Source organism: Pyrus communis, chromosome 5 (genome assembly GCF_963583255.1).
Source record: "Pyrus communis chromosome 5, drPyrComm1.1, whole genome shotgun sequence".
In the NCBI taxonomy this organism is placed as follows: Eukaryota; Viridiplantae; Streptophyta; class Magnoliopsida; order Rosales; family Rosaceae; genus Pyrus; species Pyrus communis.
Window position 1 is genome coordinate 24,583,558 of NC_084807.1, and position 142,663 is coordinate 24,726,220.

General features: G+C 37.0%; 14 protein-coding genes and 1 long non-coding RNA gene across 16 annotated transcripts; 9 read left to right on the top strand and 6 right to left on the bottom strand.

Annotated features, from left to right (window-relative positions):
* The first annotated feature begins 7,313 nt into the window (after nt 1–7,313).
* On the top strand, nt 7,314–11,489 carry LOC137735635 (xylan O-acetyltransferase 1-like). Its single transcript, XM_068475081.1, has 5 exons — nt 7,314–8,252; nt 8,341–8,512; nt 9,263–9,462; nt 9,562–9,720; nt 10,832–11,489. The coding sequence occupies exons 1-5, from the start codon at nt 7,543–7,545 to the stop codon at nt 11,178–11,180; spliced, it is 1,590 nt and encodes a 529-aa protein (XP_068331182.1). The 5' UTR covers nt 7,314–7,542; the 3' UTR covers nt 11,181–11,489.
* A 1,226-nt stretch (nt 11,490–12,715) lies between these two features.
* On the bottom strand, nt 12,716–26,404 carry LOC137734015 (anaphase-promoting complex subunit 1). The gene is made up of 37 exons (XM_068473257.1): nt 26,119–26,404; nt 25,920–25,983; nt 25,751–25,835; nt 25,362–25,648; nt 25,161–25,266; nt 24,908–25,068; nt 24,608–24,795; nt 24,444–24,513; nt 24,022–24,189; nt 23,351–23,838; nt 22,385–22,844; nt 21,847–22,185; nt 20,895–20,978; nt 20,470–20,562; nt 20,318–20,377; nt 19,964–20,062; nt 19,553–19,693; nt 19,159–19,239; nt 18,604–18,672; nt 18,288–18,359; nt 18,008–18,101; nt 17,855–17,937; nt 17,612–17,668; nt 17,409–17,486; nt 17,190–17,311; nt 16,957–17,117; nt 16,532–16,608; nt 16,345–16,455; nt 16,140–16,241; nt 15,866–16,006; nt 15,444–15,617; nt 15,006–15,069; nt 14,730–14,869; nt 14,491–14,648; nt 14,279–14,357; nt 13,854–13,952; nt 12,716–13,459 (listed from the first exon to the last, which is right to left on the bottom strand). The coding sequence occupies exons 1-37, from the start codon at nt 26,346–26,348 to the stop codon at nt 13,061–13,063; spliced, it is 5,484 nt and encodes a 1,827-aa protein (XP_068329358.1). The 5' UTR covers nt 26,349–26,404; the 3' UTR covers nt 12,716–13,060.
* Nucleotides 26,405–34,804: 8,400 nt separating this feature from the next.
* On the top strand, nt 34,805–36,795 carry LOC137735251 (probable protein phosphatase 2C 25). The gene is made up of 4 exons (XM_068474662.1): nt 34,805–35,312; nt 35,589–35,927; nt 36,043–36,222; nt 36,325–36,795. The coding sequence occupies exons 1-4, from the start codon at nt 34,887–34,889 to the stop codon at nt 36,487–36,489; spliced, it is 1,110 nt and encodes a 369-aa protein (XP_068330763.1). The 5' UTR covers nt 34,805–34,886; the 3' UTR covers nt 36,490–36,795.
* Nucleotides 36,796–41,426: 4,631 nt separating this feature from the next.
* Nucleotides 41,427–52,117, top strand: LOC137734850 (clathrin heavy chain 2-like). Its single transcript, XM_068474154.1, has 29 exons — nt 41,427–41,760; nt 42,095–42,299; nt 42,639–42,727; nt 42,861–42,939; nt 43,094–43,221; nt 43,662–43,760; nt 43,890–43,998; nt 44,502–44,581; nt 44,660–44,887; nt 44,984–45,049; nt 45,322–45,438; nt 45,950–46,147; nt 46,234–46,350; nt 46,454–46,513; nt 46,779–46,865; nt 46,987–47,070; nt 47,147–47,281; nt 47,371–47,538; nt 47,623–47,735; nt 47,830–48,082; nt 48,171–48,307; nt 48,401–48,679; nt 48,771–49,773; nt 49,904–50,389; nt 50,527–50,697; nt 50,777–50,962; nt 51,114–51,236; nt 51,348–51,458; nt 51,599–52,117. The coding sequence occupies exons 1-29, from the start codon at nt 41,716–41,718 to the stop codon at nt 51,758–51,760; spliced, it is 5,118 nt and encodes a 1,705-aa protein (XP_068330255.1). The 5' UTR covers nt 41,427–41,715; the 3' UTR covers nt 51,761–52,117.
* A 1,075-nt stretch (nt 52,118–53,192) lies between these two features.
* Nucleotides 53,193–55,781, top strand: LOC137734928 (GDP-Man:Man(3)GlcNAc(2)-PP-Dol alpha-1,2-mannosyltransferase-like). The gene is made up of 7 exons (XM_068474258.1): nt 53,193–53,633; nt 53,702–53,988; nt 54,134–54,320; nt 54,445–54,513; nt 54,629–54,822; nt 55,133–55,242; nt 55,348–55,781. The coding sequence occupies exons 1-7, from the start codon at nt 53,334–53,336 to the stop codon at nt 55,578–55,580; spliced, it is 1,380 nt and encodes a 459-aa protein (XP_068330359.1). The 5' UTR covers nt 53,193–53,333; the 3' UTR covers nt 55,581–55,781.
* A 711-nt stretch (nt 55,782–56,492) lies between these two features.
* Nucleotides 56,493–58,418, top strand: LOC137735167 (uncharacterized). 2 transcript variants are annotated; one of them, XM_068474562.1, is made up of 2 exons: nt 56,493–56,633; nt 57,525–58,418. In XM_068474562.1, the coding sequence occupies exons 1-2, from the start codon at nt 56,592–56,594 to the stop codon at nt 58,176–58,178; spliced, it is 696 nt and encodes a 231-aa protein (XP_068330663.1). In that variant the 5' UTR covers nt 56,493–56,591; the 3' UTR covers nt 58,179–58,418. The 2 variants fall into 2 exon arrangements, with proteins under 2 accessions (XP_068330663.1, XP_068330664.1); XM_068474563.1 differs by having other exon boundaries at nt 57,531–58,418.
* A 3,497-nt stretch (nt 58,419–61,915) lies between these two features.
* LOC137735669 (transcription factor bHLH51-like) lies at nt 61,916–64,157 on the top strand. The gene is made up of 2 exons (XM_068475117.1): nt 61,916–62,347; nt 63,253–64,157. Exons 1-2 carry the CDS (start codon nt 62,012–62,014, stop codon nt 63,733–63,735), a joined length of 819 nt encoding a protein of 272 aa, XP_068331218.1. The 5' UTR covers nt 61,916–62,011; the 3' UTR covers nt 63,736–64,157.
* Nucleotides 64,158–67,729: 3,572 nt separating this feature from the next.
* LOC137733405 (transcription factor MYB73-like) lies at nt 67,730–68,629 on the top strand. Its single transcript, XM_068472557.1, has one exon. It carries the CDS (start codon nt 67,745–67,747, stop codon nt 68,501–68,503), a length of 759 nt encoding a protein of 252 aa, XP_068328658.1. The 5' UTR covers nt 67,730–67,744; the 3' UTR covers nt 68,504–68,629.
* Nucleotides 68,630–71,549: 2,920 nt separating this feature from the next.
* Nucleotides 71,550–72,022, bottom strand: LOC137735729 (uncharacterized). The gene is made up of 2 exons (XR_011068681.1): nt 71,887–72,022; nt 71,550–71,782 (listed from the first exon to the last, which is right to left on the bottom strand). It is a non-coding gene; the product is annotated as an uncharacterized lncRNA (long non-coding RNA).
* A 2,845-nt stretch (nt 72,023–74,867) lies between these two features.
* Nucleotides 74,868–75,950, bottom strand: LOC137733595 (ethylene-responsive transcription factor ABI4-like). Its single transcript, XM_068472727.1, has one exon. The coding sequence runs from the start codon at nt 75,948–75,950 to the stop codon at nt 74,868–74,870; it is 1,083 nt and encodes a 360-aa protein (XP_068328828.1).
* Nucleotides 75,951–89,294: 13,344 nt separating this feature from the next.
* On the bottom strand, nt 89,295–91,128 carry LOC137734862 (alcohol acyltransferase 9-like). Its single transcript, XM_068474171.1, has one exon. It carries the CDS (start codon nt 91,100–91,102, stop codon nt 89,555–89,557), a length of 1,548 nt encoding a protein of 515 aa, XP_068330272.1. The 5' UTR covers nt 91,103–91,128; the 3' UTR covers nt 89,295–89,554.
* Nucleotides 91,129–118,159: 27,031 nt separating this feature from the next.
* On the top strand, nt 118,160–119,075 carry LOC137735436 (trihelix transcription factor ENAP2). The gene has a single exon (XM_068474860.1). The coding sequence runs from the start codon at nt 118,288–118,290 to the stop codon at nt 119,011–119,013; it is 726 nt and encodes a 241-aa protein (XP_068330961.1). The 5' UTR covers nt 118,160–118,287; the 3' UTR covers nt 119,014–119,075.
* A 117-nt stretch (nt 119,076–119,192) lies between these two features.
* Nucleotides 119,193–120,013, bottom strand: LOC137735437 (LOB domain-containing protein 21-like). Its single transcript, XM_068474861.1, has one exon. The coding sequence runs from the start codon at nt 119,980–119,982 to the stop codon at nt 119,449–119,451; it is 534 nt and encodes a 177-aa protein (XP_068330962.1). The 5' UTR covers nt 119,983–120,013; the 3' UTR covers nt 119,193–119,448.
* Nucleotides 120,014–131,997: 11,984 nt separating this feature from the next.
* LOC137733539 (U-box domain-containing protein 1-like) lies at nt 131,998–134,061 on the top strand. Its single transcript, XM_068472681.1, has one exon. The coding sequence runs from the start codon at nt 131,998–132,000 to the stop codon at nt 134,059–134,061; it is 2,064 nt and encodes a 687-aa protein (XP_068328782.1).
* Nucleotides 134,062–134,325: 264 nt separating this feature from the next.
* LOC137734725 (UTP--glucose-1-phosphate uridylyltransferase 3, chloroplastic-like) lies at nt 134,326–140,736 on the bottom strand. Its single transcript, XM_068473994.1, has 17 exons — nt 139,867–140,736; nt 139,396–139,576; nt 139,162–139,311; nt 138,885–139,046; nt 138,597–138,769; nt 138,421–138,487; nt 138,018–138,184; nt 137,569–137,727; nt 137,244–137,335; nt 137,054–137,148; nt 136,846–136,923; nt 136,422–136,517; nt 135,899–135,973; nt 135,734–135,825; nt 135,477–135,639; nt 135,131–135,191; nt 134,326–134,774 (listed from the first exon to the last, which is right to left on the bottom strand). The coding sequence occupies exons 1-17, from the start codon at nt 140,574–140,576 to the stop codon at nt 134,662–134,664; spliced, it is 2,634 nt and encodes an 877-aa protein (XP_068330095.1). The 5' UTR covers nt 140,577–140,736; the 3' UTR covers nt 134,326–134,661.
* Nucleotides 140,737–142,663: the final 1,927 nt, after the last annotated feature.

The window sequence follows — 142,663 nt, forward strand, 5'->3', positions numbered from 1 at the left end:
AAGAATCAACCACACGCAGTCCGGTCCATGCACATTTTTTTTTCCATTGTTTTGAGTCCTTACTCGGAAGACTACTGTTGATGCATGAAATTGGACCCACGTATTGAGCGGTATCGGTTTAAGTGGTTCGTCTTTAATTATTTTAACACGTTAATCAAATTTCAAACATCAACAAATAGCATTTTGTTCACGAAAACAAAACCATACCAAACCCAAAAACACAATATTGGAAAATGTTTGCAATTTATGTACAAGAAATATAGATTGTGGCAATGCTGGATCAAATGCACTAGTTGGATGTGAGCAAATAAGTAATTAGAATGTGCATAGTAGAACGCTCAACTGGGGTACCTTTCGTCATATTTGCCACCATTTACGAGTTTCCATTCTCTTGGCGAGCTCCTTCGCCGTTGACGCGAAGTCCTCAGCTCCGCTTCGCAGTTCTTCTGAGTTTTGGCTGAGCTTCTGGTATGTGCAAAACAAGCCATGCTCATCAGCTGATGAATCACCAATTGTGTAGTATCGGAAACAAAATTACACAACGCACGGATTCTCGGTGCCATGGAATGTGAATGCATCTTTCTGTAAGAAGCACTAATGAATCCCATGTCATAATTTGGGGAAATATGCTAGTGTCATACACCCGCACGTAGCCATTGATGTTTGTGGACTTCACAGTAAGTCTCACACTCATCAACGGCTGTGATAGATAGCCTCAAACACCCTAATTCGGGATCTGAGGCCTCCATTAGTAGAAACCTGTACCTCAAGTTTTTCCTGGCGTTTTGCAAGCTTATATCTCGTACATGCAGCTGCTGCGCCTGCAGACACATCCTGAAATAATCGACCACGTTAGAACGCAGTCCCCATTTGTTGTATATGCTTTAAATAGCCATGAGGTCTCTTTAAAATAAGCCGTTACAGTGAATATTCAAGTACTTGAATCTTTTCATGGAAAAAGTAGCGAATTACTAGTCTTTCCTTCAAATAATCTTTCCTTCTCTGTTCCCTTGTCTGTGAAGAAAACACCGGGACATCAAGTCAAGCCCACCAAAAAAATTTCGACCTAGAGGAAACAATACCTTTCTTTTCGGTCTTGTTCTTTTGAATTGAAGATGAAGGAGCAGGTCCATCGATTATAACAAGTCCGTCTATTACAACATCGTCTGCACGAAAACAGTTAAATTACAATCACAAAGAGAAGGAGGTAAAGTGAAGGAATAAAACAAAAGATAGTTAACCTATTTGAAGCTCTATAACATCTTGATCATCCTTCCCAGCTTTGGAAGGTTTTAAGGACGGCGGACTTTAAAATAAGCTCTCCAAATTCTCACAATACTTCTCATGATTTGGAGCTGGGTCCATGTCTTGCTCCGCCTTACCCGATTTTAAGCCTTTAATGATACCGCCTAAAATACCAGGGACACCAACCTGTGGCTAAACAAGATGTTCAGCTCGGCAATAAATAAAAGAATTACACTTCACCACAGAAAATAATAAGGGAGCTTGAAGCAACACACTGCAACCTGTTTCGGGTTAAGAGATAAACTGGCGATGACATCTGTAGCAACTGCAATCACTTTATCGTGAAGACAAGGCAAGGTCTCCAGAATCCTGACAACAACAAAGCCTTTTCCCACTAAGTGGGGTTGGCTAAAATGACTTCAGGTCTCTTCCTGAGCCAACCGAAAATCCATTTAGATGGGATGATTCGTATAAAGTGTTTTGACTTTGCATTTTGGTCGTTCTTTCAAGCTTAGTACACGCATACACACACACAGACACACACACGACTACAGGAGAGAGGGAGGAAGAGACCTGAAGTCATTTTCGCGGGATAAATTAAAGAGATACACAAGCTAATTCACACCCATTTGCCCGAAAAGATAGAAAAGAAGTCTGAAGGTTAGAGAGTGCAACATGAAGCTATAAACTGGAGGTGCAGAATCTGCCACTGGAAGATTGATCGCTTTCTGGATTAAAGAAAGTTTGGATTGTGAAGCAGGTTCCTTCCAGTGGCATATAATATACGACAGACAAACAACGCGTGGTTATCTAAAATGAAGAAAGAAAATTGACCAGAATCATTTGTCCATGATCAGAGGAGCAGATTGTCTTGTCCATATTGGTCTTGAAGCTCCATCTCAGAACTGACATTAATGAAAATTCTCCCACTACTTCAAGATTTGGAAAAGACCTTTTGAACGATGGCCAATCTTTCATGATACAAGTGTTCTCCAAATAAAATGATCAAACACATTGGTGCCAAATGCCAAAGACTTCCCCGCATATATGCATTCAACGATCAAAGCGATATCAGATTACACAGCAGAAAAAAACTCAGAGAAGCAATATGTGCTTCACCTGATTTCGAAGGCTCCTGTCTGATAGAACAACCAGTCCACCATCTTTCCCACCTTTCTTGAAGACTGTAGTCCAGCAACATGGTTTCGCAAGATCCACCTTCTGAGTGGAGTTACTGTCACCCTGGAATTAAGGTGGTTTCACTTATTCGTAAAAAGAGATATGGAGATGTTCAAGAATAACAACAAAGTAAAACAGTGGTGTTCGTTGATCTCTACGCAAAATATGCAGTTTTGCTGGTGGTGTCCTGCTCAACTTCGACTGTGTACTTCCAGAGTCGGCATTAGTTTGTGCATGATTCTTTTTAGCTTCAGTTATCTGAGATACGTTCAACGATTGCTTTGCACTTGGAACATCACATAACACATCACCATCCTGTGAATATAACAGTTCTCCCTGTCAAATTTGATCAACAGTTTCCATGATTAAATCTTAAATTTCATAATTCTGACTCAATCAGCTTCCACTGTATCACGTCGATAATTTCTACCCCAAAAACGATCAAATTAACTAAAAAATTACCTTCTAACGAGATGTGAATTAAGGAAAAAAAAAAATATATCTCAAAAATAAATGACAATTTGAACGGAATGGATGGAGTACCTGAATGAGATCATTTCGTCAGAAAAGTTGAATTAGACTGTCACGTAATAATGGCAATTCATTATTTATATTTGACCTAGCCACATATAAAACCTAACTTGTCTATCATCCATAAAAATAGTTCAACAACATGCATACATCGAACTTTAACGATTCGAACCGTCTATTTTTCAAGTTGCACTTTATAGATTATTTTTGCAAAATATTAACCAAATAAAAAATGTTTAAGACATATAATCGAGTTCAAAGAAATTAATAGATACTTTGTTATATAAGAAACAATGAAATTTTATCTTGATAATTAAATAAGCAAATGGTTTCGGATTGAATTGAATTTTTGCAAGGATAATCTATGAATCGAGACTAACAAAATAAACGATTCAAATCGTTAAAATTCGATGTGGAGTGAGCCCCACTCCTAATCTCCAATTTTTTTTTTCTTTTTCAAATGAGGATCCTTTGCATAAAGGGCCTATATATATGGTTTTGCTTAAGATGAGCGCTACCTACAATAATTAATTAATTAATTACAAATAAACGTAGTCAAAACATAGTTATGCTATTTTGACCAAAAAAAAACACATAATTATGCTATGCAAGCAAAGCATTAGTATGATAAATAGTTGGCAATAGTATGACAAAGAAGCGAATAATTAATCAAAGTTGTTAATATTAGATTATTCACTAGTCTAACTTCTAATTGATGATGTCCCATGTCGGGCATTCACAATGTTCTAGCATTAAATTCCAATTCATTTTTTCACACCAAAAAGAACCTAATAATTTTCCCAAATTTCATGTTTTGTGATTCTAACACGTGGATCTATCATCTATGATATCATGAGAAGAAAAATAATTAGGTTTATAACATTTTCTTAATAGAAGTGATTCTGATTCTCTTGTTCTACTGCTTGTCATCATGTATTAAATTAATCTTCATATGAAAACAACTTGCGTTCATAAATTAAAAAATAAAAAGCTTGTGCTTTAAATATTAAAATTAAAATAAAAAACGTGGGTTTGATGCTTGTTTAGTATAATAGTGAAGGGCCGTAGGAGATATAACTTGTGTTGAAAGGTGTATTAACACGTATTAAGCCAAGCTGAAAGCCACTAAGATGAAATTTGCGCAGAAACTATGTATTATCTACCGAATAATGCAAGATAGATCAATTTTATGTTCAAAATTACAAATTATATGATGTGTCACAAATAAAAATAAAATATAATGTAAATAGAAGATCTTTCTAGCATAATTTGGGTTCAACTCCGGAAAATAGAATATTATATTTTTAATATCCCACACATGCATGGAAATTGCAATCCTCGTATGCCTTTATAGGTTGTTTTGGAACTAACTCATCTGCAAATAACTCCTTCAATGGTTCTTGTTTTAAACTTTTCATGCATATATTTTCAAATAAGCAAAATACTAACAACCCTACCACAACAAACTTTGTTAACATACCTAAAATAAAAACATAATTTAAATAGGGTAATGTTAGGGAGATAAATTTGCAAACCAAATGATACGTCACAAATGAAAAATTAGCACGTTAATCGATATTTAAATAATAATCTAATTATCAATGTCCATATGTTTATAAAATTTGGTTTCGAAATTTGATCTTCCTAGCATTATCCATTTAAATATCCATAAATACATTGTACTACTTTTCTTCCGTATATTTTTTGTCAAACTATAGAATGATTTTTCTTCTGTATATTTTTGGTCAAACAATGGAAATTTTTTTTTTTTTTTTTTGTAATTTAAATCTCAATATTTATTGTTCCAATTATATTTTTTTTCTTCTGTATATGGTCATTGTAAATTTAGAATTCCTCCAAAAGCCAATAGTTTCTCTTAAATCATGTTGGTTATGAACAATTACACCTGATAGGTAGAGTGAAGAATTGTAACTCCATAACTACTTAAGTAGGTTTACTAACACTAAAGAAATATAATAAGTAGAGAACGAAGCGAACGAACTACATTCTCATCAAAAGATTAAATCCTTATAATAGCTTCTTTTTTTTTCAAATATATTTATGTAAACTTTGTCTCCCTCAAATTTCAGGTGATGTCAAATTGTTACATTGCATTTGATGACGGACATAGTCCGTGGTAGAACTTGAGACTAATTACTATGTCCAGACACAACACAGGCATAAGAACTCTGGTGGGTTGCAAGTTACCTGGATCATCGACCGTAGTTGATGATCTTTAGTTGTCTTGTAGCTGTGTCATCACATTTTACATATAAAAATACCAAATTATTTCCATGTAAATTTTTTTAAATTTGTGACGTATTTTTTGTTTTTTTATTATTATTTATGTTTATTCCTATTTGTATGAATTGACGTAGCTGTAAATATCTGTGTTGAAGTGGTTTTAAATTTGCTGCAGCAGTTGGCTTTGGCTTGACTTGGAAAATAAGCAAACAAACCAACCATCGATCAAACTACCACGCACGTAGAAAGGAAGTACACACACACACACAAACACCAGAGAGAGACCACGAAAAAGCTTTCCTTAGACTTTACTTTTCTCAAACATAAAGTCATTAATAATTTGGATTTGTTCATCTAAACCACATCATTATGCCTTAATGATGCATCAACTCTACGCTTGGGCAGTTGAAGCTTTCTTGTTGGAGACAAAGATAGGCCACATGCATGTTAATTGCTATATTTTGAGGACTGAATTTTAATTGGAATTCTATCTAATGTTAAATAACTCAAAATTTTCACAACTTAATGCAATGTTAGGGCTAGTCGAGTACACGCATGTACTAATTGTGGTCCTTGATGTTTTGTTGAAACACACACGTGTTTTAACTGATCATGACTGTTAGATGTTATGTGAAGACTCACACACGGATTGATTGATCTTAATTGATGGCCCCACAAACATCGACGTCTAGAATCACTCTACCACACATCCACGACTAATCGTAGTTAACATAAGAAAAGTGATTTTCACATACTATTTTGTTTTTCTTACATACTCTTGCTTACTTTTGACATTCATATTAAAAAAAAATTAAAATCAAATCAAATAATAAAAATAAATAATGTGTACGAAAATTATTCATGTAACTCAATCTTATATGTGACATAAAACATGATTAGGTAAAACTTTTTTCCTTATTTTTAATAAAATGATTAGATGACTTTGAGAATCACGATGGTTCATATAGTCATCATTATTTTTTGACTGGGGCCTACTAGTTTTAGACTCCAAACTAGAAAACAAACGTTTGGTATTAGAGTGGGAAGTATGATGTTAGTTTCATTAGTTTGTTCATAAGCAAATGTTTTATCTCATTAAGACTTGGGATCGTTTTGAAGTGTTTTTAAATTAACTAAAAGCATTTTGGGAGAAAATATTTTGGGATCCAAACTGGTGCTTATTGTAAAAAGTACTTCAGATGTTTTTTCGTGATTCACTAGCATTTTTACTAAGGATTAGTTCAAAAAACATTTTCATTAAAAGCGCTCTCTACCACTTTAAAAACACTTCCAAACCGGTCCTTGCTATGGTTTCCTATACACTCTACTTCCTCATCCATGACATAATAAGTTAAGAGCAAGTTTATAGAATTTGCTTATATTTGTTGCCTACAATAATCTTTCTTCCTTCCATATAATCACCAAACTAATATTACCTACTTTTTCCTAAACAAATATTGCTATATATATAACGTGTGCGCTATACATGTATACATATATACATGAAGTGGCATGATTGTATGAACTTAATAATTTGCTACCAAAATCTCAATCTAATGTGGAAAGCCAAAGCACACTATTACAATTTCAAACATAAAAATAAGATATGGACATTATTTGGTGAAAAGTGAAGGAGAAAAATGGACAATGATCATAAATTCAGGGGTGGTGATGTGTACGCTTGTGTTTTCTTCTTCTGCACTATTTCTTTGTATTTGTCTATTGTTTTTTCTTCGATTTATTAGTCTAAAAATTAAGAAAAGAAAAATATATTTTTAAAAAGAGTGCGAAAACCATTTTTTATAATTCGTAATAAGATTAGATCATTATATTAGCTTTGACTCTTGAAAATTATAGACCTTAGTAGGACCTCCAAACAACTCTGTGAAAGTTGAAGCTTCCCCATCAAAATATATAAACAAAAGCAGATTATCTGCCTTGGAGTTGAGTTTCATATCACCACCACGGCCTGCAGATTGAGACCAACTTGGCAGAAGCTTTGAGATTACTTCTCTCTCTCCCTCTCTCTCTCGCTGTCTCTGTGGAGCCAAGTTGAAGGGAATTAGTTAGAATTGGTCTCTATTCAAATAGAAAAGAAATAAGCAAGAGAGCAACTGAGAAGGACAATTCCCCTCCACCAAAAAGCCAAAAACCATTTTCTTGAAGACAACCACGTTTCACCAAATACCCAATTAAACAAATCCCATTAATCTAATATTCCCTTGCTAAAAATCCCTTAATTCTCTCTTAATCCACACCTTCTTGTCTCACACTTCTTTCTTATATTTTCCTTCTTCTTCCTCCCGCTCTCCAACTCCCTCTCTCTTTTCGACTCTCTCTCCCATGCAGCTACCTCGCAGAAAAACTCTCTCTCTCTCCGAATCTGCGGCAATGAAGGTACGCAAGAACAATAACCTCTCCGTCTTCGTCGTCGTCTTTTCGGTCTTCCTCTTCGGGGTGTTCATGTACAATGAGGACGTAAAATCCATTGCTGAATTTCCATTCTCGAGCCACAAAGCTCAAGAACTCCAGGAAGAACTACAGTCGTCGAAACAGAGAGACCCGGTTCAAGAAACGAAACAGACCGACTCTGTTCAGGAAACCCACAACAGAGTGTCTCTGAGCTCGAGAACCCAACTGGAAGAAACCCATTTGGAGAATCACAATTCAGAGGAAACCCAGTTGGAAAATCACAATTCAGAGGAAACCCAGTTGGAGAATCACAGTTCAGAAGAAACCCAGTTGGAGAACAACAATTCGGATGAAACCCAAGAGCCGGTTGATCTGAAATCCATCGTCGAACAACACGAAGATCAGAAGATTGAATTGTTGGGTTCTTCACAGGAAGAAGAGGAAGAGGAGGAGATTGAACTGCCGCCGGAAGATTGCGATTTGTTCAACGGAGATTGGGTTTTCGATCCGGTGACTCACCCTTTATACAAAGAAGAAGAATGCGAGTTCCTTACGGAGCAAGTGACATGCATGAGGAATGGAAGGAAGGACTCTCTGTACCAGCATTGGAGATGGCAGCCCAGAGACTGTAATCTCCCAAAGTATGAATCTTTAACTGTTAATTACTGGTTTTGAATTTTGATTTCTGGGTTTTTGTTTAATTATGGTTTTGATTATTGTGTGGATTAGGTTTAATGCGAGATTGTTGCTGGAGAAATTGAGGAACAAGAGGCTGATGTTTGTTGGAGATTCACTGAACAGAAACCAGTGGGAATCCATGATTTGTTTTGCTCAGTCTGTCGTTCCTCCTGGCAGGAAGAGCTTGGTGAAGAATGGCTCCCTCTCTGTTTTCAGAGTTGAGGTAAAACATATTCATTTTTCTTCTTTACCTTTTCATAGGTTCCATTCGTTTAGTAGATAAAATGATTCCTGCATGGCCCACCTAATGAATTGATAGCCTTGTCAGCAGTTCACTTGCAATTTATGATGAATTTAAAAAAAAAAATTGGTCCAAAAGATTAAAAAAAAAAATTATGAGAAAATTTTGGGTAGGTTGTTGATGACGTCATCATCAACCCACACATCGAGATTTTTCAATGTGTCAAGAGCATAGTTAGGTACGCTAAGTGTAATAATATAATTAGTTAGAAACTTGAAGAATTTTTTTTTAATAAATTATACTATAACACTTGGTATACCGAATCGTATTTCTAACATACTAAAAACTTTCTCCCAAAACTCTTACAAAAGAATAAGTTCTCGTACATTTTGATTCCCTCTAATTCTACATGGTGGGAGAGTAGCCCTAGTAAGACAAGATTTTCGAAGTTTCCCTCGTTATTATTTCAGTAAGGAGCCGTTATTTTTTGTGAAAAAATTAGAGTTCGAAAGGTGTCTAAGAATTTTATATTTTATGATTTTAGTAAGTTATTTTTGCATATTCATCAGACTTTATTTTACAGTTAAATAAATTGTAAGAAATCGAGCAGTGTTCATATCTATGGTGTAGAGGTAATTTCATGTCTGGCATTGTAGATTGCTTGGCAGACACATATTTTGGGAACTATCTAAATATTCTTAGTTTTTGTTTTGTTTAATTATGTGGTTTTAGGACTATAATGCCACGGTGGAATTTTATTGGGCTCCATTTCTGGTGGAGTCAAATTCAGATGATCCAAAAATGCACAGCATATTAAATCGAATAATAATGCCCAAATCAATTAAAAAGCATGGTGAAAATTGGAAGGGCGTCGACTATCTAATTTTCAACACATACATTTGGTGGATGAACACTTTCAACATGAAAGTTCTGTAAGTAGCCAAATTAAACTTGCTCAAAATTTTGAAAAGTTAATTTCTTAGCAATTTCAAGAAGTTGATGTGTTTTTATTTGTTGTTTCGACTAAAAAGACGAGGTTCGTTCGATCAAGGGGCGACGGAATACGATGAGATCGACCGGCCGTGGGCGTACCGGAGAGTCATGAAGACTTGGGCTAAGTGGGTGGACAAGAACATTGATCCTAATCGGACTACCGTTTTCTTCAGCAGCATGTCTCCTCTTCACATCAAGTAATTTTCTCGCACGTCTTTTTTAATTATTTTCTTATGCTTCAAAATGTGGAAACAGTTCTGTCAAAATTTGCATTTTTTTTGGGGGAAAAAAAAAAAAGACAACGTAAAACAAAAGCATAGAAAATAACGTTTGACGAAAAACAAAATATAAATAATAATGACGAATTCTCTGCAATTACACAGTTAAAAGTATGCACAAGCACATCCGTACTAAAGAATCTTAATTTAGTGCGTACATAGGTTAGGCTGGGTGCATAGTTTCCTTCACCTGTTTTTTGCATCCGAAATTGAATCTCCCTCTCCTCCATAAGAGTAGTTTAAAATATCGGTGGTTGAATAAAAGAATCTAAGTTTGGTAATTTTTCACGTGGTTCTTGTACCTAATTAACTTATTTGCAATGGTTTAAACTTAAACAAACTTAATGGCAACCATTTTTTTTGTCATTTACCCAAATTTTTCTTTCAATCATTAGCTTGTGAGGCAAGCCTACGCCTAGTAGATTGGTTGAGAAAGTGCATTTAGCTTAAGGCAAAAATACCTGTCTCCTGTTTTTTTTTTGGGTTGTATGTTCAGTAAGTAAATATAATATAATATAAGAATATCTGCATGTGATCTAATATCATATTAAATATTGTGTCGAATTTCTGCTCATACGTTCCGGGTTTAATACTCTTCCTTTCCTTGTAATAATTTTAAACCTCTTCCTCCCCTAATTAAAAAATAATAATAATATAATAACATCCCTTAGGTGAGCGTGAGCTGTTGGGTGGTTGATTGTGGGTATATGAAAATGAACCCCAAAGCTTTGATTCGACCCTAATCTTTGGTTGGTTAACGACTACATATCTATTTCTAAATGGGTAATCATAATACATGTCCTTTAATCCCTTCCACTTCCAACATAGAGAGCACATGTTACGTTATTCATAGAACAATTCTCACAAAAAATATAAACCAAATCCTACATTTCTGTTCTATTTGACGTGAGAGTTGTCGTAATCTAATAATCCTACCAAAGCTTTTTCGTACTGGTGCATTATTTGATAACATAATTCACGGAGTCTACGACTTTTCTTCCAACCCTAATTGACGTTTGTCGTGTAATAGGAGCTTGGATTGGGACAACCCAGATGGCATAAAATGTGCAAAAGAAACCACACCGGTTCTGAACATGACAACCCCGTTGGAAGTGGGCACGGACCGCAGGCTATTTGTGATTTCAAGCAACATAATAAAATCAATGAAAGTGCCCGTCTACTTTCTCAACATCACAACCCTCTCCGAGTTCCGCAAAGATGCACATACCTCAGTCCACACCATCAGGCAAGGCAAGCTGTTGACGCCGGAGCAGCAAGCCGACCCGGCCACTTACGCAGACTGCATCCATTGGTGCCTCCCCGGGTTGCCCGACACGTGGAACGAGTTTCTTTACTCACGTATCATCTCCCGCTCTTGACACATAGGAAAATCCGTACACTCTGCCCCTTGTTTTTTATAATTTTTGTTTTAATTTTGGGGTCCACTATTTCATGTAATTTCTCTCCTCAGTTTTTACTTTCTTAGGAACCTTTTTTCTTTTTTTTTTTCTTTTTTTTTTGTTCTTTTATTCAGCCAATTTGACTAAAGGTGAGAGCTGAATGAGGATGCTAATTTTTAGCCAAAGTCTCACAAAATTTGCTTAGGCTGAAAAGGGACTCTTTGGTACCACCGCCTCCCCCAAAAACCTGAATTGTAAAATTCATATTCCAAAAAATAATAAAGAACACGCAAAACTGTATGTCCTGTCCTCTTATCTTATCCTATTTTCACTTCCAGTCTTGGAAATAACGACTAAGTTCCCGATAATTTTAATGGAGACTTTTGACGGTTAAATCTTGGTCACTGGCTCCTTGATCAAGAATCTAACAGTGAACAATTGTGTTGGATACAGTACCTCAAGTGTAGTATCCCACATCGCCCGTGAGGGCGTGGTCTTTGGGCCTTATATATCCATTGCCAACCTTAAGTTTCAATGAGGCCTTTTGTGGACTCCCTGAGGGGAGAGCAGGCGCTGGCTACGGCTGAGTACCGGTCCACAGAAACAAAACCGTGCGGTAGCTCTGCCTTCGGGCAGGGAATGCCAAAGCGGACAATATCATTGGAGCTTGAGGGTTGGGATGTGACAATTTGGTATCAGAGCCAGACTCACGGTCGTGGTGTGCCGACGAGGACGTCGGGCTCCCTAAGGGGGGTGGATTGTAGTATCTCACATCGCCCGTGAGGGCGTGGTCTTTGGGCCTTATATATCCATTGCCAACCTTAAGTTTCAATGAGGCCTTTTGTGGACTCCCTGAGGGGAGAGCAGGCGCTGGCTACGGCTGAGTACCGGTCCACAGAAACAAAACCGTGCGGTAGCTCTGTCTTCGGGCAGGGAATGCCAAAGCGGACAATATCATTGGAGCTTGAGGGTTGGGATGTGACATCAAGCATACTAGAAAGGGAAATTTATGTGAACCTATAGAACTTCTTTCTACACACAGCTTACTCTTTACACCTATATCATTATTAATTAAATTGTCAATATCTCTTTGAACCCATATTTACTGCCTAAACTAACCTTACAAACGCAATTCAACATGTAATTTATCTTTACACCCATTTGAAAGTTAAAAAACCAAAATCAAATGAAAATAGCTCATGCAAAAACAATGAAACAAAGTATGTAGCTATTGTTGGTTTGGCTAATTAGAATTTAGATTGCAAATTATCAGTATGGTATTATAACGAACGCACACATGAGAAACTTAATTAATCCATGTTGCCTATTATCTGACCGTTAAAATCTTTGAATCTTGAATTAAGAAGTAGCTTTTGATATGTAATCCAATAAAAATTAAATTTAAAAAAAAAAAAAAAAAGAAGCACGATGTTATGGTTATGTTATGTAAATTAAGAAGTAGAAGACTTGGTAAATGGTGTCCAAAAAGAACAAGAAAAGACACAATTCAATTCTTGCATAAATCGATTCATACTTTAATTGGAGGATTCAAAACTTCAAAATTACCGCCCATCCGTAAAAAAGAGCTTGTTTTTCTCTATGAGAGCGAAAAACCTCTAACGGCACCCTACTATCAAGACAAATAAAAGGTTTCGTGTTTAATTGCGACATTTTACATACACCTACTTCAAACAATATACATGTAAGGTTCTGTAATGCGGAGGCTATCTAGCAGATGAATGCGACATGCTCCACAGAAAATGATTATCTAAGGGCGGAAAGCAAAGAACAGATCATACCTTCGCGTCTTGAGACATATTCTGCAACGAATCTTCACCGTACTCTGTACAATCCGTGCCTCATCTGCTCTCGTTAGATGAAAAAAGATTATCTATCGCGGCAATAGCATTGATGTGAGTCCTCGGAAATAGTAGATGTAACAAAGGGACCAAAGTTGACGAGGACTTGAGCTTGGGCTTGACTTTCTCCACAGCCATCTTAATTACAGATGGAGCTGGTACACCGAACCACTGAAGGTACCAAGAGAGAAGTATCGAGCGTTTATCTCCATGGAATTCCCCATTTGGCCACCTCCCAGAATACATATAATTACAAAAGTCGTCCTTCAAGTCCTGAGAACAGTTTAGGAGCTCTTCCACCTGCTTCCTAAGACATGCTATAAAGTTGGATTGAACAATGCCGCCTCTTGAAGCAGTGGATCTTCCGCTTAACAAAGTCTCGTTGTAGGCTAGTGCAAGCTGCAGTCAGAAGGGGGTGGATGAAAATACAGTGCAACAAATTATGTCATTAAGAAAACAAAAGGTGATTATTAGAGACCGAGGAATGAATTAACAAAAGAAAAAAAGTTGATGCGATATCAATCATTTGCAAATTTAACTTGTTTTTCTTTCTTTCTCCAGTTATAGCAAAGTTACATATTCAACTCATCCTAATTCAATTATGATCACCTACGTTTTTTCGACCACTTTTTTTTTTTTTTTTTTTTTTACAATGTGTTTTCTTGATCATTAAACAGGAAAACCATACCGATGTTCAACTCTAAGGAATTGATATAGTTTTTGGCATCATTTAATATGAAAAAGTTAATGAAAGTTATAACTAGGGCAAACTGAAAGGTCAATAGAATACTACCTTAAGATTACAAATAGCAAGAGAGTCGGATAAAACAACAGCATCACTGGTAACTTGACCTGCCATTGATCCAATTGTCGTGTATAATGACAAATAGACCTGCATATTTTTCAGGAGATAGCATTAAGTTTATTATTAGAAGGGTAACTTTCAGAAACTGGAACATCTCGTAAGCATTGATTAAAATGAAAAGCATAATCAGTTCGACTTCTACAGTTATAGTTGAAAAACATAATCCCGTATCACATTAAGAAAATGAAAGGCGAATGCCAGTTGCATTGAATGTGTCGCATCTAAATCATATCAAGATACACCACCCGGCAGGTACAAGCAGATTATAGTGCTGGAAGAACTAATTTCGGAATGCAAGGTTCGTTTAAATTGAAGGCAGAGAAAATAATCTCATACGCATATTTTATGGCTACCTGTAAAAGAGCAGGTCTGTCCTTGCTCACACACTCGAATAATACTTGCAAGCAAAATTCTTGGAAATTAATGTCAGATCTGCATATACATATTGAGACTGGTTATTTCAAAGAAATTACATGGATAATGTCCAATCCCTACTGAATTCCAGACCACAAACTGGAACCAAAAGGCCAAAGAGAAAAATGCGAAAATAAAAACAGGTACTTACTTGCTCTTCCAGGAAGGGTCGCAGCAGAGTTGTGCAAAAGCAAGCAAGCTAGGATCAGATGAGAACGTACCAACCAACTGGTCAACAGTAACAGAACCAGGTCCATAGTCCCTGCTTGACCAGGGATCACGTCCTTTTAAACTTGTCAAACCAAACACCTGGATCAAGAACAATTTGGTATCCACTCTGTCATCCAAATACATCACTAACATAATAAGCAGTGGTAGAGAATTTTTTACCTTATGCATTGCCCGTGACAGCAGTGACTGACACCCTATGGGATCATCAATGTACGAACATGCTCCAACCTTTCTTTTGATATACACAACACCAGAATTAAATGGGCTATTCTTGTCCCCAGGGGTCCACCAAGGTTCATCTGTTAAACAAAATATGGAATAAAGCAAAACATCGCATTACTATGAAACTAAAATAGAGTTGACAGTTTGACTATCAAGAGTTATATTCTCGGAAACAGTATAGATTGGCAAAAACAAGCAGAAACAAGTGCATACCTTCAGGGACAAGATCTATTATTTGTGGCCAATACCGAGGGCCACAAATGCGTATTGACTTCAACTGCAAACAGCAGAAAATCAAATAATCCGTTAACCAGTTTTCTGTGTAATATATATACAATAGCAGTCAGATTCATTCCAAGGTAATTAACTCACTACTTGAAGTCACACAGGAACACTAAACCTACATAAATATACTATATTTGGCAGTCCATAAATGCTCAGGTAAAAAAAAAAACTCCATAATATTTAAAACTGGTATAGTTTATATACAGTTTCTTCAAATATTTTTAAATCCAAAAGGAGGAAAATTTCTATGCAGAGCTTAGATGTTCCCCAAGCAAAGTCTCCTTTCATTTCAATTATATGGGGGAAGAGAGGGAAGTTGAAGAATTATGATTTCCGACAGAGTTGTTCTTAACAGTTGAAACTTACAATGTCACGTTCTGGTAGAAGGCAAGGCGTAACCTCACAAAAACTTGTTTCCGAATAATGTTCAGTTTCCTTAATAGTAACTTCAAGAGGGGCATACACAGGTAGACCAGTGTCAACATCAACCGTCTGGATCCAACGGGCTTCAGTTGCAAGTACATACAAATGCCGAAATGCCTGAAATTACACTTCCTTCAGAAACTCATACTCATAATCAGCTATCAGATATCATAGGGTGAAGAAGCAAGCACTTTCCATTCGCTCTTGACAAAAGTTGTCTGACCTAAACAAATATATTTTAAACATGTTTCCCTCTAACTTTTTTATTCAAGGTCAATACTACAGTATAATCAATTATGAATTAAACCAATACATTTTTCAAAACCAATTATAGATGTATGTGATGCCTGAGAAAACCATTTGACCTGGAGGTGGCATCGATTATCACTTGGTCCAGTAGGCAATCGTGGATAGAGAGTAATCAGCAAAGCAGCAACTGAACTGTTGCTTGTTGAAAATGTCCGTGTTCCTCCCCCAAGGAACAAGAAACCAATTGCTAGGCTTACCTAGAGTGAACAGAAACACAAATGCAACAAAATTTAAATTGTAATAATGGGGATGCCATCAAAGAAATTTTGAGGAAAGTATGAACATTTCTAGAAGAATACGAGATCTGACGATACGTAGTGGAAGACTTACAGCCATCTGAACACCATAATTAACATGTCCATCTGCAGAATTTCTGTTGCGGAGAAATCTCAACAGCTTAAAGGTTTGTAAATGTCCAGAACCAGCCATAACCTGCCATTTCAGAGCATTAGCACCAGATACTTAACTGCGCTCATACTAGGAAATAGTAGATACAAATACCCAATAAAAAAGTAGGAATGAAAAATCCAATTACCACAGACAGGGAAAGAACAATGAGATGAAGACATATCTCCAATGTGCTTCGATCGACATAGTGAGACAATCCCTTTGGGAAGGTTCCACTTGTAGCAGAAACTGGCTTGATCTGCAAACAAAAGAAAAGTACTTATTACTAACGTCGGGGTGGTTATAAGTTAAGCAACATCGTGCTAACGTCCAACCTCGTTCAGAAAGTAAACAGCATAGCTGTAAAGTAACTCCTGAGCATTTGCATCCTTTGTACCAGCAAATCTCAACCCTGCCCATGATAAAGTTATAATGGAAGATAAAATAAGATACAAATATATGTTTAAAATTTAATGAGTACTAAACTATAAAAGAACATTAGAAGCATATCAATTTGTTTGTAACCAAATGAAACAGTTATAACTTAACAAATAACTGAATATGCTCAGAATCTTATTATTGAACAATTGGAATAAAAAGTTGTGGAAGGCACATCCTTTTAGCTTGCCAAAAAAGACATAGCACCTTATAACACATTCAATAAAAATGAAAATTACATCAATATCCTTCGAGTTGGATGCAACTATATAAGCAAATGATATCCTCAAAAAATCAATACCATATGAAAACCACATCTTACCAAGGGAAATGCAGGCTCCAGCCACTATATTGACATATGCCTGCACAAATGCTTCAGCATCCATTTCATCAATATCATCAGTATCATCCCCAAGGCATTTGACACCATTTTTGACAATATCAGGAATCTGAGACTCTACCCAATCTTGGGAAGGATGAATCCTACAAACAATAAATTGTCAAATTATGTCTAAAAAGTAGTTATATAGACCCAGATTGAATGACCAGCAGTACCTGCTCCACATTATCAAATTTCGGGCAATGACACGAAGCATGATGAAATCAGGCCTCACATATTGTAACTCAAACTGTGTTTGAGGAATAGAGAGCTTAGACACAATCACCTGTGATTCAGTCTGTAACAGAATAGCAGTATGTGAGAAATTATCGTGCAGACAGATAAGCGAATTGGAGTATACTTTTCAAATCAGTATCGTCTTTATTGGAAATTACCTTCAAAAACATTAAAGCAAGAGCGAGTGTGGCTCCAGGTGCAGTGGCATCAACATTGACTGCAGTTCCATCCATCATCTACAAGACAATATAACATGGGGAAATGTCCATATCAACTGTTAAAAAAATGCAGACGAGTAGGTTAAAATGAAGACTGCTATGTAATGGAACAATTACAATTAAGCTAGTGTGAGAACCTCAACCTGTGCAGCAGCACGGCTGTGTTCATCGGCTGATAATATTGATGAAAGGGATCTATCCTGATGCAGGTGAACAATTAACTTTGAAGTTAGAATAACCACAAATTCAATACTATGGTAGGATGAAATTCTTTCCCAAGACATTGGGGGCATAGATAAACAAAATGCACTAATGTTCAAACATTTGAAATTAAACACGACGAAAGACAACAGAGTAATGAAAGAAATATGGATTTAACACCATACATTGTTAACTTCTTTTCCACCAATATAATGGAACAATTTATCAACCATTGTGTCCATGAAACCAAGAGCATCTTCTCCCCGACCTTCACATTAAACATCTATCGTTAAGACCACATTTTGAAATAATTGATATAAACATTTAACTGTCCATACCCAATGCAACAAGACCCAATGAAAATCCTGCAGAAACAGCATAACCCTCCCTTTCAAGAACATTATCCCCTGCACTTCTACGTCCTATTTCCAACTGTAAAATACAGCATATAACATATGAAGTCAGATCCAAAGGCATCTTACAGCCAAGATAAGATTGTACAGATTAGTATCAATCACCCAAAAAGCTAAAAAACAGAATAGCATAGTATCTCATGCAATGCATAATAAAATAATGCAAACTAATGGAGCAACAAAAAAAATGAAAAAGAGAGCAAACCAAGAGAATCTGCATTGTTTGTGGATGTGCTGATCCTTCATAAAGAAGCCCAACTGACATTAGACCTGCTGACTGTAACGACAAAAGAATCATTATGTAAAACAAGATAGGAAGTTGAGGAAAGTAAAATTAGTAACTATAGTAACATAGTACACTAGAACAAGAAAAACAAGTAAAAGATATATGTTCATAACTGCAAGTTTTCCAGTAGAAGGTGTGGTTTGAGTCGTTTGGCATATATTTGGAAAACGATATCCTACAGATACAAAAGAGACCTATTCTGAAAGTAATATAATAACAATAGCTCAGCAGATACCTGCAGAAGGGTTGGTAACTCTACTTCACTTGCAACTGGAAGTCGAGCAGGTATATGAAAATAAAGAACCTGTAATGAAATTGTAAAAACATAAAGTTACACCACAAACACCATAGGCATATGGATACAACATTAAGAGAAAGGAATCCGAAAACAACTACAAATTTGGAAGAAATAAATTAACCATGCAACTTCAGCTTAAATCATGCTCAACTAGCATGTTCAAATGTGTCCTTCCTTCCATTTAAATAAAATAAATTTATGTTCTGACTCTCTAAATATGCTCTTAATCTACTGAAACAGCCCACTGCATGAAAAGTACATACCAAGGAAATGATACTGGTTAAAGACAATGTAACTTAGTAACTATTGAAAAGATTACAAGTTAGTCCACTCTCCAACTTGTGCAACTATAATGACAATCAACAACGAGTATGCAAGATGAATGATATTGAAATTTCTCAGTGGGAGAGAGAGAGGGGACTGTAAATATTATTTTCAACACAAAGAGCAACAAAAGTTGCACACAGGTTCTTAAAAGGCACAAGTCATTACCTTAGATATTGCTGGTTGCATAGTACCTCTGTAAGAAGCTGCCAGGCCGAGCATCATACCAACCGTTGTGGTCTCATGTTCCTAAGAAATTGAAGTGTCAAGTAAATCAGGCACTAACTGGAGAACTACATACAGAAGAGAAAAGAAATGGTAACTAGGGTGGTGGCAATCAAGAAGGAACAAAAGGCTTGGCAGTCAACATCTCTCTCTCTCTCTCTCTCTCTCTCTCTCTCTCTCTCTCTCTCTCTCTCTCTCTCAGAATTTAAAAAGAAATTCTGACATTAAGATGCTCCTAGTTAAGAGGTTTTAATCTAGAGGTATCAAAACAGGTAACAGCAACTCAGAGGCATTACAAAGAAGATAATAGATAACTAAAAGTCACGGAATACATTACCTGATAAAGATACTGATATATGTCCGTAATAGTTAAAACACGAAGATAACCATGTAATCCCAGCGCAAGGATAAGTCCAGCATGAATAGCATTTGGCTCCTCTGGTTTGTTGTATATTATCCACATTCTTGACATTTTTCCCTGGAATGATAAGCCAAGAGAAGACAGAAAACTCAATACCATATAAATATTTAAAACTTACATAGAATATGTTGGAGGAATGAAGAGTAGCATGATGTTATATTCGATATCTAATGGTAAAACTAAATAGAAAGACATCTATGTAGAGATTCATGGTAATGCAATACATACAAATGCACAGATGAAAAAGATATTAAAAATGGAAGTCATAATAAGGAAATTATTAGTGCTATATGTCCTAAAAAAAAAACAGAGAGAGAGAGAGAAAACCTGAAGAGGAGCCAGCCTTAGTCCAGCGGCAACAGCATTGTTGAATTCAGGCCAAGATTTGATTTCTTGTATATTCTTTACATTTGGGTCCAGATTAACCTTTCATAGAAAAACATAATATGCATGGGTAACAGACTGTACCAAGATGGTAATTCTTTTTGTTTTTGTTTACAAGACCCAACCTATCATTTTCAAATCAGAATCATTTATAGTTATCATATACTGTTCAATGAAAGAGTAATTTACCAAAAGTTGTCGTAGCAGAGGAGACAAAAATCTTTGAAAGAGAACTAGAAATACAAAGAATATGGCACAAAAGAAACAAAATTGCTAAAAGAGCAAATCTGAACATACAGTTGCATTTTGCTGGGCAGGCAACCGACCTGCTAAAACAAGCTTGGGGACTGCAAAGGCCTAGAAAATTGGTGGAGGGGGAAGGATAATCTTGTTAGCATACTTCAAGCAATCAACGTATAGAAACAAAAGGACCAAAGAAAAAGAGGTACCTCTGTCAAAAGTGTATATATGGTAGCAAGAGTGAATGCCCCACGACCAAAAGGAAGGGCGGTGGTCCTTTGTGCAAGGTGCCATAGCTGGGCCTTTACAACAATGAAAAAGACAGTAACAATATGCAGAGATGGCATTAATAAAAATTGTCTGTCCACTGAGCAACAAAAGGGATATCAAAGTGCCCAAAAATGTATCTTTTGGTTTGGCAGAGGGGGATCAAGTATGAACCTATGACAGATCAGACGTTTTTATCTTCTCAGGGGAGCATAAACGAAAATTTACTTCTACAAATTTAGATGTGCTGAGAATGCACAGCTGCATTTCTTCAATAGCTGTTTTAACTTTTAAGTATATTATCATTAGCATTTCAGTTAACAGAACAGCAGCATATGCAAAACAAGTAATTAATAGTAAGGTGTACCTGTTGGAGGTCCTGATCAGAGGCACTAGGATTAACAGATGTTTGAATTGCCACAGGTCTTGCTGAGCAGAGGAGACGTCTAACCTGATAGAAGTAAAACTCGCTTTCAGACAGGCATAGTACAGTTCAATTCAGAAGATACTCTAGAACACCAATAACAAAAAAGACAAAATCCAACACAAAACAGATAAGATAAAACCCAACGAACCAATCAATAATTGGTGCTGAATAATAACAGAACTCTATAATCATCGATTGTGATTATAGTCTGAAAGACGAAAACCTTAGAGTCACCTGCATTAACACTCCAACCACATAGAAGTAGAAACCAATGGTAATAATCACAGTAATCCCTGATGTCAGTAGGAACCAGAGCAAGCTTTACAAATTTTAGGCATTCAAATAAATAATCTGTACAAACTGTGCTCCATGTAGATTATACATATTTAATAACTGGATACCTTAGCAATGGCAAGGCTCAAACTTACTCAGATCACACAGACCAACCCAGTAGAGAGGATTCAAATTAAGAGAGAAGATTAGATTTAGAGCATAGTTTCATGCATTCTTACAGGTACTCAAAATGGCAACAGAAACTAATCACCAGAAAAGTTTCCTGCCGCATAACCAAACACATTGAAGATAGCAGTGGTACATGAAAACAACAATATGAGAAAATGAAAATCTTCAACAAGTTCCACTCAAAACTCTACACATCAACAATTTCCATTATGACCTTTTTACATCTAAGGTGTAGCCACATGCACTTCCTTCACACCCAAAAATATACATTAGCCATATTATCTTTGTCAGTAGGTTAAAGGGGAAAATGACAAATACACTTACATCAATAATTACTATAGACACAAGAGCAACCACTCCAGCAAAATACTGTGAGCCTAGTGATAGCATGTCAAAACGGACAATTAAAGTAAAAAGAACTAAAATTCACCTCATTGAGTCGTAAATCACGACCATAGCGCAACTGTGTGCTAGTGTTGAAGATATGCTCCATGCCATCAATCGTAGACCCATCAACAGAATCTGCATCTTCAAACTTAGTATTCTCCAATCCAGTTGTATCAGAAACTGCAGAAGGAATTGTGACTGGATGCAAATGTAGCATGTAAGGTGCAGACATAGAGATTAAGTTCACATTAGTCTGGGTTTCAATTTCCTTAGATTTGCACGATCGTTCAAGACATGACAAAGCCAAATCTTCCCGACCAAGAAGAACATATGCAGCTGCAGGCCAACCAGTGGGAGGAGATTCCCGGCACTTACCCAGTGCCTATAGAACACACAGAAACGAAGGATTCAGTTGATAATGAAAATTGATAACTAGGAAATCAATAAGGAGACCTAAGTAATATTACAATACTGATACCAAAAAAAAAAAAAAACAAAATAGTAAAACTCTTTCAGATAACAGTAAATTGCCCAGGGGATAAGTAAGTGATGCTTAACTACGTGAATGTAGCAATTCTTACATGTCGCAAAGGAAGAGACACACCAGAAGGCAATGAGTCAAGCTGTTGCAGTCCAAACTTTTCCCCAACCATTGCCAGAACTGTGAGTTCCTCATTTGTGCTGTATGATCCAGTGGCAATATTACAGTAAACACCAGATGACAGTTGCTTCCCTATGTGTTTAGCACCAGATAACAAACTATAAAATGAGACTATCTTCCGGGCCCAGCTTACAACAGAATTCCCATCTTTACGAATCAATGGTGGAAGATCATTAATACTAGCTGAATTATATCCATGTAGCAAACAGTTTTCAAGCCACCTGAATAAACTTGGAGAAGTTTCCTGTGAAAACGATGTTTCACATATTCCAACAGTTCCAGAAAGGCCAGGAAAATCACGAATGTAATGGTCCACATAACTTTCCTTACCCAGAAACTTAGCAATATTGCATAATAGAAATCCCAGAAGCTCCAAGTCCCTGAAAAAAAATTTAGGAGAGAAATTTAAAGCAAATTAAAAAAATAATAATAAATAAATAAAAACACGAGTCAATAACTATGTGTTTGCAAGGTTACAACTTGCACCATGACAGATTGCAGATTAGTTAAGTATAATAGCTCAATATGAAATGCCCATAGAAACAATCAAGTATCAAAGAATGCAACCCTCCGGTAAACAATTAACAAACTGAAGCGTTATTTGAGTGCTGACGATCTTAAGGATCCTGCACTGCTTAGCATGGAAAGCATACAATAAGGGTCTGGCAAGGTAACGCATCAAAAGAGGCACTCCACCTAAACTATCAATTTTCACAAAACTTTAAGAAGGTTCATCCAAGGTCACTCAATCACTGCACCTCAAGTATATGCAATCAATATCATAATTGCAAAATAGTGCATAACGCTAAATAACTAAATTAAAAATAAATATTAGTACTAATGATAAAAGTTAAAATACAACAAGATTACAAAAGATAAAACACACCTTTTGCGAAGACTGTTCAGTTTCAGGCTCTCATATACTGCATGCAAACAATGTAAACTCTCCATCAACAGCTTTGGATAAAATGTTTTATCTGACCTTTTTGTACCATCTGAATTTATCTGAGAGGAGTCCACTCTTCGCACATTCAATGATGTTACTGAAGAGTTTTCAGTAATAAAGTTATGTTTGCAGAAATTGTTGTGAAATTTACTGTGAATAAGAAACTCCCAAGATGACTGAGGCATTGGATTTGAAATGTTTTTAGAAGTGGCACTTGATCCACACATTTCCATTATAAGGCTACAAAAGGAGTCCCATTCCGAGTGAACACTAGAATCAGCTTCTGCTAAATAAGCAAGGTCACCATCTTTCCAAAGCAGACTAAGAAAATGGCTATAGAAACTGGTACTTAGTCCCTCAGCCATGGCTGTGATGCAATCATTTGCCAGGGTAGATGCAGGGCTTCTACGTAATACACACCGAAACATCTGAACAATATTGAAAAAATAAGACCATAAAATAGCTGTCATAGCAAGTACCTTAAATTGATAAAGAAATCAGCAGTCACTACAATTATCGAGAATTGACTAGAGTGTGTGTTTACATCAGAAGGTATGTGGACGGCAGTTTGGCTTTCCAGAACAAACATATGAAATCAAGAAACCACTTACCTTCCCATTATTTACAGTAACATTGATACGCCCCTCAACAGCATCGGCCAATCCTATAACCTTCAGGCCCTGAGTAACAGATGTTTCTGGAAACTCTAAATTATGTGAAAATTGGCCTTCACTAACACAAGAAGGCAACATATACCTACACAGGCAATGTTTCCCCGACTGCAAAAATAAAAAAGGTTGATTGCATAAATGTTGCACACTTATGCCAGAGGTAAACACAACATTATAAATATATTGATTAAACATAAGAAACGGCAAAATAAAAGTTTCTCAATTGATCAATTCATTACTAATAGAATGGAAAGTAAATTGGAAATTCCATTTCCGGGTACTATTTGAACCATTAGAGAGAATGTGAACAATCTATTAACAATGATTCAACTGATATAAGCTACCAAGTTGGTATAGCTTACATAGAGAAGAAGGACATTTTCAGGAGCCAGAACAAGCATGTCTGAATATGGCAGCAGTCCCACTTTCGCCCTGGAAAAGTTAATGGGGAAAATCATGTTCATATAATTGTTAAACAGACTTGGGAAGAAAAGAAAGGGAAAGTAAACATGACATGAAACCATACCTAGGGCGGGTAACAATCACAGGTGCTGCTGCAACTGCAGGTATGCTCCAGCTCATGTCGGGTTTAATGTCAAATATAATTTCATTATTTATCTCAACGCTTTGAAGTCTTACACACATCAATTTTTTTTGTTCTTGATGAAGAAAACAAATAATAGGAGCTGCATCATCGTCAGTCGCTAGAAAGACCTAAAATATAGTTTACAAAATCAGACAAAAGGAAAATTCACATGACTCAATTAAGGTTTATTTTAGATACTGACTTAATTGATGTTTAAATAAAATGAAAAAAAAAAGGCACCTTACAAGCTGCTGTATGGGCACCCTTGCCTTGCCATATTCTACGAAATGAGAATTGTTTTGCTAGAACACCAGCAGGAACTGCATCTACTAAACTAGCACTTGCCATTTCATGGTTAGAATTACTGGTTTCCGCAACCCACACAGAATGTTGCATCTTTCCTGCATAGAGACGTGGCAAGATTATATATGAATTTAACCCAAAAAAAAAAAAAAAAAATGCAAAAGGGGAAGTAACTTGGCATCTAAGGAACCTGTATTATATGATGCCATAAGAGGAATTCGATCACTTGTCCAAATAGTAGTTTCATCAAATTCCTTCATTAAGTTCAGTTTTCCTCTTTCTTCAATATGAGCCAACTGAAATATTTTCATTAAAAAGACATGCATCAAGAAAAATACAAAAGAAACAAAAAACAAAATAGCAAAGCAAAGTACAAAATTCAATAGCGTACGTGTGGTTCTTCTAATGGATCTTTCAAAATCAGATGTGAGGACACCGGGCTTGTTTCTCCCTTGGCGATATGGTCAAGTGAAGTCACAAAATTGACATTATGCTGTGGACTATGTCCACTTTCTCTTCTAGGACGAGGGAGATCTCGTACGCCAAACAAAGTAGTCGAAGATGAAGAAGGAGCATGTATAGTTGAGTTCACTTCAGCTGCCTGCTGAAGTAACAAACCAAATGGAAGAGGCCATACCGATGTGACGGTTCGAGAAAGAGGGACAGAGACTACTTCACCTATTGGACAACAAACAAAACAACATATTTTGTTCAATCTTTTCAGGAATTCATCGACAATTAAGTTTCGAAATGGAGTAAAATATCCACTAGATTTCGCACCTGATGTGTTGTAGATTGTTAAACAAGCAACTTGTAAAACGCATAGAAGCGCTTCGGTCATATCCCCCAAGCGACACCAGCAAGCCTGGATTTATATATACAAACAAATTTTCATTACCAAAACAAATGTATATCACCAGAAAAGCAAATTCAGGCAAAATGTATGTACCGTGATTACTGGAGACGGCAATGTGAATCTCTTAAACACTCGCGGACCGGTTGACCATATTATCCTGTAACATTACGGCAAATATGTTTCAGAATTCCAAATCACACTCACTGCATTTTCAATTTTAATTTAAATTCAATTTTCTACTCCATTTTCCGAGCAACCAAACAGAAACAAAATAAAAAATTGCAGAAATTACCGATTTCGTCGAATGAACAGCTCGTGATCGCACCGATCGCTCAGCGCGGAGGCTGAAGAGTCATTGTCTTCCGTTTCGTCTAGTTCTCGGACGGTTTCGGGGTCAAAGAGGAAGTAATCATACTTGTCGGTGACGTTATCGGCGGGCTTACCGTCGAGAGCTTCGGCGATTAATCCGAACGGCTTGAACTCGCCGAGCACCGTGAGGCGGCGAACGGCCAACGGCGACATTTTGAGGGGTTAGTGAGAGATTGAGCTCAGTGGAGTGAGAGACTGTCTCCCGCTCTTTTTTTGCTCTGTATGGTGGTGAATAAACGGGTGGGAATTTGGGGAGATTGGGGTTTAAACCCTAGAGTTTTAGCCGTTTGGTTGCGTGGACAGTTTTGTTCCAGTGAGGCATAGGAATAGAATTGTTCCAGCTTTGGTTAACTTTATATAGGCAGCATGCTAGATTTGACATGTCAGTTATTCGTTTTAAATTCACGGCATCATCTTGTTACGGATAAATTATTAGGTAGTATTGTACTAACATGTCATCTGTGATGCTCTTTTTCTTGAACAAATGATGCTCTTTTTGAAAATTTGACTTGTGAACTATTTTATCAGAGCTGGATTTATAGTGTACTTCACGAATTAAAAATAAATTAAATACTTGAAAAATATAAAAACCCAACGACCACCCCTCCGTCCTTTAGCGACCACCCTTTGCCCTCCCCTCTGGAGGGCCCCACCTACGACGCAAGGGGTGGAGATTTTGAGCCAGCATAAGGGGGGCGCTTAGATGGGGTAAGTGCCCCTCAGTCTCTAGCATCGCCATTGTGTTCTGCCCGCCCAGGTGATCACTCAGGTAGTTCGCACCGACGTTAGTACGAACACGTCCTTCGCCGTCTAAGTTTTTGATCTCGAAGTCCTCAAATCACAAGCCAAAACACATAAGAAATCTTCGAAATTTTGAATTTACTGTGAAAAAAAATATATATAAAATTAGCAAATCAAATGAGGATCAATTGGGAGGATTTTTTTTACGATCGGACATAGCTATACAATATGAACAAAAAATCTCAATTTTGGTTTCTATCACCTCAAAACCGCACCGAACTGTGAAACAAAAAAGTAAAATTGGCAAATCAAATGAGGATCAATTGAGAGGATTTTTGTTGGGATCGGACAAAGCTAAACAATATGAACAAAAAATCTTGGTTTTGGTTTCGGTTACACTCAAAACTGCACTAAACTGAACCGTGTCTATCCCTAGACACATTGTACAAGTGACAATATGTGTGAAAACTAAGTGACTTTTATTGTGTTAAACTTACTCCTTTTTGTTTTATAGTATTCCCACCATGATAGTTATAACCATCAATTAGTATTTGAAAGTATAACACTTTTTAACTTTTTATGACAAATATTATTAGAAGTTAAAACATCAATATAACACGGTGATGGATAGAAGTATTGTCCTTGCATTACAGTGTGGATTCGAATTCCGTCGACTTTCTAATTTAACATCTAGCATAACAAATATATTGTTCAAACAAAAAAAATTAAAACACTTTGTGTTTGTCTAAAATCACTTTCAAATTTGCCATAACTTAAACTAGTTAAGCTAAGTTTGTGATTCAGATGCTAATAATAGACGATGAATCAGCAACTCGTGTTTTCAATGTCCATTAGCAAATTAAATAATATTGCCTTTATTAATTAACTACTATGTGTCATTTATGGATTGGTGGAGGATATAATTTTTTATGTTCACCACCGGATTTGGATCCTCGCCGGATCCCCTCTTTGGGGATCCTAGGGATCAACGACCGTTGATAAAAAATCTTACCGTCCCAATTAAATGTTTTTTTATTTTTAAAAGTAAAGTATTATCGTTTTGCGTGAAAAATATAAATAAATAAATAATTATGACTGCATAATTTTTTATCAACTGTCTGTGTTCGTTGATGATCCGGCAAGGATCCAAATCCGTTCACCACCACACACTAATTGAAAATAGGTTTGTGGCAGATCATGTTTAACATATGCTCCCAAATATAAGTTCTTTGCCCATTCATTTGTAACGCATGGCGTCATGGCTCACGTTTTCTTCGTGTGTAAAAGGAAAAAGGAAACAGTACTGGAGTGGACTCATTAAGCAAGCTAAGCTATGATGAAAGCACTTCATGCATAAAACGTTGACCAAAACGCAAGCCTTGTCAAACATGTTATATTACAACTCAATTATTGTACCACTCAGATTAACCAATAATGATCTTTATGAACACAAAAAATGATAGTTTCTCTTATAGAGTGCATGGAACCGCCAAAATTATAGAAACAATAAATTTTATGTGTCTAAATAAAATCAGTATATAAAAATGGCTGATTGTTTTAGTAGCTAAGGTTTATTTTTTTGACCTAATGTGTTTTGAGTTCAAATACTTCTCCCCTCGTTAATATAAATTAGTATAAAATATCGTTTGTAATAAGAAAAATAATATAAGTACAAAAGAAGATTTGAAAAAAGAAAAATCCCTTGTATCAATAACGTCAACTTATTTTTACCATATTTTTAAGAGAATTTGTAACATCTAACATCGTCTAGGAGAGTGGATCTTATAAGCCTTATATAAATATTCTCATCACAAGGCATTTTGGAAGCTCACTGGCTTCGGGCTAGGATGTGGTGAGGGCCCGGGCTGGGATATGACATAATTGTTATTAGCACTCTAAAAATTTCATTCTACACTCCTCACAAATGTTTTTTTTTTAATTATAGAAAATTTGGAATTCAAAATGAGATTTTTGAAGTGCCAATAACAATTCCCTATTTAAGATAGCAATCCAAATGGTTTATATTTATCATGAGTCCAAGACCAAGTCGCATTCTCACACCCCATTGTAATGAGGTGTATTTTGCATACAGCATCTCCGCAAAAACCTTAACATTATAGGACGATCTTTTGCAGACACATGCAAAATCATGAGAAATTTTTCTTAATGCCAATAATACGGTCCAGTATATTAAGTGTCATAATATAATTACTTATAAATTTTAAGAAAACAAAATAAATCAATTGTATTATGACACTAAATTTAACGTGTCGTGTTCCCACTAAAAATCTCTTCAAAATCATATCAGAAAGAGGGGGTGCCAGGTTGCCTTTACATACTTGTTGGTTTCTAACATTGCAAACATCGATTAGCTGCAATTAATACATAGACTTTAAGCTTCGGACAAATTTTCAAAGATTTACACACTTGTTGGTTTCTAAACATCGATTAATAGCAATCTAATACAGTGTGCGTTTAACTTTTGTACAATTTTAAGGATGAAATTCTGTTTATTAATTAGAAACCATAACATTTCGAACTCGAGAATAACATGCCTTGAGGGAAAAAAAACCTTACACGGATGTGTCCGGCATTGTCAACTCAGACACTTTTCAAAACCAACCGAGAGATACGAATTGGAGCCTTCAATTTTTTCGTAGTATATCAGATTTACATTGCTTTGTGTGTGAAGATCAACAACCACGAATGATTTACGTTACTTAATTTGAGTTGTTTACGTGTTAAATTTTAAAAAATTGCTGCACGCGAGAAGGTGTGTCTAGAGTATAAACTATACATTAGATAAATAAGTTCATTTGTACTTATAAACAGTTAGGCTATTCTCTTAGAAATGTAATATAGTAGAATGATTTTTCTTGTATTCACCGAAAGCTAGGGTTACAAGATATATAGGAAACAGATACATTCCTGATCCTAAACTAATGCCTACAATCAAGGAAAACAAACCATAACAGGTAAGCAAATAACTAATTTACAGATTTACAATATTTACTATAATTAATCTAAGATATCTTCTTTAACACTCCCCCTCAAGTTGGAGTGTATGTTAATAACACCCAACTTGCTGAGCAATGTTTCAAACTGTGTAGAACTCCACGACTTGGTGAAGATGTCTGCTGGTTGGTCAGTTGTTCGTATGTATGCCGTACGAATCAGTCCTCCTTGAATCTTCTCTCTTACCAAATGACAATCAATCTCTATATGCTTTGTCCTTTCATGAAATACCGGGTTCGAAGCAATGTATATGGATGCTTGGTTGTCACAAAACAACGTGACTGGTTGTGAATGAATCACCTATAAATCTCTTAAAATGTTCTTTAACCATGTGATCTCACAACATGTGGCTGCCATGGAACGATACTCGACTTCTGCACTGGAAAAGAGACAGTGGCTTGCTTCTTTGTTTTCCAGGATATCAGTGCTTGACCAAGTTGAATACAGTAACCTGTTATCGATCTTCTTGTGTCTTTGCATCTAGCCCAATCAGCGTCACAAAATGCCCTTAACTGCAAAGATCCCTTGGATGGCAAAAATATGCCTTGTCCCGGTGCACTCTTGATGTATTTGAGAACTTTGTGTGCCGCCTCAAGGTGTGGTTGTCGAGGCTTTTCCATAAACTAACTTAACATGTGCACATCATAGGCTAAGTCCGGCCTTGTTATGGTTAGGTAGATCAGCCTACCCACAAGTTTCCTATATGATGAAGCATCAACCAGAAGTTCTCCTTCTACCTGTGTAAGAGAAACATTTTGCTCCACAGGGAATCGTGAAGGTTTGGCACCCAAAAATCCCGCATCATCTAATATATCCAATGCATATTTTCATTGGCATAAGGTGATGCCATTTTTGGACCGTGCAACCTCTATCCCCAAGAAATATTTAAGTTGGCCTAAGTCTTTCAATTTGAATTGTTACGAGAGAAACTGCTTCGTTGCTTCAATTTCTTGCAGATTATTTCCTAATAGAATCACATCATCAACGTATACCAACAAAGCAATGAAGTTACCTTGTTGACTACGGACGAAGAAGGAATAAGCATACCATGATTGATGAAATCCGGCAGCCTTGAGAGCGGTGGAAAGTTTGATGAACCATTGTCTTAAGGCTTGCTTTAAACCACATAAGGATTTGTGTAGCTTGCATGCACGAGTCTCCCCCTTTCGTCCATAGCCAAGAGGTAATTGCATGTACACTTCCTCGTCAAGATCACCATGCAAGAAGGCGTTGTTGACATCGAGTTGGTGCAAATGCCACTGACGCACATCAGCAACACTAAGGAGCACACAAACAGTGGTTAACTTGGTAACCGGAGCAAAGGTTTCACGATAGTCAACCCTTTCTATTTGGCTATAGCCCTTGGCAACCAACCGGGCTTTGTAACGCTCGATGGTCCCATCAAGTTTAAGCTTGACCTTGTACACCTATTTGCAGCCAATCAGCTTTTTGTGATGGGGAAGTGGAATAAGAGACCAAGTATTGTTGGCCTAAAGAGCAGCAATTTCGTGTTGCATGGCAGCACGCCATTGTGGATGGTGGACAGCCTGCAGAAAAGTGGTAGGCTCTCGGATGGTGGTGACATTAGTGACACAATGTTTATGCATGGGAGAAAGGCGTTGGTAAGATAGGTAATGAGACAAAGGGTGAGAAGTACCTAAGGACTGAACCATATTCGAGGAAAAAGCAGGTTAGGACGGGAGAGAGGTCTCGACGTGGAAATCCTGCAAGAAAGATGAGGGTTTGGTAGGGCATGTGCCACGACGGGGTGGCGGTGGTGCAGCAGGAGATTGAGCAGGAGGGGAAGGCGGAGGTGATGGTGATGGTGATGGAAAAGGTAAGGAAGGTGAAGGGGTCTCAACGGGTAAATGAGGTGGAATGGTGACAAGGCCAAAGCCTACTTCTGTCGTGGTTTTCCCAGATTGATCACTTTGGTACCATCTTAGAAACGTAATATAGTAGAATGGTTTTTCTTGTATTCATCGAAAGCTAGGGTTACAAGATATATAGGAAACATATACATTCCTGATCCTAAACTAATGCCTACAATCAAGGAAAACAAACCATAACAGGTAAGCAAATAACTAATTTATAGATTTACAATATTTACTATAATTAATCTGAGATATCTTCTTTAACATATTCCACACATATTATCAATTGATTTTATGGTGAAACTTCATATGCAAACAACACAAATTGGGTGACGTCGTGAACCATACGTGATCGTTTGATACCATGACATGACAAAAGTTGAAGTTCCACCAATATATAAATAAATAGTAGCACAAATCTTACGGCTAGTTTGGGATTACTGGGTTTTATTCAAAATTGCTTAAGCTGTTATGTGAGAATTAAACTGCTATAAAAAAATAAAATAAAAAGGCGGGGATTGAATTGTCAATACGTTTGTTAGATCCCACATAGTCTAGGGGAGTGGATCCTTTAAGCCTTATATGTATATTCTCATCTCTAACTAACACGAGGCCTTTTGGGAGTTCACTGGCTTTGGGTTCCATTGGAACTTCGAAGTTAAGCGAGTTTGAGCGAGAGCATTCGCATAATGGGTGACCCACTGGGAAGTTCTTGTGTGAGTTTCCGGAAACAAAACCGTGAGGGCGTGGTCGGGGCCCAAAGCGAACAATATCGTGCTATGGTGGAGTCGAGCCCAGGATGTGGTGGGGGTCCGGGCGGGGATGTGACAACGTTAGTTTCATTAATTGGTATTGTTCGCATGCATTTAATAAAAAAACGTGTTTTTTAGAAGCATGCGTAGAAATGATTTTACCTTTTACTATTTTGAACTCGTGATTTTGAAAATAAATAAATAAATAATTTCCATTTTCCAAACACAACTAAGACCCTGTTTTTTTTTTAAGAAGTTGCTTTTAAAAAATTTTAACAACCCCAAATCAACCATTAATAAGAAAATATAAAGTTCATTTTTTTTCTCTATATGTGATTATTATCAACAAATCTCACCCATCGATACAAAATTCTCCCTTAAACATAAGAGTGTCCTACAATTAATAATTTTCTCATAGGATGTTAGTACGATTTATGTTAAAGAGACTCTCTCACAAGTGCAACTCTTTGGCACCTCATGCTTTTATATAAAGTTTTATAATACTGGCACGAATAAAGTTAAATTATAAGATAACAGAAAATCTATAAAGAGTTTCATTATGAGAAAGTGCGTTAACATTTCTCCTATAAAGTATAATCTAATAGGTTGGTCCCATGCAATATACTATTGGTGCGCTCACGCCACCGCTTATGGACCGCAGTTGCAAGCTTGTCTGTAACAGATAGCTTGAAGCTGGATGCACAGAAGCTCCGTGAAACTCTACCGACCGACGGAACCAACAAGAACCCGCCATGTGCAAGTGAATTTTCTTTTTTCTTTTGGGTCCGAAATTAATAAGAAAGTAATAAAAAAGTAATGAAAGTGAGAAAAAAGGAAAAAAGGATGGGATGCCGAATATTGACAGGGTGCAAGGAAGCTTTATTGACCGTTGAACAGCATACTGGCCTTAAAATAACCACCACACACTCCATGAGAACATTTCACGGCTGTCCTTTTCTCCTTTTGTTAATTACAAATTCGATCCCTACATTGTAGTGGTTATTCCAATTTGATCTTTGATTTTCTAATCGTCTCAAGTTGGATCTTTAATTATCTAAAATAAGAAGAGTGATTTGAACTTGAATGCAAATAAAGAAATTATTATTGTAGTTACTATTTGTTTATACAATTGTTCCATAACCTTTTAATTTTAAATTTAAAAAAATTGACGTTAGTTATAAAACTCAACAAGATTACTGATACGTAAAATTTAGTTTGGCCGATTTTTTTTTAGTGAAACAAACAATGATAACGACCATGACAAAAAGGAGCCTTTTCGAATCATCACCATTTGTGTGTTGAAGGAGATGGGATAATGTGAGATCAGAGTTATAGATTGGTCAGTCGTTTTGAGAACTAAAGAAACACAAAAATAATCACGTAAATAAGACACTTGCATATAAATCATATAATTCAGCCAAACTAGCTACTGTCAATTTTCTTAAGATCAAAACTAACAATTCTAGGTGGTCAAATCTAATACAGGTTAAGGAAAACAAGTCCAAACTTGAAAAAACGACTTGATTTGGTTGGTCTTGTATGGTTTACAACCTAGTCGTAAGTAGTAACTTACTAGTAGGGGGAAAACATTTTGGTCAAAATAGATGGGTTAAGAAGATGTCAAACAAATTCTCATATTATATGCTAGTATTTGGAACAAAAACGATTTATTGCCCTTATCAAATCCATGTTCGATTGTTCAAAGTTAATTATGAGGAACTTGTAACTCAAGTAATTAAGAATATTTAATCTTTTACTCGACGTTATAAGTTCAATTCTATACTTCATTGAGAGAGAATTTAAGACTAATTCGAGACAAAAAAAATTCTAAGACTCGAACCAGAAAAACCTCAAAATTTTAGGGATAAAATGTGAGATCAAACCTAATTATTCTTGTAATCTTTGAATTCGACATTCTAGAGATACAGTAGGCACACCCTTTACACGCCCTCCCTCCATTTTTGACTAAATCCCAAAACCAAAACAGGTCACCATAAGTCAATTCAATTCCCAAATAAGGTAATCACGGCCCCGTTGCTTTGGGTTCACTTTATACTAGTCTCTTGTCATGCACAATCTAATTACGAGATTTTGTTTTGTATTTTTATTTTTTTTAATTATAATTAAAATAATAATTTAAATATTAAGAAAGTTTCGCTCATCTTACTTCTCCCTTTATATAGAGCCCCTCCATTTCCCGCTGTCGACCAAATCACACACAACAAAGAACACTCAACAGAGAAACACAGAGAAAATTTGATAAAATCCCCCCAAAAAATAAGAAATTCACACAGAGAAAAGCAAAAAAAATGCCTTGCGCTTTGGTGTTGCCGAACTCGCCGATTTTCTCGCCGTCGCAAATTCCCTCCCATTTTTTCTGGTCGTCGGCTTTAGCTTCCCCTTCTGCCTGTTCTTCGCCTAGGGTCCTCCATGGCGCGCCGCCCACACCGTCGCGGTCGCCGGCTTTTGAGTCTCGGTTTCAGAGGCAGGTGATAAGCGAGTGCCAGAAGCAGGCTTCGGGTTTGGCTCTGAAGAGGAAGAGGCCGATAATGATTGATATTCCGGTGGCGCCTTTGGTGAATTTTAAGGTGGAGTCGAGTGAGGGTGCGGCGGAGAGAGTGGAGTTGCTGGAGGTTGATGAGGATGGGTATTCGGTTTATTGTAAGAGGGGGAGGAGAGGTCCAATGGAGGATCGTTACTCTGCTGTTGTTGATCTTCACGATGATTCGAGACGGGTAAATTGTGATTATTTTGCTCTCAATTTTCTGTTTGTTTCCCGGGAAAATTTCACAAATGGAAATTAGTATCTTTACTAGAAACTTCAAGCATTTAGCTTTGATTAGATTGTTTTACAATTTTATTTGGAGTTAAGCTTCAACTGAGAAAATTTATGATGAAATCAAAAGAACAAGAACTGGGTTTCTAGAAATTTTGGGAAAGATATGAAATTTTGCAATTATGTTTTTGAATTCGCTGTTCGAATTCGTTCTGATTAGATTATGTGACTACAGGCATTCTTTGGTGTGTTTGATGGGCATGGAGGAGCAAAAGCGGCTGAATTTGCAGCCAAGAACTTGACTAAAAACATTGCGGATCGTTTGACGGGTGGAAGTGAAGAGGAAATCGTGGAAGCAGTCAAAGATGGTTATCTAACCACCGATGTCGAGTTTCTGAAGGAGGATGTTGGTGGTGGCGCATGCTGTGTGACTGCCTTGATACAAAAGGGCAACCTTGTGGTGTCCAATGCCGGTGACTGTCGTGCTGTTATGAGCCGAGGAGGGGTTGCCGAGGCCCTTACATCCGATCATCATCCTTCTAGAATAGATGAAAAGGAAAGGATTGAGACCACGGTAAGCATTCAAATATGTGCATATGGATTCGAGGATTTGATATTTGTACGTCAAGATTGAAATGGAAGATCGTGGACTTTGTCGCTGATTGAATTTTGCGATTTTTGTTTTGCAGGGTGGTTATGTAGATTGTTGCCGCGGTGTTTGGAGAATTCAGGGATCTCTTGCTGCTTCGAGATCAATTGGAGATCGACAGCTTAAAGAATGGGTGATAGCAGAACCAGAGACTAAAGTCTTGAGAATAGACCCCGAATGCGAGATTTTAATATTAGCTTCTGATGGCCTTTGGGACAAGGTAATTTTAGAACTAATCTCATTCCGCTTCACGTGTCTTCGTTTAGAGTCATTACTTCGGAATTACCAAAATCTAATACGAAGTTTTCATCTCCTTTTCCAGGTTACTAATCAAGAGGCGGTAGATATAGTTCGCCCTTTATGCGTTGGTGTTGATAAGCCGGAGCTCTTTTCTGCTTGCAAGAAGCTCGTTGATCTGTCAATAACGAGAGGTTCCATGGATGATACAAGTGTGATGATAGTCCAATTAGGTCGTTTCGTTTTATGATAGTTGATTTTTTTCTTGCACTGCAAGTTAACTTTTGCAGATAGTTGCAGAAAGGAAGGCAGGAAGACAATTCTTCTGGGATTTGGTACCGATGTAAGTTCTTTTATATCAATGGTAGAAAACGAATGCAGGAAAGCCATGGTGAAGAATAGCAACAGTCATAGGATCAATTGTAAATGAAAATTTGTATGCTCGCCGGAGATTTTATCTCGGCCGTAGGAAGAGGGTACTAGAAGCACATTACACGTTACGATAATTGTAATTTTTCCAAATTTATAATAAATGATCAAATGCTTACCCTTTAAGCTCAGTTTCTACTTCTGTTTTACTGCGTAAGTAGCTCAATGTTTATTCACGATTTGTCAGTTTATGGTCTTAACGTTATGCTTAATTCAACACGTTATAATTTGAGTAGAACAGCAATTATCCTGCAGTGGTCCGCCTGAGTACGTTGAAAAAGCTCCGCCTTATGGTAATGTGTTTTGGCTTTGTCTTGTTTAAGTCAACTTCTAGAGCACCTGTTGGACCAGGTCACGGTCCCGTTTGGCAGCTGCGGCCTGCAAGCGTAGTATGCACTTGTTCAGTGTTGAAATTTAATAAAAATAATATCATGTGTGCGAATTCGGACGTAGTCACCACCAGTCTATTTACACTTCGCTTTCACATTAGAAATTTTAGAACATGCACTAAACAAGTGATTTGTGACTGTGTTAGTGGACATCAGGACATGCCAAACTTTTTTATCCACTGTTGTGCCGGCTTTTATCTTTTTCCTGTCAATGAGAAATGAAATTCGAACTTGATAACTGTAAGAGTAAATTGTAGATATGATCTTTTAACTTCAACTCAATTGGAGCAATGGTCCCTCAATTAAAAATCTATTACTATTGGTCCCTCAACTCATCAAAACGTGCAACTATGGTCCCTCAACTAAAAATTCATTACCATTTGGTCCCTCAACTTTAATTCGACTAGAGAAATGGTCCCTTAATTTTAACCCAATTATAGCAATGGTCATTTCAACATAACTCATTTTGACAAAAATTTTGACGTAGTTGACGAAAATGATCATAATTACACACTTTGAGGAGTTGAGAGATCCTAATTGTATAAATGGCCATTCCAACATAACTTATTTTGACAAAATTGATGAAAAAGACTATAGCTACACATTTTGATAAGTTGAGGGACTAATGGTAATGAATTTTTAGTTGAGGGACATTGCTCCAATTTGATTAAAGTTTTGGAACCATTGCTACAATTTACTCGTAACTGTAACAGCTCAGCTTTTTCAAGGTCTTACTGTAATTTGCCAAATTTTTTGGGGGAAACCTGATAGATTTTGGCACTTTAAGTTTAAGGTTCTAAAAGACGCTTTAAGTTCAAGGTTCTAAAAGACGCTAAGCGCTAGCAGTGTTCTAGAAATCACCCTAGGCGGCGCCTAGGCATTTAGCGGTGGTCTCCCGATCCGATTTGGGGGGAATCATTACAAAAGTCGATGGGTATCTCGGTGGCCGCCTAGGCGCTTTAGGCGGTGCTCAAGGCAGTTTGAAATTCTTGCCAGCGTTGAAGGCTCTGCAACTATTGCAGTCCCGAACTTTCATCGAATATGCAACTCTAACTTATGCATCTGCATCGAAACTCCCATCTGCGTCCGCATTTGAATATAGCCATGGTTGCTTTGTAGAGGTTTATGGAAAAAGAACGAGTGAGAGAGAGAGAGAGATAGCCATGGTTGCTTTGCCAGAGGTTTCTGGAAAAAGAAAGAGAGAGAGGGAGGGAACGAGAGAGATTTTTGGGATTTTGTGTTTCACGGGCTGATAGGAAATAGGAGAGAAAGAGAGAGATTTTTGGGATTGTGTTTCAAGATTAGATAGGAAATTAAAGTGGGAAGATAGTTGTGGAAATAAAGATATGGCTGGAAATAAGATAGAAAGAGAGAGGGATTTATGGGATTTTGTGTTTTAAGATCAGATAGGAAATTAAAGTGGGAGGATAGTTGTGGAAAGAAAGATATGGCTATCTATTTGCCACGTCTATGTTACTAAGGAATAAGAAATTTATTTTTATATAAAGAAATAAGGTTGTTTATTAAATGAAAAGCAAGCCCAATCTTGATCAACAAAAGAAGCAAAGCCCAATAATAATAAAAATATGCGGGTTGAGTAGATGTTATAAAACTAACATAAAAAGTCCTAAAATTTTTACAAATATACTTATATTTTATAATATATATAATAAATATACATAAATCCGCCTAGGCGCCCGCCTAGACTCCGCCTAGCCGCCTAAGCGCTAGGCCCCTGCCAGCCGCCTAACTAGCGCCTAGTGTTTTTTAGAACCTTGGACGCTAGTCGGGCAGTTGGCTGGGACCTAGGTGGATTTAAGTAAATCTATTATATTTCATGTAAATAAGTGTCTGTTTATACTTAAAATATATATAATTTCATCATAAACTACAAAATAGAATAACATATATATTATGAAATATTGGAACATAATGAAAATACGGAAAATAAGTATATAATGTGTGTTCATTTAAGTATTCAACAAGTCTCTTACAATTTATTGAAAAAAATAAAATGCAAAATGAAAGTTATTTGTTTTCTGTCTAAGTGAGTCACAATCTAGGCAAGTGCCTAGGCTATGGGTGGGCTAGACGGTTTATGCGGGTGCCTCAGCAAATCTAGGTGTCTTTTCTTAATTTTCAAACACCTAGACATTAATCATGACGGTTGGCAACTGCCTAACGCCTAGGCTTTTTGGAACAGTGTTTAAGTTAGATACTATCTATAAAGTTAAGCTGCCATTTTGCTTAAAGTAAACCATCACTTGAAGTAAGCTGCCATCTTTTGACAAACAAAGTCACAGGTAAAGGGTGAGTTTTGTAGCTCACCCTTTTCCCTTCCCTTTTAGATCAGATTAGGGTAAGAAGTTGACATGTTCTGGATGTTTTTGAAGGGCTATAAAAGATTTTGGTTCATTTCGGAAGGCATTAGATGTTTTTGTAGCTATTTTGATAACATTGTGTACATTGCATACTTTATACCTTTCTTTTGGGTTTTTGAACTATTGTAGTTTCATTTTGAGGTTTACTTGTAAGAAATGGTAATGGAATTGTTTATATTTAGGTCTAAAGACTTTGAAGAAGTTACTTTTTGCTTTTAGAAGTAATGTGAAGTGTCACTTGTTCGGGCGGAAAGTAATAATGCTTTTGTACCCTAGTGTAGTTTTGATCCCCATTGTCTTTTCCCCTAACAACCAACAATTTAATCCATTAAAACTATCGTTTGTCCTTGATTATCTTCTTAATTATTCAACCTAATTAACCTAACGGCTGAAAAGCTGCCAAAAATAAAAAAGCGGAGTGTGGAAATCATTCACAAGAATTAAATGGGCTAAGTTTTTCTTGGGCTTATACATTTTTTGTCAAAGGTTCTTGGGCTTGTCAGACATGCTCCGACTTTAAAATAAATTGGAATTTGAACACACCTTGTGCTATAATAGGCCCATAACTCGGCATTAAGAGAAAAAGAAAACCTGTGTTATAACTCACAAATGAATAATTATGGTCTGCTTAGCCAAAAAGATGACATGTTAATAGGTTACAGGTAAACTTCCAAAAACTTATATTTTAAACAAGGACGTGCTTATAAGAATCAGATACGAACCAAGAACTCAAGATTTCGAGTTTGGATCCTCCTCACTAGTAATCAAATACGAAATCATCGATTCGAGATTTTGAATTTAAATCCTCCTTGTTAATTTCATTTGTATCAAAATAAAAAAAAAGTTAATTAAATGAGTAAACCTAAATTTTACCTTTGCGTAAAAGAAAACTTAATATTAAAAAGGATTTTTATCATAAATAGTCTCTGAAATTGACATTCACCATCAAGATGACCATTGAAATTGAAAATTAATCAATGTAATCCATGAAAAGTGAAAATAGATGTTTCAAAATCAATGTGGTCATTCCGTCATAATTCTGTTAAGTGCTGATGTGACACATAAATGAGCTCCACAATATTTATGAGTTTTTATCACGAATGGTCCCTGAAATTGACCCAGACCATCAAGATAGTCCTGAAATTGACCCACATCATCAAGATGTTCCCTAAAATTGAAAATCGGTTAATATAGTCTTTGAAAATAGGTGTTACAAATTAATATGATCATTCCGCCACAATTTTGTAATTTTTTTTGTTATGTGCTGATATGAGTTTAATAATTAATTAAAAAAATTATCTAAATACCGTTTGACAATGAATTTTTTTTCTTATAGTAGGACCTACTTCGAAAATTTGGGGCATTTACTTGCGGCACTACATTAATCGATTTTCAATTTCAGGAATCATTTTGATATCGCAGGTCAATTTCAGGGACATTTAGATGTTGTGGGTCAATTTTAAGGACCATTTATGAGGAAAAAAACTTATGGAACCCATTTATATGCAAAAAAAAAAACTTATGGAACCCATTTATACGCCACATTAGCACTTAACGAAATCTTTAACATAATTGTGACGGAAGGATCACATTAATTTGCGACATCTATTTTTAGAGACTATATTAATTGATTTTCAATTTTACGAACCATATTTATAATGTTGTTCAATTTCAAAGACTATTTATGATAAAAACTCTATTAAAAAAAATGTATTTTCGAAATACTTTCCTATATATATATATATCATGCTTACCACATGTTACCATGTGAACAGTCGTTGAAAAAGGTCGGGTTAAATCCGGACCCGCATCTAATGACCCGGCGACTATCCACAACCACTTGTGCATGAAGAAATTCAGCCAATGAGTAAAGCGCACGACAGAACATTTTTAACACGTAATTATTTTTAAATTTTTTCTCCTCCTCATCCGAATATTTTAAAATATTTAATTTATTTAATATTTTAGCTCTCGAAGTGGCCTGGGTGAGATCTCTGCGCCTCGTTTATATTTTTCACTGGAATAAAATTCCATTTCATAAAATCCCCTAAAAAAAAAATCAGACCTGCGTTCTAACCCCCTTTCTCCTCAGATCTCTCTCCCTTTGTTCGCTTTCGCGGGTCCAAGGGTTTCGGTGCTGCTAGATCTCTCTCAGCGATTCGAATCCCTCGCCGGGTTCGAACGCTCTCTCTCTCCGCGGTGGACTCACACTTCACGGCTGCATCGCATCCGTAGATCCAAGCCGCCGATTCCGAGCCGTCGATCTGCTCCGCAGCCATGGCGGCCGCGAACGCTCCGATCACCATGAAGGAGGCCCTAACGGTCTGTTTTGGCTTCCGATTCGAATGCTTCTTAAGCTCAATTGAAATTTACACTTGCTTTTTAGCTGAATTAGTTTCTTTTTTGGTCAATGACTTCGCTCGATTTGTGATTTTTACTTCGTTTTTGCTACTTAGTTTTGTGTTAAGCTTCAGATAGATCTGAAAGTTTCTGGAATTTTCGGTTTCTGATCAGATCTGAGAAGTTGTGTTACTTAGAACTACTGAGTTTAGCACACGATTAACTGTTCACAGAGGTTTTGACAAGAATTATAAAGTAATTGATGAGTTTGTACGATAAGTGATTGATGAGTTTGTATGATCTGATCTGATTGCAGCTTCCGAGCGTTGGGATTAATCCACAATTCATAACGTTTACACATGTTACTATGGAATCCGATAAGTACATATGCGTTCGGGAGACTTCGCCTCAGAACAGTATTGTTATTATCGATATGAGTATGCCGATGCAACCTCTGAGGAGGCCTATCACCGCGGACTCTGCACTTATGAATCCGAATTCCAAAATTCTTGCCTTGAAAGGTAGGTTATAGCTACTTGTTTGCATTGCTGGAATACCTTTTTTTTGCATATACGTGTCGTCACTTTTGAAAGGTGGTCTGGTTTAGTGTTCTGCTCTTGATCTGAATGCATCATGCATGTGTGCTGCTATTGCACCAACTTTTTGAACCTCAGATTACTAAATTAGTATGCAGCAAGTTTCGTCATAGACTAATTGAATCAGTAGTTACTATCATATACAATCTAAGTTTTTAACTTTATTTATCTACTGGATCTTACTTACTGGCGTCTTACCTTTCTTTATGAACCACAATTTTTTTTAAATTCTTATTGATCATGTGTTGTCATATCCACTTGAAGCTGGAGTCCAAGGTACTACTCAGGATCATCTTCAAATATTTAACATCGAGATGAAAGCAAAACTGAAATCACATCTTATGCCGGAGCAGGTACTCACTTCATTTGTTTACTAATTAGTGTGTTTTTGGGCATCTCTTGTATATTGCATAAGAATACCCGGGTCTCGTTTTCTGCGAGGTTTTAAACAGTCTAGCTTACCTTTCCCCATTGTTTCTTTTGTAGATTGTTTTCTGGAAGTGGATAACCCCAAAGATGTTGGGTTTAGTCACTCAGACTACAGTATACCACTGGTCAATTGAAGGTAAGATGCCTTAAATAAGTTGTTTGAGTATTATACAATCATACTTCTTCTGGCTTTTGTTGCATGGAAACATTACAGATTAATGGTATCAACTTGTTTGTTGTGTTAAACTTTTGGTCTTTATTTGCTTGTTCATCGCTGCATCTCCTTGTAGGTGAATCTGAACCTGTAAAGGTGTTTGAGCGAACAGCTAATCTGGCTAACAATCAGATTATAAATTACCGCTGTGATCCTTCCGAGAAGTGGTTGGTTTTGATTGGAATTGCTCCTGGTGCACCAGAGGTGTGTTATTATGTCTATTTATGCCTGTCCAGCATTATTTCTTGTGTCCACCATTATTCTTTTTCTCAGCCGGGGAAAATTGTTAGAAATTGTAGAACTGTTGGGATCTTTAGCTACCCTGTTTGAGTTCCCATAAGCGAATCCCATTTTCTTGAATCTTACCCATTGAGTGTTTGCGGGCCAGCCCTCTAAATTTCAGTCATTATTTATATTCAAATTTGTACTTCTATTCTTAATACATTCAATATATCCTCATAAACTATTGTGGGAACTATAGTTCCCAATGATTGATATTGTGAAACAACTCTGCTGCTGTACTAGTTCTGTTTTCCTTCTCTTTTTTGTTGATAAAGTTCACAATTTTTCAGAAATTACAGCCCCTCTCTTTTAAAGCCACTTCTCTACTGTACTGCTTCTCATTGTTAATCTTGTTTTTCTAGAGGCCACAATTGGTGAAAGGAAATTTGCAACTCTTCTCTGTGGATCAGCAACGCAGTCAAGCTCTTGAAGCACATGCTGCATCTTTTGCCCAATACAAGGTATGCAAGTTTCACCCTTTTTCCTACTATTTATAATTTCCTGCACCCTCTTACTATTCACAATCTGTTAATACACAAACATATATGCATCTTTGAATATTGTTGACCTGGTGTGTCTATTTTGCACAGGTCCCAGGGAATGAGAATTCTTCAACTCTTATTTCTTTTGCCACTAAGACCCTCAATGCTGGACAGATTACATCAAAGTTGCATGTTATTGAGCTCGGTGCCCAGCCAGGTTGATACTAGGATTATATTAAATTAAAGTCATATGTTCATTCATGAAATGAATTGGCTGCCGGGTTCTGTTTATTAGACACATGATTTTTTGTTCCCTTACACAAAATCTCCTCTCCATTAAATTTGTAAGTGCTGATTATGGTTTCTTGGATAGGGTATTTCTTTTATCATTAAAACTAATTAACCATGGAGATATTGGTTACATCTACAACAACACAACAACAACAAAGCCTTATCCCATCAAGTGGGGTTGGCTGTATGAATATTGGTGACATCTGCTGGGAATATCTATTGGAATAAGTTTAATATTATTAGCTCATAAACTAGATTAAAAACTTGTATAGGTTAAATTTTATGTGATATTAACTTATTAAGTTTGTACACGGTTGGCATTTTCAGTTAATAGCAAATTTTGGGAAGATATTGAATATATATTGTTTTGTGTTTATTTTGGTTGTTTTCAAGTTAATGGAATTAACTGTGAGTTTGATCATATTGCAGGGAAACCATCTTTTACGAAGAAACAAGCAGATCTTTTCTTTCCTCCAGATTTTAATGATGATTTCCCAGTCGCCATGCAGGTACTGAATTACGCCAGTGTTTTTTAACTAATCGTGTACACTGTACATATATTAATATGGATTTTGTTTATCTGGCAGATGTCTCACAAGTACAGCTTGATTTATGTAATTACAAAGCTTGGGCTACTATTTGTGTATGATTTAGAGACAGCTAGTGCCGTTTACAGAAATAGAATTAGTCCGGATCCAATTTTCTTGACAACGGAGGCTTCATCTGTTGGAGGGTTTTATGCGGTTAATAGGCGGGGCCAGGTGTTGTTGGCTACAATTAATGAGCAAACAATTGTGCCTTTTGTCAGCGGCCAGGTATGTTTGAAATGTTTTTCTTCTTTCTTGCTGTGGTGCTATGGTATTGAAGGTAGCAAGTTGTTCTTAAAAATGTTATCTTGTTTGCATTTGCAGCTAAACAATTTGGAGCTTGCTGTCAATCTGGCTAAAAGAGGAAATCTTCCAGGTGCTGAGAATCTGGTAAGATATTCTTTTAAAATTCAATTTATGCTTGAATAGTACTAGATTTTCTACAGGGGCGGTATTTAAGTAAGCATAGTTAACGTTTGGACAAGTTAATAACGCTTTGAGATACGGGAGGTGAGGCTAGAGAAGGCCTTAATCTATATGGTGAACGATTATTGTTGATTGTTGGCTGGGTTGTACTTGGCTATCTCATTTGTTATGCCATGATTTGATAAGGTGTAATCCTCTCTACTTTAATTTCTGATGTTCCTACATGATTTTTACAGGTTGTCCAGCGTTTTCAAGAACTGTTTGCCCAAACGAAGTACAAAGAAGCTGCTGAGCTTGCTGCGGAGTCCCCACAAGGAATTCTCCGCACACCTGATACTGTTGCTAAATTTCAGGTTTCCATTTTGCTTCTGTATTATTTGTACATGTTTCTTTCTTTAAGCAATAGTTCTCTCTTCCATGATTTTGTCCTGGATGTGTTTCACATGTATCTAATATTTTTGTTTTCAATTCTGTTTGTATCAAGCTTCTGGTATGCAGTTTGATGTGTTCTGGTAGTTCTTGTTCTTGGGTGTTTGATATATCTGAGTGTTCTCTAATTGGCTAGATCGGATACGAAGTACATATAGCATTTTTCTGGTAGTAGAACATTTATGAGCAATGTTATTGATGCTTTGTAGAGGTTAGGAGAATTAAATGAATTCAAGTGGCTGCATCTGTGTCAGAACTGGAGAGAAATGAATATATACTAAATGGTAATCTAGCGGACTAAACTGAGATACAGCATACTTGGTCAAAAGACATATTGTGCTTGATAGGGTTAGATTGTATGTTCATTTGTTTGAGAGGGTGAGAGTTACAATTCTTGCACTCTGCTAATGATTTTTGTTTTCTGATGTGTTGCAGAGTGTTCCTGTCCAAGCTGGGCAAACACCACCTTTGTTGCAGTACTTTGGGACACTCTTGACAAGAGGGAAGCTCAACGCATTTGAATCATTGGAATTGTCACGTCTTGTGGTGAACCAGAATAAGAAGAACCTTTTGGAGAACTGGTTGGCCGAGGACAAACTCGAATGCAGTGAGGAACTGGGAGATCTTGTGAAGGTTGGCTTTGCGATTTGAATTTAAATGTCGATTTTCAGTTATTTACATTTTTTATATTAATCTCTCTGATTTTTTTTTTCTTGTAGACTGTGGATAATGATCTGGCTTTGAAAATATATATTAAAGCCAGAGCAACTCCCAAAGTTGTTGCAGCTTTTGCTGAGCGAAGGGAGTTTGACAAAATACTGATCTACTCAAAGCAGGTGAGGAATTATTGCGTAGTAATTGGTTTTCTAAATGTTTGTTTTTATATTTGTTAAATGGTTGTTTGGTGTCTGAGCATTGCCATTATCTTTGTTGCTCTAGGTTGGCTACACACCTGACTACCTGTTCCTTTTGCAAACAATTCTTCGAGCAGATCCTCAGGTATTCATATAATACTCCAAAAGCTTATATTTTCTATTTAGTTCTTGAAAGCTGAAAGCATAAATAGATCACGCATTGATCCTTTTTTGGTGAATGTCCCATCGAATACGAAATACTTCCATTTGTATTTTTTCAGTTAGTACCCCCCGCAGTTTGATGTACTGTGTACATTTGGTTTGCAATTGTATGTAGATGGAATTGAAACTTGTTTACAACGTTGTATAAATTTAAACTGAACCAGGTTAAAATGTGGTTTTTAATGTAGGGTGCTGTTAATTTTGCATTAATGATGTCTCAAATGGAAGGTGGTTGTCCAGTTGATTACAACACTATAACAGATCTCTTCCTTCAGGTGTGTTTACTTTCTTTAGTACTAGCTTTTTACGTTATGCTGTGCTCACCTTAGTAGTTATGGATATTATTTAATAAAAAATACTGCTCACATGCTTCTTGTTTCTCTTTGTTTATTTTAGAGGAACCTTATTCGTGAGGCAACCGCCTTTCTATTGGATGTTTTAAAGCCAAATCTTCCAGAGCATGCATTCCTGCAAACAAAGGTTTCTATCATTAAAACTACTTATAAATGATCTGTACATTCCTATTTCAGCTGGTTGACATTTTTCATCCACGCAGGTCCTTGAGATCAATTTAGTGACTTTTCCTAATGTGGCCGATGCTATTTTAGCCAATGGAATGTTCAGTCATTATGACCGTCCTCGTATTGCCCAGCTATGCGAAAAAGCTGGTCTTTATGTGCGAGCTTTGCAAGTAAGATGTGTTGCAAATTCCTTTTCTTTTAATTGTCCTCTGTATTTCTAATAGTAACGTTTGTGCTAAACATTTTGCTTCTGTTGCAGCATTACTCAGAGTTGCCTGATATTAAACGTGTCATAGTGAATACACATGCAATAGAGCCACAGTCACTTGTGGAGTTTTTTGGCACTCTGTCGAAAGAATGGGCGTTGGAGTGCATGAAAGATCTTTTATTGGTCAACTTAAGAGGAAACCTTCAGATCATTGTGCAGGTACACCTTTTTTTTCTTTTTGCTACCGTGATGTTGAAACCATGCCTGGAGCATTAGCTGAAACAATTAGTAATACTTGCGCAGGTTGCTAAGGAATATTCTGAGCAGTTGGGTGTTGATCAATGCATGAAGCTCTTTGAACAGTTCAAGTCATATGAAGGGTTGTACTTCTTCCTTGGTTCGTTTTTGAGCTCAAGGTAATCTGTTGAAGAAGTTTTCTTTATTTTCTTGTGTTTGGATATCTCCTCCAGTTTATTCTTGATTTTTATATAACTTTAAAATGTGATACAGTGAGGATCCTGATATCCACTTCAAGTACATTGAGGCAGCTGCTAAAACTGGACAAATCAAGGAGGTGGAGCGAGTTACAAGAGAATCAAACTTCTATGACGCTGAGAAGACAAAGAACTTCTTAATGGAAGCTAAGCTCCCCGATGCACGTCCATTAATTAATGTTTGTGATCGTTTTGGATTTGTTCCAGATCTCACCCACTACTTGTACACGAACAATATGCTTCGTTACATTGAAGGTTACGTTCAGAAGGTACTATTTGAGGCTTTGAGCCTTCGTTCGACACTCTGAATTCTCTTTTGGGTTCCATCATTGAAAATTTTGCTGGTTCATTGTGTAGGTGAACCCTGGGAATGCTCCATTAGTTGTGGGACAGTTGCTAGATGATGAGTGCCCTGAAGATTTTATCAAAGGCTTGATTCTTTCTGTTCGTTCGTTGCTTCCAGTGGAGCCCCTTGTGGAGGAATGTGAGAAGAGGTACGTATTCACAATGCCACGCAATCCTAATTTTTACCCTTCCATCATCTTTTTTGTCTCACTTAATTTTCTTATTCTTTTCCCTCTCTCTAGGAATCGCCTTCGTTTACTCACACAGTTCTTGGAGCATCTTGTGAGTGAGGGAAGCCAAGATGTACATGTGCACAATGCTTTGGGTAAAATCATCATTGATAGTGGCAATAATCCAGAGCACTTCCTTACCACAAACCCGTATTATGATTCACGTGTTGTTGGTAAATATTGTGAGAAACGTGATCCTACCCTAGCTGTTGTTGCTTACCGCCGTGGACAATGTGACGATGAACTTATTAATGTCACAAATAAGAACTCATTGTTCAAATTGCAAGCAAGGTTGGTGATTAGTATCTTATGACTAATTCTTTGTTCAAATTTCATCTCATTCGAGTACCTGGAGGTTTACTGACTAATTCTTTGTTACTAGGTATGTGGTTGAGAGGATGGATGAAGATCTTTGGGGGAAAGTTCTTGACCCTGAGAATGAGTACAGAAGACAGCTTATTGATCAAGTTGTTTCTACTGCCTTGCCCGAGAGCAAGAGCCCAGAACAAGTTTCTGCGGCTGTTAAGGCTTTCATGACTGCTGATTTGCCTCACGAATTAATTGAGCTTCTTGAAAAGATTGTGCTTCAAAACTCTGCCTTCAGTGGAAACTTTAATCTGCAAAACCTGCTAATTTTGACAGCCATCAAGGCAGATCCGTCTAGAGTTATGGATTATATTAATAGGCTAGATAATTTTGATGGACCTGCAGTTGGGGAAGTAGCTGTGGAAGCCCAATTGTATGAGGAAGCGTTTGCAATCTTCAAGAAGTTTAACTTGAATGTCCAAGCTGTTAATGTCTTGTTGGATAACATCCGAAGCATCGATAGGGCTGTGGAGTTTGCCTTCCGTGTGGAGGAAGATGCTGTTTGGAGCCAGGTTGCAAAGGCTCAACTTCGGGAGGGTCTAGTGAGCGATGCTATTGAATCATTTATCCGTGCGGATGATGCCACCCAATTCTTGGATGTTATTCGTGCTTCTGAGGATGCTGATGTGTACCATGACTTGGTGAAGTACCTTCTAATGGTTAGGCAAAAGGTCAGAGAGCCCAAGGTGGACAGTGAGCTCATTTATGCATATGCAAAGATTGATAGGCTTGCTGACATCGAAGAATTTATTCTTATGCCAAATGTCGCTAATCTCCAAAATGTTGGTGATCGCCTATATGACGAGGCTCTCTATGAAGCTGCAAAGATAATATATGCCTTCATATCTAACTGGGCCAAGTTGGCTGTCACACTTGTGAAGCTCAAACAATTTCAAGGTGCTGTTGATGCAGCACGAAAAGCTAACAGTTCAAAGACATGGAAGGAGGTTTGCTTTGCTTGTGTTGATGCTGAGGAGTTCCGCTTAGCTCAGATTTGTGGTCTCAACATTATTATACAGGTTTTTTTTTTTTTTTTTTTTGTTTTTTGCATCTGTTTGTCTCGTATACTTCTAAGGTGAATTTTTAGTCTAGGTTTGGTCATATTTATACAGTTTTCACTAATTCTATGTGTTGATTTGAATTTTATAGGTGGATGACTTGGAAGAGGTCAGTGAATACTACCAGAATAGAGGATGCTTCAATGAGCTTATATCTCTAATGGAGAGTGGTCTTGGGTTAGAACGTGCTCACATGGGAATCTTTACCGAGTTGGGGGTTCTGTATGCTAGATATCGTCCAGAGAAACTTATGGAGCACATCAAATTGTTCGCAAATCGTCTAAATATCCCCAAGCTTATAAGAGCATGTGATGAGCAGCAACATTGGAAGGAGCTGACCTATCTGTATATTCAATATGATGAGTTTGATAATGCTGCAACTACCATCATGAATCACTCCCCCGAAGCCTGGGATCACATGCAGTTCAAAGATGTGGCAGTTAAAGTTGCCAACGTGGAGCTATATTACAAGGCTGTGCACTTCTACTTGAAAGAGCACCCGGATCTCATTAACGATCTTCTAAATGTGCTCGCGCTTCGTGTAGATCACACACGTGTTGTTGACATCATGCGGAAGGTAATTGAATGTACATGTATTTATTTACGGGATTCTTAGATACTTGGTGCCCTCCCATCCAACAAAAAAGCATTGGAAGTTTGGATTTCATCTCCATGGCTTTTATGTTTACATTCTTCAGTGCTTGAAAATTGTAGGCTGGTCACCTGCTTCTCGTGAAGCCATACATGGTTGCAGTTCAGAGCAACAATGTCTCTGCTGTGAACGAGGCTTTGAATGAGATTTATGTTGAGGAGGAAGACTATGAAAGATTGCGCGAATCAATTGATTTGCACGATAGCTTTGACCAAATAGGCCTCGCTCAAAAGGTAAAATGCATTCTATTTCTAGTCTGTTCTCTGTTTAAGGTGTTCATGTGCAAGATCCTTATACTGTTTGTTTGGTCAGATTGAGAAACATGAGCTTCTGGAAATGAGACGGGTTGCTGCTTATATTTACAAGAAAGCTGGAAGGTGGAAGCAGTCCATTGGATTGTCAAAGAAAGACAAACTTTACAAAGATGCCATGGAGACAGCCTCACAATCTGGTGACCGTGAACTGGCCGAGGAGTTGCTTGTTTACTTCATTGAACAGGTATGGAACTCTTTATAAGACTCCATTTTTTCACGAATTATGATTTTAGAATGTGAATGCATTCTCTATTTTATGAGTGCATTCTCTTTACTGTCGTTCCCGGCCTGCTGACATTTCTGATAATTCATGAATTTTCTTCCTCAAATTGCAGGGAAAGAAAGAATGCTTTGCATCGTGCCTCTTTGTCTGTTACGATTTGATAAGGCCGGACATTGTCCTTGAACTTGCATGGATGAACAACATGATCGACTTTGCTTTCCCATATCTGTTACAGGTAATATTTTTGTCTTGTTCCTAACTGATTCTTGCGTGTAAAGGGTTATTGAATTCTTTCATCAAGTCTTGCTTACTTTGTTGGGAACCTTATGTAACCTTCGTTTTACAGTTTATCCGTGAATACACTGGCAAAGTTGATGAACTGGTTAAAGACAAAATTGAAGCGCAAAAGGAGATCAAGGCTAAAGAACAAGAAGATAAAGAAGTAATTGCACAGCAGGTAAACACTTTGAAATCATCTTATAAATTTGCATGCCTTCTGGTTCTAATCACGTCAATCCCCGCATTCCCAATTTACGGTTTGTTCTCTTCTTAAACGTCGTTTTGCATAATGACTTATTGAGTTAACTTGCTTTGCAGAACATGTATGCTCAGTTGCTGCCTCTTGCTTTGCCTGCACCACCAATTCCTGGTATGAGCGGGGGTATGGGAGGAGGGTATGCTCCACCGCCACCTATGGGAGGAATGCCACCAATGGGCATGCCGCCTTATGGCATGCCACCAATGGGCAGCAGCTACTGAGGCATGTTGAACTATCCCTTCGGAGTTCGATGTTTGATTTTGGTGTTTTAGTCAGTAGGGCAACCTATTTGATAGAACTTACCATTTAGTGTAATTTTATGAGGTTCACGAGCCGTCACATCGTTTTATTTTGTTCTTCTGTTGTTTTATCATGGGTTGAAAAGGTTGCAGCTTAAATAATTGTGTCATAGGTTGTGTGGATATGTTCTGTTGTCTTGTAATATTCTTTTGTAGCAGAGGCATTTTTGTTTTGGCTGGTGGTCGAGGGCGAGCTCAGAATTTTCTCCTCTGTATTATTTGTTCTGGTTTTTCGAACCTGCCCGAGTCCGAGTATAATACAAAACAGTACACTGATCATTTTGGTATTGTGCTTTTGTTCCAATTTTTCTTGGTGTGTATTTGTTCAAACGATCTGTTTTCCGGTGGAAGTGCGGCTTTTTTGAACGATTTCTGAATCGGTCTTTTGTATGTCATGGACCGAAGTATCAACTCCGGTGGTAGAATTTGCTGATTCGTAGTAATCCGACGGTACAAGTTGGCAATCCATTTTGTTTGGGTGTGTTTACGGGTATTTTTTTTTTGTCAAACGATAGATATTTTTTGATTAGACGTTAGATTAGTCATTGACGGAGTTTAAATTCACGTCGTTATGTAAGTGCTCAACACCTAAAATTTGAGTGTAAAATTCGAAACTTACGGAACAACTCAAATTTGAGTTTTAACATTTGGAGCAAAATTTTCAGGGACTTGGGAAGCATTGAGAGCAGTGCTACAACCAAAACTGACCCCTTCAATCAAAGACGGCATTATCTTGCTAGACCCGAATCCAAACTTAAATCATATATCATGAACTCGAAAGAGAGTGAACCCTTAAATCAGTTGCTTCTACATAAATACTGTTATGATCGAAAAAATACTTCCAAATTATGATAAAAAAATACAAATTTTCAAATTAACCATGGTCACGCTTTTGGTTGAAGGAAAACAATGTTCCCCTCTCGGGGTTGTAGTCACCGAACAAGTCTATCACTTTTACACACACCCAACCTTTGTAATGCTACAACGACTTCACAAAGAGTTATGCAAGGAACCGTTTGATAATCATTTCATTTTGAGTTTTCAGTATTCGGTTTATGGTTTCAGTTTTCACATTTTAAAAAACTAAAAGCTGAAATTGTATTTGATAATTACTCTCAGTTTTCAGTTTTTCAAAAAAATAATTGAACATTAAAAAGTGAAAATTTTAGATTAAATTTTGAAAACTCAATAGAAAGTAATTCTCTTTTTTTTTTTTTTTTTTGAACAGTAGAAAGTAATTCTCAGTTTTACGAAAAGTAACCAGCAATAAAAACTGTAGTTTTCATTTTCTAAAATATATGAAGAAAACTGAAAACGAAATAGTTATTAAAGTTTTTATCCTTTCAGTTTAGGCCTTTCGGGCCTCCGAGTCTCTGAAGTTCATTTGACCTGCTACTCTCTCCCACCAAAAAAACAGAAGAAATTCTACCAATTTCCACATCGATTTCTCTTTATCCAATTTCCAACCCCCAACGACATCTATCAACTGACGCAAATGGCTTACCAATTCGTGATTTGGGGTCTGATCACTGCTCTCTCGGCCCTGATCCTGAGAATCTCCCTCCAAATATCCACCGGCAGAAGCAACAGAAAACGCGCCGTCGCCTTCTTCCACCCCTACACCAATGACGGCGGCGGCGGGGAACGAGTCCTCTGGTGCGCCGTCAAAGCCATCCAGGACGAAAACCCCTCCCTTGACTGCCTCGTCTACACCGGCGACCACGACGCTTCCCCTCACTCCTTGACCGCCCGCGCGGTTGACCGCTTCGGCGTCAACCTCCTCCGCCAACCCAAGGTTGTCTCTCCCTCTTCCTTTCTCTCTAAATTCAATTTTTATTCATTAATTTCGGATTCGAATTGAAGGTGGTGCATTTGAGTAAGAGGAAATGGATCGAGGAGGCCACCTACCCGCGGCTGACGATGATTGGGCAGAGCCTCGGTTCTGTTTACCTCTCATGGGAGGCGTTGACGAAGTTCACTCCAACTTTCTACTTCGACACCGCTGGCTATGCCTTCACGTACCCAATTGCTCGGCTGTTTGGTTGCAGGGTTATCTGCTACACCCATTACCCCACAATCAGCTGCGACATGCTCTCCCGGGTCCGCCGGCGGAGCTCCATGTACAACAATGACGACTTCATTGCTCGGAGGTAGGCCTATTTATCAAATTTCACATTTGCTAATTGCTGGTAATGAAACCCATTGAAACAAAATGGGTGAAAGATGATCACTTTTCGCATTTTTTTGTTTAGCCGAAATAAGAACTTGAATTGAATTGAATTGTTGTTGTTGTAGCAATTGGTTGTCCAGCTGCAAAGTCGTATACTACAATTTCTTTAGCCGGATGTATGGGATTGTAGGATCTTGTGCTCATCTTGCTATGGTTAATTCGTCATGGACTCAGTCCCATATCGAAAAGCTCTGGAGCATTCCACAACGGACTAAGCGGGTCTACCCTCCTTGTGATACTTCTGGACTTCAGGTTTGCTACATTTTGCTCGGGAACTTGGTTTTTTATTTAAAAGCTTGTGTGTAATTATGTAAGATGAGCTGCAAATGTGCAATTGCCTTTCTGTGCGATGGTTAACAAGTTGCTGTCTGTGTAGGCGCTTCCCTTGGAAAGGCCAGCTGAACCGGCTAAAATTATATCTGTTGCTCAGTTTCGGCCAGAGAAGGTGGGCATATAAACCTTATGAGCACAAGGTACTAAGATTTTGGTGGCTCATTTATAGGGCCTTTATTTGTTGTGGCTGTTGGCTAGTCCTTCCTAATTGATTGTTCTGTCCTCAGGCACATGGTCTCCAACTTGAGGCCTTTGCAGTTGCCATAGGTAATTTAGATGCACACTTCCCCAGGCCTAAGCTTCAGTTTGTGGGTAGCTGTCGGAATAAAGCTGATGAGGAAAGAGTACAACGTTTGAAGGATAAAGCAATTGAACTGAAGTTGGACGGGGATGTAGAATTTCATAAAAATGTCATGTACAGGTCTGTGTTAAGGATTTCATGTTGTGCATCGTTTCATGCAACTTATAAGTAGTGTGTTTCTCTTGCTCTAATTCTCTATTGAACCATGCATGCATGGTGTGTTCACAAGTTTAATATATTTGGCTGGCTTGAGTTGTTGATTGCTTCCTATTTGAGGTTTGAACCATATGAGTAGTGAGACTAACATATACGGCATATAATACTTCTGGAAAGGACTCGGGTAATTAGCATAGTTACCGCTTTAATCAAGTGAATCCTGTTTGGATTGTGTTTTCACATTCTTAGCCTTGGTTAGTTTTCACATTTACAGGGACTTGGTTCAACTTTTGGGAGGAGCCATTGCAGGAATCCATTCAATGACGGATGAACACTTTGGCATAAGTGTAGTGGAGTATATGGCTGCAGGAGCCATCCCAATTGGTGAGCATCTAAAGTTATCTGTCATTTGAACCGAACTTTTTATCTTACCTTAATGATTTTGTTTTCCTGTGCTGATATTCTTCATGTTTTCCCTTCTTGCCTCAGCACATAACTCTGCCGGCCCGAAAATGGACATTGTTTTACAGGAAGATGGATGGCAAACGGGATTTCTTGCCTGTACTGTGGACGAGTATGCAGATGCCATTCTCAATGTCATAAAGATGCCGGAAATTGAGAGGCTGAAGATGGCTGCAGCTGCGAGAAAACGGGCTGGCAGATATTCGGAGCAAAGATTCTATGAAGATTTCAAAGCTGCAATCTCTCCAGTACTCACTTAAATGGACTTCACATCAATCACAATATACTTGTAATTTAACAGAGGAGCTTTTTGCATCGGACTTCAGTTGTATTGCATATTTTGTTACCCTGAGTCTTACCAGTAACTGATCAGATTGTGCTACTGTCTGTAACTCTAAATGTTTGGTAGTATCGGCTTTCACATCATATACCAGTTGTCGATTTCCACCGTTTACTCTTCACGACGCTCTTTATTTTCGGCTTCTCGTCTTTCTTTTCCATATTATTATGGAAAAGATGATTATATATATTTTTTTTTTTTTTTAATTTTGTTGTGAAAAAGCAATGTTATCTATATTAAGGGGTAGGAGACTAAGCCACACAATGGGCTAGCAATAATATGGTTCAAATTCGCTTTTGACGAGAATCAAACCTAAGATCTTATATACAAGTAAAGATGAATAATATTATACTATAAACTAAGTGGCAAGTTGAGTTGGATTGGATTTCTTGTTGAACAAGTGATAATAGTGGTGGATAGCATCTTACAGCACATTCCACTACGTCGAGGGTTCAAACTCTCTCTCCCTTTTTTTATATCGTAGCATAGATAATAATTGGATTATCGTTTGTAATAGGGAAAAAAAAAAAAAAGTTTAATCTACAACATTGGAAGATGCAAAATCGAACCAAAACTTGTTAGGGTAGTGCTATTTACACGCTTATTTTTAATTTTTATACACTCCTCTCAATTTTTGACCGTCGGATCGATAAATTGAAGAAGATTAATGAAAAAAAAAAAAAAATTAATAAGGGTGTGTTGGAGTTAAAAATTAGTGTGAATTGCAGCACTTTCCAAATTGTTATTCTATCAATAAACGACATGCCGTTCGGGCTAGGATATTTTGTGGTGGCATCAAATTCTCATCTCCTTGGATTACAGACCATCCGGTTATCCACACCATTTGCTCGCACCACGACGCAGACAGTAGACAGTAAACTACTAGCTCTCTTTCGCTCTCCAAATGGTTGGGCCGTAGACGACCGTAAAAATGGCTGTTTCATTCCACTCGGTGCCGGGCTTCAATTCCACGGTAACTTCCATGTTCCCTCACCTGCACCATCATATCTTCAACAACAGTTTCTACTTTTTCTTGATTTTTATATTTTTCCTTTTCGAAGTTTTTGTTATTCTTCTTTGTGTTGAAATATATTCAACTGGATATACACTTTAACAGCAAAGTTTGGAGCAATCATTTCCTGGGTTGCTTGCTTATTGTATGATAAATTAGATAGGGTGGTGATCCGCACACACTTTCTTATCTCTCACGCTGTCTTTTAATTTTTATCATTTGATATTCTTTGATAAATTCAATTCGACAGTTGAAAATTGAGAAGAATGTGTAAAAGGTAAAATGAGGTGTGTGGACAACACCGCTCAATTAGATATTAGATGGTGTTAGGGGAAGAATCTTGGTTCAAGGAGTGAAAAAGCTACATGAGCAGAGAGAAATTTACCTACACTAGGATGGCACCGTCACGGTATTCAAAGCCAATCACGCACCGTGAGATGGGTAAGTTCGAGGCAGTGCGTGATTGACTCGGTATACTGATGAGAAATTAGATGGTCAGGATAAGGCTTTCTTGGATTGGTTTAAGGTTTTAGCTGTGAAGATTGAAGAGCTCCTGATGAAAGAGATGATTGTTACAGTCCATCGTGCCTTTGAATTAGACATTGTTGCTTTACAAACTATGTTGTATGTAGTGGAATAGTTTCATGCCTTCGTTGCTCGTAAACTGGTTCAAGGGAACTGTTTCTAGCCATGATGGAGATGATTGTTCAACAAAAATATCTGCGCTTTTGTTATCTGTGACGAAAGACGAAAACATCTCAGCTTACAGTTTTATGTTTTGTTGTGATCCATTCCAAATATCTTGAAAGCGGATGCTTCCCTCGTTAATTTTTTGTTCTTCTCCGTTACAAGTTGCAGGCCAAGTACCAGAATGTTTCAAAAGGTTCTGTTGGAGCTTCTATACCAGCGGCCACCACCCAATTCACATCCTTCTTTGGAGCATTTGGACAAAGGAGGAATGTAAGCGAAAAACGATGGGGTTTATGTCTCTCAGTTGCTGATAGCAATCAGCTCACCACAGACACTGGTGACAAGGCTTCTGAAACTACTGCAAGTTCTCCTGATGACCGATTACCACCTGTTGATTCAACATCTTCGCCTCGGTTCCAAACTAGCGTCCTTGATAAGTCCGGATCTCAAACTTCTGACGTTCAACCCAAGTCAAAAAGATCGCCGCTAACAGCAAGGGAGAGATTGAGGGCGGCCAAGGTTCTTAGTCGTTACACAGACTCAAAGCCGTTGAAAAAATCAGCTAGGGGCAAGAATGTATTAGATGCTCTTAGAGACAGCGAGCGTGGGAAGAAAAGGTCCGGACTTCCAGAGGCCCCTACAAACATTTTTGACGACAGTAAGCGAGGAATGCCAAAGCAGGGCCTAACTTGGGATTTTCCGGGGGGCAATGATCTGTTTCTAATTCTCTTTTCATTTGTATTTATCAGCACGGTGATGTTCGCTACAACGTACGTAGTTTGGAAACTTGGTGCCATCCATTTCAATGAAAATTGAGATGGACTGCGGTTGGCATCCCGGGGTTTTGCACCAGCCACCTTGATGCTTCTGTGTACTGAAGTTCTCATCTTCCACAGGACTAGGGTTTGAAACCATTGTAGGCAAGATGTACATGTCAATGTACAAAGATTTGCAGGGTCAATATTTGTATCATCAGTATTCAACATTTACTGCAAGTATACTTTTGTAGCTTCATTGGAGAGAAACATATGGTAAAAGCTATTCAGTTCCTTTGAACTTCCTCCCTTGTTTTTCACTTCAACTACTTCAAAATTAACAAGAAAGTATTTCACTTTGTATTTTTGTTAAGATTAACATTGACTTTAGGGTATTTTATTTGTGTGCTAGGTTTGTTTTGTTGACACACTCAACTCATGAGAGAATGTGCCTTTAACAGATTATATATCTTCTTGCGTGTATCTCTCTACATCACGTGGCTGCTTATATGCTAAAAAAAATAGAAATAAGGAAATATACAACTGAGGATAGCTAAACTTACCTCCCACTTCAAGAGATATAACCTATAACTACAGATGTTGTCTTGCTATGCACCTAAACATAAACTTTTTAAGGTTGATCAGATGAGAGAGGGTTACCTACACTAGGTACGTTAGTAGATTTCAAACTAAAAATCTAATGTTATGTGTGTAAATTTTTTCACAAATCAATATATTATTAGTTTGAGATACTGCAGTAATGGTGGTTCTAAGTAATTAAGTTGTTCTCCCATCAAACACCCATGACCATGAGTTCATCTATGACCAGAGCCAAAACCAAAGTGGCCAACCCACTGGAGCCATCTCATACTCAGATTCCGAAGACTACGCACCTTTATCTCGTGGATCCTGCCGACGATACATTATTTAGGAAAAACGATGAACCAAACAAATGGGGACCCAAAAGACATGCATTCGTGATATCAGTACAATAACAAAGAAAAAAAAAAGAGGGAAATAGAGACAATAGGGAGCCAGTAGGTTGATCAGATGTTGTATCAATCTTTAAAGATCCTTTCTATTTTTTACAATTGATAACGTTAATAAGTTAAATTATTAATTTAAATAAAAAAATCAATAATATCAAACTCGCATCATAATACGTAAATATTATTATATTTTACCACTACAATAAAATGTTATCCGCCATTTCCGCTCTTTTATGGCGAGTTACAATGTTTGAGTGTAAAATCAAGGGCCCTATTTATATGCACATATCCTGCCATTGTTTATTGCTATTTCAAGCTCTTTTGTCTGCTTGTGTAGTACCAACAAACCCATGAGAGAAGAAGACAAACAAAGTCACCAAAAATGTGGGTATACATGGAGATCTCACGTAACCCTAAAATGATCTTGTCTGACGGTACATGAGTAATGTTGTGTTGAAAAATCGTCAATGGAGAATTCCGAGACCATACCATGCATGGTTAGAAGCTTTTATCAACGGATTGAAAACGTAACATGATAGAGCGTTGTTAAAATTGAAAACTATTCAACTCGATAATACTTAACAGTTGTAATTTACGGTTAGAAAATAAAAAATGTACGTTGGTTGTGTTGGGAGAAAACTATTCAATTTAAATAATACTAAACATGAGATACTTTGGATGCGGTCCTTAATACTTAACATTCTTTAATTAAAATTTTAATAGTATTCAAAGTTTGATTAAGGTCTATTGACTTTGTACACCTCATTATATTACTATTAATATTTATATTTTTATAGTTTTGACATTAATTGTTTGATATTTTATGAGATTTATAATCCTATAAATTTAAAATCCCTCATTATAATACTATTAGAAACGGTTACAATAAAAAAATTCGAACATTTTGATTGAATAAATGGATAAAAACTATGTTAAAATAAGAAATAATAAATGGCAAAAGAATGTATCCATAGTGTTAAAAAATTGTTAAAATAAGAAATAATAAATGGCAAAAGAATGTATCCATAGTGTTAAAAAATTGATACATTTCACATATAACAAAGTGGTACATTAATAAAGAAAAATGGGTACATTATAAATAAATTAGGGTACAAATAAAAGATTAAAAATTATGAGTACAAATGAATTTTTAAAAATACAGGCGCTAAAAGAAATTAATACATGGATACAAAATAAAACTAAAAAGAAAATACTACAAATAAAAAAAAATTGTTGCAAATTAAAAGTGGGTACAAACTAAAAATATAAATATATGATACAAAGTTTAGGCATAAAACATAAATATATCATATGTAATTTTTCTATCATTGATTAAATATACAATGTCACGTGATGGTATACATATGAATACAAACACAAATAAAATTTTAAAAAGTATGGGCACAAAAAGAAACTAATATATGGGTACAAATTAAAAATGAAAAGAAAATAGGTACAAATTAAAAAAAATATTTGCAAATTAAAAATAGGTACAAACTAAAAATAAAAATATATGATAAAAAAATTTAGCCATAAATATAAATATACTAATTGTAACATTTTTAACACTAAAAGAATATATTTAAAAATAAAAATATTTTATTATTCAAATAATTAATTATGTTATTAATATCCAAGGATCTTGATCAAAAATTCAAAATGCATAAGATTTTAATCAATGAAGTAACAAAAAGAAGGATGTGAAGCTAATTTTCCCTATATTTTCTATGTCTGAGAGTGGAGTGCGAAAATTGTCATGTTCTAGTTGTAGTGGGGATAAAAAAGCACCATTGGAGTCTGGAGAGGTTTCGATAGTTGTTGCTGAAAGCAACCAAGTCAGTAGACTCAGTACCCAGCAGCTGTATGTCACTTGGAATTGAGTGGTGGGCAGTGTGCTTTGTAGTCTAGCTAAAGGTGTTTTAGAGTAAGTTAAAACAGCCTAACAGTGCTTATACAGGGACTTAAATATACGAGCTTTGTATATCTAAAGGCTGAAAAGCATTGTGCTAATACTTGTTTTGGGTTTGGATAAGGATCAAGTTACAAAGCACAGATTAAGACCATGCTAATATTTTATACCCCTAGAGTTGATGATCCCTCCAACCCGACTATTTAGAAGTTGTTTAGTGCAACTGTTGTATGTAGCAGCATATTCACAATTAGTGAAATTGGGTGAGACCAACATGTTATAAGTAGTCCAAGGCTTCCCAAGACTTCTCGTACAATTTTGTTCTTTCTTTTCTTTTCTCGTTCTAGTGCCATTTATTTCAACTCGAGTTTTTTATTCCTCAAACCCTAGTAATGGTGGAAAAGGTAACAATAGCCTCTACTTTTTTTTTTCCTTCTTCTGTTTCATGATAGCCTAGTTGGAAATAACCATCTTAAGGTGTGGAGGTGAGAGGGGACACAAAAATAAAAGAAACATCAAAGATGATGCCTACATCCCATTTGAGTATTGTGAAAATTTTATAATGACAAGGACGAAAGACCTAATTTAGTTTTTGCCCTAGGGCCCCAAATTAGCCAAGGCCGGCCCGGTCGACAACTGCGCTTAAGAATTTCTCCTACTACTGTTATCAAGTCAATCCATCTATGCCATTGTCGGTACTGTTTTACTTAGTTGGATGTACAGTTGAGCTACTGCCAAATGCGTATTATTATCCGATTCGCTAATTACCACGGAACCCTAAAGAGAAAGGGAGAAGAAAGAAATTGTACTGAAGACTTGAGGTGACAGCCGGATACATCCAAAAGCAATATTCATTTGACCAAGTGTAAGGGCTCTGTGTAAAAATACCAATCACACATTATGAATAGTAGATCTCAGAATATGTGAGATTAAAATCAAAGAGGGATTGGAGGACTGAGGTTTTTAGAATACGGTTTACTAGTGTGTTTTCTGGCCATGGATCACAACTGTTGTTATGCTGGGACTGGACGGGTAAGCTGGCCACAGCAGTACAAATCTGGTGCAGTTCCAGCTGCTGCTGCAGTAAGCAATGAATCTTCTTCCAGCTTTCTGGTTCCATGGCCTCCTCCTCCTCCTCATGTGTCGAGCACTGATCAATTCCAGTTTTGTGGGTTGCCACCTAACTCGTGGTCTTTGACGGCAGCTGACGGTTTTGAAGACGATAGAGATGCATCTGCTTCGAAGAGCCACAGGCAGGCTGAGAAAAGGCGCAGAGATAGAATCAGTGCACAGCTTGCTACTCTTAGGAAACTCGTTCCCAAGTCCGACAAGGTATATATAATGCCATTTTCTCTTCTGTTTGTGGAAATTATAATTAACAGTCTAACAACATAATATAGAATATCTCGCGCGCGCGCACTGACAATAACACTTGGCCTAGTTCATTTCTCCCTCTTTCTCGACATTCTGCCTCCTTGATGATTCAGTCTAATAACGTAGCGTAATATATCTTGTGTACGGAGCCAGAAATTTCTTCTAGTGGAGGCAATCGATTGGTATGGTTATACACAATATGATATTAAGAATGATTTTAAATGATGATGTATCACAATTTTAATATTACAAAAATTTCAATATAGTAGTGGAAAGTAGCAAAGTGATGAGAAAAATATAATTACATGATAGGTGAGAGAGGATTTTTTGGGTTTGAATGACAGAACAAGAGCACTATTGCTTGAGTATAAGTAGAATGAATGTACGTTGGATATTAGATACATATATTTTCTTCAAAGATAACCCATGTATAATATATAATTATAGTCTGCAACTAAACAAACAAATGAATTACTTGAGTGGAGGCATCTGCCCCCAGTGAGACTTCGTTGGCTCTGTCCATGCGTGTACACATATAACACTTTGGCTAGTTCATCTCTTCCTCTTTCTCGACATCTGCCTCATTGATGATTCAATCTAACAACATAACAGAATATGCTCTTTCTTTTTCTTGGTAGTCTAGCTGATTCATAATCTAACAATATAAACATAACATGCCTCATTGTGTTGAGATAAAAGTTTGGCTCATTCATGATTGACAGTTTCCGACAACATAACATCTCTTCTGCATGCATACATGACTTGACAGTCTCAACTAATTCATGATTAACAGTTTGACAACATAATAGCATGTCTCGCAACATGAAAACTTTCCTCATACAAGTTGATCTTTGTTTGTGTAGATGGACAAAGCGGCTCTATTAGGAAGCGTGATCGATCATGTGAAGGAACTAAAGCGAAAAGCGGTGGAAGTGAGCGAAGCCTTCATAGTTCCAACCGAAGTTGATGAAGTAAACATCGACTGTGATCCTGCTCATGGTGTAACCTCCACCACTACAAGTAACACTAACATAAACAGGGGCAATTTTCTCATAACGGCATCCGTTTGCTGCGACGACCGGCCGGAACTCTTCTCGGAGCTCATTCAAATCCTCAAAGGCCTAAAACTCACGGCGCTAAGAGCCGAAATGGCAAGCGTCGGAGGCAGAATCAAAAGCGTTTTGGTGCTTTGTTCTAAGGATGGTGAAGAAGCAGTTTGCTTAAGCACTCTCAAGCAGTCCCTCAAGTTGGTTTTGAGTAAACTTGCCGCGTCGCCAGTGGCGCCAAACTGTCGAATTCGAAGCAAGAGGCAGAGGTTTTTCTTTCCATTCCATGACCCAAACTAATTAAGAAGATTTTGGAGTTCTATGTGAATCAAGTGCTTTCAGTACTTAAGTCTTTTTTTTTTTTTTTTTCCTTAAATGAAAATGATTTACATGGCACAGATACATTGTCACATGCACTGTGGTATCCTTGCTAATAATATAATGATGTGTCATTTTTCTTCATGTAGTATTGTATTATTGAAACATAATATCACAGTAATAATATATGTGTGTCATATAAATTGCTTTCCTTTGGCAATAAGGCAGAAGGACGTGGCTTCGTACTACAAGACGTGGAGTTCATTGACATATACCATACAGCATACACTTCCTCAACTGATCATATATAATTATTCGACTGCACAATGAATGATGTTTTGCGTACTTCTGTTCAGTCTCATGTGTTTGGTGGCTATCAGGCATCTTGTCATTGTAATTAGTAAGAATTTGATGGCAATTAATTGTATTATTAGTATCTAATAAACTCTGTGGTATATGATAATCCCAATTTCTAGATTAAGGAGGGTTATTGTTCTAGGAATGTGTTATCCACACATCTCATTTTACTTCTCACACACCCTTTGATAATTTATATCCGTTGATCTTTTTAATTCATCCGATCCAATGGTTGAAAATTAAAAAAGTATATAAGAAGTAAAATAGGGTGTGTGGATATCACCTTCAGTTCTATTTCACCTGGTGTCAAAGCTCAATAATTATAATCTGGTTATGAAATGCTACAGTTTTAGCAACAAGTTGGGGTCATTGACTCATTGGCCCATCAACTTGGACTTTCGTGACTTTTAGTGCTTGTCAAAGGGTTTGCTATTGACAAGGCTGTGATGGGAAATCCAACTAATATTTTCACAAATGGCAAGAGAAGTTTGAACGTAGAATTTTTATGTTTAGAGGAGAAATACCATCAGATTAAGTGTTAGTCAAACATCAGTAAGTCCATCTTGTGCATGTCAAAGAGAAAAGTGAGTACCTGCACCAATTTAAAACTAAATTCAATCTAATTTAATCGATGCTATTATTAATAGATAATTTGAATTTGTAACATTTTCAACGTTAAAAAAAGAAGTACTACTAAATCAAATTAATACAACCAGTTGAATCGTGCATATCCCTTATTATGAACTGAAGCTTTTGTTGATTGAATCTAAATTACAATCACGAATTGAAAACACAAATTAAATTTAGGAATCTTAGATTCTCAAACACCAGACTTGAATATAATCCTCAAAAATCAAATATACAAATCAAAACAATTTACATCGATAACCTCCATTTTTGCTAATATGTGCACCTAGTTAAGTTGGAAAATTTTCAAATCGAGGCCTTTTTAGGAGGTCCCGATGGAGTCCCAAGCAAATTCCGACCCCTTCATTTTGGTGAAATTGGGTAATCAACAAGTGATATTGCCAAACTGTATCATATCAGCATTTGAGGTTTAACTAAAAGATTATATGACTAATTATATTTAGCTACTCCACTTTCTTGAGGTTTAAACAAACTTTGAACTCTGAGGCTATACAGTGTAGTAGTTGAATGTGATTATGTCATGTCTAAGTGTTAGAAAATAGAATTAATTTGCTCACCAACTTCTCCATTGCAACTCCACAAAACTACTGTAGAAAATAGTTGCCTTGCAGTTTGTGCTTCCGTTCGTTCCATTAAGAAACGGATAGCTGTTACACCTTACAAGAGTTGTTGTATGAGTACATTATTTAGTGACCAATACAATGATCGGAAGATAATTCGCACAAATAAGCACAACCAGTAAACTCCTAACAGCTACCATCAGCACCTTCGTATGAACATAAGAACCTCCGGACTTGCTAAAGCTTTTTATGGGAGAAGGAAGATGTACGAACACGTAGGTGTATTTTATAGGGATAACTAGTTGCATGTATAGCCCTTAGTAATACATTTTAGTGATATTTCTTTTTACTTGTAAGTCAAATGTCTTAGATTTGATTATTGTCAAATGCGAAGTTGAATTACATTATTATGGCAATCCATTATAAGGCTTAACTCACTCTCTCACCTCCGTAGTGTAGATATTATCGTTTGTTAAAAAAAAAAAAAAAACAACAAAACAACTCATTGTAAAACTTAACTCACTCTCCCACCTCTTTAGCGTATAGACTATCGTTTGTTAAAAATAAAAAATAAAAAATAAAAAATGAACAACACAAAACAAAACTAGTTTCATGTATGCAATCACGATAAATGACATGAACACCTTTGACGGACATGGATCCTCTCCGGATCCATGTTCCTAATCATAGGGATCCACCAATCCGGACCATTGAAATTTGATCAAGAGTAATGCTATTCATACCATGTTTTTGTACCATATTTTCATACCACCTTACATCATTTGAATTAATTAGATTTTTAAATTTAGTTCATTATTTAATAAACTAATAATTAAGAAAAATTAGTTAATTAAATAATGATTGTGGTATATGAGGAGTCTTTCTCTTTCATTTCCTTGGGTTTTGCAAATTTTTCAAATCATGTGGTTGTCCACATCAGATGCCACCTAAGAGCAACTCCAGCGTTGCAAGGCCCCCTAGAGCAACTCATTATTGAATCCCCCTACTGAACAGTAACTGCTTTTTGCATCTCCACTCCTCAACTGAATAACTATGGTAATAGGCAATAAAATATTAGTATTTTTTATTTTATAAAATAATAAAAAATAATTTTATTTCAAATTTCGGATATAATTTTTAATCAGTCTTGTTGTACCACATTTTATTATATAAGAAATTATAGCCCACAGTATTTGAGAAAATATAAAATTGTGGTGTAAGATCGAAGATAATGATAAGATATTTATAAAAAAATTAAATCTTTTTTTTTTAATTTTTAATTTTTTTCAGATTTTAAAAAAAAAATTTACATTTTTTTTATTAATTTTATAATGCGGCCGATGTCATCCTGACGTCAGCCTTGCATCATGTGGCCTCAGGCTCTCGGGCCACCAATTCGAGTCGGACCTCTCACTTGGGCCTCCCTCAAGCCCCATTGCCCGCATGGGCTGGAGCAAATTGCTGGGGCTATTGGGTCATTTCTGTTGCCGGTCCATCGGGCTCTAGCTTCCCCTAGAGTTGCTCTAAGGTGGTATAAAAATGTGGTATAAAAATATGGTATGAATAGCATTAGTCTTTGATCCAACGATTAAAGTTATTATAACTTTAAAGTTGACCCCTGTTTGTAAATATTGGATCAAATTTTAATGATTCAGATTAATGGATCCCTAGGATTAGGATATACGGATCCCAGAGGATCATGTCCGCCTTTATCAAATGACCTCCTCAAGTTTGAGTTCCAAATTACAGTACAACCTGAAGTTTGGCCGATAAATTGAAACTAAAAATTGATTCACGTGGTATTGGTAATTGCATGAAACTAAAACGCATGTGCCATTTGTGCAATTTTTCCATCTTTCTTTTGATTAGGGTGCTAATCATTAATCGCCCAAATATTTGGAAGCGTAAAGAATGAAGGGGGGAAGTCGCAACTTCCTACTAAAAGCACAACAAAAACCCACTTCTTCTTAAACCCCTCCCTCTCTAATCTAATCTCATCTCTAATTTCAAGAGAAGTTTCCAAAACAAAAACAAAATTCAAATTAAAAAAAAAAAAAAAAACTAATAAAAATAACTTGAAAACTTTGAGTTTTAATGATAAGAGCAAAATAAATTGTAAAATAAATAGTAACATGATTGACTTTTTAGTATAAAAATATGATTTTTCTTTAAAATGAACAATACCCAGAATTTTTAGTTAAAATTCTCATTAAAAAATGAACACAAAAAACAGAAAGAAAGAAACGCGTTTGGAGTTAATTTTCATTATGTGAAATCCGAGCGGTTTTACAGTTCATGCATGTCACCACCGACCCACTCCCTCTCTTCCACCGATCGGTTAAAACCCACTCACCAAATCAAAACTCCCCTCTCTCTCCCATTCGAATCCAGATTTCCAATCTCTCTCTCTCTCTTCTTATGATCGCATGACGATGATGGGAGCGATGAGCGGTGAGGATCGCGTGACGGGGTCGTGGAACACGCAGGAGGACGCCACCCTGATCAAATTGGTGGCTCAGCACGGCCCCAGCAACTGGTCCCTCATCAGCACCGGCATTCCCGGCCGCTCTGGCAAGTCCTGCCGCCTCCGCTGGTGCAACCAGCTCTGCCCCACCGTCCAGCACAAGCCCTTTTCGCCTCAGGAGGACTCCATTATAATCCAGGCCCACGCCCTCCACGGAAACAAGTGGGCCACCATCGCCAGCCTCCTTCCCGGCCGCACCGACAACGCCATCAAGAACCACTGGAACTCCGCGCTGCGGCGGCGGCGGCGCCAACTCGCCGAGTTTTCTTCCTCGTCGTCCGGTTCCGACGCGGCCGCCGCGCTCGGGGAAGAGCCGGACTTGAAGAGACAGTGCCTGCGCGCGTCGCCTGAGCATGAGAGTTTGAAAGCGGGCGCAGGAGGGGAGGGAGTGATAGTCGAGACGTCGCTGACGCTGTCGCCGCCTGGTGAGAAGGCGGAGAAAGATGTCGCTGTGAAAAGTGAGGAGGAAGAACACGATCACGAAGCGGTGGACAATGACGATGATGTGGAGAAATGTGCGGTGGATATGGAGGAGACGTGTTTGCTGACGATCATGCAGCGGATGATAGCGCAGGAAGTCAGGAATTACATCGACAGCTTACGGGGCGATGGTGGGCCTACATTTGGACCGCAGTCTGAAGCACATCAAAACGACGCGTAACGTCGATTACGTGAAGCTTCTTTCATTTTTCAACGTTTTTCCTTTTGGTTTCTTCGGTTGGATTGTGAAATTTCAGTTTCAAAAGCTTGGTGAACCCGGAAACCTCTCGTATGCAGCAGACGTTGATCATGAGTTTGCGCTTCAACTTTAGTTTTAAATGTAATACTTTTACTTGCGGGCATTAGAAATACAAGAGATTAATACGCGATAGATTGAGGCGTAACCACATTGAATAGAACGCATGTGATGCACCAACCTCTAATCCCGCAGAGGAAATCTAGGCCATCTCCAACCAATCCGACCAGAGAGCCAGAAGGTTGAAAATAATTCCAAATAATACGAAAACCGTCTTGAGATGTGGACCCTACCGGATCCAAAAAGAAGAATCACGCCAGCCGGCTGGCCCAAAGGACCATACGCAGAATGGCTTGCAAGCGGAAGGCGAAGGCCGGAACCTCTTCGGGTTCTCTCAGCCTACCACCCACCGAACCGGACCAACCCAGAGAGAGACCCAAACGTAATTGCAATTTTGCACCCATTTTTAATTTCAATTAATTCACAGCTTAACATAAGCATCCATGGATTCCCTCTCATCGGTAAAAGTGTCGCCCTCCGTAGTCACCAACCCTCTCTCTTCACGGCGCCGCCGGATGCCTCTCTTCTTCTTCGCTCGGCAGCTTACACAATCGAAGTCTCTGCCGATTGTTCTCCTCCTCCTCCTCTGTATTCGGTGTACCGTGCTCCCCCTATTCTAGAAGGAGGCCGGCCCGCGGTGGCGGTGGAGCTGCGCAGGAGAAGGACGACGACGGCGATGACGACGGAAGTGAGCAGGTGGAGAAAGCGCTTCACCTCGATGGTAATATCCCCTCCTCCTCCGACTAGTTCGTGAAACGCGTGTCGTCTCATGCTTACGACATGCGCCGCCACCTCCAGCAGTCCTTCGATTCCAGCAGCTACGATGGTACGAATTCAGTTCAAAGCTGCTCCTGCTTTTATTTACTCGTTTGAGAATTGAGATTTTTGTGAGTATCTGTTCTTTTTGGACCCGGTTTCTCTACCATTTCATTTTCCATACACTCCTATTCTCTCGTATTTTTTACGATCACAGTTAGGTACCGTTTGGTACGTGGAACAGGACGGAACAGAGTGGGACAAGATGTTCCGTCCCACGTTTGGTGCGCCTAAAACGGGTGGAACGAGCTGTTCCACGGGACGAGTTTTGGGTGAATTTTCATTCCACCTCACCACCCTGGAACGACTCGTTCCACATCCGTGGAACACAAAATTATAACCTCTTCATCTCCTTCTTCTTCCTCCTTGTTTTCATCCGAGTGCATCTTTGCTCCCGCGTCGTTCCGTTCCGTCCTGTCACGTCCTGTCTCATCCCATTCCGTCCTGTCCCGTCTGCATACCAAACGATACCTTAAGTCACGTCAATATTTTATATTAATTTTTCATAAAGATAATAAGACAAAAAGTAATAGTAATATAAAATGTTGATGTAACTTAACCGTGACCGCACAAATAAAAGTGACTGCATAAACAGGAGAGAATGAGACTGTATGGAAAGTGGAAGGACAAAGAAGTTAGGTCCGTTCTTTTCACGAGTGATTAATAAATTAATGGCAATTTATTTTGTTTTTGTCATTTCCTTTGAAATAAATGATTCAATTTGCTTGAATTAATGTTAAATGCTGTAGGCAATTTACTGGATTCACACGAGCTATACTTTCTTATTTCCAAATGCATTCACATGTGCACATGCCCTCGTGGTCTTGTGTTCAATTCCCCTCTTTGTGGTTTAGTATAGATTATCCTATCATTTGTCAACTACTGAGTACACGTGCAAATGAAAGAGTTGCAAAAACTCACGTGCATGGTTGGCTTTGGGATAGATTTAAATTGTAATTTTTAAATTTAAATTATTGTAGTTTTTAAATTAACATAATAAATAATAAATTATGTTTTGACCTATAATCCTTTGACCTTATTGGTTGGAGATGATGGTTTTTTATCACAGGGCTATGCCTGAGTTGAAGATGGTAAAAAATATGACCTGACATTGTTTATTAAAATATTAATTTCTTAAAAGGTTATAGGTCTAAATCAAACCCTCTTACCCTCCTTCGGTCGGGGAAGGCCTAATAATCCCTCTATTTAGCTAGTGCAGTGTACTCCCTTTCCCGAGTACCAACCCACATCCGAGAAATGTGGATTTAGATGGGACATAAACCAAAACTTACGAGAACAAGCATCTCCATCGATGCATAGAAACAGAACAGACTAAATGCAGTATACATCGGTTCCAAAATGTTTTGATATACATATAGGAGACTTCTGTCGAGAACAATCAACCCAACAGAAACGCTAAAACAAGAACGTTCCAAACCTACGTTTTAGTTAACCACATTTCCTGCACAAAACTACACCTGGTTGCAAAAATTCCAGCTTAACAGCAACATTGAAATCAATCAACCTATCCAAAATTTAAAACCCAACACAAAATGAACATCCAATGCGAAGCACACATGTTCATCGACAATGGGGATTCCAAATTTTCGCCATCAGGCGTGCCTAAACCAACAATACTGACCAAATTAAGATAGAGCATTACCCCGAACAATGGTGCCAACCAGTCAATCAAAAGGCTCTCGGCTCCTAAACCCGACGCTGAACCCTAAACAGATAATTTCCCATAACATACTGCTGCTTATGGATGTGCTTTTAAAATGACTGAAAACGCTTTTAGCGAAAATGTTTTTGATACCAATTCTTAGTAAAAATCAAAGTGGATCCTGAAATAGTATTTTAAGTGCTTCCTTAAAGAACACATATCTGGTGCTTCTTCAAAAAAGGAATTACACTGCTTTTGGAACTCAAAATCAATTTATCCATAAGCGCTTTCAGACATTTTAAAAACACATCCAACCGAATCCTGTCAAACTCATAAAACACAAATGACACATTGCATAGCGAAAGATAAACAGATTAACCTCACAATATTCAAAATCGCCAACGATACTATAGGATATTAAAAGATTCGTAATAAGGTAAATGATCTGACTGAATTGATTAAAGCAAAACTTGTTCCAAACGATAGCACAAAACGACTACAAGCTGACTAATGGGTACTGATTACTTGATTAGAAAACAAAACATGGAGACGGAGGCGAATCGACGTCGATTGATGATCGGTGACAGCGAACGAGCAAACTACTTGGATCTCTGTCTCATCTTCCGGCGCTTCCTCTTCAACCTCCTCATGCGCTTCTTCTTCCACTGCAATCACCGCCGTAAAAAAAACACAGAAAACGAATCAATCAACGGACACAAAGCGAGGACGAACAGAAAGCGTAGGTGATCGGGAGAGATTGAGAAATTACCTTGGCCCTCATGGTGGCGGTAAAAAGACGTTCGCTCCCAACCCCTAGTCTTGAAAGCTGCGGAGGACGGAAGGGGATACAGTGGCGTGAGAAGGTGAGTTTAGAGCTTTGCGAGCATTTATAGTGGACGGAGAAAACCCTAGTGTGTTGTCGGCTTTCATATTCGGCTTGGGCCGATTGGTGCAAAATATTTTAAAAATCAAGAGGCCCATTATGTATATTTGGGGGAATGAGCAAGATTAGTTGGGCTCACAGAAGGAATATGGAATGAGGTATCATATTTGGGAGGGGCTCCAAACTTTAACTCATTGTTGTCTCTCTCTCCCTTCTCCCTCGTGTCTCTGACCTCCACGATTATGTGAGAATCTGAAGGTAAAATAGTGTCATGTCCACGAAAAAAGAAACCTTATTTAGGTTTATAAGAGGTTGAACTACCTCCACATTGCTACTTAGTTTACGATGAAATTTCAACTTTCTTTATGTTATCAAAATAAGCTAGCTCACATGTTAAGCTCAAAGGCTACACATGCTCACGTCACTTAATTAGTGTTGTTCACGTGGTTTTTAGCTATTTGACTATGTTTGTTTTTTTGCACTCAATCGTCACAACTTTGACGGAAAAAATTGAGGAGTTGAGGAGGCGGCTGGCAGATTTGGACGCCATTGCATTATATCCCATGCCACAACCACCAGAATAGACTTGTATTAGATTCTATTATTGTACTTTGCTTCAATGTACACTTTTAATAATATATATATATAGAGTAATTTGGTCATTATTATAATATGTAGTATTAAATCAATTAAAAGAAAAAAACTAAATCCATATAATTTAATTAATTAAAAAAAAAATCTTGCTCATTACACAAACAATTATATTTAATTAAGAAATATAAAAACCCAACAAATTAGAAAACCTTGCGCAAACAATTAATATAACTAAATTAAAATAAAAAATATTAAAAATAAAAAAAATCGAAAAACCTTGCTCGATGATTTATTTCATCGTGCAAAAATAAAGAAATTAAATTAAATTAAAAAATAAAAAACTTTGACGAAATCATATTTGGCACGACAAATCTGATTTCTTGTAGTAGTGTCTCGAAATATCATTATAAAGTAAATCATCAGCACTTCACTTTGGTGATCATGATAGTAAGTAAACAATATAATTAATTGTTAGACGAGCAATATGATGATGAGGGGATAATGCATGGAAAAAAAATGTGTTACCTGAAAGCATATTTGCATTGGACCCTTTTAGATTTTGTAAATCAAAACTCGCAAATTTGTAGTATTAATTATGTTTTCATATTATATAATTATAGCTACAAGATCAAAGTAATACATATCGATTAAGGACTATTTAAAATTGTTTTCAAGTTTTTTCAGAGATGAATGTACTTTTCGAACAGCAAATCAGTAGGAGCCTTGTTAAAAAGATATACAGATTTAAAGTTAGTGGCTGGGATCTATTGAAGGTAGAACCGATTAATTTAGCCATCCAGATAACGAAGGCCAGCTTAATACTTGTGTTTTTGAGATGATCGACTGTCACAGTTCTCAAACTTTCCTTCATTAAACCTATATATCTCTTATCTTCTGGAGCTGCCATCGATTATGAATGAGCTTAAGTTTACCAGATGTCCAACAAATAAGTTCCAACATAAAATCTTACACACAAGTTCTTAATATTTACATGTCATATATACCATGCATATAAATTAATTAGAGTATAGAATAGTACCCAATACCTGCATATCGATTGTATGTGATGTGTCTTGAGTATTTATCAATTATGAAACAGAGCTACTAATTCTCCTTTTGGTATTGCCCCCAAAGGAGGAAGATTACAGTTGGATAGCCCAGATTTATTTAGGGGATCACCAGCCAAAAGCCCTATTACAGGAGAAGGATTTTCATGACATGAGTTTACTGTCACGTGGCGTTTCATACCAATTATATAAGGACATATGTTAACAATTTTTCACATATCCTTGTGTTTTCATACCAATTATATAAGAACATATGTTAACAATTTTTCACATATCCTTGTGTTTTTAGAACTGGACGCCACAATAACGGTGAACCTTCTCCTACCATAGAAACCACAGAGACCAGACACAAGATATATAGATGATTACAGACAGAAGATAATTACTACAGAAGACCTTACCAAGGACAATAATATTAATTCCTCGCTGCTCCCCTTGCTCCAACATGTTGAGCAGTAGGAAAATTTCAATTTTCGGTAATGCATTTCCACATATAATAAATTACACAATGGACCAAACTTTCTGTTCAGATCAAGAAATATTCTAACTAATTATATATTTATTCGTAAGTGTATAGGAAGAAAATTCTAACTAATTGTATCCTTGTATTTCTCAGTTCAGGAAGAAAAAAACACGAAGAGAGATCAATCAAATTTCTTCTTTTATCCCAAAACTACATCCTAATGAATAAAATTCCCAATACTATAATGATTTATAAAAATAAAAAATAAAGTCCTAATATTTATGGAAACATCCCATCCCAAAACTCCACAACGCTTTAAGATCTTTATGATAAACTGATGATGAATAAGGAACCTTACCTCAGATGGATCTTTCTGCAACATATTATAAGACCACCATCATTAATCAAATTGACAACCCCTTGTGTTCATCAAGAGCTTCTATCGACTGATCATACAGTAATGTGGTATGCTTCAATCCAACACTAAAATGCACTCTTTCCTCGTAATCAATCTTCGGGTATTTTTGGTTTCCAGAGTTGGATCTTGTAAACCAAAATATATTCTCCATGGAGACCAAAATTACTGTGAATTCTTGCATGCAAGCCTAGTATATATATCAAGCTTGAATTTTAAAAGGAATTGAATATATCTATACATATATATATATCTCTCTGTCCCGTTATTCGAAAGAGAGTGACTCGAATATATATTATGCTTCATCAATACCTCGAATTCTTGATCCTCACGAATCCAATCCCTTCAAATCCAAGAAGAAAGGATCGCCGTGGTCCCAAAGACTCGGCACGCACTCTTCCTCGCTCGTCAGTGGCCACATCGACGGCGAAATGGGCCCCACTCCCCCCATCGGAATGTCAGAACACCCCGGTGCAACCGCCATAGGCTCCGTAGACAACCCTGATCCCACAAGCGAATTCATGACATCGTCGTACGAACAACACTCCAGATTATTGTTATTCTGATAGTTTAGTTGTAGTTGGTATTGATCGTGACTAGGGTTTGGATATTGATTCGAGGTTGATGTGTCACAACCGCTGCCGTCAGATAACGAGATGGGGTACTGATGATGAAATTGTTGCACCACAACCTGCTGCTGTTGCTGTAGCTGTTGGTGCAATGGATTAATGTTGTTTTGAGAATGATGATCTTGATCTAACATATTATTATGATGAGGATGCTGATTCAAACGCACGGACGAAGTTGCACCACCACCGGCGACGGCGGCAGCAGCAGCAACGTTAGGGTAGACTCCTAACCCTACGCCAACACCGTAAGGAACGAACCCCGAAGCCATGAGTGGGACCGGGTGAGAGGAGGAGGGGTAGGGCAGAGTAAGGCCGAAGCCGGAGGGGCGAGGGAGAAGGGGTCTTAGGGTTTGGGTGGAGGAGCTGGACGATGAGGAGGAAGAAGAGAAGCCGCCCATGGAGTTCTGGGACGAGGAACCGGAGGGCTGGAGGTTGAGCTGTGCCCTGGAACCGTAGAGGATGATGGCGGCCCGGTCGTAGGCGCGGGCAGCATCCTCGGCAGTGGCGAAGGTCCCCAGCCACTTGCGAGTGCGCTTACGCGGCTCGCGGATCTCAGCTACCCATTTGCCCCAGCTCCGCTGACGCACGCCGCGGTACCTGAACTTCTTGTTGTCGGGGCCTCCTTTGCCCTTGCACTTTCTGTTGCTGCTGTCCGTTGTTTCTGTTGTGGCGGTGGATGCGGTGGTCGAGTTGTCCTTGGTGGTTTTGTTGTTGTTTTCTTGGGGAAGGTGATGAGCTGGTGCTGCTTCAGCTGCCGAATCGCGGTCTTGGTCTTCTTCCATAGGGTGAGGTGGCGGCGAGCTTAATTTAAAGGTGGAAAACTGTGTGTGTGTAGGGGGTTTTTGGGGGGGGGGGGGGGGGTGTGGAATGGCTAGAACACTACACACCACCTGATTCAGTGTTCTCGATTTAGTCGAAAGAAGAGAGGTTTTTCTGATATTGGGTCTGATTATTCAATGCCATTTTTTGTTAATGGTGGACTAAGGCGGTGGTCTCTCACTGTATTTATATTTTAGGGTTTTACTTTTCTGTTTTTTTTACATCGAGGAAGAGAGAGATTGTAAAGTGAGAGAGAGAGAGAGAGAGAGAGAGAGAGAGAGAGAGAGAGAAAGAGAGTGATTGCTGGGCAGTGAAGAAACAGACCAGGCGCAGTGCGCACATTGGTTTTGGAATTTGCAATCAATCAACAATTGCATTACTTACACCTTAATAGAATGGTACATGATATTTATCATTTCATCATGTTCATATACCTTGGTTTTGAATGTTTTTGCTTTCCTTTTCTGAATAAAGTCTTCGTGACTGATGTAGTATTCTGCAAGTCTTACAATTAAGTGTAGATATCACAAACGTAATATACTTAAGCTCAAATTATTAGTCAAAAATATAATTAGGTTATTTTCGACATCTAAAAATTACAAAATATTTAAAAGTCAAACTTATTAATGATCAGTTTGTTTGTGCAGAGCATAGTCACTTCACTTGGTTTCATTCGGGTAAAAAAATCATGTTGGGTTTAAGCAATGAAAAGTGTGTTTTAAGAACTAAAGTCATATTTTTAGTAATGACTGTTTCTTTCTTAGGTAATGTTAAAGAGATTATTTATTTAAATTATATGATGTGGTTGTTGATTAATGGATTATTACTTATGTGTTGATTTGCAAATATAGTCTAAAATTTTAAACTACCTAGCATTACCCTTTTTTGTTTTTTGTTTTTTTTTTTTTTAACAAACGATATTATCTACACTAAGGGTGTCCGAAGTGAGCTAAGCCTCACAATTGGCTAACAACAATGTGATTCAATTTCACTTTGGCAATAATCGAACTTAAGACCTCTCACTCACAATGGGCTAGCATTACTCTTCTTTCTTTGCTATTTTTTTTTTTGAACAAACGATATTATCTTCACTAAAGAGGAGGGGGTGGACTTAGCCTCACAATGAGCTAGCAATACTGTGGTTAAAACTCGCCTTTGGCAAGAATCGAACTAAAACCTCTCACCTACAAGTGAAGAGGAATACTACTAGACTGTAATACTAAGTGGTTTCTTTGCTATTGTTAATCAGTTTGTGTCTGACCTAGAGACAATAATTTGCGCTGCTCTACTTCCTTATGTTGTAATCTGGAATATTTTCACCACTCTGAATGGTGATGCTTATCACCTTATTTATTATGATTTGATAAATTTAAATTTTAAAATTATCTAAGTAAGTGTTGAACATTACTATATCACAGTATCACTTTAAGGGTATGGACAAAAAAAACACCGTTTACAATCGGTGTCCTGCGTGCTACTTATACTTAATTTCCCAACTTATCTTAAAGTTAATTAACCACGCGTATTTTCAAGGTGGTCAAAGTCGGCCATCCCAATTTGAAAAAGGTGATTCAAATTGTTTTGAATTTATTTACATAACTATCATTCCATATTTCTTTTAGGCCTTTTAGCTACATTTTGAGAACTCATTGTCTTTTATGAAACTCAAAATTCGTCATTTTACTCTTCGGAACTTAATTGTAATCTTATTTTGTCTTCTGAAACTCCAAAGTAGCCACTTCGCTCTCTAAAATGCGATTTTTATCACACTTTGACCCCTGAAACTCAATATTTACTCTATTTTATATTTTAGCTTGTTTCTATGTATTCCTTTGAAAAACCATTAAAATTTACGGGAAAATTTGAAATAGGTCCAATTTTATAGACTAACTTTTGAAATAGATCCAATTTTTAGTGACTTTTGACTTTTGAAGTAAGTCCAATTTTTAGTTACTTTGGAGTTTGGACCCATTTCAAAAAACCCCTTTATTTACTTATGTGTTATAATTATGGTCTACTATAGTTGACGTGACAAAAATATAAGGCTCACGCGTCCAATTAATAAATAGTGCCACATAGATTGAAACAACAACAAAAATAGAAGAATTTAATTAACAGATATTAATAACATTGTATAACATTCATCCCTTCCCACTGCAGATCGAGCGACTTTATCATTAGTTCCATTGATTCGTTATTTCTTGTGTTCTTATGTTTTTAATGGAAGTGGCTGGTGAAGAGAGAAGATGATTCTTTTTGCTTTTTTTTTTTACTATTCAACTTAATTTATATAGGGATGCAACTTGGATTGGGCTAATTCGATTTTCAACCCGAATAAGCGAATTTTTTTTTTAGTTATAACACGTTCAAATTCAACTCAATTTCAATCCATTAATTAATTAGGTTGGATTGGATTTATTATTTGCCTAACCCAACCCAATTGGGTTGAGCTGTGTGACATGCTTTCCAGTGACCCTCGCACCTTCATGAGAACCTACTGATATGATATACAATTTGACTTGAAAGGAATCATATTAAGTTTATTCTGCTTTTCACATCACATCATGTAGAACAACTTCCTTTATTAAATTAATATTGCAACTATTCGACCTCTTGAGGTGGCTTGTCTGCCTCCAATTTTCATACTTTTTTCATGCTTTCCTGTGATGTGTGATTACGATTAAACCACATCAATATTTTATATTAATTTTTATAGAAATAATAAAACAAAAAGTAATAGAAATATAAAATATTAACGTGGCTTAATCGTGATCACACAATCAGAAGGGCATGAAAAAAGTATGAAAATGAAAGGGCAGACAATCCACTTTCCTCTTTGGGATCTGCTTCACAATTTAAGTTGTGATTGCTTCTTATGCTGCTTTCTTGTGCCGATTCAGACGAAGCAGGCTATTGAGCAAGTTAAGGGAAAATGATTTTAAGGTCAGTTGTTTGCTAATACAAATAGGTTGATGTCTTTGTGGATGTATGCATGACTGTGCAGGTGCTTTCAGAAACATATGATTTAAAATTTGATGCTAATGCCCAATTAAAACTTACAAAAGTTAGGCAACCCGAACCTAATCTAAGTAAACCTAACCCGATTAAACCTGAACTCAAATGAACCTGATTAAAACCCAACAAGAATCCGATCCCAAATTGTAAAAGTTGGGTTAAGATTTGATTGACCTTTCAATCTGCCCGAATTGCACTCCTAATTTCAGGGGATATTTTGACATATAACGAATTATTATGCACTCAATTGTCATGTTTTTCCACAATTTTTATATTAATGATTTGTCATTCATATTAAAAAAAAAATGAAAATGGAATGGCTTTAATTTTTCTTTTTATTTATTTTTATTTGCCGTTAATTACTTAATGGCAAGTTACTTATGTATAGTATGCTCGAATCGAAACATGTAATTAAATATAGGTAATTTTCGGGAGACCAAACTTTTTAATTCAAATTTGCAAAGCAAATGATTTGGTTATTAATGATTGAATTATTACTTAAGCGTTAATAATGTGACACATTATTGGGTTTCCAAATTTTATATAAAATTTTGGTATATCTAGCATCACCCTTTAAATAATACCACCGCATTTTGTATACTATCCTATGTGGCAGCCTAGTTATAAGATCTAGGTGTAATTTCAGGTTTTTTCTTTTTTTTTTTAATTTTTAATTTTTAATTTTTACTGCTTAAACGTAAAAATATTACTCCTTTCACCTTCCCCGTTCTCTGGCTCCCATCCCTCCACCTGATCTGTTTTGGGAGATCAAAATATACAACGGGACTTTCAAAACAGATTCTGCAGTTGCAAATCAAAATAAAGGAAAATTAGAAAAGAGCTTGTCATTATTGCAACCAATCCGAGACGAACGAAAGTAAAATAGTGAGTGATATACTTGTGCCCAATTTTCCTTTTGGAAAAGCCGTAGAGGAGATGTATCCAATTTTTTTCATATTTATATTTGATGTTTGTGGGATTAAGAACCCTTGAAATCCAAAGATTGCTTTGAGGGATAAACCCCATTGAAATTGCAAAATCATCATGTTGCAATTTAAGATCAAGTCCCAACTAATAGAAGAATATGATCAGATGTTAGTGGGAAGATTGATTTCCTATCACTTACGAGACCAAATATTCCTTATATTATAAGTGTGGTGAGTCAGTTTATTTATGCTCCAAATAGCAACCACATAGAGACAGTGATGTGTATTTTGAGTTACCTAAAAGCAACTCCAAATAAATGCTTAAGTTTTTAAAAATATGGGCATATGGGGGTATAGAGGTGTATTGATGTAGATTGGGCTGTAATATCATTGATCGATGGTCTACATCATGTTACTTTACGTCAATAGTAGGAAATCTTGTGACCTACGGAAATAAAAAGTAAAATGTAGTGGCACGGTCTTTTGTAAAAATTGAGTATAAAGGATGATGCATGGCATCTGTGAACTCTTGTGGCTTTTAATTTTACTCACAAAGATAGGTTTCAAGCCAAGGGACCTATACTTTAATTTAAGGATTTCTTAATTGTCTCTCGTACTACAAATTATGTATAACGACCTTATATTAAACCCTAGAATTTATCTCTACATGCATATTTTTTCTGTCTCACATGATACATCCTTATCAACGAGATCACGAACGAAAAATATCGACATGTATAGAACTATTAGTTGTGTACTTGTGTGAATATTTATGACAGTCTATATACACAATATGTTCCGTGACTCGTTTTGGTTTTGTATGACAACTATGAGACAACCCTGGTGTTAATCAAAATAAATTCAGATAAAAATAGCATGCATGTGGCTGTGGGAATAACATGTTTCAATTATAATTTGTGTTCCTTTAATATTTTGTGGCTGACTTGTATGGTAATTTCTGTTTTGAACATTCAATATAACCATAACCCAACTATACAGTTTTATTTTGAAAAATAAAAAAAAGTTTTATATATGAATGATTCGAAATTATGAGAAAAATAAGTGGGACATCTTTGCAATTCTAACACTGCTTAGCAACGTAAGTTAGTACTACGGTTGGTATTCCTCTTTACTTATAAGTGAGAGGTCTTTGATTCGATTATCTATAAAAGTGAATTTAAACTACATTATTGCTAGTCTATTATGAGGTTAAGTCCACCACACTCTCCTATGTAGATAATATCGTTTGATAGAAAAAATATTGTTTAGAAACATTTAAAGGACATTTTATAAAAATTTCAATTGGGATGTGCTATCCACACACCCCATTTTACTTCTCACACACCTCTTGATAATTTATATCCGTTAATCTTCTTCAATTCATCCGATCCAACGGCCGAAAATTAAAAAGATGTGTGAGAAATAAAATGGAGTTTGTGAATATCACACCTCTTTCAATTTAATAAAAACTGAAACTCGTGTTTCAATATTTAATTTTTGAAAACAAGATTAAAGTATAAAATGAACATTTTAAAATTTGAAATTGGCTACTAGATAAATTTCGGTTTCTAAAAAGAATGAAAATTAAAATTGGAATAATTAAAAAAATTAATTCATGTACTGTTTGGACCTGATTTTATATTTTTGATCTAAATAATTGAGACCGTCGGATAATTATGAAGAATTCTAGATGTTGGAATGTGATAACTTTGTAGCATTATTGGCTTGTTTCTATTATTTTTTTAGATATTACTATTGGATTATTGTAGTACAGGTCTGTTTGGGATTCTCGTATTGGAGTTTTTAAGTGTATTGGGAGAATATCTTCTAATAATTCAAGCACGCAGAAGTTCAAACAACATGTGCAGATATGGAAGAATCATTAGCCCATCTTGGCAGGATGCCAAGTATTTTAATTAAATGGGATTAATGAAGTTGCACTTGCATGCATTTTCACATCCAGGAAGAGGTGGGATTGCATACAAGATGCGGAGATAAAAGATAAAGTGGGACTGCATCAGGTTGCTACAAAAGGACACGTGGATTTTGAACGATAGTGATGACGCAATTAGGATTGAATCTTTGAAAAAGATTGTATTGGAAGGTCAGGTGGAAAAGATGGGACTTTGATTGATGTGATAAGGCATGGACTTATGTGCATACAAGATAAAGTTTTCAGAGTTTCATTTATTATTGTGATTATGCATGGGATAAGTGCGTGGTCAGCAGCAGCAAATAAAGACTCAGAGTCACGGTGTAATTGGGATTGGTTTTCACGACTTAGGAGTGCAGGTCTATATAAATACCAAGCGGCAGATGGCTAAAAAGACCCTTCAATTTAACATACAAACTGTCTTACGCAAATTCTCATTCTACGCGAAACCTCTCAACAATCTTGAGAAATTTTTTTTTTTTTGCACCAATACATCAATAGTATTGTGAAGGCAATCGGTGACATCTTCAGTTTGGATAAACAAGATTGTTGCCGTAGAGTCAGTCAATCGCAGAGCGCGTTCAGTTTGGATAAATAACATTGCTTTGAAATCGACTGATTACCTATCCAAGTCTCGGTCAACAAGGATTTACGAGTCCTTGTTGGTAGAGGTCATCTCATCAACATTCTCTACGAAGTGAGGTGTTACCAGGTTACTACATTCGGCACATTAAAATTCGAATCTAATATTGAACTTTGCAAAACTAGTAGCCTTGTCTTCAGGCTCTAGAATCTGAAAGCCGAGACGTGTTCCTTCCTTAACCGCAATCACAAGATTAAAAAGCCAGCAATGCGCTCAACGCAACATCAACATATTTTACTCCCTGGACGAGCTCGGGCGTCGAGTTGGCATGCCCCGCACATAACCGAATGACGTAGTTAGCTCATTAGTTACTCTGCTTGCACGCCACATTTGACTAAATAGTTTTTAGAGTCAACATGTACTAAAAAAAAAAAAAAAATTAATTCATAGATAAAGTTTCTCACCAAACATGTAATGCGTCCACAATGTATAGTACAATATTAGGTAAACAAACCAGAAAACCATTCAAACCAAACCACTTGATTTATAAACCCAAACAAAATCAAACGAAAGATTCTTTTGGTATGAAGTTTTTATTTTTATTTACAGGGGTTTAACCCAACAAAATTGCTTACAATAAGATATCATATGGTGTTTTTTTGTTTTTGTTTTTGAAATTGAAGGAGAGAGGAAGAGAGTAATAGAGAATGTGGGAGTATAAAGTTTTTTTTTTTATTATTATTTTTTAATTAGAGACATGTTCGGATTACATGTAGGTGAGACTTTGAAAAAAAAAAGCAAATTTTGGTTGTGTGAAATTACATTTCTACCTCATATTTTTTATTCATGTTCTGTTTTAATTAGAAGGTTAAACTGATAATTTCATAGAATTTTGGTTGACAATGAGTGTTTTATTAATTAGTAGAGATAAAATAATACATAATACTAGTGGCATTATTTGAAAAATATTATGTATCTTACTATCTTATTAAACATCTTGAAATTATGGGATTGAAAATTTGAGATTTGAGTTGAGTTATCAGATAAGTATTTGTGAAATTACGAGACTATAAATTAAAGTTATGAGCCACTTAATACTACGGTCTGGTGATATTCTTTTTCACTTGTAAGTAAGAGGTCTTAAGTTTGATTCTCACTAAAAGCGAAGTTGAATCACCTTATCATGGCAAGCCATTGTAAAACTTAGCCCCAGTCCCCCATCCCGTAGTGTAGATACTATTGTCCAAATAAAAAAAGTTATGAAGTTGACAATTCGATTATGGTTTTTTTATATATGTTATTGTTTTTAATTTTTGCTGATATTCCTGATGGAGTAATCTCTTATCTCGGATCAGAGATGCTAACGGGGCGGGAATCGAAGTGGGAGACGCTGAAACTTACATTGGTAACGAGTGCACGTCAATAGCAAACCTATAGTGTTGGAGAACACGTATAATTAGTTCTAAGGCATTATGGTTCGATTATAATTTGGGATTAAAAGAAATGGAAGTGACGCACGATTTATACTTAAAACGCAACCAACTGAACCACGTCCATCCCTTATACAATATCTTCGCTTGCAATGACTGCAAGATCAATACGTTTACTTTGATGAAACAATTATCGAAAATGATCACTTCTTGATGTTAATTTAATGTGTGTTATTATTGGATGATTGTTGTGTTATCGTTGTCTTGTTATTTATATCATATAATATAGGGTTCTTTAGATATAGGCCTTTGAAACTCCTATTTTTCAAAGAAAAACCCACATAAATTTAAACATTCAAATAAAACTCAAATTTTAAATAGACTGTCATGTAGACAAATATATGACCAATTATTACAATACATTTACAACTTATGCGACAAAATCCTAATTTGGTCAATAAATGTTATTACTCATCCTAATTATGATGTGCAATTAAATCCATATGAATATTTTACCTTTCTTGTATCATAAATATTGGCAACATATATAAATTAATTTACCAAATTAAAAAAAGAGAGGACATATTGTCACATCCCCGCCCGGGGCGGATCACTTCCTGGGCCCGCTTCACCACCGTAGCACGATATTGTCCGCTTTGGGCTTACCATTCCCTAACGGTTTTGTTTTTGGGAACTCACGAGTAACTTCCCAGTGGGTCACCCATCCTGGAAGTGCTCTAGCCTCCTTCTCGCTTAACTTCGGAGTTCCTACGGAACCCGAAGCTAGTGAGCTCTCAAAAGGCCTCGTGCTAGGTAGAGATGGGAATATACATTTAAGGATCATTCCCCTGGGCGATGTGGGATGTTACAATCCACCCCCCTTAGGGGCCCGACGTCCTCGTCGGCACACTACGACCAGGGTTAGGCTCTGATACCAATTTGTCACATCCCGGCCCGGGGCGGATCACTTCCAGGCCCGCTCCACCACCGTAGCACGATATTGTCCGCTTTGGGCTTACCATTCCCTCATGGTTTTGTTTTTGGGAACTCACGAGCAACTTCCCAGTGGGTCACTCATCCTGGAAGTGCTCTAGCCTCCTTCTCGCTTAACTTCGGAGTTCCTACGGAACCCGAAGCCAGTGAGCTCCCATAAGGCTTCGTGCTAGGTAGAGATGAGAATATACATTTAAGGATCACTCCCCTGGGCGATGTGGACATCCCGGCCCGGGGAGGATCACTTCCCGGGCCCGCTCCACCACCATAGCACGATATTGTCCGCTTTGGGCTTACCATTCCCTCACGGTTTTGTTTTTGGGAACTCACGAACAACTTCCCAGTGGGTCACCCATCCTGGAAGTGCTCTAGCCTCCTTCTAGCTTAACTTCAGAGTTCCTACGGAACCCGAAGCCAGTGAGCTCCCAAAAGGCCTCGTGCTAGGTAGAGATGAGAATATACATTTAAGGATCATTCCCCTGGGCGATGTGGGATGTTACAATCCACCCCCCTTAGGGGCCCGACGTCCTCGTCGGCACACTACGACCAGGGTTAGGCTCTGATACCAATTTGTCACATCCCGGCCCGGGGCAGATCATTTTCCGGGCTCGCTCCACCACCGTAGCACGATATTGTCCGCTTTGGGCTTACCATTCCCTGACGGTTTTGTTTTTGGGAACTCACGAGCAACTTTCCAGTGGGTCACCCATCCTGGAAGTGCTCTAGCCTCCTTCTCGCTTAAATTCGGAGTTCCTACGGAACCCGAAGCCAGTGAGCTCCCAAAAGGCCTCGTGCTAGGTAGAGATGAGAATATACATTTAAGGATCACTTCCCCGGGCGATGTGGGATGTTACAATCCACCCCCCCTAGGGGCCCGACGTCCTCGTCGGCACACTACGACCAGGGTTAGGCTCTGATACCAAATTTTTCACATCACTCCCCAGGTGGGACCACTTCCTGGGTCCGCTCCACCACCGTAGCACGATATTGTCCGCTTTGGGCTTACCATTCCCTCACGGTTTTGTTTTTGGGAACTCACGAGCAACTTCCTAGTGGGTCACCCATCATGGGATTGCTCAAGCCCCCTACTCGCTTAACTTCGGAGTTCCTACGGAACCCGAAGCCAGTGAGCTCCCAAAAGGCCTCGCACTAGGTAGAGATGGGAATATACATTTAATGATCACTCCCCTGGGTGATGTGGGATGTTACACATATCTTGTATGGAAAAAATAATATTGTTTGAATCATGTAATTACCTATGTACAAATTAATTTACCTACATATAAATTATTATACTAATTTACCTGCATTTTGAATCATGTAATTGCCTAATACAAATATTATACTAATTTACCTACTTATTAATATTATACTAATCTACACATTTAAATTAATTTACCTATTCCAAAAAAACAATTAGTGATATTAGATAATGTTCGAATGTTGTGGGTTTTGTGCTTGTAGGTAATTAAATAAACTTTTAATTTAATGCACATAAATCATGTAGGTAAATTAGACCATTTTGGAAGTAAATTAGACCCTTTAAATTTTGGCTTGATGGAATAGGTAAATTAGACTATTTTGTAGGTAAAAATTGAGCAGAACATATAGGTTTTGTTTTATGTATTAGGGATTGGAGTATTAGCCGAAGCTGTTTTAGGTTTATTGTTGTGTTGGTAGGTAAATTAACTTATACATTTAATGCACAAAATTATGAAATCAGTATTATTATTTTTCAATCGGCACGTTATAACAATTTGAGAGTTAGTACATTGAACATACAATGAATGGCATGAATTATTTTGTAAAATATATAAAATTAATTAAATGGATATAACTAGTAACCTATCCAAAAATCCTATCCAAGTATTAATAGGGGTGGTTTAGGCATTCAGAAAATACACAATTTGAAAAGTCAAACTTAATTAAAGAATTTGTTTAGTTGGATGCTAATCAATGAGCTTTATTCAAGAAAACAAAAAAAGATAAGTTTTAGTAAAGAAAAATATAGTTTTAAGGGGTAATATCAAATTTTCAGTATAATATAAATCTTATTATGAAAAATCATTTGTGTAACTAAAAGTGTTGTACGTCTACTGGTATAAAGAAAGTGTGAAGAGAATTGTTGGTGAATGCTCACTTCTTGATGTTAATTTAAGGCGTGTTATTGTTGAGTAATTTGTTGTGTTATCGTTGTCTCGTCATTTATATTATATAATGTAAATTTTATTATAAAAAATTATTTGTGTAACTAGAAGTGGTGTACGTCTACTGGTATAAAGAAAGCGTGAAGAGAAATGTTGGTGAATACTCGCTGAGGAAAATGACAATGATGACGTGGGAGACGGATTTGCATGCAGGAGTGACGTGTCTGAAGACCAGAGGAAGTGCAGAAAATGTTGGGAGCAGTAAGCATGTGGTGGCCAACGAACGCCTTGGAACTCGCAAGGGCAGTCGCAGCAGCAATTTCTGTCTTCCGATACGATGCCCTATCTCTGCAAAAACAACATATAATCAATATTTTATATAAATTATTAGGTGACTTTTTACCCTTTGCTTGTTCTCCACTTTCTGCCTGGACAACTCTTGGAATATTTGATCAAGCATTTTTGTTGCTGTAAGCAACGCATGGAGGGGAGCTGTTCCAATCCGAGCCACAACCTCTATCTCTCAACGCGATTTCTTATATTAATTTCAAAATTTTATCTTTTCCTTGTTGCAAGACAAATATGTACGAACAAAACAGGTAATCCATCGTCCATGAAATCTCACAGCAGCCATTGCGATCGTAGTTTAGTTTATCTAGTAAACAAACAGTTTATCCAAAAAAAAAGAAAATTTACGTACAAGATTGAGTTATTCACACTGTATTTTATTGGTTAAAAAGAAGGAAAGACACTGAACCTTGTACTTTTCTTTGATCATACTCATTGTAAAGGGATTGGAATTTTTGAACCAATTCAACACGATGCATTCAACTCACATCCCAGGCCACGTACACCGGAACATGATCTAAAAGGCATCGATCCAAACAGATGAAATAAGCATTTTCTATAAGGTGTTGTCATTGTTTATAAAGATATATATAGGAATCATTTCTTAAAAATAAAATATGAAGTATAGAGGCACTTAAAAACCTTTTTCTTGTTTCAGCTTCACTGTTTGCACCTCTAGATAGAATGTTCGGAATCCAAAGTGTTAATTTTTGCTCCGACTGGAGGAGCTTATTGGGGTTTATATATCATCTCTACCAACCAGCCTCAAAGTACACCCATGAGTATTTGGCATTCTCAGTCAGTGTCACAAATGTTGATTACAGAATAATGGGAGACAATGGGACTTATATGCCCTTTTACAGTCATGCTTAACTCCTAAGCTACGCTTAACTAACAAACACATGCTAATAAGAATGCGTGTTTATCATTTCTATGTTAGAAACCATCAACCACCATTTGAACGCACACAGAAAAAGACATCAACTCCAATCAGTTTTTCTCCTCCTGCATGGATTATATGCGCATGAACTGACGCGATGAAATCTCGGCCTTCCATTTCGGTTGTTTCAATCTTTGTTGCGGTTTTTTTCCCCAAACCAGATCACAGCCACTCATTTTCATTTACAAGAGTGGAAGGCCAAAATTTTATCGCATCAGCTCATGCGCAGGAGAGAAAAACTGCAACTCCCATACTCTTTAAGAACTGTGAAAAAGTTCAAATATGGGCTTTATTGCTAAAAAGAGTTCTAGTGAGCTGAGTTCTCAAACTCATGCAAGGACAAGGCATTGGGCCTTGTCTAATTTAGAAGGATTGGAACGCAGAATTCGAATCAAACAAAAGCCCAAATAGGTTAAAGCTCACTCAATTCTATTTGTACTCTTGAGAAAGGTTATAACACTGCCACTTCACCTGAGATAACAGATTGTGTTTGCTGCTTCTCATCCAACTTTGAATCGCATTTTTTAAATTAGAGTAGTTTAAGATAAAACATCTAACATGTTTCTCTTTTCTACATCATTTAGCCTTTCGGTCTTTGCAAAAGCACCTTGCCTGACAAATTATTTAGGTGCCAATTTGATGAAAGAAGAAAACGCATTTAATTACAGGCCGTTTGATAACTATTTATTTTTTATGATATTTGATATTCGTGATATAGGGGGAAGAAACAGAAGAAAACGAGGGATGAAGAAGTGCGAATGCAGAATGGTAGAGATATATTACAAGATTCAAAAAATGAAAACTAAAAACAAAAATCTATGTTCAATTTTTTCACTTTCAAGATTTTGTTTTCATTCCTTCATCTTTATTTTAAGTTGTTTTCCTTATATACTTCCCACATGATCTCAAACACTAAAATAAAATGGAAATTATTATAAAAAAAGTCCTCCTTTATGTAGTCCAAATTCATACAACCATCTAAGCGAGTAATCTTTTATTTAAATATGTTGTTCAAAACTTCAACATGTATGTTAATACCTTTAGCATCGACATGGATTGGATCCAACGGTTCTCATCGCAGATTACAATTTACCACTTTGATTGCATGCATTTCGGATGAAAACATTTGAACAGTAAACCCTAAGCCATCGCTCTCTCACTCTCTCCAATTATACAAGTAAAAAAAAACTATACAAAGTCAACGGCAGTGAGGTGAGCAAAAGAAAGAGAGGGAATCGAGTTCTACTGGTCCTCATGAGTAAGGACTCTTGACCAGCATCTCGTACTTTTCAACTGCACTTGTGGGGACCGCCACCATCACCTTCACAGATTCCCCCCGATCATCATCACCACCGTCAGAATGTCCAGCTGGCAGAAACAGGCAGTACCTATCGCTGCATATGGGACCAACGTGCACCGGCTTGCCCATCCCAAAGTCAACCCTCTCCAGCCCCAGCCTCGACCACTGCGACACGATCAGCACCCCCACCGAGTCCGGACAAGCCCTTCCCCCCTCCCCGCTCACCGACTCCACCACCCTCCGCACGTGCTCCTCCCCCACCCTCTCCTTTGCGCGCTTCACCAGCTCCGCCGCGTGCCACAGACCCTTCTCCGCCAGTTCCCTCGCGCTGCATTGCGCGCACCCCAGCACGAACGCGTTCCCGTAGTATCCGTCGGGTAGACTCGGCCTGACTCGGTCACGTACGTTCACGCTGAATAAAATCTTTAGGGTTTGGTTTGGTGGGAGATTCAATGCTCGAGCCCAACTCCGCCATACGTGACCGGATAGGACCTCAAAGGATGTGTACGACGATGATGACTCGATACTGAGTCGACTCGTTGACGCAGCGAGTTTTTTCAGCTCAATTAAATATTTTTTATGGAATGTGATCGAGGTGGGGATGAGTCTTTCGTTGGCGAACCGAGTCACGAAGCCGGAAACGTCCGGGACCTTGCTGTACTCGGGATGACTCGCCGCATGGGTTACTCGATGATGACGTGGATTTAATGCAAGTTGTGGGTCCAGAAGGTGGCGATCCCATACGGGCTTGGGTTTGAACTCGCTAGTGAACCCGCGCTTCCCGGTTGCCAGCTCGGCAAACGAGTTGAGAAATTCCGTGCTTCCGATCCCGTCGCAGACGCAGTGGTTGAATCCAACGCCAAGTGCCGCCGCTCCATCTTTAAGCCACGTCAGTTGGACAACGAGCGGCGGGGCCCCTTTAAGTACGTCGGCGACTTGGAGCGACAATAGCTTCCTCCACTCGGCGATGTAGCGCGGAGCACGCTCAAAATCAGAGACTGCGACATTGTAGGAGACAGCTTCGATGAAAACTGCACCCTGAGCCCGACAGACCACTTGAAGACTGGAGCCATCGGGCTTGGGGCGCACTCTGCCTGCTAGAGGGTAGTAAGGCACCAAAGCGTGAGCCAGTGCTGCCTTGACTCGCGACGCGGTCGAGGCCTGATTCAGTCCCGGGCACGGAGTGTAGACCAAGAGGTACTCAATGGTGAAGCGGAGGAAGAGCTGCGAGTCGACGGCGGAGAGGTTGAGAACGCAAGTCGGGGTGGGATCGGAGGGCGTGACAACCACGGCCTCCTTTACACGGAGAGAGCTTCCCATATCCTCAAGTATAACGATCAAATAAATGAAGAATTTAATTAAACCGTGAGTTTTGTTTATTTTTGGTAATGTGAGGGGTAGAGGATTTAGGGTTTGTGGGTTTGCTTTTTTCAGATGAGCAATGTATGAATATATAAGAGACAGAAAGGAATTTGGTGAATGTTTAAGACCCAGGGCCATGTGTGTGTTTGCTGTTTTGTTACTGTGAAAGATTTGCGCAAGATTCTCTGGGTATGCTTTACAAAAAAAAATGAATATAAAAACAAAAAACTATTGTTCCCTCTGACTGATAGCTCTCTCTCCTACTGAGGGACTCTGATAAAGATGACATTTTCCAACTAATCACTTAATCAAATACTCTAACAAGTGTAGTCAATGATTGAGAGACTTAAAGTTTTTAAATTAAAATTTGTAAATTAAATAATCTATATGGTGATGATTAGATTGTTATTTAAATATTGATTAACGTGTTTATTTTTTATTGATGACATATCATTTAGTTTTAAAATTTGATCTATTTAGAATTATCCCAATTTGTGTGATGGTATTATGAGAAATACTAAGAATACTCTCTCAAAAGTGGAATTCTTCGTGAACTTCTATGTCACCTCATACTTTTTATGTTTGTATGAAAATTACTTTAAATATGAGGTGATAGAGAATTTATAAAAAATCTCACTTTAAAAGAATTTATTTACCCTTTCTCTAATATTATTAAACACGTACAGATCGAATTGCAGAAGTATATCTCACCAACAGTACCAGACAGAAGTAGGTACAATAACAGTTGCGTCCGTGAACGACGTTACAAATGCTTTATTGGAAAATAGAGTTTTATGAGCTTTTTTTTTGTGAAGAATCTCTAATTAAACTAATATACTTGAATTTGGTATTATTAGATTATTACTTGACTTAATATACATAAATCCTAACTAAAATCTTAATTATGGTTAGGTTTAGATGAATTGTGCGCACGTTTAGACATGTATTAGTTTGTCTGGTGTTCCGATTATTCGCTAATGTATGTTTGAATTTAGTTATAACAACTAGGTGTTTTAAATAATATTTTGGGAGGTGGAGGGAACTGATGGACGTGGAGACTGATATCTGTCTACTTCATGTCTGCGTTATCTTATGCAAAAAGATATTGACACAATCATATACCAATATTACGTAAAACCTGCTTTTTGTGGTTGGACATCAAGATTAAGGGCTGGTTTGGTATTGCTGTGCTTTGAAAAAAAGCTGATTCTGCTGTGCTGTGAGAATAAGCGGCTGTGAAATAAAGCAGCAGAGTGTTTGGTAAACTTTTTTGTAAAAGTGCTTTTGAAAAAAAAAAAAAAAACAGTATTATAGTGTTTGGTAAACTTTTATGTAAAACAGATGTGAAAAAAAGCCGATTTTTCAAAGCTGTGTTTTGCAGCTTCTTGTTTTTGGCTTTTTTTCACCCAAAACTGTGAAAAAAAGCTGAAGCTGAATGTTTACCAAACACAAAAACAGCTCCCAGTTTTTTTTTTATACCAGCTTTTTTCAAAATCACCTCAGTACCAAACCAGGTCGAAATCTGGCCTTTTGGGAACTTTTGGCTTTTGGGGTGGGGTCAATAATTATAAGGCAATTTTAGGATTATTTCTCTCATTGTCTTTATCATTTTATGGTGGATATGATTTCCAAAAGACAAAGTATTGTATCGAACATATTTTAGTGCGGGTGAAAACCATGCGAGACGGGCAAACTTGGCTAATACTTTAAGGATTGTATTCGAAAATAGATTAGTCGCGTAATACAATAATTTTATGTGTTAAATATAGTGAATTATTCAGTTATAACACATATTATGTCCCAAACTACACATTGTCAACTTTATCTATTATAATTATAATTATTTATTTTCCACATATAATATATATATATATATTTGAATTTGTTAACTTATCTGCCAACTAAAAGTGAGACAATGAGAAAGGTGCACATATTCTTTAAAGGTGCACATATTCTTTGTTCACTATGTATTAGTCTTTGTAGAATGAAAATGATTTGTTATTTATTCAGCCTTCAGGGTGTATTTTGGCTCGTTTACCTCAAGTGTATAGTAATGCTCATCACTTTACTTATTATTATTGTGATGTGTTTAAATTTTGAGATTGTGAATCATTCATGGGGTATTTTTGCTGATTACCCTGAAGTGGTAGTATTGCTCATTAGTCACCACTCTTAACTGGTGGTAATGCTCACCATTCTTAAGTGGTGGTAATTATTATTATTGAATGAGTTTAAATTTTGAGATTTGTGTTTATCTACTACATAGGTCTCAAAATTTAAACGCATTCAGTAATAAATAGAATGATGAGCATCACACTCACCTGAGGATTCCCATTTCAGTTTTAATTGGTTAGTAAATTGCTCAATTAAGTTGGAAAACAATACGGACGCTGCACATGCACAGGAATAATGTGTTTGTGTAGCTATAATTTCGTTCTTCAATTGTTTATGTAAAGCAAAGCTACTACATTTCAATGTATATATTTTTTTATAATACATTTCAATATATTTTAAACCTGGGATTTAAGTACTATTAAATGTAAACTAAACATTAATTTAGAGGGCATCAATAGGAAGCATTGTGCCTATCACATATATAATTGACTTTCTTACCAGATTATAAGCATTCTAATTGACCAAAGTACTAAAAGTTCACATATATAATTGACTTTCTTACTAGATTACATCGAGTCTATTCTTACTTAACAGTCTACACATTATTACCGCAGATTTTCTTTTCTTTGTTTAGTTGGAGTAAATTTGAAACAAGATCACGGACTGCTCTATGGAAAACAAATTGAAACGAAAAATGTGCCTTGAATTAGTCTCTTGAAAAGCTAAATGAAGCTCACTGGCTAGAGCCTAGAATCTTATTTAGATACAATTCAAATATGTACTTAAGCTTTTTCTGTGTCATATATCTTCTGACATAGGCTTGCTTTAGAGGATGTTCTCGAAGTTTGATGAACCTTAAAGAAAGCGCCCTAATTCCTCGGGTTTCCCTTTTAGAAATTCGTCCTCAGATATGGACTACATGAAAAAAAGTTGATGAAGTCAGCTGTAGATTTGGCATTGATGCAAATGCATCTTATGTGGAGGATGCCGTTAGTTTTGTGCTCGTCTCCTCCGTTGGTCGATTGTCACTCTCCTTTTGGTTTAAATTGGTCATGCAGAACATATACTTGCTTGGATATGCACATAAAGTTGGAGACAGAAAGTTTATTTAGTCTCCCTTTAGAAACAGTCACCTACAAGCTAAAGGGCTTAATTCATCGAGCATACGAACTCGAAACTTCATTTATTTAAATAGAAATAATTAAATGATCGCCTATTTTATGTATTATAAAAATACGATAAGATAAGAAAAAAAATCATAATTGAGTTGACAAGGAAATGAACATTATATGGACACAAGTATTTTTCCTTTTACAATATTATGAATTAGTACGGGCAGTGTGCTTATCCCATTGATGAGAGATGCCATGAGATGTCCACGGAAAGTCATATAGATTGAATAGGGAAATTTTAGGGGGATTATATTTCTGTACCAAGTTTATGTACTATCTGATGTGATAAGTGATGTGTATATGCTATAATAATTAATAAATTTATCTCATTGAATGTTGATTTTATGCATCACTTATAGCATGTGATGTTCCCTAGCATTACTCATTAAAATTAAAATAAATTTCGAAGTTTAGGAAACTAAAGGAAGGAGGTAATGCATGCCTACCCCAGTAATTATTAGGATTTTATTTATAGGGACCGGAAGTTTATTTCTTTGAAAGTTAATTATGCTTCTATTATTGATTTCTTGCATTCTCTAAAATTGGTGCCTTGGCAGTTGATCAGGTGAAGTGGAAGAATTATTTGAATCGAATTTTCCAAGTTTATTTTCAGTCTTCTCATATTTATATGAAAGATAATCAAATTGTCGATGCCCTAGCAAATAATGACACCTCTTCTATTTCTCCTGATGTTATATGCCGAATTATCATCGACTTTATGTGGGTCTTTCAAGCTACAGTTTTTTTTATAGGTTTTTTATTTTTATTTTTTATAATTGTTATTTAGTTTTTTTGTTTTTATGGCTTTCTTTCGTTGTCATAATTAGGCTCGTGCTCTCTTTGATATATTGTATTTTTCTTTTTATTAATGAAATTATCACTTAATCACTTCCCATGATAGCTGTGACATCCCACATCGCCCAGGGGAGTGATCCTTAAATGTATATTCCCATCCCTACCTAGCGCGAGGCCTTTTGGGAGCTCACTGGCTTCGGGTTCCATAGGAACTCCGAAGTTAAGCGAGAAGGGGGCTAGAGCAATCCCATGATGGGTGACCCACTGGGAAGTTGCTCGTGAGTTCCCAAAAACAAAACCGTGAGGGAATGGTAAGCCCAAAGCAGACAATATCGTGCTACGGTGGTGGAGCGGGCCCGGGAAGTGGTTCCGCCCCGGGTCGGGATGTGACAATTTGGTATCAGAGCCTAACCCTGGCCGCGTGTGTGCCGACGAGGACGTCGGGCCCCTAAGGGGGGTGGGTTGTGACATCCACATCGCCCAGGGGAGTGATCCTTAAATGTATATTCCCATCCCTACCTAGCGCGAGGCCTTTTGGGAGCTCACTGGCTTCGGGTTCCATAGGAACTCCGAAGTTAAGCGAGAAGGGGGCTAGAGCAATCCCATGATGGGTGACCCACTGGGAAGTTGCTCGTGAGTTCCCAAAAACAAAACCGTGAGGGAATGGTAAGTCCAAAGCGGACAATATCGTGCTACGGCGGTGGAGAGGGCCCGGGAAGTGGTTCCGCCCCGGGCCGGGATGTGACAATAGCAATGTTGGAGTGATACTTACTTTGTGATCTTAATTTTTTTTTTTTAAAAAAGAGAAAAAGATTCCATATCTACAATTTGATTATTATGAACAGATGGTGGATGATCGGATCTTGTTTAAACAAATTCGTAATCTATTTCTGCCTTTTATTAGTGAATCCAATCTTATAAACAATTTGTGGAAATGCATCTAGCCATGTGGTCCATGTCATCTTGTTCAATAAAGTCATCAATATCATCCCTTCATGTGTTGATAAGAAGGACATCTACTTGAATCATATTTTGTTAATCACATGATATGACAATTAATGGTTCGATTTATTGTTTAAAACATTAAAGGTAGATCTATCCATCAATCGTAACACCATATAATTCACAAAATATAGTCTAAAAATATGACCTCCTAGCATTTCTCTATTACATAATGTGATTTCCATCTTATTTTTGAAGAATTGTATTATTGTTTGTGACCTGCCCTCTGACTTTCTTTTTTTCCCTGGTTCTATAAATATGTTTCCCATATGCTTTGACTTAAAAAAATAAAATAAAATAATTATAATTTAACAACAAAATAAGTCCGCCCCCAAAGGATAATACTTGTGGCTTTTTTTTCTTTTAATAAACTCATTCCCCATTTGCAAATAACTTATATTCACTGTAGAAATTTTATAATAAGAACAATTTAATTTCTTAATTTTCATTTGAAGATCATCCATTCGAATCGGAGTTCGATTAGTCATCCAAATGTATTAATAAATGGATGGTTCATCATGAATATGTTACTCGATACTTACACTGTTGATTATATATATATATATATATATTTGAATGACTAAACAAACACCGATTCAAATTATTTTTTGTAGGAATGATCTTCAAATGAATCTTAAGAAATTGAATGGTTCCAATTATGAAATTTCTACGAGGAAGTTACATTATTCGCTAGTAGGAGAATGAGACCATCTCAAAAGGGATGCAAGTGTGACCCTTGAACAATAATTAAGGGTATTGAACCTAGCTAACTACTATAATTATATGTAGCAGTGAGATAATTGCTTACATAAACGAAAGGATAGGATCGTATGGATAGGTATATGAGTATAATTATAATTTTATAAAGACTTGTTGGCATGAACCCTTAATTATTTGTATGAATAATGATTCTTAAACATGATAAAAAAAAAGTATATATATATATATATTCATAAAGCAAGTATGAGATTGTGCGTATGTTTACCTTTTTATAAGACCAACTTTGCAATTAGAACTTATTCGTGAAAGTTAATCTTGTTTTGTTGCAATTGCATAACTACACGTATTCATAGATAGACAAATTTTCATAGTTTTGATTAAAACAACAAATTTTCATAGTTGAATGAGAATAGATCTCCTCGCACTTTATTGTTTCAAACCTAAAGATAAAATAAGTCAATGAAAATAATGGCCATAAATAAACATAATTTAGAATGCATCAGAACAGAAAAAAAGACAGTGAGAATCATTTTCCTAGTTGGATTATATATTTTGGCCTGGCTTTTAGCTAGTTCATTGAAGGACAAATTAATTTCTCATTCCGATGGTAAGAAAACAAAATTAGAAATATGCGGTATCGGGTCAGCTGTAAAATTGTTGGGTAGCTGGGTGTACTGTGTGTACAAGAAGTCATGCATAGCTGTGCTTAATACGATGATGACCATGACATTACCAAAGAAGCAAATGCGCCATGGTCAAATCATGACCTACCACCGACCTATTAATTTCTTCCTGAAAGATGCTCTGTGATCGCTTCGTGCCGTACTCTCTCAGACTGAAAGAGATGGGAGATGGGAGAGATGATAGGGAGAGAGAGGAATACGAATCCCTTCAGCTTAACTTTTATTTTACTTATTAGGTAAATTACACAAGTATAGGATAAAAGAACAGTGACAATATAAGAAAATTACATTCTTATTCGAATGAGTGGTTTAAAGTTGTTGTAACGCAAGGAGAGAGGAATTCTCAGGGCGAGTTTGAGCCTCAAAGGTGAGGAGGTGGGAGCGAAGATCAGGAAATTCCGGCAATGGGGAAAATTGAAAACAGCAATGACAAACATTGAATAATCAAACCCCAACATAATCCTAACCGGATTCGCCTATACTAACACTTATATATTAGCTAAAATATACAAGTATGCGGACTAGTAAAAGATAGTAGAGAAGAATTCTCTTTGACAATATGAGGACTGGTAAAAGATAGTAGAGAAGAATTCTCTTTGACAATAGAAGACGATTGGATTCTTATTTGAATAACAGTTCAAATTTGTAGTACTGTTACATGCGTACCCAAATTAGGGTTTGGTTCTTTTTTTTTCTTCAAAGGTTTGAAGTTTAGGATGTCAAAATTTACAAATCAATTCCAGTCATTAATGGCTACTCTTGCATTATTGAGCGGCTTAGTTTCATGATCTTTTCTTTTCTAACACAGTGAAACAGACTAGGAGCTTCAAGAATAAATTAGAAGTGAAAAGATTAAGTTAGAAAAATAGGTCAAACTTTGTCCCTACGGGAAACAAAAAGATGCTGTCTGATATCTCCTCATATCCCTGTAAAAAGGGAAAAGGTTTAGACCGAGATAATAACTCCAACGCAAGTTCTCTACTTTTTGTTAGCTTCAATGGATATGCATGGATCTGCATGCAATGCATGCTTTTCACACGCATCGGAGAATTTCCTATAGGCATCGATCCTTTGTCCAGCTGGTTTGTGATTTAACCCTTCACTTCTTTTCACAAAAAAGCCAGGCCAAGACAATCTGCTTAAAGGCGATTTTATTAGTTTGCATTAAGATTCTTTCTTTTTAGGGTTTCGTCGTGATACGGAACGTTTATTTTGGTTTGATTTAACTTGCGATTAAAGGCGCAGGTCAGTCATCATTTTCCACAACAGTACCCTAAGAGCTGCGACTGGAAAATTGGAAATATATGTTGAGTCGGCATGGTCATAAATTAGTCGGCACTGACGGCAAAATCTTTGTCCATAGCTACGCTTGTGGTCATAAATCATAATGGTGGTGGGATATGGGTACTCTTTTGAAGTCAGTGCTCTGGATGACTTTTGTTTTGGCATGGAAAATTGTTGAAACAGTTTAATATTCGTTAGAAATAATATTAAACATCAGAGATCCCAATCACCATTTAACAAAGTTCGATCACAACGTTTTTCTGAATTTCTGTCTCACAATGTCAATGAGGTGAGTGGCTATAGACCGCACACATTAATTGCATGTTTGCTACCAACTAGCAATTTTGTTTCGGGAGTTTGTTAAGGTACGTCAATTCTCCAAGTGGGGCAATTTCAGACCACAACATGCAAGAGTGACAAACCATCATTAAGTGTTGTCGACGTTATGAATACTAGAACGTTACTGCATTTAATTTTGCATTAAGTATTCTATTAGCTCTAAGTAAATTATGTTTTCTTTAACTCTTTATAGGATTTTTTCTACCCTTTTGCCTTGAGCCTTTGTCTCATAATCGCATTTTCTAACCAGAGCATATATACACTAGTACAAAAACATGTTTGCACGACGTAGCAAATTTCGTCGCGCAAAGTATGTTTGCACAACGCTAAATAGAAAACGTCACGCAAACATACTTTGCGCGACGAAATTTGCTACGTCGTTTGCACGACGCTAAATAGAAAACGTCACGCAAACATACTTTGCGCAACGAAGAATGGCGTTGCGCAAAATAGTTTTGCGCGACAAAGGTGCACCTACGTTGTGCAAAACAGCTTTGAGCGACACCAGTCTTCGTCGAGCAAGATTTTGGCACCAAACCAAGATGCTTTACGGCTTTTTTCCCAACTTTGTGCGATGCATGTGCACCTACGTCGCGCAAAGTTATTTTGTGTGACGCAGGCATACCTACGTCGCGCAAAGTGTGTTTTTGTTTTTTTACCCTTTTGCTTTTCTTTTGGGGTTCTTGCATTGCCTTTTTCTTTTGTGGTATCTACTTGTGTAAATGTTTTAAATTGACAATCGAATTAGTTCATTGTATTCATATTGGGTTAAAGAGTGTAGATGTAAAAAATCATCAAAATCAGAGTTAAAATAACCGTTAAATCGTTATTTTTCGTTTATAACTGTCGAAAAGGTTTGTCTCGTTACTTGATATCTAAATGTTTGTTTTTTGCGATTTTCAGCGTATGCGATCTCGAAGCATATATAAACAAGTTTGATAGTTTGATTGTTGAAACTAGTTTCGTACAATGCATATCGCATCAAAACAATATATTCACTAACACTTGGAGTTTATTTATACTCTCATTAAGTATAACAGAAGATTTTGTGGTATCCAATAGTGTAAATATTGTAAATTGAAGATCGAATTAGTTCATTGTATTCATATAGGATCAAGGAGTGTAGCTGTAAAAAATCATCAAAATCGAAGTTAAAATTACCGATAAATTGTGATTTTTCGTTTATAACCATCGAAAAGGTTTGTCTCGTTACATAATCTCTGAATGTTTGTTTTTTGCGATTTTTGGTGTATGCGATCTCAAAGCATATATAAACAAGTTTAACGGTTGGATCGTTGAAACTAGTTTTGTATAATGCGTATCGCATCAAAACAATAGATTCACTAGGACTTGGAGTTTATATATACTTTCATTAAGTATAACATAAGATTTTGTAGTATCCAATAGTGTAAATTGACGATCGAATTAGTTCATTGTATTCAAATAGGATCAAGGAGTGTAGCTGTAAAAAAACCATCAAAATCGGAGTTAAAACTACCGTTAAATCGTGATTTTTTGTTTGTAATCGTCGAAAAGTTTTGTTCCGTTACTTGATCTCTGAATGTTTGTTTGTTGCGATTTTTGGTGTATGCGATCTCGAATTATGTACAAACAAGTTTGACAGTTGGATCGTCTAAACTAGTTTTGTACAATGCATATCCCATCAAAACAATATAATTACTAACACTTGGAGTTTATTTATATCATTAAGTATAACATAAGATTTTGTGGTATCCACCAGAGTAAATGTTTTAAATCGATGATCGAATTAGTTCATAAGCAAAAAAAAAAAAAAAAAAAAACTTTGCACGACGTAGGTCTTCATCACACAAAGCTGTTTTGCGCGACGCAGTTATACCTACATCGCGCAAAGTGTTTTTGTTTTGTTTTTTTTGTTTTTTTTTTTTTTTTACTCTTTTGCTTTTCTTTTGGGGTTCTTGCATTGCCTTTTTCTTTTGTGGTATCCACTTGTGTAAATGTTTTAAATTGACAATCGAATTAGTTCATTGTATTCATATTGCGTTAAGGACTGTAGCTGTAAAAAATCATCAAAATCGAAGTTTATTTATACTTTCATTAAGTATAACATAAGATTTTGGGGTAACCACTTGTGTAAATGTTTTAAATCGATGATCGAATTAGTTCATAAGCAAAAGGGTTAAAAAAAATAATAAAAAAATTTATAATAAATTAAAAAAAAAATTTACTTTTCTTTTGGGGTTTTTGCATTGCCTTTTTCTTTTGTGGTATCCACTTGTGTAAATGTTTTAAATTGACGATCGAATTAGTTCATTGTATTCATATAGGATCAAGGAGTGTAGTGGTAAAAAATCATCAAAATCAGAGTTAAAATAACTGTTAAATCGTGATTTTTCATTTATAGCCGTCAGAAAGGTTTGTCCCGTTACTTGATATCTGAATGTTTATTTTTTGCGATTTTTGGCGTATGCGATCTCAAAGCATATACAAACAAGTTTGACGGTTAGATTGTTGAAACTAGTTTCGTACAATGCGTTTCCCATCAAAACGATAAATTCATTAACACTTCGAGTTTATTTATACTTTCATTACGTATAACATAAGATTTTGTGGTATCCACTTGTGTAAATATTTTAAATTGATGATCAAATTAGTTCATTGTATTAAAAAAGGATCAAGGAGTGTAGCTATAAAAAATCATCAAAATTAGAGTTAAAACTACCGTTAAATCATGATTTTTCGTTTATAACCGTCGAAAATTTTTGTCCCGTTACTTGATCTCTGAATGTTTGTTTGTTGCGATTTTTGGCATATGCGATCTTGAATTATGTACAAACAAGTTTGACGGTTGGATTGTCTAAACTAGTTTCGTACAATGCATATCTCATCAAAACAATAGATTTACTAACACTAGGAGTTTATTTATACTTTCATTAAGTATAACATAAGATTTTGTGGTATCCACTTGTGTAAATATTTCAAATCGATGGTCGAATTAGTTCATAAGCAAAAGGGTTTCAAAAAAAAAAATAATAATAAAAAAAAACACTTTGCACGACGTAGGTCTTCATCGCGCAAAGCTGTTTTGCGCGACACAGGCATACCAACGTCGTGCAAAGTGTTTTTCATTTTTTTTTTTTTTGACCCTTTTGCTTTTCTTTTGGGGTTCATATTGCCTTTTTCTTTTGGGTATCCACTTGTGTAAATGTTTTAAATTGACAATCAAATTAGTTCATGTTATTCATATTGGGTTAAGGAGTGTAGCTGTAAAAAATCATCAAAATCGGAGTTAAAATAACCGTTAAATCGTGATTTTTCGTTTATAACTGTCGAAAAGGTTTGTCCTGTTACTTGATATCTAAATGTTTGTTTTGCGATTTTTGGTGTATGCAATCTCGAAGCATATACAAACAAGTTTGACGGTTGGATCGTTGAAATTAGTTCTGTACAATGCGTATCCCATCAAAATAATAGATTCACTAAGACTTTGAGTTTATTTATACTTTCATTAAGTATAACATAAGATTTTGTAATATCCACTTGTGTAAATATTTTAAATTGACGATCGAATTAGTTCATTGTATTCATATAGGATCAAAGAGTGTAGCTGTAAAAAATCATCAAAATCGGAGTTAAAATAACCGTTAAATCGTGATTTTTCGTTTATTGCCGTTGAAAAGTTTTGTCCCGTTACTTGATATCTGAATGTTTATTTTTGGCGTATGCGATCTCCAAGCATATACAAACAAGTTTGACGGTTAAATTGTTGAAACTAGTTTCGTACCACAACATGCAACAATGACAAACAAGTTTGACGGTTGGATCGTTGAAATTAGGATCAACGAGTGTAGCTGTATCATCAAAATCGGAGTTAAAATAACCGTTAAATCGCGATTTTTTGTTTATTGCCATCGAAAATGTTTGTCTCGTTACTTGATATCTGAATGTTTGTTTTTTGCGATTTTTGGCGTATGCGATCTCGAAGCATATACAAACAAGTTTGACGGTTGGATCATTGAAATTAGTTCTGTACAATGCGTATCCCATCAAAACAATAGATTCACTACGACTTTGAGTTTATTTATACTTTCATTAAGAATAACATAAGATTTTGTGATATCCACTTGTGTAAATATTTTAAATTGACGTTCGAATTAGTTCATTGTATTCATATAGGATCAAGGAGTGTAGCTATAAAAAATCATCAAAATCGGAGTTAAAATAACCGTTAAATCCTGATTTTTTGTTTGTTGCAGTCGAAAAGTTTTGTCTTGTTACTTGATATCTGAATGTTTGTTTTTTGAGATTTTTGGTGTATGCGATCTCGAAGCATATACAAACAAGTTTGACGGTTGGATCGTTGAAACTAGTTTCGTACAATGCGTATCCCATCAAAACAATAGATTCACTAAGACTTTGAGTTTATTTATACTTTCATTAAGTATAACATAAGATTTTGTGATATCCACTAGTGTAAATATTTTAAATTGACGATCGAATTAGTTCATTGTATTCATATAGGATCAAGGAGTGTAACTGTAAAAAATCATCAAAATCGGAGTTAAAATAACCGTTAAATCCTAATTTTTCGTTTATAGCCATAAAAAAGGTTTGTCCCATTACTTGATATCTGAATGTTTCTTTTTTGCGATTTTTGGTGTATGCGATCTCGAAGTATATACAAACAAGTTTGACGGTTGGATCGCTAAAACTAGTTTCGTACAATGCGTATCCCAGCAAAACGATAGATTCACTAACACTTAAGAGTTTATTTATACTTTCATTAAGTATAACATAAGATTTTGTGGTATCCACTTGTGCAACTATTTTAAATTGACGATTGAATTAGTTCATTGTATTGATATAAGATCCAGGAGCGTAGCTGTAAAAAAATCATAAAAATCGGAGTTAATACTACCGTTAAATCGTGCTTTTTCGTTTATAACCGTCGAAAAGTTTTATCTCGTTACTTGATCTCTGCATGTTTGTTTTTTGCGATTTTTGGCATGTGCGATCTCGAAACATATACAAACAAGTTTGACGGTTGGATCTTTGACACTAGTTTGGTACAATGCTTTTCCCATCAAATTCAATGGTATATGTATTTACTAAGTAGATTTTAATTTATTTATTTTGTACTTATAACACTTAAGAAATTGAATGATATATATATATAAAAAAAAAAAAATTGTTGTGGGTTTTTGTTAGAAAATAAATTATTGTGGGGTTTATGTAAAAAAAAATTTGAAATTGAAAGGAGTACAGTTACATTTTCAATAATTTAAAAAAAAAATACCTTGCGCGATGACCACCTTAAGGCGTCGCACAAAACCACTTTGCGCGACGTCAAATTGTATACCTACGTTGTGGTAGTTGTGATAATTTTGGCGGTACAATAGTGAAAAATAGGCTTTTTTTTTCAATTTTCCGAGTTTGGCAACCTTGAACCCCATAGATCTCTCTCTTCCCTCTCGCTCTTTCTTTCCCGTAGACCTCTCTCTCCTTTTCGCAACCTTGAAATCCAAATCTTGAACCCATACCTGTCTTTCGTCTTCACAATCTCGAATCCAACCACCACCACTACTTAATCGGTTGTCTCTCTCCCTCTTGTTCTAAACGACGGGAAACCACGCAAATCTCGAAGCTGACGCGAATCAAGTCCCAAAATCAAGGTAAGGGTTTCTGATTTTCAATGGGTTTTTGTTATTTAGGGTTTAAGGTCAAATTGCATGTTGATTTCAGAGTACTTTATCAAAATCTCCAGATAAAATTAGATTTTGGTTCTGATTTGATAGGGTTTCGAATTAGTGAGGGTTTGAGGTTATGTGGGTTTCGAATGAGGGTGGGTGCAACCATGTTGGTTTCTGTTTGTTCCCAAAGTAGTATACAGTTGCAACATGGTGTGCTATGGTGTTAGTTTGATACACTTAAATCTGATAATAGTAATGTTGAGCGCTCTGGAGTAGCTCAAGGGTTGAGCAAGGTTAGGTTTACTCTTGAAAATAAGAAATTATTTATTTATTTTTAAACTTCTATTGCATCTCATATTAATTGTTAATTTGTAGGGGTATGATATCCACACACCCCATTTTACTTCTCACGCACCCTTCTAATTTTTGACCGTCAGATCAGATGAATTAAAGAAGATCAACGGACAGAAATTAACAAGGAGTGTGTGAGAAGTAATTTGAAGTTTGTGGATAGCATACCCCAATTTGTAAACGGAAATTGAATTGCATGCTTGAAAAGCTGGGAACATGGTCATATGCATATCTGGTAACTTAAATGTATCTTTTTGTATATTGTACTTGGTAACTTAAATATACATTGATTTCCTTTCACTCCATTCCCACTAAGTTTAGATCAGCTTTCATTTGTTGGATAGTGGCCAAAATTAGTGCCATGTTTTGTGGCTTTTTTCAAAGCCATGTTTTGTGGCTTTTTCAAAGCAATGTTTTGTGGCTTTTTCAAAGCCATGTTTTGTGGCTTTTTCAAAACAATGTTTTGTGGCTTTCGGGTGGGAGAAGGCTTGGATTAAGGCATAAAAAGAGATGGTGAGAGCATTTGGTAAAAAAAAGGGCACGGGTGTAGAGAGAGTTGGAGAGAAAAATCAAGAGAGCTAGAGTGAAAGGTCTCTTGTGAAAGAACTCTTGGGGTAGAGTGAGGCTCTTGGGAAAATTCTGTGAATGGGTGTACAAAGGATATGGGATTGGGTTATGTCGATTTAACTCATGTGTAACTTGTACTGTTTTTCTCATAGTGAAGAGCAATATCTCTCCGAGGACGTAGGCAGGTTTTTGCCGAACCTCGTAAATTTCTCGGTGTCTTTATTTCTTGTATTTTAAACTATTCAACTGTGAGTTTGTATGTTGAAGAAGATAATCAGCCAAGGCACAACAATTGGTATCAGAGCTTTGTTGGAAGCTTTGGTTCATTGAAGGTTCAGATTTATTATTCACCATGATGACTACAAACATGTCGTTTTCAGTTGAGAAGTTTAATGGGAAGGGCAGTTTTACTCTCTGGCAGATGAGAGTAAAGGATGTCTTGACTCAACAAGGCTTGGTTAGAGCTTTGAAGGGAAAAGATGGGAAACCTAAAGAAATGACAGATGACCAGTGGGAGGAGCTGGAGTCGCGTTGTGTTAGCACGATTCGACACTACATAGCTGATAACATTATCAACAATGTTATGGATGAAGATTCTGCGCCTGCACTGTGGGAGAAGTTGGAAAAACTCTATATTGCTAAGAGTTTGACCAACAAGTTACATCTAAAGAGGAAGCTGTACAAGCTGAAGATGGATGAAGGCGGGAATCTCATGGACCACATGAATGTGTTCAATGGATACTTGGATCAATTGAGGAAAGTTGATGTTAAGGTTGAGGAAGAAGATAAAGCCCTCTTACTTCTTACCTCACTTCCAGATTCGTATGAGAATCTTGTGACAACCTTATTGCATGGAAAAAATACAGTAAGTTTGGAGCAGGTGCAGGCTTCTTTGGTGTCTTATGATACACAAAAGAGGAAGACCATTGTTGATGGTGGGCACGAGACTGCTTTAGCTGTTCAAGGTTGGAATCATGGAAGAAAATTGGGAGGAGGATTTGAGAGAGACAGCAGGTTCAAATCAAGCTCCAAAGGCAAGGGACCACAATGCTATGACTGCAAAGAATTCGGGCATAAAAAGATAAATTGTCCTTTGAGAAAAAGAAAGGATGATCTTGGTCCAGGTAGCAGCAATTTTGTGGCGGAAGACTTCGAGTATGCCCTCTAGGTACTCGAAGCAACACATCTCCTGGTGATGTATAGTCTCAAGTGTTGCAGGGGTTTTGCAGCAGGTGGAGCTATGAGATTCATAGGTGATGAGATGGTCCTGAAGAATGAGAAGTGTGAGGAATGTTTGTCTGGCTCGACGGGTGTTGATGGAAATGGGTGCACTGACAAGTTTCCAAGTTGCAGACAATGAAGAGGAGGAAAACCTGCTGGAGGAGACGAGGATGTGTCGAGATCCTGTCTGAAGCTAAATGTTTTTTTTTTTTGCTTGCAGCAGCTGCACATGCATTGGCAGTGACTGAATCGGAACAGGACCAACGAGGTTGATTCAGAGTGTGCATGCTGGTACGTAAGGCCAATGGACTTTGGTACAGTATTGATTCGAGTCTCTGTGATGTTTTCGAATTTGGTCAAGGTGGAGATTGTTGGATAGTGGCCAAAATTAGTGCCATGTTTTGTGGCTTTTTTCAAAGCCATGTTTTGTGGCTTTTTCAAAGTAATGTTTTGTGGCTTTTTCAAAACAATGTTTTGTGGCTTTCGGGTGGGAGAAGGCTTGGATTAAAGCATAAAAAAAGATGGTGAGAGCATTTGGTAAAAAAAGGGCACGGGTGTAGAGAGAGTTGGAGAGAAAAATCAAGAGAGCTAGAGTGAAAGGTCTCTTGTGAAAGAACTCTTGGGGTAGAGTGAGGCTCTTGGGAAAATTCTGTGAGTGGGTGTACAAAGGATATGGGATTGGGTTATGTCGATTTAACTCATGTGTAACTTGTACTGTTTTTCTCATAGTGAAGAGCAATATCTCTCCGAGGACGTGGGCAGGTTTTTGCCGAACCTCGTAAATTTCTCGGTGTCTTTATTTCTTGTATTTTAAACTATTCAACTGTGGGTTTGTATGTTGAAGAAGATAATCAGCCAAGGCACAACATCATTGATAATGTTAATAATTACAAGCCAATTAGTTATGCTGTGAATTATAATGTCATAAGTTTAGATAAGAATGTTGAAGTCGCTACAGGCATTTGGATTGCCTTACATGACCCGGAAAAGGTTTGGTGTACCAATTATTTTTCTGAAGTGTAGTGTCTATACTTTGACTAATGGATAAGGGTCCCATCTTATGGTTTAAGATGGAGATTTATCTGTGTTTTAGACTTAGTTTACAGTTATAAACTTTTGTCCGTTGCTAATGTAATATATTCTATTGCCATGCAAATATGTTTCTAGTCTCATGTGTTTTCTTTATGCTTTTGTTCAGTCCGTTGCAGAAGCAGCAGAGGATTTATGGGATCGGTATGTGACTTTGGGACAGACTATTCAGGCCTTTTCCAAGCACTTTTGCATATCAATTATAATGTCCTTTTTGCTGCTGCGGAGTGCGGAGGCATTGGCTGCTGCTTTGGATGAAGTGTGCATTCAATTGGGAAGAGATATTGTATAGTCCTTGTCAGAAAGGAGAAGTGTTGACTTTAACCACTTTGTCAATGTTTCTCTATATGCAGGCTGATCCTAATGCCGATGTTAGGGGAAGAATGATCAATGCTGGTATTATGATTATTGATAAGCATGGCAGGGATAATGTTTCCTTGCTATTTCCCATCTTTGAGAACTACTTGAACAAAAAGGTAATCCTATTCTGTTCTCTGTACAAGGATGATGAACCAGCCTTGTTTTTTCCCATCAAGAAATTGTCTTATGACATTGTTTATGTTGATAGATACAATATTGACGTTAAGAGGAAAGCTAATCCTATTCTTTTCTCTGTACAAGGATGATGAACCAGCTCGTCTTGAGGCTTTTGGATAAACTGATGAAGAGTGACAAATATGGGGAACACCGTGGAGCTGCTTTCGGGCTTGCTCGAGTGGTCAAGGGATTCGGTATTTCTTGCTTGAAGAAATATGGGATTGTAGCTCAACTACAAGGACTTGTAGATAGGTTGGATTTCTAACCCGGTTTAAGAAGTTGACCGGAATTTCTGTATATGTTGTTGGCAATTATATTTTGTGAGATTTATTATGTTTCTAAACGTAAGAATTCCAGAAAAAACAGGTCAGGACTGATTAGTCATTAAATGATTGATCATTGTGTTGTTGGACTACACTTAAGCTAGTATAGTCTGTGGGGACAAATAATTGTTAATTCTGAGGTTGTGGAGTTTTCTTTCCTCTTCTCATTGGTTATAAATGTTATGTTGCAACTTGTTAAATTTCAGGTAGACGGGCCATGGGCCCACTCTAACAACACCGATACTGTCCCCACTTGACCACTTGCTCAATCCATCAGGTGTGGGGTTTTAATACAAAAGGTCTCGATATTAATTAGAGTGGGGTAATTCTATTTAAAGGGCTTGTTCTCAAGCCTTCTAGTCGATGTGGGACAGAGGAATTCTAACACTCCCCCGCACGTGAGACCCCATTTTATGGGTCACATGTGAAGTTCCACACATCAGCAACCACATGGAGCCAAGCCGGGGCTCACCCGTTCACGTGGGGTCAATGGGGACCCACCCATTCACGTGGCATCTTTTGGCCTACATGGAGCTAAATCGGGGCTCACCCGTTCGCACGGGGTCAAGGGGGACTCACCTGTTCACATGGATGTACGTTCATACCCAAGAGACAAGCAGGAATAGGAAACATACCGATGTAGTGGATATCTCGTGCTAGACATGGCTTGTCAGAATCCCCACTGGGTTGCAGCAATGCAAGTTGAACTCACAGCTCTCGAAGACAACAAAACGTGGAGTTTTGTTCTTCTACTGCCCGGGCAATGACCCATTGGCTGCAAATGGGTTTTCAAGCTCAAGTACCACTCCGATAGAACTCTTGAATGCTACAAAGCGCGTCTCTTGGCCAAAGGCTTCACCCAACGTGAAGGTATCGACTACAAGGAGACCTTCGCACCAGTGGCCAAACTCATTACCATGCGTTACTTATTGACTGTGGCTGTTGTCCGCAATTGGCCCTTACATCAAATGGACGTCCAAAATGCCTTTCTTCATGGCGAACTTCAAGAAGAGGTATACATGTTGCCCCCTCCGGGTTGTTGTCGACAGGGGGAGAATGTTGTGTGTCGACTCCACAAATCTTTGTATGGTCTTAAACATGCGTCAAGAAGTTGGTTTCGAGAATTTTCTTCGGCAATCTGTGACATTGGTTTCTGCCAATCTAAGGTAGATTACTCTCTGTTCACTCAAGTCAAGGGTACTTCGTTCACTATTGTATTGTTATATGTTGATGATATGATGATTATAGGCAACAACGAGACAGAAATCAAGAACCTAAAGGCTTTTCTTAGCAGTCGATTTCGAATTAAAGATCTTGGACTTTTGAAATATTTCCTTGGAGTTGAGGTCACATGTTCGAAAGCTGGAGTCACAATATGCCAACGGAAATATACACTAGACATATTGGAGGAGGTTGGGTTACTTGGTGCTAAACCTATGAAAGTTCCAATGGAGGCCGATTTAGTGCTTACACATGCAGGAAGCACTTCACTTCATGAACCTGCGAGGTATAGGCGCTTAATTGGAAAATTGATTTATTTGACCATCACAAGACCGGAAATAGCATACACTGTCAACACATTGAGTTAGTTTATGCAAGATCCACAACGACACCATCTTGATGCAGCGTATCGACTTCTTCGATACCTTAAAGGAGCTCCTGGGCAAGGTTTGATGTTTTCTTCCCAAAGTGAATTACATTTAACTGGTTACTGTGACGCAGATTGGGCTCGTTGCCCCATTACACGTTGATCAGTGACTGGTTGCTGTATTTTTCTTGGAAAGTCACTAGTGTCTTGGAAAAGCAAGAAACAAGTTACAGTAGCCCGTTCATCCGCGGAAGCGGAGTATCAGTCCATGGCTGTAGCCACTTGTGAATTAAGTTGGCTGAGATATTTATTGGAAGATTTGCATGTTAACCATCCTCAGCCGACAAGATTATTTTGTGACAACCAAGTGATAGGATTAAAAGCACACCACAAAGTCGCACACAAATGTCCTATTGATTTTCCTTATTAACACTAAGATTTGTCAATTGTAGCATATGAAAATAAGGGTCTTTCCCGCAGAAGATCGTTTTATCTAACTACTTAAAATGTCACAAAAACTGGGCTGCTGTCCCCACTGACCAGCCACCGAAAAATAATTATTAGACTGACTTACACTTATCTAAAGTCTACAAAATTTTATATGCAGATATTAGACACACAGAGCTACACTCACACAAATTTTTGGGATTTTTGGAGTTGATTTGCTATTTAAATTAAATCGAACAAAAATAGAACAGAGACAGATTTTTGAGTAGTTCGCAAATTAAGAAAAACGAGTTAGGGGAATTGCTATCCACCACCAAATAATCATGCAAACATGTTATGTTTCATTCAAATTCCTTTCATTTCCGGATGAAGATGCTCAAGTTGGCTCAATGTTAGAACCTAACCTATTACTCTTTCTTATGTAATATGTTAAGAGAATGTCGTTTTCAACTTAACTTAGTCCCTAACATGCAATCTAGAATGGTGTGTTCATAGATTTAACAAGTAGAAATCATTAAGAACGAAAAGAGTTTGAGTCATCACAAGGCATCGTAAGTACTAGCGTTGTCTTACTTATCCTAGAAATTGATTCACATGTTAATCGCAATTAACAAGTACTACTCTAGAACATATGTAGGTCCTCATTTGACAAGGGCAGGCACACACATATTCATAGCATTAGAATCCTAGATATGCTTACTAAGTATGCATCCGTAGAAAACACAAAAAGAATTCATCAATGAGACAAGTAGTGAACCAATTTTCATCCATTCGTAAAAGTAATTCAAACGAAATGTCATAACAAACTTGCAATCATATTCGGGGCTTCAAAACAGCCCCTAACTACTAAAAATTAGTTACACATAATTCTCAAATTAAACCAAAAGAAAGACATGAGTTTGAGAAGATAAAACCGAGAGAAGAGAATGCTAAGATTTCCTCCTTCCTTTCCTTCCTTCCCCAACGCAGCAGCCTTTTCTTTTTTCCTTGCTTCCTTTCTTGTTTTTCTATATTTTTTTTCACACTTTTTCTCCCTAACTCACCCACTAATAGGCATTTAGTGATGACAATAATTGAGAGGAAATGGTAAAACAATTGTAACTCCTTGGGTAGCCTTTATGCCAATTACTCCCACTTAATCATCATCTTTAATTCCATTTCCTCTGATATTTGAATAGGTGTCAGCTGGTTTGTTCTTAATTGCATTAGTTTTGGCTGCTAGATTTATTGGATTTATTGCTTTCAATGCTTTCTTGTCAGTTACAAACTGCTCAGCCTCTTGGGAACCTTTCAGTGTTAAAACGGTCATAACTTCTTCTAGAAAAATGATACTAACAATCTGCAAAATTCTCCAGAAAATAGACATCTGTAGCTTTCCAACCATATAAGGATCATTCTCTAATTCATTCTGAGCTGTCCGAAACTTTCTTCCAAAGTCAGCTGACCTGCACAGGCAGTTTTGACGAATTTGTTACTTAAAATCCCACTTGTGCTATTTTTCTTTTCTTTGCTTAACAAATCCTACAAAACACAAAAGCAAAGTAAATAACTAAAAAATATAAGGAACTAGCTAAGAAAAGACAAGTGAATTTGATATAAAATATATATAAATACAAGCTTATCACCAAGCCACCTTACACATAGCCGCAAATCCGGTGTATCATGAATGTACAAAGCATATCGAGATCGATTGCCACACAGTCCGAGAGCGAGTTCAAAAAGGAGAAATCAAAACTTCCTATGTTAAGATAGGGGAGCAGGTTGCAAACTTGTTTACCAAGCCATTACGTGCGCCTATTTTCCATGCACATCTAGGCAAGTTGGGTGTGATTGACATTCACACTCCAACTTGAGGGGGAGTGTTAAAGGAAAGAAAATCATGTGATCTGATTGAGAGTGATTATAGCTTCTGGAATTGTCAACTCTTGTGATAGAGTGATTGTAGGATGTAAATGTAATTAGCTTGATTATAGGTTCTGTTTACTTAGAATAGCTTCTCAGCTTTGTATAAAGGTCCTACCTTGTGTAACAATATGATTATCAATGCAATATACAAGTTCACAAATTAATACAACTTCTAGAATAGAAGTGTCTTGCGACTCGAGTCATTTATTGTTGCAAGATCACTTGATCACTCAATGCTTCTGTTTCTTATGCATTTTATTGTTGCTATTCATTTTTGTATTTCCTTTCCATTACAGGAATTCAGCAAAATGTCGTGAAAGTGCTTTACTCGGATTTGAGTGTCTCTGTGAATCACTCGGAAGACTATTTGAGCCGAAAGTGATCGGTTATGTACAAAGAAGTTCTCTATATGGACTTAATATTCACCTGAACTCTCACACTAACTGTCCTCCTATCATCTTTTTTGATGCAGGTATGTAATTAAAATGTTGCCACTACTGTTGGTTTCATTCTCTGATCAAGTTGTTGCAGTTCGTGAAGGTGCCGAGTGTGCAGCTCGTGCAATGATGTGTCAACTTAGTGCTCAAGGAGTTAAACTGGTTCTTCCATCTCTTTTGAAGGTAATTACCTTATACCTTACCCATTTATTTATAAACTTGTTTGGAAGTTCCTTAATCATCAAGTTTGTCATTTTAGTCTCAGATAATGATGTATAAATACATTACTTTGATAGGGTCTTGAAGATAAAGCTTGGCGAACAAAGCAGTGTCCAACTGCTTGGGGCTATGGCCTATTGTGATCCTCAACAGCTGTCTCAGTGTCTCCCTAAGATTGTTCCAAAATTGACTGAGGTTTGACTTTATATGGAGTCATGGACATGAGTTTATGTAGCACTTTTAAAATATGCATATTGTTGTCTTATGCTTTAACAGACACACATCCTAAAGTACTTTGAGCTTGCACTTCCTGATATTATCCGAAACTGTTCTCATAAAAGGGTGGTGCTATCTACACACCAATTTTTACTTTTCACACACCCTTCTTAATTTTCGATCGTCGGATAGAATGAATTAAAGAAGATCAATGGACAAAAATTTAACAAGAGTGTGTGAGAGGTAAAATAGGGTTTGTGAATAGCACTACCCCTCATAAAAAAGCATCTGTCCGTGATGGATATTTAACATTATTTAAGGTGAAGCTACTGCAAGTATTTGTTTTACCTGCTCTGTTTAATGGTCCCCTTTGTTTGGAAATTGGTTGTAGTATTTACAAAGGTCATTGGGCGTCCAATTCCAGAACTATTTACAGCAGGTGCTGCCTGCTATTTTAGATGGTAAGTACAGTTTGGGGATGGTAGTCTGTAAAATATGGTATCATGTATCACTGTAGGACTTTGGTGCACTATATAAATTTAATGGGAGCTTATACTCTTACAGGTCTTGCTGATGAAAATGAGTCTACGTGAGGCAGCTCTAGGTGCAGGGCATATTCTGGTTAAGCATTACGCAACAACGTAAGCACTGCCCTGGTTGATCATTGTGATGTCTCTCGAATGAATTGTTTGTTGGAGCTGGAGCTACTGATCACCTCGTCCTCCAAAGTCGAGCACATTAGGGCCTAGGACGAGAAGATGAGTATGATTGTACGGGCCTTAGCAATGTCCGGCCTCCAAATCCCGATGCCAACACCTGATCTTGCTCCCCCTTTGACTTCCTAGCCACTTCGTCCAGCTGATACCCAGTAGCATGATGTATTAAACCTAGAAGACTTGTAGTTTTTTCTTTTTTGTTCGGACATCTTGTATGTTTTCATATATTTTATAATTAAATACTTTTTCTTGGTTTATTAATTATTGTTTAGAATTTAATTACAATATTTATTAATTAGGGTTTGCGTGACGAAGAGTGACCTACATTGCGCAAAGTGGTTTTGCGCAATGTAGGACCTACGTCGCGCAAACCCTACTGTCACTGCCTTGACGGTGGATGCGCGATGAAAGTTCGTTGGGCTAATTTTTGCGCAACGTTTTTTTGACTTTACACAACAAAGGACTTGCATCGCGCAAAGTCTTTTTTGTACTAGTGGTAGGTCTTTATTCACATGTCCAAACCACCTTAATAGATTTTCTTTCATCTTATCTTCAATTGCGGCCACTCTTACTTGACCTCGGATATTCTCATTGTTAATCTTGTCCTTTCTCATTCACACATCCAACAAAGCATTTTCATCTCTGCTACAATCATTTTTCTATGTGTTGAAGCTTGACCGCCTAATATTCTGTGTCGTAAAGAATTGCTGACCTTATTGTCGTCCTATAAAATTTTCCCTAGTATTAGTGGCATATGATAGTCGCATAACATACTGGATGCACTCTTTGACTTCATCCATCTACCTTGTATTCTATGATTGAGATATTCATCCAATTCTCCGTTCTTTTCAGACATTGATAAAATTTGAGTTTTAACAATTGTACATATAAACCACTTCTCATTCGTAGGCGTCCACATGAACTAATTTTGTGGCATTAATAAAATGTGTGTGGTAGTGATCTACAATGAAAAATCAACTATCATGTGTGTGTGACGAAGTTAAATAACAAGCAAAATTAATAACTCATCGTATGTTTGTTGTAAACAGGGATGTAATTGACCACTTTAGCTGGAGCAAATATGTTCCTAAATGCACTTGAGTTTTGAATCCACTCATTGTTGTTTAGATTGGTTGAAAGCAGAATATCACTTTTGAAATCTTAAAGTAACCTATAAATCATTTAAGGGCATCTCTAAAGGATATGTTAAATGTAAAACATCAAAATGATATTTGATGACTTTATGTAGCAATTTGACATTTTGCATAAAATTTTTCTCCACCCGATATGTTAAATAAAAATGTAATTCTATAATTCCTTTATCTATTTGTGGGATCCAATTATTGAGACAACCAATCAAATACTTGGAACACACAACATCATTTATTATGAATTTCATCCCATCTATTAAACAATTATTAAATAAATTTGATAGCAGCTATCAAATTTGACAGCAGAAGGCTTTGCCTTCAATTGCCTCAGCTCAAAGTAAGAAAGTGAAGGCACGGCTAGAGAAAGTCTGTCATTTTTTATCATCTTATGTTTATGTGACAATTTTGACATCTCTTTTAACAATGCTCTAATTTTTGCTAACTCCCGATATTTTGATCAACTATAATGTTAACGGACAATAAGACTATATACATTTGACTAGGGACCTTCAAAGTTTCAAAGAACTTATGATTCAAATGTTAAAAATACATGCCTATGCAACCATAGTGTATTACCATGGCAATTGTAGCAATCAAATTCAATCATATAAACTCAAGTAAATACCATTTGCCTTTCACATGTACATTAAGCTGAATCAATTAAGATCAATTAGAACTTATTGACACGAAATAATATGGAGCACATGTACTCCCCTTATGCACCAAACTCTTAATTCTCTCCTCGCGGTTTAGATTAGTTTACAATAGAATATCGTTTTTGAAGAACATGACAAAGAAAACACTCAATTTATGTTTGCTACAAGCCTTCAACATGTATTACTTGGGCCATGAAGACTCCTTTTGTTCAATCCAATGGGCAATATCCAGCTTACAAATCAATCCAGAAAACCCAACCCCAACCCAAATTCCAGCCCAATGGGCTTAAGCCCAAGAAGCCCATTTCTCAACTGGGGATTCTAAAGTTGTGATCTTCATACAGGTGCTTAAACCCCATCCCCTCCGAACCAGCTAGTCACGTGTCTCGTTTTAACGTTCTCATGTCGTGGGACATTATGCATAACGCAATTGGCTCATTCGCTTATCGTTTTAGAATATATAAAAACCCAAACTCGTTAACGAGTTCTTACATGTACTTTACTAGCATCTCTAAGTTTTTCTCGTCAATCCAACATCAAAATATAAAGCATTAACAACAAATAGAACATCTTAGTTGTATTTAACTAGCATTTCTAAATTGTTCTGTGGGGTTGCCCATAAATTAGCCGAGTTTGCCGTTTTTATTGACTATGAGTTTGTATTGTTAGAGGACCCTCCTGAGTTCATTTAGAACCTCCTCTACGAAAATTTGTCGTAATTTCATTTTAAGTTAATAAAATATCCAGCTTCCATCAAATAAAACAAAACAATAAATAGAACATTGAGAAAGGAGATTGAAAATTAAAGCATAAAAAAAAATATAAAGCCTTAATAAATCATTATTATGTATTAATTTTCACTAACATTTTCGTGTAGGGGTGAAATTTATTGTCAAATTATCGTGTCAACTGTATTATATTGATTTTGTATCAGTTGGTAATGGCACAGTCTTATACCAAACTGAATTTTTTTGGTATGGCATTGCTATTCGATGTCATTACTAATGGTTATCATACCGTACCGAAAAATATAAATATATATTGTACAATTTATATATATAACTAACTATATAATATTTCAATAATTTTAGTAAAAGCCCATCATTGCCTCTCATTCCTTCGACACTTTCTCTCTTCGACACTCTCTCATACTCTATAGGGATTGGTGTTGGTGTGCTTGCTACCTATGGTTTCTTACGGCAGGAATTCTATTTGGGTTCTCTAAATTTGGCAACAATATATGAGATAAAGTCATAAAAATAGAAAAAGCAAACGTTTGGACCTTGGCTTCGGTTGAAAAAAAATAAAATTAAAAAAATCATATTTTGGCCCAAAACAAAGTAACAATTATTATTATTATACGGTATACTATGTCAACCAAACTATTTAACATAACGACATTGGATACACCGAAAGTTTAGCACGGTAATAGTACTAAATTTTGCTATAACAAAAATTTGGTATGGTAATTGGTACATAGGTTTTGGTAGAGTAACCGTAACTGAAACCACCCCTATTTTCGAGGTAAGCCAGAGTGTGAAAATTGAACAATACTTGGCTACTCAAAGATGAGTAGAAACTCCTACTCAAAATTTGTGCTTATGATCATAACTGTTCATACTATAAATCACACTGTAAAGATCACCTTTACAAAAAATAAATTAAAACTAAAGTTATTTAGTCAATCTATTGTAACAAATGCATAAATGGTTCGTAATGCTTTTACCAATACCATTCATTTATTTTTAAAAAGTTTAAGGACTAAACGACCTTAGTTTTAATTAATTTTTTGTACAGACGATTTTATAGGGTTATTTATAATATGAATAGTTCTGATTATAAACAGAAAGTTCTATAAATTGATAATGAACAATTTTGAGAAATTTTAAGTAAGAGTTCCAATTCATCTTTGAGTACCAAGTCCTGTTGTGAAAATTAAAGCGGATAGTAGTCCGTCCAACGACAATTGGGTAGCTGACGTCACTGCCGGCAGATTGAACGGCCAGATTTCCATATCCTTCTCACTCCGATCTTTTCCATCGTCTGTCGATCATTACCCGCATCGACAGCTCCTACTTCCAATCTCTCTCTCCACCACCTCCGGACCCGAACGCGTCCCTCATGAACCGCCGAACCCGTACCCACGCCCCGGCTGGCCGCGAGGACTGTTGGAACGAAGCTGACACGGAGGCACTAATAACGGCCTGGGGCGACCGTTACCTCCATTTAAACCACGGCATCCTCCGTCAGAAAGAGTGGAAGGAGGTGGCTGACGCCGTTAATTCCACTCAAAATGGCGGCGTCAAGCCGTCCAAGACAGACGTCCAGTGCAGGAACCGCATCGACACGTTGAAGAAAAAGTACAAGCTGGAGAAGTCGAAGCCCGGCCGGTCCAAGTGGCCCTTCTACCGCCGCCTCCACTCCCTTATCTGCTCAACTCCCTCAAACGCCGCCGTATCTACCGAATCAAAACCCCCAATCCTCGGTCTCACTGGCAAATCCCCCGACCCAAGTCCGTATCCCCTCGAAGGGTCTCGCCGCGACGACGGTGGTGATGAGGCGGCGGGGCTATCGGTTGGAGCGGTGTGCAGGGAATTGGCGAGGGCAATTTCCAGATTTGGGGAAATGTACGAGAGGATTGAGAATTCGAAGCGGAAGCAGATGATGGAGCTGGAGAAGCAGAGAATGGAGTTCGACAAGGAGCTCGAGTTGCAGAGGTTGAATATGTTCATGGATGTTCAGGTGGAGCTCGGGAAGAAGATGAAGCTCCCCACGTACTCACATTCTTCAGGTCCCGCCATTGCTGAGAGCTTCATGAGTAGTTTCTTGGTTATATTTGACCGTTAAGAATTACTGCAATGTGAACAATTATAATACCTTTTGATAACTATTTCATCTTTCGAATTTTAGATTCTCGATTTCTTCTATTTGCTTGATAATTATTTTGTTTTTCGAATTTTAGAATCTCGGTTTCTTCTAGTTTGCTTGATAGGCCTCTGGTTATGTTCTAATGAGATTCTCGGTTTCTTCTAGTTGCTTGACATGCAACTGAGACGTCAAAGCGGCGGTGTCCCAAAATAATATGTGATTATTTGTACATGAGTAGTTGTTTTGCTTGACATTGTGTTTCTGACTTCAGTAGAGTAATATTATTTGTCAATAATCACATAATCCCTCCTTCCCAATTTTTTATTTTGATCAGAAATTAAGTCCACACATTTCAAATTACGAACAAAGAGAGAGAAATTTAGGGGGAGAGAGAGAGAGAGAGAGAGCATGAATTCACAGTATATATGAAGAATAGCTAAAATCACTAGCTTGTCCATGCTGGCTGATCAAATCAGATGAATTCTGGCTGAAATTGTTACTATTTAATCCACTCCAAGCAGGAAATCCACTGAAAGTAGCCTCATCTAACATGGCACAACAAGAAGAAGAGCACGACGACAACGAGGGCGAATTCTTCAGAGCATAGCAAGCGAGACGAGCTCGAGCAACAGCCAGATCATGCTGCAACTGAATCATCTTCCTTTGCAACATCGATATGGCGCCAATGCAGCCGTAAACGGGGTCTCTCAGCCTCGCTTCTGCCTCGTAGGCCAGCGAATTCACCGTGTCCTCGCGCTGATCCTCGGGGACTTCGGTTAGGATCTTGCTCACATTGCTCGCCCCGAACACTTTGTGAACTTGGGCGAATTTTTTGGCATCGTCGGAGTGGAAATAGGGTGCGAAAATGCAGGTGGGACTGCATCTTCTCTTCAGTGTCTTGCAAGCTGCGCAAGAGGAGCTTGAACGGGGCTCATGACTTCCCTTCATGTCTTCACCAATTAAAAATTCAACTTTAATTCCTCTAATGAGTTATCTCCTTTCCATCACATGCATATATATAGCCTTATACATATATAATAAAATATAAATGGTTAGTTTTTACCAAAAAAAAATAATTATAAATAACGTTCAGGAAATGATGAACAAAATTTAGTGACATGTTATTTATATATTTTTAACAAGGGGCATATCTCATGTATGGTGAATTCGATACCAAATTAGGCTGCCTATTATGTGGTTTAGCCGAACTCACTCTTCCCCTAGTGTAAAAATATTGATGTACTAAAAAAAACAAAAAACAAAACAAAACAAACAAACAAACAAACAAGGAGTGGATTTGTGACACTATGTTTTTTTACATATGTTTTTGTGGAGCTCATTCTGCAATTATTTTAACGATCCGAATTATCTATCATTTAGAACATCATTCGTAGATTATCTTTCCAAAAAATTAGACAAATTCAAATCATTAAGACATTCATTTGTAATAAAGAAAATAAACGAATATGGTTCTATAAAGAAACTCTAAACTCTTAATCAAACGATCATATGATTTCAAATTTTGATAATTTTTGGTAGACATGATATTGCGGCAAGATTGAAAACATAGACGGTTCGGATCGTTGAAATACATTACGGAGTGAGTCCCAAATAAAACGTATATCAAATGTTGTGCAAAAAATAATGTCACGAGTCAATCCCTTTTTAACAATACTAATCCATGTCCGTATTTTATAAATAATGGACGTCGAGCACAAAGAATCTACGTTTAGATGATATTCAAAATTCAAAATTATGTTTTAGTTGATTGGAGTGTGATGCAAGTTGCAGGGTCCTAAATTTGCATGGGCTATTTTGTGGTTTAAAATGAAGTTTTTCAATTCCATAATTCAATATTTATTCATTTAATTGAATGAAATAAAAAAAAGAAATCGAAAATAATTGAAGATGGGGCACATCATGATTCTGCGCCATTGGTGGCTATAATGGGAAATGATGGTTCATCAAAAGAGGATGGGATATCTCACTTGACAGAGTGACCAAATTTCAATTGAAAAGTAGATTAATCACTTATCAAGAAAGTTGGATTCGTCCACAAGATGGAAAAAGGGAACGGTGCAAAAGATAATGGATTTGTAAGAAATTAACTTGGCTCTTTAGTGGATAAGGATCCTCAATTCACTACGTGGTAGAATTGTAGATTTATGAAATGTTATTTTTATGATCAGAATCGTTCATATTATAAATAATTTTGTAAAGATTATTGGATTTGTCCACAAGATTGAAAAAGGGAACGGTGCAAAAGATAATGGATTCGTAAGAAATTAACTTGGCTCCTCGGTAGATGAGGATCCTCAATTTGCTACGTGGTTGAATTGCCGACTACAAAACTCCAAGCTTATGATTGAAATTGCATATTATAAAGATCTTTGTAAAGATTATATCTGCAACAAAATGAAATTGTTTAGCTATCGAACTGTATAAAAATAGATGGACGGATTTAGTACAATTATTAAGAACTGCCTATTTATTTGCTATAATTAATTGACTAAATAACATTAGTTTTAATAAATTTTGTATAGAATTGATCTTTATATCGAGATTTATAATATGAACGGTTCCGATTGTACATATGAAGTTCTGTGAATCGACTACTAAATAAATTGAGGAGAAATTCGTCCTCAATCTTGGAGAGCCAAACATTGCTCAATTCGAAATTAGGAAAGCATCGCCCTAACATCATTTTCATTTGTGATTAACTCCTTGGACATAAAAACTTATCATTACCCATCATAATATTCTCATACCCGAACTTTTAAAGCTTACCAACTTAAAGGTCCTATTGATATAAGGGGAATGTATATGTGAAAAAATGAGGAATAAAGATGAGTGGACAAGGGTGGAGCGAGCAACAAAAATATAAAAGAAAACCTACAAAAAAATTGTTCTCGGTTTTTCTCCTATGTATCATTTCACGTTCAGCTCTATTTCCGTCACTCTTTGTTCATCCCTACGTACTATTAACACACACAAAATTAGTATAGGATATTAGACTGCAATGTTGATTATGTGAGTAATATTAGCAAGAGAAACTGTAATATAAGACTGTAGACGAAGCCCTCTTAGCACTCGAACTACAAACCCTTTTGCCTAAACCCTTAATTTAGGTTGACGCCTGCCAAACTCTCCAATTTAGTCCTCTTCGCTTTTATTTTCGGCTAATTAATTTTTGGCCCCAATATTTTTGAGCAAACGAGGGAATAAGTTGTCACTTCGAACATTTTTGTGGTAGAGAGACGACATCAATGGTCAATAGTGCTCCTCCCTCCAAGAGCCCACTTGATGAAATGCATGTCGTTTTCCCAAAACACACAAAGAGAACCGCACCATGGAAAGTGTCCATCACGCCTTGGTTTTGGTTGGAAACCCAATCTGGTTATTGGTCGACACGCTCGGGAAGCAAGCGTGGGGCCAAATGTGCATAGAGAAAGGAATATGGGCCGGCCCAAAATTGAATGATTAGGGTTTATTTTTATTTTTTGAAACACATCAATCTTCTCCTTTGAAAAGAAAGAGATACTCCACTTGGAGGAACAGAAAATTGTGTTAAGTCCTACAACAGGCTAATTATAATTAGATATCGAAATTAATATGTACCATACGTTTTTCCAATTCAAGTGAGTGAATCTGGATATCTCTCACTTACAAACATCACTAACTCGTAATATTAGTAATAATTGTCGTTGTTGGTGCGCATAAAAAGCAGTGTCTTATTTAATATTAACCTCTGGCATACGCATTTGCGTGTGACAAGTCGCTTTTTTGTATTGTTTTATTTTTTTATTCTAAATATATTGATTTTAGATATTATTGTTTTTTGTTAAAATATATTTTAATAAAAAATAATGAACATAACCGCCCATAATCCTAATACATGGGTTTTTTTTATGATTTTTTTTAATTTTTTGAAATCCTAATTGGAGAAGAATAAATTAGGTATTATGAAAGTTTCACCATTTTTACCTGTTTCCTTCGCATATAGATAAAAAAAAAAATGGTGTCTTAGACTGTGGCAATATGTTTGTGGCTTGACTTTGGGAAAAAACTCCACTCACCCAACCATTCCCACTTATTAATGTTGATAAATGAAACTATTCATGTGTTCCTAGATTTGACGTTGTAGGCCACAACCCGAGATCTTCTTATATAATCAGAGATTGCTAAAATGCCTGTTAAAGAAAGAAAAGGATATGCTAAAATTAATCGTGCGTTGATAAAAATTTGCATGTAACAATAGTACCTAATGGAATACTCAAATTATTTTTAATCGTACAATGCAATGACATAGATTTATGTGAATCCCACTATTATCATCAATTACCGTTGCATTATAAACATTCTCACGCGTTACTGATGCTAGCACAATTTAAATGAGCGAGACCGAAACATGGACTAATAGTGGGCTTTTGATAAGAGAGACTACCACGGCAGCCCAATATCGTGTAGACCACATGGGGATTTGGACATAAGCAGTACTAAAATATGCATGCAGCATATGCATATGATGTTAAGAATTACGATTATTACACTTAATTACAACTATAAGATAATAAAATATTTGCATATGATGGGGGTTTTATTTTTTTGTCGTTGACAAATGTTAAAGAGATTCTTTTAGAAGTGTAACTCTTTTTCACCAGTGGCGAATTCACTAAGAGACCAGAATGATCTCTGACCCATCCTGCATTTTCTTCTTCTTGCTACCATAAAATTCAAATGTGTTCTCAGTCCAAACTCAATTTTTTGTTCCAGGCTAGGCCTCATTTTTCTCTCCATCTTGCAGCCTTCACTTCCCCTCCTTATTCTATCAATTTTTCTTTAACTTATATTTTAAGAAATTTCTTTCTTACTCTTTACCTCACATTCGGGTTTCTAGGTTTGTGCAATATTTTTAGTTCTCTCTATTTATTTTGGGGTCTTTCAAATTTTTATGCAAATTATTCCAATATCTCATGTTCTCAGTTCAAATACCTATGTAAAGCTCTCCACACAAGAAATCGGGCTCCACCACTGTTTGGCACGTCATATTTTTAGCATAATATTTTATAATGTTGATATGAGAATCGACATTAAAATGTCAAGTGATATAATCTAAAAAAAAAAAAAGAAATTATTTTAAAAGTCTCTTTAGCATTTCTTTTTGTTGTTAGCAAGAAAGGCAGTGGCTTTATAGTCTTACATGTTTATTACTATTATAATTAATGGAGAGGACTGATATTATATACGAGAAGTCAACTAAGAGCAAATAATCCAAACAAAAAGGTTATTTCAGAGGTTAGCCAACAGCCAAGTCAAACAAGCTCTTTCACAAAAACAAAAACAAAAAAAAAATTGCAGTTTAGTGATAATTCTTTCTAATTGATTGGAGAATATCACATGTTTGACGCGTATAAATGTCAAATCCACAGCTTTTTGTTCTGTGTTTGATCTCTAAATTTCTTCAGCATATTATAGTGGTGCTTTATTGTAAATGCAATTTGCATTTTCGATCATTATAAATATTGTATCGTTTTCAAAAGAAAAAAAAAACAATGTTTTAAGTAAATTAGCTCGAAATCCTTGATCATGTTAAAGGTTTAGGGGGACGAATTGTTAAGACTGTAGAGAAATCTTAAGGAAGAAGACTTAGAATTCTGAAGAAGCTCAGTGAAGAAGAAAGAGAGAAAGTGAGAGAGGGAGAGAAAGAGAGAGAGAATCAAGCTTAGGGAGAAGAAAAGTTTGTTGTATTTATTGACAATGAAGTAACAGATTTACAAAGTCTGTTATATAGTTTTTACAAAGCTTTGTCACTAAGCTAAAGACTAACTACCTTATAACAACCTATGTTATCTCTTGACAAGCGTCACTCAATTTAACCATTGATTCATCTTCCACATGGATATTGGTTTTCTTCACTTCGCTATTCTTACATCCCCCCTCAATATCATGCTTGAGTGAGCTGATCATGAGATTGCCACAATGCAACTAAAACAATGGTGCAGACAATCCTTATCCAAGCAAGCTCAGTAGCAGTGATGGCAAGAGCTCTATATTCAGCCTCTATTGGAAGATCTGGAAATAGTGTGGTGTTTCTTTGAAGCCCACGAAATCAGATTTGAACCAAGAAAGACAATGAAACTAGTGGCAGACCTTTTGTCATTTGGATATCCAGCCTAATCTAAGTCACTATATGATTGCAGATAAATAGGTCCTAATTGAAATTGAATTCCATACTCTAAAGTTCCTTTGAGATACCTGATTATTCTCTTTACTGCAATAACATATGACTCCATGGGATTGTACATAAATTGATAAGCTTGATTGATTGAGAAAGCTATGTCAGATCTAGTGAAACTGAGATATTGCAATGCTCCAACAATGCTTCTGTATTGCTCAGGGCTATGATAATGTTTTCCATCATCTTTGAGCAACCTATGATAAGGAAGACATAGAGTGGCACAAGGTTTGCAGTCTTGAAGATCAACTTTGTCCACTAACTCCTTTATGTACTTTGATTGGGAGACAAACAAACCATCAGAGGTGTAGTGTATCTGTAGCCCTAAGAAATAGTTCAAGATTCCCAAGTCCTTCATGTCAAACTCCTTGGTGAGATCTTCTATGGCATTTGAAACCAACTAAGGATCACTGCCTGTGAGGATCACATCATCAACATAGAGCAAGAGAACAAATGTGCTTAGTGATCTATGTTTAACAAACAAAAAGGGATTTGCTTGAGACATTTGAAACCCCAATCCTAGTAGAAAACTTGTAAACCTTTCATTCAAAGCTCTAGGAGCTTGTTTTAAACCATAAAGTGATTTTTGAAACTTGTAGACATAGTTTAAGGGATGATTGGAACTTTGAAAACTTGGAGGTTGTTCCATATATACCTCTTCTTGAAGTATACCATGCAAAAATGCATTTTTGACATTCAATTGTCTTAGAGTCCATTTAAACCGAGCTACCAATGCTAGAATCAATCGAATTGTTGTTGGTTTAACCACTGGACTGAATGTCTCACCATAGTTTATGCCTTCTTCTTGACTATACCTTTTTGCAATAAGCCTTGCTTTGTATTTGGATATTGACCCATATGCATTCCTTTTTATTTTGTACACCCACTTACAACCAACAAGGTTTTTATGTTTAGGAAGAGGAACAATGGACCATCTGTTTTGAGAATAGAGAGCATCAATTTCCTTTTGCATTGCAGATTGCCACTATAGTATTTTTGCAACTGCTTTGAATGTTCTTGGTCCTGTTGATGTGAGATTTGCAACCACTGAAGCAGAATAGGCCTTTCTTTTGATAATTCTACTTTTTGACCTTGTTTGCATTGGATGCAGATTCATGTGGATTGGTAGAACAACAATGAGTTGTTCTTGTTAGAAATCAGGATCAACAGGGATAGGGAATTGTGTAATTTTAGGAAGGTTTTGTGATTTGTGAATTTGAATTTGTATCTAAAGTATGTAATATAGATGTTTGAATAGAATCTGAGGTACTACATGATTGTGTTTCCAAGAACTCTGAGGCTGTAGATGCAGTTAAGGATTATGTGGCACTAGATGATGTTTGATTCAAGAGTTCTGAAGCTCGAGATGAGGATGAATGTATATGAGATACGGGTAATGTGATCTGATTATGTAGAGAAACAGATGGTATTGATGACGTAGACAAATGCAATGGTGATATGGATGTTGGTTTTGAGATTTGATGTGTAATAGATGGCCGATTTGAATATGGGAATTGTGTTTCATAAAAAAAAAACACATGTCTAGAGATATAAATCTTATTTGTACTCCCATCTAGACATATAAAACCTTTGTAGTTTTCTGCATACCCAAAAAAGATATAAGTTGTTGGTTTTTGTTGTAGTTTATAATTGATATATGGCTTCAGTAAAGGGTAGCATGCACATCCAAAGACTTTCAGATGTGTAAGAACTAGAAGTTTTCCCATTAACAACTTGTAAGGAGATTGCATCTTTAATGTAACACAGGGCATTCTATTGATCAAGTATATGGTTGTAGAATAAGCAAAGAACCAGAACTTGGATGGAAGTTTAGCTGTTTGCATTAATGTTATAACAATTTCTAAAATGTACCTATATTTCCTTTCAACTAAGCCATTTTGTTCTGGGGTATATGGGCAAGATTTCCGATGAAAAATTCCTTTTGATGCTAGGAAATTTTGAAACTAGTGAATGGTATATTCTACACCACCATCACTTTGAAATGTTTTAACAGTTGCAGAAAATTGAGTACTGAGAAATGTATGAAACTTAACAAATGTTGCAAAAACTTCAACTTTATTATTCATTGGAAAAATCCAGGTGTATCTGGTACATTCATCAATGAAACTAACATAGTACCTAGACCCTTCAAATGACAACATAGGGGCAGGTCCCCATACATCACTATGAATCACTTTTAATGGGTTTACAGATTTACTTGCAGAAAAAGGGAAAGACAATTTTGTAAATTTGCCTTCCAAACAAGGTGTACAAATAGTTTGAGAAGTGTCTGTGGATGCAGCAACCTTAGTGTGTTGTAGCATTGCAGAAGTAATTGCATTTGATGGATGCCCTAATCTTTGATGCCCTAAGCTTGTATTAACAGGTTTGGTTTGGTAGCATGCATATACAGGTAATGTCTTATGTGGAAAATGAAATGGAATGTGGTAATAACTAGCTTTACATAGTCCATTGAGAAGTATTTTCCCTGTGATTTTGTCATGAACCCAAAAAGAAATATCATCACATATGAATCTACATTTGTTATCTTTGCAAAGTTGATATATAAATAATAGGTGTTGTGAGAGTTTAGGAACATGCAACACATTTTTCAGTGTAAAAGTGTGACTAGAAGCTTGCAGTACTGATGTACCAATACTAGAAATTGTCAAACCTGCACCACTGGCAGTGGTTATGGTATTAATGCCTTGATATGGAGTAGCCAAATCCATATTTGCAAGTTCTGAGGTCATGTGAGATGTGACACCAATATCTGCAACCTAAAACTGTTCAGGTAGTGCATAAAGATTGTAACTTGCTTGCATTGCAGTAAGATTGACTGATGGTGGTCTCCCTTGGTATGCAAAATTGTTCATATGGTAGCACTGAGTAGCTGAATGCCCAAACTTCCAACAGATTTGACATTGTATAATTACACCATTTCCGGTAAATGGTGTATTGTGCATTTGAAAACAATTTGCAGCCACATGACCCTTTTTGTTGCAGATTTGACAAGTAGGAATCTCATTTGGATGATCAGGACATGTATGTTGGAATGGTTTTAGAGCACTAAGAATTCCAATGCCTGAGTTGTATAATAGAGAATGAAATCTGAGGCCATTATTGTACTGAAACTTGCCTCTTCCTTTTCCTCTATAGTTAGATCCTTTATATCTATTAGAATGAAATGAATTACCATTGAAATTTTCAGCGCCATATTGAGAAGATGATCATTGACTAGAATTAAACCCATTAGAACTAGACCCTCTATTGGGATTGTAGCCTTGGCTTAAGGAACCTATATCAAAGCCCTGAGATGGAGATGAAATTTGTTTAAGATTAATAGCTTTTCCTTTTGCTGAATGAGTACTTGCAACCATTGCAGATCCAAAATTCACAGAAGACTCACAAGACTGTCCAATTATGGCTTCCTCAGCAAGAAGCTGTGATTTAAACTCTTTCAATGAAATCCCATTTTCTCTTCCTCAAACAACACATCGAAATGTATTATAATCAGCAGATAATCCTTTAAGAGCAAGAATGATTATGTCCTCATCTTCAAATAAGACACCAGTTGCAGCAAGATGATCTCTTACATCTTTGATTTTTTTTGTAGATAAACAGATATGGAATCATACCCTTTTTGAATATTTTGTAGCTCTGTCTTCATTTGAAAGATTGTGGCTTTTGTGACTGTGGAAAATCGTTCTTTGAGACTTGTCCACATTACATGAGAACTGGTACTTCCAAGAATGCAAGAAATCGCAGTGGATGACAGCGTAGCTATGAGAAGTTGCATAAGAGCACGATCATGCATTTTCCATACTTAATAGGCATCTGATTCAATTCCTTCAAGATTTGCCTCATCAAGAAACCTCTGTGAACATTTCTTGGACCCATCAACAAAACCAAGAATGCCATGACTCTCTAGCAAACGACTGATCTGAAAACTCCATGCAAGATAGTTGGAGTCATCCAATTTCACTATAACCGAAGATGATACAATAGTAATAAGATTTGTAATGGATGATTGCACAATTTACAATTGTGCTGCAGTGACCATTGTTGAAACAACAAGAGATTTCTTCACTTTGAACTTTTATCAAACAGGTAACATGCATTGTTCTATCAATCGAGTATCTTCAAGTCTGGGAATTTGATAAACCCAGAAAAAAAAAACACATAGAATCAGCAGATCAGAAGGTTGAGAAGAGAAATATATGTTGTAGAGAGTATGTGGAAGCGTTGGATCCATCTATGGCAAGAATACCATGTTAAGACTGCAAAGAAATCTTGAGGAAAAAGACTTAGAATTCTGAATAAGCTCAGCGAAGAAGAGAGAGAGAGAGAATCAAGCTTAGAGAGAAGAAAAGTTTGTTGTATTTCTTGACAATGAAGTAACAGATTTACAAAGTCTGTTATATAGGTTTTACAAAGCCTTATCGCTAAGCTAAAGACTAACTACCTTATAACAACCTATGTTATCTCTTGACAAGTGTCACTCAATATAACCATTGATTCATCTTCCACATGGATATTGGTTTTCTTCACTTCACTTTTCTTACACGAATGGCGCATTCAAGCCCTTTTATTTTTGGAAGTTAATATATTATTGTCCTTATCATCATGTATTTTCTTTAGTAATATAATATATGGGCAAAAAAGTTGTCACCATCTTCTTCATCATAATTAATAACATTATGTAATGAATAATATGAAATCAGAACGACTAAGAATCTCCAATTAAAAGAGAGGTGTGAGATGTTTGGAGAATTAGAACTATTGTAGAAGACATAAAATGGTTGGCTTCCTCTTTTAATTTAGTGGAATAGAACAATTTGTATATTTGGGATGGTTGTATTCCCTATCAAGCTAGGAATGCCCTGTTGTATGACTCTAGAGGACTAGAGTGTTCCAGAGGCTTCTCCCTTAATTAATTTCTTCTTTTTTTTTCCAAAAAAAAAATCCATATTCAAAAGATAGTAAACTTTGTTCATTGTACAATAAATTTAAAAAGACGATACCACTTTTTTACATCATGTGATTTACAAAATATAATCTAAAAAACTAGTTTCTCTAGCATTTTCCTAAATTTAAATCTTGATGGTGGACTTGTTTAGACATAAACGAGTGAACATTGAACAATAGAGGTTTTTTGTTTGAGAGTAAGTATTGACCATTGCTTGAAACTTAGAGGCAATTAAGTGCGTCCAAAAATGATGAACGAGCAAACAAACTGCAGAAGTAAGAAAAAAGAAAAGTAGAAATATTATATTTTCAATCATCTTAATTTCATTCTTTTGTTCATTCTCCTCTTTCTTTCTTTCGTTCTTTCTTACATTGTCCTCCAAAACCATAAGTCGCATCTTTTTGTCCTTTTCAATTGTGGCCAAAATCTTTTCGTTTATTTTATGTAAATATGTAATTAATTAATAGTATACACGTAATGTCCATACGTAAGGAGTTGTAATACGTGTAAATATATTTGTTTGTCTTCAGTTAGTTATATTGAGCAAGAGTTTTCAATATAAATAGTATATTATAAACGGTGTCTCTCCAATATTGTATTGTGGTCGAAGTATTCATGCATGGTGCATTCACAATTAAAAAGATCGAAATATAAACAATATTAATACTAATGGTTATTCACACTTTTAAACATTGCAGTTAAAGAGATGGATGCATGGCACTTACTTTTTTATATGATTTTTCATTCACGTTCTATCTTTTAGAACATCATTCATAGATCATTCTTGCAAAAAATTAGATAAGTCTAAAACTATTAAAATATTTATTTGTAATGAAGAAAATGGACGAATAAGGTTCTACAAAAAAAATCATAAACCCTTAACAATCATATGGTTTCGCATTTGGATGATTTTTGGTAGTCATGATCTTTGAAGGAAGATTAAAAGATAGACTGTTCATATTTTTGAAATACATACAAAGCAAACCGCAGAATAATGTGTGCCAAAAATTGTGAAAAAAAATGATGCCACGGATAAATCCGTCTATAAAAAAAATGACTACAAAATATTCGTATAACCAATGTAGTTATATACAGTTATGCACAATGACATGATATGTTTGCAAGCACATTTTTAATAGAATCAAATTTTATGGTTGTAAGTAATATCATTTGTATTACAGTGTGTCAACGCTATGTTTTTAAGTAGCATTAGAGTACTAGCTAGTAGTTATAAGATCAATTAATTTCCTATATTTAAGGTATTTCCGCGCCGAACGCTCAATGCTTCCTAGTAAGACATTCCGTATACGGACATGAGAAACCTGCAAGTTTGAAATGGCTTCAATTAACATTCGACGTCCCCAAACTTTTTTTAATGCAAAATTTGGCGGGGGAATTATAGAACCCTAGAAGGCCTGACGTGCCTCCAAGTGGCAGCAACCCGCGTATCCCTCCCTCAGTCCTTCACTTGCCATCATCTTTTCTTTTGTCTTCTAATGTCAAGTTTCCAAACAGAAATTTCCAAGAGTTCATGCAATTACGTTGTTCTTTTCTTTCTTTCCCCATCATTTTAGTTTATAACACTAAAAAAATTATGAAACGTTCTTCTTGTTCCAGATTTCAACGAAAAGGTCCTCGAAAGTGTTTTGTTTGCTCTTTGACCTGAACCTGAATCCTAAACCCTAAACTCTAAATTGCAACGGCGGAACCGAGCAGTTTCTCCCGTTTGTACCAACAATTGCCATTAGTGACATAACAAATGGATGTAGCCCTTGTTCCTCCTCTAATGGTTTCCACGGGATTTTTGCCGACTGGGTCGTTGTTACAATCATCGGTTCACATATGCAACGAAGTTTGCTCCATGGAAAAGCTTCCGGTTCTGCAGGGCCGGAACATCTCCACCATGATAAGGAGGATCAGGCTCCTGGCTTCTCTGTTCGAAGAGATACAAGAATCAAACGGCCCGCTTCCTCCCTCTTCGATCCTTTGCCTCACGGAGCTTTTCTCGGTGATTCGAAGAGTCAAGTTTCTGATCCAAGATAGTAAAGACGGGAGCTCTCTGTGGGGGCTTATGCAGACTGAGTTGGTTTCGAATCAGTTTTATGTGCTGGTGAAGGAATTGGGGAGGGCTCTTGATATTCTGCCACTGAGTTTGCTTAAGGTGACGGCAGATATCAGAGAGCAGGTCGAGCTTCTTCACCGGCAAGCGAAAAGAGTGGAGCTTTTTATCGATCTCAAAGAGCTGCAGAGAAGGGAAGAGCTTTTGGTTTTGATGGGAAGCAATAGTGAGAAGAACAAAGCGTTCATAGATTTGGTCAAAGTGAGAGATGCTCTGAGCAGCATTGGGCTGAGAAACACCGTGGATTACGAAGAAGAAACCTCGAAGCTCGAGGCAGAAGCTCGCAAGCAAGCAGGCAGCGGAGGGCTGATTGTGGTGTCAAACATAAACAATCTCATTTCCCTTGTTTCGTATTGCAAGACCATCATTTTTACTGATGATGAATTCAAAAAACTGAGTAAAGAGGATATGAAACTGCACTGTGTCCCCTCGGGTAGATATTATGATCGTTCTTCATCATCTAAATCGTTGATTCCCAACGTTCCGCATGAATTTCGCTGCCCGATTTCATTGGATTTGATAAGAGACCCTGTTATTGTAGCATCCGGGCACACTTATGACCGAAATTCGATTGCACAATGGATCAATTCAGGGCACCAGACGTGCCCCAAAAGCGGGCAGAAGCTGATTCACATGGCGCTTATTCCAAACTATGCACTCAAGAGTCTAATGCAACAATGGTGCGAGGAGAACAATGTTCCCACAACTAAATCTTCCCAGTCTTCTTCCTCCGATTTGGAGAGGAGCAACAGTAAAAGGGAGATGTATGCGGACGCTGTCGATCACATTTCAGTTGCAAAAGCTGCTGCTGATGCTGTGAAATTGACAGCTGAGTTTCTGGTGGGAAAACTAGCAACTGGCTCACCGGATATCCAAAGGCAAGCGGCGTATGAGCTCAGATTACTTGCTAAAACCGGCATGGATAATAGAAGGATCATAGCTGAGGCGGGAGCTATTCCGTTTTTGGTGACGTTGCTGAAATCCCATGAACCGAGAATTCAGGAAAACGCGGTTACTGCACTGCTCAACCTCTCCATCTACAACAACAACAAGATTCTGATCATGGCGGCAGGAGCAATTGACAACATAGTAAACGTCTTGGAATCAGGGAACACAATGGAAGCAAGAGAGAATGCAGCAGCAGCAATTTTCAGCTTGTCCATGATAGATGACTGCAAGGTAACGATTGGAAAGCACCCTAGAGCGATTCCGGCCTTGGTGGGGCTTTTGAAAGAAGGCACTCCGGCTGGTAAAAAAGATGCTGCCATAGCACTCTTAAATCTTGCAGTCTACAATGCCAACAAGGTGAGCGTTGTCTTTGCCGGGGCGGTTCCTCTCCTCATCGAGCTGTTGATGGATGACAAGGCAGGCATTACGGATGATGCCTTGGTAGTGCTTGCTCAGCTTTTGGGTTGCTCTGAAGGGATGGAAAAGATTGGGAAAAGCAGGATTTTAGTGCCTATTCTTATCGATCTCTTAAGATTTGGTTCTCCAAAGGGGAAGGAAAACTCAATCACTCTTCTGCTGGGGCTGTGCAAAGACGGAGGAGAGGAGGTTGCAAGACGTCTGTTAATGAACCCACGGAGTATTCCTTCTCTTCAGAGCTTGGCTGCAGACGGATCCTTGAAAGCTCGAAGAAAAGCCGATGCACTGCTTAGATTACTGAATAGGTGCTGCTTTCAATCTCACAATCAGATTGGATGACAGTGTTGAGAGTCTTTGGATAGATACAATTCAGGTGTATATTTGTGAAAATTAAGCACAGAAATCACAGTACTGTTCATTTGTTACTGCAAATTGATCCCAAAGCTAGAAGTGTTGTTTGTTTCCAGAACTGTATATTTTCCCTTCTTTTTTTTTTTTGAGTCCATATGATTCATACCTTTCCGAAGAGAGCGAAAATGGTTCAAACCCAAGATACATGCACAGCAACTATATTTCTTGCCAGATCTACTAAAGAGCTAGATCGAAAATGAAGTAATTGAATACATTTTATTGCTTCATCAATTTTACATCAGTTTCTCGAGAAGGCAACAACCTGTTGCCCCTCGCCGATGATAAAAGAAATAAGTAGATACAATGAGCAGCTGGAGTGACCCTAAGGGTATGACGCTCTTAATTTAACATACTATTGCTTAAAAAGGGGGAAGGAGAAGAAGCAATTCCAAAGACGAAATAGGTTTAACTATGTTAAACCAGTCAGACCAGAGCATGCCGGCTTTGATGCTGTTATGAGGGTGAGTTCCAAATCCTTTGGTGAACCACGATTCACCAATGACGAGGATGAGTATTTCGTATAGCGTTTTACAACTCTACCAATTCCAACTGAATGTGTGTGCCCTTTATCCTGTACTCCCAGAACCAGGTTCCACTATCCATCATGTTCTGTTCAATGGGATATAATCGGGTGGCTAAACCTGCAAAATCAATGAAATGGTGCATCAATTGATGATTGCCTAGCACTGATTTAAGGATGTGACAATACATTCAGGTATGTGAGCGTGTAAGAGAGGAAGGGATTCAGTTCTAACTCTCAATGTTAGGCTCAACTCTACCGTCTCAGATATAAATTTCCATGTTTCATCAAACAATTTCCCATCAGTCTTTAGTGACATAGCAGGAGACCAGAGTACTATTCACATACTCGCATTGCCAGGTATAATAAGTAATACATTATGCTGATTATCTGTAAGAGTGCTTTTACGAAAAGTCAATTCTAGTCGGAGTTAGATATCTGAAGTCAACAGCCAAGTTAACTTTACAGTTTACATACCTGAATCTCCCGCTGTGATCTTCATTTTGTAGCCATTTGGAACTTCAAATGTATGATTTCCCTGCATCCGGTTGTAAGCAGCAAAATAAGCTTCATAGATTTTACTTGTAAAATAAATTCATGATTTCTGAATATACGCGGCAAAGGTGGCCTCCTAACAATTAGATGTAACTTCCGTTTTCCAAGGTCATCGGAGGAAATATCCCTAATGGAATGAAGAGAAGCTTATGACTGGAGGTCATATCCCTAATGGAACGATAAATAAAAAATCTATGAAATTCAGTGATTTCTGAAAAACTTTGTCTATCCTCCGTGCATATCTCCACTAATTGGTTGTCAATCTAACCTGTAAGATAACATCAGTTGCCTCAAATTCAGCATTTCCATGCAGTACAACCTTGCAAGCCTCGAGGCGTTGAACATCATGCTTCCAGTACACATTGTCTTCAAAGTTCCAGTCAATTCCATCATTTAGTACTTTTAAATTTTGCAATTTACATCTTCCACACCTGTGGGATGAATGTAGTATGAGTCCAATTTTAAAATGGGCTCACCATTTCTGAACAGTCTTAAAATGTAGTAAGGATTAACACAGCATACTACCTGTGCCCATATTGTAAAATGGGTTCACCATTTTGATCAATCCTAGTTGAGCCCATAACGTTATCAGCCTCTACGATCAGGCTTCCATCAAGCTGGACAGTAGAAAACAGATTAGCTAAGGAAACAATAATATTCCTTAATGTGTTGTATGTGAACAGTATGAACCTGAACATTCCTCCACAGAAACTCTGCAACTTCTACTTGTAACTCAGAGCCCTCGGATACTGAGCCTCCATAGAACTGGTAGACAGAGACAATTTTCTGCTTAACTATTGAGCTCAATATTTTGAATGAGGAAAGGAAATAAAATAGGGAAGTGACTTGCCCACACCCCTTTTAGCTTCTCAAATGCCCCTCTTTATTTGTGGCCATCAGATTGAATAAATTAAACGAAACCAACGGCAAGGATTAAACAGGGGTGTGCAAGAGGCCAAAAAGGGTGAGTGAAAATCACTTCTTATAAAACAAACACAGCAACATAGTCTTGGTTGCTACGTGAATTTCTAAATGACCACTTGATTATTATAGCATGCGAAAATGGAGGCATAAAACAATGCAGATAGAATCTCAATATGGTAACTCGTGATAAAAGAATTCAGAAATACAATACAAACTAAATGCACATTCCAAGAGTAAAAGGAGAAAATGAGATAAACTTGAAATTGCGCATTAGCTCACATTGACTTACTTTTTGTCTGGTGACCTCCCAAAGCGGGCCAAGAGCAGGGTGCAGAAGAATAAGAAATGGTGGTCCCGAACTTTGATATTTTTCATTACTTCCAATCTGCAGCATATCAGAAGCAAAATACCATAACTGAGCATCAAAAAGAAAAATCATAAAAAACAAAAAACTTTATGGGTTGCTACAAGAAATGAATTTGCATTGAGCAAATACTTATGGGCTGTTTGGTATCCTTCTTGGATCCTTTTTTTTTTTTTTGTTTTTGAAACTAATTGAGTACTAAGTAACTTAGCTACATTCATCATTTTTTCTTAAACTTGTACAATTGTTTTCAAATTGATGACCAAACAACCCATTAGTATCTAATGATAGCTCACACCATATGGAAGTAAGTTATTAACATTATTACAACAGAATTAAGAGGATGTACCTCAGGAAGTTCAATATCACATTGTGAAAGAAGATCATGGGCATTCCGTAGGATATCCAACAGTGAACCATCAGGAGTCTACACGTGAAATCAACCTAAACATATTAAACTTCGGGAGAAAAATTACATCTGTTCTGTGCAAAGAACGTGTAAACTTAATTCAGTCCAAGCTCTACTCCCAAACTGGAGACAGAGAACACATACATACTTGGTGTAAAGATTTCTCCGCATGTCTTCTTTTCCTCTTAGCAGATGATGTGACCCTTCTTCGTTCATTATAAACAATGAAGGTATCAAGCTTATCTGCCAACAGTTATTGCCACTAAAGTTATTGACAAGCATAAACATAACGCGGATTGGTGTGCCACAATAATCCACCATATAGACTGAAATAATACCTTCAATACCCTTATAACATCGAGATGGACAAGTATTAAGAAAGCTGTCAGCAATATTTTGCATCGTGCATTCAAGCCTTCCACCAGAGACACTACGATAAATGAAAAGTGATTAGAGACTGGCTAATAATTATTCGTGTGCGCTACATGTTCTGACTCTTCTTATAGTGCACATTGTAATGATTTGCATACCATGCAGAGTAATTACTAGTTCGTTGGTGAAAGAAGGTAATTTGAGGTTATCTTTGCACATCTGCTGTCAAGTATTACTGACGACAACAAAATAGTCACTTGCAAAAAGAGCACTTAAGTTTTAAGAAAGTACCTGTGTTGTTTTCCAAATTGGTCTACAAATGTTATAGGCTTTTTAACATTCAGCACCATGCCTGGTAAGCTGTTTCCACTGTTACTTGACCCGACCAACTCTGCTGAAGGTAAATCTACATACAAGATGTTCGTATTGGCGGGAAACTCTGCCTGCAACCTTGAACATAGAATGGTTAATTAGTATAAAATGGAATTCATTAATAAGAAATCATATTGAATTTTCAACTTCTTCACACTTAAAAAGCATATTCGACAAGACAGGAAAAGTAGAATGACGATATCACTGAATAGCAACAATGGAAATCTTTAACAGAGAAAAAAATATATATTGTATAAGCTAATATGAGAGTAAGCATGTTGATCACATGCCAACAAGCATCAAGGTAACAAATCATATAATATCATATAAACCAGATTAGAGATTTGGATTCACAGAAAAATGTATACCTATTTCGAGAATGAGGTCTATCTGCTATGCCAAACTTGTCGAACTCTGTGTACTCAATGCACGACAAACCATATGCCCACCTTCCATCAAGATTTTTTTTCTCAGTTAGGACATTAATTCCTTCTGTAGCCCCCAAGTTCCTCTTACAGGATGCAAACCCCAGTTTCTGTTGCAAGGCAAGAAGTCAAAACAGTAAACCAGAAGAACTTCCAAGTCTGTAAGGACTCTCTAGTAACATAGGTACTGTTGTGTAAACTCAAGCGAACTCCATAGCAATGAAAATTAGATAAGGAGTAGAGTGTTTGATCTAAACAAACTTCCTGCTCTTTGGCAACTAAGGGTTAAGTATTTAGCAGGTTCCAGAAAAGAGGGGGCTCTCAAATAACTTTTTAACAAGCATACCTTGCCGTGATGTAAACCAATCCCTGCCAGTGCCAAGAGAGTCAAATCTGTAGCGGCCACAACATTGCTGGAAGGTCACCATTATTTAGGTCAATACAGAGTCTGGCATCCAAATTAACAAAATTCTCCAAATGAAGGAGAATAATGGACGTATGTTAATAAATTTAACGGCTCACCTAACTTGACGTACAGTTGCACCCTTCCGTCCATGATCATAAAACCATTTGAAAATGCCTTTATCATAAGCAAGTTTCCATATTACACCATGACCACCAGGCTTGCATACAGGTGCAAAAGGTTTTGTGATTATCCATTGCCCATTTTCTGCACCAATGGCCGGAACAAGGGGCTGAAAATGCACAAGTAATTAACTCAGCAATGACATTCATTGCTCAAACCAGATAGACTATTACACTGTGGACAACTAATAATAGAAAATAATCTCGTAGTTTCGCATATTAAACCTGTTCAAAAAGTTGGAAACTTGATCGACCTCTTCTAAACCATTCAAGCTTTTCACAAAGAGAAGTTATGTGTTCATGGTTGTTCTTTGCAGAGCTTGTCATAATTGCAACAGGGGTGATGCATTGTTTCCCATGCATCTTGAAGTACAAGAACTCTCTAGCCTTGAAATAGAAACACACAAAATGTAAGATGCATATAACTTCACCATCTACAAAATAGTCTTAATGTCAGCTTGTCCTTGTCAAGTACTAAGCTTGACAAACAGAGAACTTATACCTGAAGATCTCTTATAAGACCTTCCAATAAAGTCCTTCCACAATAAGGAAGCATTGCGGCAGGGAGACATTCACCTGTCTCGGGATCAACCAAACCAAGCCTGTCAGCAGAACCTCCCAAAGGATAAATTTCACCTAGGTCTGGCAAACCCTAAAATGAATAAGATCTTTTAGTTCAAGAAAAACTGGCATTACATCCTTCCACGTCAAATGAACAATATACCCCGGCACTAACCTGAATTCCCCATAATGCAGCTTGAGATGCATATTCTGCATTTTGAGAAAGATCAAGTCCACTGGGAGCATGAATTTCCAAAAACTGGCATTCCATTTGCTCTTGTATGCGCTTGGCCCAATTTGCAGTCTGCATTTCGACTCTCGATTGGGCTAGAATCTCCAATACTGTTATCTGGTATCTGCACCAAATATGTAATTAGATTAATTTCAATTCTCAATTTAAAAGGGCCAAAAGTACTTTCTGCCACCAAAAGCACTTCTATCTATGTTTGGCATAAAAACTTAAAATTGCTTCTGGATCATAGAAGCACTTCCTAAATAAGCATTTTCAACTGCTTCTCCAGTAAGCACTTGAATTTTTAATATGAATCATTTCAAAACTAATATAGAAATTGGTATAAACAATGAAATTACTATAATTAAAGTTTAAAAATTGACAATAAAATTCAGAAGGGAATAGTTAACTGACCCAATAATTCCTCCAATGCAGTTATAAAACTGTTCAATTTCTCCCAAATTCTTCAGGAGCTTCTTCAAGTCCTTAAAATCTTCATCATTCAAAGCCAAACCTCCAATCTTCATCCCGGAACCCTCGTCGTTCACATCCAATTTCTCAATCATTGCGACAAGCGCGTAAAGCGCGGTCTTCACCGAGCTCATCGCCGTCTCCACCTCGCCGTCGTCGAACTGGAGCCCCCAACCGAGCACATGCTCTTGCCCAGCAGCAACCAAGCACTTGAACAAGAACAGCTCTTCAGAGCTCAAATTGAGCGAACCTAAAGCCGCGGAGAAACCGCCGTTGCTGCCGGAATTGAAGAATCGCTTCACTCTGGAATCGCCGTCGATCACTCTGAGCTTGGCGCGGAGGGAATCGCAATCAGCGAGCCTGGAACGGAGCGATTTGAGGCGCGAGAGCTCCTGGTGGAAGTCGAAGTCGGGAGCTGACGGCGCGTACTCTACCGGAACGGTGGTGACGCGCGTGATATGACACGACAGCGAACTCGATGATACAGACGATGAAGAAGAAGAAGAAGAAGAAGAAGAAGAGGAGAAAGAGTGGGAGTGTGGGGGTTTGGTGAGGCGGAGAGAGGCGAGAGAGTGGAAGTGAGAGTGGGGAGTTTTGGACGTGAAGAGCAAGCGTGTGTTGTTTTGGTTGAGAATTGGGGTTGTGCGCGCCATTTTTCACACACACACAGAACCAGAGCGGCTGACAGAATATGAAGAAGAAGAAGTGGGGGGAGAGAGAGAGAGTGTGTGTGGATGGAAGGATAAGGAAGAGATGCTGAAAGAATATACGGAGGTTGGGAGTGAGAGCGCGAAAGGGGAGGTAATTTTGGCTGCTGATTCCAAAACCGTCCAACGATGGGGGAGGATGATGATGACGTGGCCTAATATAAATGCACCTCATCTGCTGCCGTGTGACTGCCGACTGGTCCGTCATATTTTTCTTAATACTTTCCGTCAATTTTCCAGCGCATTTGTGTCTTTTTCTTTCCACGTTTATTTATTTATTTTTTTTTTGGCTTTTTAGCGGTTACCTCAAATAAAACAAATTCATGAAACGCGAGAAAGAACAAAATGAAAATGGGATAAACGTACAAAAATACAACTATATGTATAGTAACTCTCTTGTAATCTCAACGCTTTGATAATGATTGTTTTACATATATTCACATAAATTTATATTGAGTCTCGATAAAACTTTGCTGTAGAACCCGATTTAAGAAAAAAGAGTGTCCTGCACGACGAAAATACCTATCCCCAAATGTTAATACATAATCAAATTACAAGATATCCCTAAGCAAATCAGGGGAATCTTCCACCTACCAAACATGTAGCATGTAACCATTGATGTGCTGTGAGCGTCAACGGTGCAGCAAAGCATGCGACCATGGCTTCCATGGTTCTTTCCACACTCTGCAAAACCAGCCTGAACCACTAGTTGAAAATTTCTCCAACAAATTGGAGGTAACTCTACGCCAAACGACGTATACAATCTTCAGACAGACGCTTTCCTAGAAAACCTAAGGAGACTTAGGAACCCTAGAGAGCAAAATCAAAGCGGATCTCCCAGCACCGAGAGGGAAAGGCAGAGGTGGCACCTAATGCCAACAACCCAAAAACCAAACACAAACACTGATTCAGACCCAAAAACAAAGAGACACAGGAGGGCAAGGTATGGATGTGAAGGTTAGGGGGGGTGGAGAGAACACAGGATGGGAGGAAGGTGGAAGGCTAAAACGGGATGGCCAGGAGAGAAATAAAGGAAGGCTAGGAGAAGAAGGAGATGAGGGACAGGTTGCCCACCGGCCCCCAGCCTTAGCTAGAGGCCAACGGCGGAGGCTAGGGTTTATGAGGGGAGCTCAGAGAGAGAGTCTCTGAATTTTTGTTAGTCTAAGCATTTCTAAAATCACTTGATAAAACTTGTATATGATTGTTAGATTGTATTAAATACATGCAAATTGTAAATTTATATATGATTGTTAGATTGTGATTGTATTAAATACATGTAAATATTGTGAGTAATCCTGTTATGTTAAGCTACATTAGACCATCTCCAAAAGAGATGTCAAATATGGCAAATAGGATTAAAAGATATTCAAGTGTTCTACAATGGATATGTCATATATGACGTGGCATGTGAGTCATTTGACTCCTTACTTTGCAGCTGCCTTTTTTAACAGCAAACAAAGAAGGAGTCAAATATATTTAATTTAATTTTTTAATGCATGGGTCCCCTTAACAACCAATAGAATACAAACTAAAATTAACTTTGATTATTTTTTAATAGTTAATGTAACTCTAGATCCAATAAAATAATAAAATAAATATTTGACACATCCATTGGAAAAGAAGAAGATTTAACACTTGTATTCAATTTGCCACATCAACCATCAAATAAAATTTTGACATACTATATTTGACATATCTTTTGAAGATGCTTTTAACACTAGTGAACTTCTTATGTGATTGTGTGGTTTTAAGGTCCAAATTAAGTTGGTCAAATATTTAATATCAACAATTATGATTCTTGATTTTTCAAGTATTTGATTACAAATAAAGGAATAAGTACACATGTATTAAGGAGTGATGGATATTTGATTTACAAAAAAGAATTAGAGTTAAGTGAAAGAGAAGAAAGGAATTTAGGCTCGCAAATTCAGTCATTGATTTCAATCGACGACTAGTCTTCTGGCGGCGATGACATTTGTGGTAAACTTGGAGAAGAGTAACCATTTTATTGCAAGTTAAGGCAAGTCGGAGGC

What these genes read in the sequence shown, in the direction of transcription:
- LOC137735436 (XM_068474860.1), top strand. Translation starts at nt 118,288, where the DNA reads ATGAACCGCCGAACCCGTACCCACGCCCCGGCTGGCCGCGAGGACTGT.
- LOC137735167 (XM_068474562.1), top strand. Translation starts at nt 56,592, where the DNA reads ATGGCTGTTTCATTCCACTCGGTGCCGGGCTTCAATTCCACG. An exon ending in TGCCGGGCTTCAATTCCACG is followed by an intron (nt 56,634 to 57,524) that starts GTAACTTCCATG and finishes CTCCGTTACAAG; the next exon opens with TTGCAGGCCAAGTACCAGAA.
- LOC137733595 (XM_068472727.1), bottom strand. Translation starts at nt 75,950, where the DNA reads ATGGAAGAAGACCAAGACCGCGATTCGGCAGCTGAAGCAGCACCAGCT.
- LOC137734015 (XM_068473257.1), bottom strand. Translation starts at nt 26,348, where the DNA reads ATGTCGCCGTTGGCCGTTCGCCGCCTCACGGTGCTCGGCGAGTTCAAG. An exon ending in CTGTTCATTCGACGAAATCG is followed by an intron (nt 25,984 to 26,118) that starts GTAATTTCTGCA and finishes GTAATGTTACAG; the next exon opens with GATAATATGGTCAACCGGTC. An exon ending in TATATACACTTTTGACAGAG is followed by an intron (nt 20,378 to 20,469) that starts GTACCTCTTTTT and finishes CCAATTTTCTAG; the next exon opens with GCCTTTGCAGTCCCCAAGCT.
- LOC137735669 (XM_068475117.1), top strand. Translation starts at nt 62,012, where the DNA reads ATGGATCACAACTGTTGTTATGCTGGGACTGGACGGGTAAGCTGGCCA. An exon ending in TCGTTCCCAAGTCCGACAAG is followed by an intron (nt 62,348 to 63,252) that starts GTATATATAATG and finishes TTGTTTGTGTAG; the next exon opens with ATGGACAAAGCGGCTCTATT.
- LOC137733405 (XM_068472557.1), top strand. Translation starts at nt 67,745, where the DNA reads ATGACGATGATGGGAGCGATGAGCGGTGAGGATCGCGTGACGGGGTCG.
- LOC137733539 (XM_068472681.1), top strand. Translation starts at nt 131,998, where the DNA reads ATGGATGTAGCCCTTGTTCCTCCTCTAATGGTTTCCACGGGATTTTTG.
- LOC137734850 (XM_068474154.1), top strand. Translation starts at nt 41,716, where the DNA reads ATGGCGGCCGCGAACGCTCCGATCACCATGAAGGAGGCCCTAACG. An exon ending in ATACCACTGGTCAATTGAAG is followed by an intron (nt 42,940 to 43,093) that starts GTAAGATGCCTT and finishes ATCTCCTTGTAG; the next exon opens with GTGAATCTGAACCTGTAAAG. An exon ending in ATTTCCCAGTCGCCATGCAG is followed by an intron (nt 44,582 to 44,659) that starts GTACTGAATTAC and finishes TTTATCTGGCAG; the next exon opens with ATGTCTCACAAGTACAGCTT.
- LOC137734725 (XM_068473994.1), bottom strand. Translation starts at nt 140,576, where the DNA reads ATGGCGCGCACAACCCCAATTCTCAACCAAAACAACACACGCTTGCTC. An exon ending in CAATTTGGAAAACAACACAG is followed by an intron (nt 137,336 to 137,568) that starts GTACTTTCTTAA and finishes CATTTATCGTAG; the next exon opens with TGTCTCTGGTGGAAGGCTTG. An exon ending in ATTTTACAATATGGGCACAG is followed by an intron (nt 135,640 to 135,733) that starts GTAGTATGCTGT and finishes TTCATCCCACAG; the next exon opens with GTGTGGAAGATGTAAATTGC.
- LOC137735635 (XM_068475081.1), top strand. Translation starts at nt 7,543, where the DNA reads ATGCAGCTACCTCGCAGAAAAACTCTCTCTCTCTCCGAATCTGCGGCA. An exon ending in AGAGACTGTAATCTCCCAAA is followed by an intron (nt 8,253 to 8,340) that starts GTATGAATCTTT and finishes TGTGTGGATTAG; the next exon opens with GTTTAATGCGAGATTGTTGC. An exon ending in ACTTTCAACATGAAAGTTCT is followed by an intron (nt 9,463 to 9,561) that starts GTAAGTAGCCAA and finishes TCGACTAAAAAG; the next exon opens with ACGAGGTTCGTTCGATCAAG.
- LOC137734928 (XM_068474258.1), top strand. Translation starts at nt 53,334, where the DNA reads ATGGCTTACCAATTCGTGATTTGGGGTCTGATCACTGCTCTCTCGGCC. An exon ending in GTGATACTTCTGGACTTCAG is followed by an intron (nt 54,321 to 54,444) that starts GTTTGCTACATT and finishes CTGTCTGTGTAG; the next exon opens with GCGCTTCCCTTGGAAAGGCC. An exon ending in TGCAGGAGCCATCCCAATTG is followed by an intron (nt 55,243 to 55,347) that starts GTGAGCATCTAA and finishes TTCTTGCCTCAG; the next exon opens with CACATAACTCTGCCGGCCCG.
- LOC137735437 (XM_068474861.1), bottom strand. Translation starts at nt 119,982, where the DNA reads ATGAAGGGAAGTCATGAGCCCCGTTCAAGCTCCTCTTGCGCAGCTTGC.
- LOC137734862 (XM_068474171.1), bottom strand. Translation starts at nt 91,102, where the DNA reads ATGGCCCTGGGTCTTAAACATTCACCAAATTCCTTTCTGTCTCTTATA.
- LOC137735251 (XM_068474662.1), top strand. Translation starts at nt 34,887, where the DNA reads ATGCCTTGCGCTTTGGTGTTGCCGAACTCGCCGATTTTCTCGCCGTCG. An exon ending in AGGAAAGGATTGAGACCACG is followed by an intron (nt 35,928 to 36,042) that starts GTAAGCATTCAA and finishes TTTGTTTTGCAG; the next exon opens with GGTGGTTATGTAGATTGTTG. An exon ending in CTGATGGCCTTTGGGACAAG is followed by an intron (nt 36,223 to 36,324) that starts GTAATTTTAGAA and finishes CTCCTTTTCCAG; the next exon opens with GTTACTAATCAAGAGGCGGT.